At 47.4% G+C, this 121,740-nt stretch overlaps 13 protein-coding genes across 18 annotated transcripts in view; 6 read left to right on the top strand and 7 right to left on the bottom strand.

Annotated features, from left to right (window-relative positions):
- The first annotated feature begins 9,834 nt into the window (after window positions 1–9,834).
- EDF1 (endothelial differentiation related factor 1) lies at window positions 9,835–12,898 on the top strand. Its single transcript, XM_035113716.2, has 5 exons — window positions 9,835–9,966; window positions 10,712–10,763; window positions 11,976–12,136; window positions 12,470–12,563; window positions 12,642–12,898. Exons 1-5 carry the CDS (start codon window positions 9,889–9,891, stop codon window positions 12,701–12,703), a joined length of 447 nt encoding a protein of 148 aa, XP_034969607.1. The 5' UTR covers window positions 9,835–9,888; the 3' UTR covers window positions 12,704–12,898.
- A 1,518-nt stretch (window positions 12,899–14,416) lies between these two features.
- AJM1 (apical junction component 1 homolog) lies at window positions 14,417–21,331 on the top strand. Of its 3 annotated transcripts, none has more exons than XM_060270213.1 (3): window positions 14,417–14,741; window positions 16,479–16,549; window positions 17,168–21,331. In XM_060270213.1, the coding sequence occupies exon 3, from the start codon at window positions 17,213–17,215 to the stop codon at window positions 19,682–19,684; it is 2,472 nt and encodes an 823-aa protein (XP_060126196.1). In that variant the 5' UTR covers window positions 14,417–14,741; window positions 16,479–16,549; window positions 17,168–17,212; the 3' UTR covers window positions 19,685–21,331. The 3 variants fall into 3 exon arrangements, with proteins under 3 accessions (XP_060126196.1, XP_060126195.1, XP_034969556.1); XM_060270212.1 differs by having other exon boundaries at window positions 14,417–14,925; XM_035113665.2 differs by lacking the exon at window positions 14,417–14,741 and having other exon boundaries at window positions 15,841–16,549.
- A 2,346-nt stretch (window positions 21,332–23,677) lies between these two features.
- On the top strand, window positions 23,678–28,027 carry PHPT1 (phosphohistidine phosphatase 1). The gene is made up of 3 exons (XM_035114186.2): window positions 23,678–24,024; window positions 24,673–24,797; window positions 27,827–28,027. The coding sequence occupies exons 1-3, from the start codon at window positions 23,877–23,879 to the stop codon at window positions 27,917–27,919; spliced, it is 366 nt and encodes a 121-aa protein (XP_034970077.1). The 5' UTR covers window positions 23,678–23,876; the 3' UTR covers window positions 27,920–28,027.
- Window positions 28,028–28,092: 65 nt separating this feature from the next.
- On the bottom strand, window positions 28,093–40,457 carry RABL6 (RAB, member RAS oncogene family like 6). Of its 3 annotated transcripts, XM_060270430.1 has the most exons (15): window positions 40,196–40,456; window positions 35,227–35,361; window positions 35,073–35,120; window positions 34,857–34,909; window positions 34,676–34,767; window positions 34,441–34,581; window positions 33,827–33,932; window positions 33,544–33,647; window positions 32,853–33,076; window positions 32,608–32,740; window positions 32,246–32,404; window positions 31,749–31,980; window positions 31,476–31,635; window positions 30,569–30,630; window positions 28,093–30,305 (listed from the first exon to the last, which is right to left on the bottom strand). In XM_060270430.1, exons 1-15 carry the CDS (start codon window positions 40,323–40,325, stop codon window positions 30,126–30,128), a joined length of 1,959 nt encoding a protein of 652 aa, XP_060126413.1. In that variant the 5' UTR covers window positions 40,326–40,456; the 3' UTR covers window positions 28,093–30,125. The 3 variants fall into 3 exon arrangements, with proteins under 3 accessions (XP_060126413.1, XP_060126414.1, XP_034969604.1); XM_060270431.1 differs by lacking the exon at window positions 31,749–31,980 and having other exon boundaries at window positions 40,196–40,457; XM_035113713.2 differs by lacking the exons at window positions 34,857–34,909; window positions 40,196–40,456 and having other exon boundaries at window positions 35,227–35,304.
- Window positions 40,458–41,038: 581 nt separating this feature from the next.
- On the bottom strand, window positions 41,039–55,244 carry CCDC183 (coiled-coil domain containing 183). The gene is made up of 14 exons (XM_060270434.1): window positions 54,916–55,244; window positions 49,707–49,828; window positions 48,939–49,016; window positions 48,656–48,823; window positions 45,936–46,040; window positions 45,504–45,626; window positions 44,625–44,756; window positions 44,481–44,535; window positions 44,260–44,360; window positions 42,950–43,110; window positions 42,689–42,854; window positions 41,823–41,951; window positions 41,377–41,470; window positions 41,039–41,172 (listed from the first exon to the last, which is right to left on the bottom strand). The coding sequence occupies exons 1-14, from the start codon at window positions 54,983–54,985 to the stop codon at window positions 41,039–41,041; spliced, it is 1,638 nt and encodes a 545-aa protein (XP_060126417.1). The 5' UTR covers window positions 54,986–55,244.
- Window positions 55,245–60,757: 5,513 nt separating this feature from the next.
- Window positions 60,758–65,401, top strand: AMBP (alpha-1-microglobulin/bikunin precursor). Its single transcript, XM_035102408.1, has 10 exons — window positions 60,758–60,924; window positions 62,026–62,168; window positions 62,311–62,387; window positions 62,650–62,763; window positions 63,125–63,226; window positions 63,464–63,501; window positions 63,875–63,956; window positions 64,319–64,486; window positions 64,633–64,797; window positions 65,288–65,401. The coding sequence occupies exons 1-10, from the start codon at window positions 60,832–60,834 to the stop codon at window positions 65,320–65,322; spliced, it is 1,017 nt and encodes a 338-aa protein (XP_034958299.1). The 5' UTR covers window positions 60,758–60,831; the 3' UTR covers window positions 65,323–65,401.
- A 1,944-nt stretch (window positions 65,402–67,345) lies between these two features.
- On the bottom strand, window positions 67,346–70,532 carry NRARP (NOTCH regulated ankyrin repeat protein). The gene is made up of 2 exons (XM_060270432.1): window positions 70,108–70,532; window positions 67,346–70,058 (listed from the first exon to the last, which is right to left on the bottom strand). The coding sequence occupies exon 2, from the start codon at window positions 69,629–69,631 to the stop codon at window positions 69,191–69,193; it is 441 nt and encodes a 146-aa protein (XP_060126415.1). The 5' UTR covers window positions 69,632–70,058; window positions 70,108–70,532; the 3' UTR covers window positions 67,346–69,190.
- A 4,018-nt stretch (window positions 70,533–74,550) lies between these two features.
- CIMIP2A (ciliary microtubule inner protein 2A) lies at window positions 74,551–85,385 on the top strand. The gene is made up of 7 exons (XM_035102403.2): window positions 74,551–75,526; window positions 76,814–77,028; window positions 81,810–82,183; window positions 82,332–82,449; window positions 83,366–83,460; window positions 83,638–83,755; window positions 85,250–85,385. Exons 1-7 carry the CDS (start codon window positions 75,330–75,332, stop codon window positions 85,336–85,338), a joined length of 1,206 nt encoding a protein of 401 aa, XP_034958294.1. The 5' UTR covers window positions 74,551–75,329; the 3' UTR covers window positions 85,339–85,385.
- Window positions 85,330–86,868, bottom strand: LOC118078506 (tubulin beta chain-like). Its single transcript, XM_060270429.1, is given in 2 exon segments — window positions 85,330–86,711; window positions 86,713–86,868. Coding segments are annotated over 2 exon segments (339 nt in total). The 3' UTR covers window positions 85,330–86,528.
- Window positions 85,330–93,799, bottom strand: TUBB4B (tubulin beta 4B class IVb). Its single transcript, XM_035102402.2, has 4 exons — window positions 93,671–93,799; window positions 93,451–93,559; window positions 89,731–89,841; window positions 85,330–88,767 (listed from the first exon to the last, which is right to left on the bottom strand). The coding sequence occupies exons 1-4, from the start codon at window positions 93,725–93,727 to the stop codon at window positions 87,707–87,709; spliced, it is 1,338 nt and encodes a 445-aa protein (XP_034958293.1). The 5' UTR covers window positions 93,728–93,799; the 3' UTR covers window positions 85,330–87,706.
- A 9,108-nt stretch (window positions 93,800–102,907) lies between these two features.
- Window positions 102,908–108,749, bottom strand: LOC118078511 (uncharacterized). Its single transcript, XM_060270556.1, has 11 exons — window positions 108,698–108,749; window positions 108,508–108,614; window positions 107,827–107,901; window positions 106,711–106,884; window positions 105,718–105,777; window positions 105,168–105,221; window positions 105,003–105,074; window positions 104,845–104,898; window positions 104,416–104,514; window positions 103,271–103,309; window positions 102,908–103,123 (listed from the first exon to the last, which is right to left on the bottom strand). Exons 1-11 carry the CDS (start codon window positions 108,747–108,749, stop codon window positions 102,956–102,958), a joined length of 954 nt encoding a protein of 317 aa, XP_060126539.1. The 3' UTR covers window positions 102,908–102,955.
- On the bottom strand, window positions 107,032–117,692 carry ANAPC2 (anaphase promoting complex subunit 2). 2 transcript variants are annotated; one of them, XM_060270615.1, is made up of 16 exons: window positions 117,379–117,692; window positions 116,581–117,068; window positions 115,750–115,882; window positions 115,449–115,611; window positions 115,246–115,365; window positions 114,090–114,207; window positions 113,640–113,818; window positions 113,135–113,279; window positions 112,976–113,051; window positions 112,313–112,516; window positions 112,106–112,235; window positions 110,908–111,143; window positions 108,698–109,618; window positions 108,508–108,614; window positions 107,827–107,901; window positions 107,032–107,737 (listed from the first exon to the last, which is right to left on the bottom strand). In XM_060270615.1, exons 1-13 carry the CDS (start codon window positions 117,445–117,447, stop codon window positions 109,406–109,408), a joined length of 2,274 nt encoding a protein of 757 aa, XP_060126598.1. In that variant the 5' UTR covers window positions 117,448–117,692; the 3' UTR covers window positions 107,032–107,737; window positions 107,827–107,901; window positions 108,508–108,614; window positions 108,698–109,405. The 2 variants fall into 2 exon arrangements, with proteins under 2 accessions (XP_060126598.1, XP_060126597.1); XM_060270614.1 differs by having other exon boundaries at window positions 107,032–107,901.
- The window catches only part of SSNA1 (SS nuclear autoantigen 1), a 5,348-nt gene continuing 1,151 nt past the window's right edge, over window positions 117,544–121,740 (top strand). Inside the window, exons 1-2 of the mRNA XM_060270616.1 lie at window positions 117,544–117,613; window positions 118,938–119,137. Coding sequence (XP_060126599.1) covers window positions 117,562–117,613; window positions 118,938–119,137 — 252 coding nt within the window. The 5' untranslated portion in view covers window positions 117,544–117,561. The remainder of the gene's footprint in view (window positions 117,614–118,937; window positions 119,138–121,740) is intronic.

The raw sequence follows: 121,740 nt of genomic DNA, 5'->3' as shown, positions 1-121,740 counted from the left end.
AACTAAGTTTTTATTTTGGTATGAGCTTTCGTGTGCATGCACACTTCTTCAGATACAGTGAAATGGAAGTTTCCAGGCACTTATGTAGAGAAGGGGTGGGGAGGGGTGGGGATGGGGAGGGGGGATCACTCAGAAGGGTGGTGGAAATGGGTGATTGACTGACTGATAGCTGTTGATGACCGCAAACGACTGCAAATGGTTTTGCATGAAAAAGCAAGGGTTGAGATGGCTGAAGATCGCTTATCATGTATAATGAGATAAGAACCCGATATCTCTGTTCAAACCAGGTCCCTCCATGGTTTTGAGCTTGGTGATAAGTTGCAATTCAGCAACTTCTCTTTCCAGTCTATTTCTGAAATTCTTTTGTAGTAAGACAGCTACTTTGAGATCTTGTATAGAATGTCCTGGGAGATTGAAGTGTTCTCCTACTGGTTTTTCTGTCTTCTGGTTCCTGATGTCAGATTTATGTCCATTTATCCTTTGGCGTAGGGTTTGGCCTGTTTGTCCAATATAGAGAGCTGAAGGGCACTGTTGGCATTTGATGGCATACACAATGTTAGAGGATGAGCAATTAAATAGTCCTGAGATGGTATGTTGGATGTTGTTGGGGCCAGTAATGGTGTTGTCTGGGTGTATGTGGCAGCAAAGTTGGCATCTGGGTTTATTGCAGGCTCTGGTACCAGTGTCCATGTTAAGTCTGGTGGTTGTATTATTGTGGGTGAGGAGTTGTTTAAGATTGGGTGGCTGTCTGTAGGCAATGAAAGGTCTTCCTCCCAGAGCTTGAGAAAGGGAGCGGTCATTGTCCAGGAGAGGCTGTAGATCTCTGATGATGCGTTGTACTGTTTTAGCTTGGGAGCTGTATGTGATGACTAGTGGTGTTCTGTTATTTTCTTTTTTGGGTCTGTCTTGCAGCAGGTTCTCTCTAGGTATCTGTCTGGCTCTGTTGATCTGTTGTTTAACTTCATCAGGTGGATATTTTAGTTCTAAAAAGGTTTGCTGTAGATCTCTTAGGTGAGATTCTCTGTCTGTAGAGTTGGAACAGATGCGGTTGTAACGTAAGGCCTGGCTGTATACGATGGATTGTTTGGTATGTTTGGGATGGTAGCTAGAAGCATGTAGATATGTTTGTCGGTCAGTTGGTTTTCTGTATAAGGTGGTGTCTATACGTCCATCCTGTATTTTTATAGTAGTGTCCAAAAAATGTATTTCTTGCATAGATTGGTTCATTGTTAGGTTGATGGTGGGGTGAAAGTCATTGAATGTCTGGTGGAAGGTTTCCAGGGTCTGTTGTCCATGTGTCCAGATAATAAAAATATCGTCAATGTATCGCAGGTACAGGAGAGGTTTGAGTGGGTAGGAGTTAAGGAAACGTTGTTCTAAATCTGCCATGAAGATGTTGGCATACTGTGGGGCCATGCGGGTGCCCATGGCTGTGCCGCTGATCTGGAGGAACAGGTCATCACCAAATTTGAAGTGGTTGTGGGTAAGGACAAAGTGGCAGAGTTTGGTAGCAAAGTCCGCTGTGGTTTTATCTGAAATGGTGTTCCTTATGGCTTGTAAACCATCATTGTGTGGGATGTTGGTATATAGAGATTCCACATCCATAGTGGCTAGTATAGTATTGTTAGGAAGATTGTTCAAATATTGTATTTTCCTCAGAAAATCTGTGGTGTCACGTACGTAGCTGGGAGCACTGATAGCATATGGTTTCAGAACAGAGTCCATATAGCCGGAAACACCCACTGTAATGGTGCCAATACCTGAGATGATGGGGCGTCCTGGGTTTCCTGGTTTGTGTATTTTGGGTAGAAGATAGAAAGTTCCTGGCCGAGGTTCCGCTGGTGTGTTTGTGAGGATCTGTTCTTGGATGTGTAGGGGTAGCTCCTTAATAATCTTGTTCAGTTCTTTTTTGTATGCTTGTGTGGGGTCTGAGTCCAATTTCATGTAAAAGGCAGTATTGGAAAGTTGTCTGTGGGCCTCTTGGATGTAATCAGTTTTGTTCATGATGACGACAGCTCCACCCTTGTCTGCCTCTTTAATTATAATGTCTGGGTTGTTCCTGAGATTTTCTATGGCTCTCCTTTCAGCATGGTTTAGATTTTGTTGTAAGCGATGGTGTTTTCTGGTCACATCCGTTTGGATTCTGTGGCGGAAGCATTCGATGTACAGATCTAGTGTGGTATTGCGTCCATCAGGAGGGGTCCATGTGGAGTCCCTTTTTGTGTAACTTCTTTTCGGTGGTAGTTGGTGGTCAATGTTCTGTTCATTGATGCGTTTGGAGGGTGATGGTTGTTCCCCAGTAAGTTGAGAGGTGTTGTGTTGTGGGGATGTAGTTTGTTCTACTTTGTCTTGTTCTTGTGTGTGATGAAAATACTCCTTCAGGCGTAAACGGCGGAAAAATGCTTCCAGGTCCCCGCAGAACTGAATCATGTGTTGGGATTTGGCAGGGCAGAATGATAGTCCCCGTGAAAGGACGGATTCCTCAGCTGGGCTGAGTGTTTGCTGTGAAAGATTGACAATGTTGTTGATCTTGTTTTGATTGGTGGCCTGTAGGTTGGAAAGGTTGCAGAGTTTTTTATTTTTCTGGTTCTTCAGTAACTCCAGTTGAGAGTGGTAAATTGTTTGTTTTTCCTTGTGGAACTTCTGCCAGGCCGGGTGATTCCTGATGGAGTTCTCCAGTGCAGAGAGTTCCTCCTTTATTAACTTCTGTTTGGAATACAGAACGCCGATAAGATGTTTCAGCAGTTTCTTAGATAAAGTGTGGCATAGTTTTCTGGCATATTCTGTGGGATAAGTTGATTGAAGAGGGTTCTTAATTCTAAGACCCTTAGGTACAATGTCCAGGTTTTTGCATTTAGATAGAAAGAGGATGTCAGTTTGTACCTGGGCAAGTTTCTTGGTGAGGTTGATGGACTTCCATTTCATGCGGCTCAATGTGGTGCCTTCCATAGTTCTGGTTACAGGTAGGTAGCCGTGTTGGTCTGGATCGAAGTAAAATAAAAAAATTCCTTCAGTAGCACCTTAAAGACCAACTAAGTTTTTATTTTGGTATGAGCTTTCGTGTGCATGCACACTTCTTCAGATACAGTGAAATGGAAGTTTCCAGGCACTTATGTAGAGAAGGGGTGGGGAGGGGTGGGGATGGGGAGGGGGGATCACTCAGAAGGGTGGTGGAAATGGGTGATTGACTGACTGATAGCTGTTGATGACCGCAAACGACTGCAAATGGTTTTGCATGAAAAAGCAAGGGTTGAGATGGCTGAAGATCGCTTATCATGTATAATGAGATAAGAACCCGATATCTCTGTTCAAACCAGGTCCCTCCATGGTTTTGAGCTTGGTGATAAGTTGCAATTCAGCAACTTCTCTTTCCAGTCTATTTCTGAAATTCTTTTGTAGTAAGACAGCTACTTTGAGATCTTGTATAGAATGTCCTGGGAGATTGAAGTGTTCTCCTACTGGTTTTTCTGTCTTCTGGTTCCTGATGTCAGATTTATGTCCATTTATCCTTTGGCGTAGGGTTTGGCCTGTTTGTCCAATATAGAGAGCTGAAGGGCACTGTTGGCATTTGATGGCATACACAATGTTAGAGGATGAGCAATTAAATAGTCCTGAGATGGTATGTTGGATGTTGTTGGGGCCAGTAATGGTGTTGTCTGGGTGTATGTGGCAGCAAAGTTGGCATCTGGGTTTATTGCAGGCTCTGGTACCAGTGTCCATGTTAAGTCTGGTGGTTGTATTATTGTGGGTGAGGAGTTGTTTAAGATTGGGTGGCTGTCTGTAGGCAATGAAAGGTCTTCCTCCCAGAGCTTGAGAAAGGGAGCGGTCATTGTCCAGGAGAGGCTGTAGATCTCTGATGATGCGTTGTACTGTTTTAGCTTGGGAGCTGTATGTGATGACTAGTGGTGTTCTGTTATTTTCTTTTTTGGGTCTGTCTTGCAGCAGGTTCTCTCTAGGTATCTGTCTGGCTCTGTTGATCTGTTGTTTAACTTCATCAGGTGGATATTTTAGTTCTAAAAAGGTTTGCTGTAGATCTCTTAGGTGAGATTCTCTGTCTGTAGAGTTGGAACAGATGCGGTTGTAACGTAAGGCCTGGCTGTATACGATGGATTGTTTGGTATGTTTGGGATGGTAGCTAGAAGCATGTAGATATGTTTGTCGGTCAGTTGGTTTTCTGTATAAGGTGGTGTCTATACGTCCATCCTGTATTTTTATAGTAGTGTCCAAAAAATGTATTTCTTGCATAGATTGGTTCATTGTTAGGTTGATGGTGGGGTGAAAGTCATTGAATGTCTGGTGGAAGGTTTCCAGGGTCTGTTGTCCATGTGTCCAGATAATAAAAATATCGTCAATGTATCGCAGGTACAGGAGAGGTTTGAGTGGGTAGGAGTTAAGGAAACGTTGTTCTAAATCTGCCATGAAGATGTTGGCATACTGTGGGGCCATGCGGGTGCCCATGGCTGTGCCGCTGATCTGGAGGAACAGGTCATCACCAAATTTGAAGTGGTTGTGGGTAAGGACAAAGTGGCAGAGTTTGGTAGCAAAGTCCGCTGTGGTTTTATCTGAAATGGTGTTCCTTATGGCTTGTAAACCATCATTGTGTGGGATGTTGGTATATAGAGATTCCACATCCATAGTGGCTAGTATAGTATTGTTAGGAAGATTGTTCAAATATTGTATTTTCCTCAGAAAATCTGTGGTGTCACGTACGTAGCTGGGAGCACTGATAGCATATGGTTTCAGAACCTGTTGCTCTGCCCAGCTTTGCTTCTGGCTCCACACAGCACTCTCATTAATCCCTTTCGGAAGTGGCTTCATGTCGATCCTTCAGAGACCCTTTTGAATACCTTTCTTGAGAGGTCTAATAAATCCATTACAATGCAGGTGGCAAAACCCAAATGTTGTGCATCGCTTAGAGTTGTTAGCTCTTATTTTGTCATGTTTAGTAACTGGTTCTGTTTTGTACACATGGGGTTAATGTAGGGCTAATGTGGCCCTCCTGAGGCTGATGAACTTCAATTCCCATCATCCCTGTTCATTGGCAACTTGGGCTGGTGTGATGGAAGCTGGAGTCCAAGGACATCAGGAAGGCCACAGCTTCCCCAGTCCTGGTTTAATGGACAGTTAATCCATAAAAAATGGATTAATTATGCTGCTCAGTGGCAAAGAAAAGCACTCAACAGATGTGTGTAGTCTCCACCTATGGTACTGTACTTTGCTCCACATTTCCAGGTTGAACACTGGGATTAAACCAGTTCTGAGCTAGCCAGGCTGATGGACCCATGCCTTCCCTCCTTAGGTTCCTTAGGGGAAAAGCACCACACAAAAAGCTGCCCCAGCTTTAAATGTTTATTCAAAAGAGAGAGGCAGTGTTGATCTTGTGAAGGTTTACGAGTCCCCTAACATGGAGGAAATGAGTGTTGGACAAGGGGAGAAAGGATGAGTATGGCGAAAGGGAACTGGGCTGGAGAAGGGTCTATGATCATTTCAGGAAGGCGGCCCATTTGGGGTTGAGAGATGGTTTGAGGTAAAAAGGATAGGGGAAACCTCAGGCTCAGTGTGGGGCACAAATACAGGCATTTCCATCTGGCCCTGAAAACTCCCCCCAGCCTCACTGGCCTTCCCCACCTGGAAGGTGTCCCAGGACTCTCCATGTTTTGGAGTGCGTTGTCAATAATATCAATGATACACAGCTCTACTTCTCCTTTATATCTGTAGGTGAGACACTGGATATGCTGAAACATTATTTTGCCTTGGTATCAGGGGCACCAACTCACTGAGTTGGAAGGAACCCCAAACGGTATCTAGCCGAACCTCCTGCAATGCAAGAATCTCAACTAAAGAATCCCCAACAGATGGCCTGAGGGAGGAATGGTGGAACGCCCCATTCTCAGTTACAGAAATAATTCCAGGGACCCACACACTGCTGACTTCATTTGAATCCAGCACCTACAAAGTTAACTTCTTGAGAACCTGAAAGCCTGCATGCAGTTTGAAGACATTTTGGTTGGCCTTCTAATGGTATGGCCATAATGTGGATTTTGATTCTTTCCTGCACTTATTGGCCAACTAAGTTGACTTATTTGGGGTGTGTGGTTTTTTTGCGTGTAATGGAAATTATGTCTCTGATCTTGCCACACACCCTGAACTTTTGACAAGCAGTTTTTCAGAAAATAGGCACTTTCCCTGGTAAGCCAGGAGAACTACCGGTAGGAGAACAGAGACTTGCCAAGAGGCATATCAGACTCTTTTGTCAGCCTGTTATTCTAGCTGCAGTCATTAGGGGGCAGCAACTGCCAACTGAAAAGTACCACATTAACAAAAGGATAATTGATCCCTTATTCACCCCACCCCCAGCCTCTCTTAAAAAATAAGCAAGCAAGCAAACGAATAAACCAATAGGAACTGTGTATTTATTGTGTTAGAGCTGTAAATCTTGAAACCTCTGGCTTTCAGGACATAGAAAGATTGGGTAACTTTAGGGAAAGGCTATAGCTCGATGTTGTAGCACTTGCTTTGCACCCAGAAGGTCCCAGGTTCAATCCCTGCCACCTCCAGGTAAGGCTAGAAAGACTCTTGTGTGAAACTCATAGAATCATAGAGTTGGAAGAGACCACAAGGGCCATCCAGTCCAACCCCCTGCCAAGCAGGAAACACCATCAAAGTATTCCTGACAGATGGTTGTCAAGCCTCTGCTTAAAGACCTCCAAAGAAGGAGACTCCACCACACTCCTTGGTAGCAATTTCCACTGCTGAACAGCTCTTACTGTCAGGAAGTTCTTCCTAATGTTGAGGTGGAATCTTCTTTCTTGTAGTTTGAATCCATTGCTCCGTGTCCGCTTCTCTGGAGCAGCAGAAAACAACCTTTCTCCCTCCTCCATATGACATCATTTTATATATTTGAACATGGCTATCATAGCACCCCTTAACCTTCTCTTCTCCAGGCTAAACATACCCAGCTCCCTAAGCCGTTCCTCATAAGGCATCGTTTCCAGGCCTTTGACCATTTTGGTTGCCCTCTTCTGGACACGTTCCAGCTTATCAGTATCCTTTTTGAACTGTGGTGCCCCGAACTGGACACAGTACTCCAGGTGAGGTCTGACCAGAGCAGAATACAGTGGTACTATTACTTCCCTTGATCTAGATGCTATACTCCTATTGATGCAGCCCAGAATTGCATTGGCTTTTTTAGCTGCTGCATCACACTGCTGACTCATGTCAAGTTTGTGGTCTACCAAGACTCCTAGATCCTTTTCACATGTACTGCTCTCAAGCCAGGTGTCACCCATCCTGTATTTGTGCCTTTCATTTTTTTTTGCCCAAGTGTAGTACCTTACATTTCTCCTTGTTAAAATTCATCTTGTTTGCTTTGGCCCAGTTCTCTAATCTGTTAAGGTCATTTTGAAGTGTGATCCTGTCAAGGAACCATTTTGTTAGCACCAATGTGGTGAACCTTTAGCCCGCCAGACATTGATGAACTACAACTACCATCAGCCCCAGCAAGCAGAGCCAGCGACCAGGGATGATGGGATGATGGGAGTTGTAGTGCAGTAACATGAGGGGGTTCCCCATACCTGAGTTCAGGGATGTTCTTGGTGGATTTCATCATTTTATTAAGGGGTGCCCTTGTGGGGTTTTCTCTTGCTTGCTGTTCTTTGATCTCTTGACTACCTTGTCAGTCCTTGAGAGTGTTCCTGCCCTTTTAAGAGTTCTATGGAAGGATGTTTTCTTTTTCTGGGATAGGTGAGGCTTTTCCCAGAAGAGTGCTACACTCATGGAAGAAGTTACACCTAATGGCCTGGCTTCTTCCATGTCCATCATCAAAGGACAGCAGCTCTCTCAGGTTCTGGCCCTATGGATGGGATTTATACCTACTCCTCCATCTCTGTTCAGCTTTCCTTCAACTGACACCAACTCCTGACAAATCATTGAAAATCCACATGCAGGTTTAGTCCTTTGGTAACTCAGTTCATACACTAAATATTGGCTGATAATCAAGAGGAAGGAAAAGCAGACTTGCTTGCCTCTGGACAGATTGCATTGCTTTGAACTGGGATTTAATGTGACTTCAGGACTCAGCCAGAAAACCTCGTCGTCTTTCGAGTCCCTCGTGCAAAGCAAAACGCTTTCGTCTTGCGAGTTTTTTTGTTGCGTGAGGCATTCATCTTGCAAGTTGCCACTGTACTTGATCTGTCAATATTTTCATCTTCTGCCGTTCACGTTTTTGCGCCGTGGGGATCCATGCTTGAAAACCACGTTTTTGGGCCATGGTGTCACCAGGAAGCTGTGGATCCTTGATTTTTGTGGTGCAGACTGTGCCCCTGGGCATGATATGTGATTTGACAGCGAGTTCAGGGTGGCCCAATGCAAAAAGCGTGAGGATCCATGAGGATCCATGCTTCAAAACCACTTTTTTTCACCCTGCTGTCTCCAGGAACCCATGGATCCGTGATTTTTGTGGTGCAGGCTGTGCCCCTGGGCATGATATGTGACTTGACAGTAAGTAAGGTGTGGCCCCATGGAAAAAGCATGAGGATCCATGAGGATCTGTCCTTCAAAACTATGTTTTTGTGCCCTACTGTCGCCAGGAAGTCGTGGATCCATGATTCTTGTTGTGCAGGCTGTGGCCCTGGAAATGATATGTGATTTGACAGTGAGCTTGTGGTGGCCCAATGGAGAAATCATGAGGATCCGTGTTTTTCAACCACGTTTTTGCGCCATTGTGGCCGCACGAAGCAGTAGATGCGTGATTTTTTTGGTGGTGCCTACAGACTAAGACATGGTCTACAGTATCATGGTGTTGTTGTTTTTTATTTGAATGAAAAAATCATATGAATTCATGAGGATCCGTTTTAAATCATCTGGATCCGCGTTTTACCCTGTCCCCAAGTTTTCCCTTTTCTCCTGAGGAAGCCTATTCAGCATAAGGGAATGTCCCTTAATAAAAGGGAGAACTTGACAGCTATGACCTGGGTGGCCACCGCCGTGAAAACAGCCGTGTCTTCTGATCTTGCCATGTTCCTCTAAATCTCCCCCGCCGCCCCCTCCGGCAACACAGACGGCTCTCCCCCCAGTACCGGCTCTTTAGGCCGCCAATGCAGGAGCTGACCTCTGTTCGCCCCCGCCTCCTTGCCCCGTCGGTGGGTTTGGCTTCTCCGCCGCGCAGCCGAACTCTCCGGCAGTCTCGGGCCGATAATATAAGCGGGGGCGGGCCGAGTAGGGCATCGCGGGCAAGCTATAAAAGCGGCCTCCCACTTTGAAAATTGAGGTGCGCATTTCCTTCGCGTAAATACGGCAGGCCTAAGGCGACGTCTACCAAAAGAGTCTCCACCGCCGTTTCTGCGCATGCTCTACAAAGCCCGGGCACCACCGCCGTTTCTGCGCATGCTCTAGAGCCCGGGCAGCGCCATCGTCCTTTCTGCGCATGCTCCACAGCCCGCGTCGTTTCTGCGCATGCTCTACAGCCCGGGCAGCCCCACCGCCGTTTCTGCGCATGCTCCCCACCCCGGGCCTCCCCAATCAAGAGCAAGGGGCGCTCCCTCGCGTACATACGGCAAGTCTAAGGTGACGTCGGCCAAGAGAGTCACCACCGTCGTTTCTGCGCATGCTCTACAGCCCGGGCCGTCCGACCACCGTTTCTGCGCATGCTATACAGCACCACCGCCGTTTCTGCGCATACTCCCCATCCCGTGCCTCGCCAATCAAGAGCAAGGGGCGTTACGCACCCCCAACTTGCCAATCTCGCGACGGCGTCGGCTTGTCGCTGTTCCGCCCCCCTTCAGGCTAGGGAAAGCCGATTGGCGGACTATCTAGCGGGAGGCGGGACCTTTGTGACGAGCGCCCAATGGGGAGCGAGAGGCCGCTCGAGCCACCCAGAGCAGCAGCGCCATGGCGGAGAGCGACTGGGACACGGTGACGGTGCTGCGCAAGAAGGGGCCCAGCGCTGCCCAGGCCAAGTCAAAGCAGGTGAGCGGGCAGGCGGGGCGGAAGCCAACCCGCGCCACAACCGCCGTCGGCCCTCTCACGGGGCGTGCTGAAGGGGGCCGGGCCGCGACGCGCCCCTCATAAGCCCCTTTCCCTCCCGAGGCCACGCCTGCCGACGGCCCCCATTGGCTGGGGCAGTTTCCCGCCCAAAACGGCGGCCCGCAAGCCCCACCCTCTGGTGATAATATCAGACAGGACCCTGGTTGCAAAACAAAAACATAATAATAATAATAGTAATAATAATAGGAGTAGTAGTAATAGTAATAAAAGTAATAATAATAATAAATAATTTATTCTTTGTACCCGCCCATCTGGCCGCGTTTCCCTAGCCACTCTGGGCGGCTTCCAACCCAAGATTAAAATGCAATGGTCTGTTCAACATTAAAAGCTATTTTCTTTAGCTTTTAATATATTTATATTAAATTATATATTTTTATTTTTTATAATTATATTTCTTTTTATTTTAAATTATATTTAATATATTTACTATAATATATTAAACTAAACTAAACTGGGCTGCCTTCAGATGTTTTCCAAAAGTCTATTAAATACATTTAATTATTTATAATTATATTTATTTTTATATTAAATTATATTAAATATATTTAATACAATATATTAAACTAAACAGGGCTGCCTTCAGATGTCTTCGAAAAGTCTATTAAATGCCTAATTCATTCATTGAAAAGAAGAATTAATCCTCATTCTTTTTATGGCTCTTTCCCAGGCTGTCGTTGCGGCTCAGAGGAGAGGTGACGATGTGGAGACCTCTAAGAAATGTAAGTTCTTATACACGTAAACATGGGCATAGGCAGAAGGCTGAGGGGCGCAGCGTGGTGGCCCCAGGCTCCCGCTCCCGGCGTGAAGCTCCAGAGGCGCGCGGGGAGCATAAGCGGAGGAGCAGGAGCGCGGGGAGCGTAAGCGGAGGAGGCAGCCACAGGCGCGTGTTCCCCGCACGCTTCTGGAGCTTCGTGCCGGGAGCGGGAACCTGGGGCTGCCTCCTCGGAAGAGCTGGGAGGCGCGGAGGAGGCAGCCACAAGCTTGCGTTCCCTGCGCACCTCTGGAGCTTCGTGCCGGGAGCGGGAACCTGGGGCTGCCTCCTCGGAAGAGCTGGGAGGCGTGGAGGAGGCAGCCACAAGCTCGTGTTCCCTGCGTTCCCTGCGCACCTCTGGAGCTTCGCGGCGGGAGCCTGGGGCCGCCTCCTTGGAAGAGCTGGGAGGCGTGGAGGAGGCAGCCACAAGCTTGTGTTCCCTGCGCACCTCTGGAGCTTCGCGCCGGGAGTGGGAGCCTGGGGCCGCCTCCTCGGAAGAGCTGGGAGGCGCAGGCCACGTAGCCCCGCCCACATTCCCACTGTGGCCCCTCCCCTCCCGCCCTTGCCCCCCCCTAATTTTGATCCTGGGTATGCCTCTGCACGGATAAAGACAGAAATTATTATTATTCCTACCAGGGCCCTGTCTAAATAGAATGGATCAAATTTATTTCTGGAATTGATTGACTGCCCTATACCCTGGACAGGAAGTGATGTCGCTATGGATCTCCCCCCCCCCATGTATAAGATGTCCCCCTGATTTTTGACATGATTTTTTAGGGGGGAAACCTATTATACACAGAAAAATGCAGTGATTATTCATTTTTATTCCAACCAAGGCCTTGTCTAATATAATGTATTTTATTCTTTAATGTTTAACAGACCATTGTATTTTAATATTTTTTTGAAGTCACCCAGAGTGGCTGGGGAAACCCAGCCAGATGGGCGGGGTATAAATAATTTATTATTATTATTATTATTATTATTATTATTATTATTTATTGAATTGATTGACTGCCCTATACCCACAGGCCTCAGAGTGGGAGAAAGACACAGTGGGTTTTCTTTCCCGGGGAAGAGAGGGAGAGAGACTTCCTGCCCGGGCAGGAAGTAATGTCTTCCTACCCAGGCAGGAAGTGACGTCGCCGCGGATGTTGATGCCTCTAGGTGTCCCTCCTCACAGGGGCAGCGGGCCAGAACAAGCAGCACTCCATCACGAAGAACACGGCCAAGCTGGACCGCGAGACAGAGGAGCTCCACCATGACCGGGTGCCCCTCGAGGTGGGCAAAGTGATCCAGCAGGGGCGGCAGGGCAAGGGGCTCACCCAGAAGGACTTGGCAACGGTAAGGATGAGAAAACGAGAACTTCTTCTCCTCCTCCTCGTTGTTGTTGTTGTTGTTTTGAAAAAGGAATGTGCTTTTTTTAAAAAAAAAACCTTCTAAATCTAACAGATCTGTATTTTCTAAAAAACATCCATTCATTTAACCGACAGAGGCAAGATGCTTCATAATATAATTTAAAGTCTGGCAAGGCGAAGCCCTCTCTTTTAATATCTGTTCACAATTTAAATTTAATTCTAGGTTTCTTCCCCTGCCAGATATGTGCTTTGGGCCCTGTTTGGCCCCCGGTCATTCTGGCCCCAAAAACTCACCTGGGATGCCCCTCTTCTCTTTCAGAAAATCAACGAGAAGCCACAGGTCATTGCCGACTACGAATCGGGCAAGGCCATCCCCAACAACCAGGTGCTGGGCAAGATTGAGAGAGCCATCGGTAAGCAGGTTCGGGGTTCGGGGTTCGGGGGGCCGGGCTCCGGGCGTGCAGCTGACCCCCCCTCTTGTCTCCCGCCAGGCCTCAAGCTCCGTGGGAAGGACATCGGGAAACCTCTCGAAAAGGGCCCCAAGGCGCAGTGAGGACAAAGCCTCGAATTCGGGGGGGGTCTTCGAGGGGTCTCGGCCGGGCGCCCTGCAGCGCCCGGGGCCTCCCCCCACCCACCCACCCTGTTCTCTCCCTCCTGCTTCCCAGAGTTCGACTATGAATGGGTGGGGAAAGCCACGTCCCAACTGGCTGCCCATTTCCTCTTTAAAGCAAATAAAATGTTTTGCGCATCTCGAATCCGCAGCCTGTTTGTGCGCTACGACTCCCGGAATCCCTGGGGGGAGGGGCACCACACTGAAAGGGCCCATCGCGGTGCTCCTTGGGAGGGGAATAGGGGGTCTCCTGCTCACCGCACTCTTAGATGACAGCTCCCAGAATCCTTTGCGGGAGTGCTGTGTTAAAAGTGGACTACAGGGTGCCTTTGAAGCTTCAAACTACATCTCCCAGAATTTGGGGGACTAGAGAGTGCCTTAAAAGCTTCAAAGTACATCTCATAGAAACCTCCATGGGAATGCAGTGTTGAAAGGGGGCTAGAGGGCGCCTTAGAAGCTTCAAACTACATCTACCAGAATCCTTTGTGGGGATGCTGTGTTGAAAGGGGATTAGAGAGTACCTTAGAAACCTCAAACTACATCTCCCAGAATTCTTTGGGGGACTAGCGAGCACCTTTGAAGCCTCATCTACAATCCTTGGCGGAGATGCCGTGTTGAAAGGAGACTAGAGCGCCCCTTGGTAGCTTCAAACTACACCTCCCAGAATCCTTTGGGGGATGCCCACTCGATCAGGCGATCAAAGGAGACAAAAAAGGAGGAGACAGGTGCAAGGTGCGTCACCGAGATACGATGCCAAGCGCAGGCCGGGCGCCTGGTGGAACTTCCACCTGCCAGTGCTGACTGGGCGCCAAGCCCAGCCAGCTTTCCAAAGAGGAGCAGATGGAGAGAGAACCGCAATATAGCAGGAAAAACACTATATTTTTGGTGTGTGCGTGTATTTAGAATTTCAATTTTTCACCTCCATGTCTATGATTATACACACAAACCTATTCCTAGTAATAAATTGATGTTGTTGTTGTTTTAAAAAGAGCACCTAAAAAGCTTGGAAGGGGGGAATTAAATAATCATTAAAAACACACAATTCAACGTGGATACAAGCTGTATACAAAAACACAAACACAATTTAATAAACCGATTCAATGAATATGGAGCTCTTAAAACCACAATGGAAGAAGCCCCCAGAACAGCCAATCCTCATCGGGCATCACCGTTTCCCCGGTTGGACTTCTGCCTGCTGCCCTTGGGTGGCTTCACAGATGGATGGGGGTTCATTGCTTGGGCTCCGGCTTGCCTTGGCACCTCTTCTATGGATTTGGGTCTTGGCTGGTTGGACTCCCGCCGCTTTGTACTGCACCAATTGAACACCTGCCTTCCGCCAACCCACATTTTCTTTCCTCCATACCTGCTGAGCTGAGCTGAGTCTCCACCTCCGCTCCCTCCCACAGGGTTTCACCCATTGGACATCCACCTGCTTCTCTCCAACCCTCCCAGTTGGACTTCTGCCTGCTGTCCTTGGGCAACTTCCCAGCCTGGAGGAATTTCAGGTTCATGGCTTGGGCTTGGCCAGCAGCTCCCCAGCTCAAGCGCCTCCTCCGCTGATCTGGGACCGGTTGGATTCCTGACTCTTTGCACTGCACCAGTTGCACATCTACCTTCTGATTATTATTATTATTTAAACCCCGCCCATATGGCTGAGCTCCCCAGCTCAAGCGCCTCCTCCGCTGATCTGGGACCGGTTGGATTCCTGACTTTGCACTGCACCAGTTGCGCATTATTATTATTATTATTAAAACCCCGCCCGCCCATACGTCTGAGTTTCCCCAACCACTATACCGAACACCTGCTCTTTGCCCAGCTTCATCGCTCGCCTCACCTACCTACCTGTTGAACATCCGCCTGCTTCCCTCCCCAGCAATTTCCCAGCTGTGGCCCCTTTAAGGCGCACTTCTACTCAGTGGCCACGCGGTGGCGCTGCGAAGCTGGAAAGCTTCCGCCACTGCGGCGGCGCCTGAGCGAACAGGTGAGGCGACATCGGGCGCTTTGGGGCGCTTCAATTTTACCTGACCGCGCAGGGGGGGGGGAGTTGGAATAGACCATCTCCTTTTCCTCCCTGTCCGGTGGGGGGGCACCGATCGCCGTTTAAACGATTACCGGCGAGGGGGTGTCTCCGCCCTTCTTCTCGAGGTGGTTCCTGCCGCGGTGACGTAAGGCCCGCAGTTCCTACCCCACCCCACCCCCGCTACCCGCGCCTGATAGTTCGGCTCGGCCGCAGGCGGGCGGGAGGCAGATGAGACCATTTGCGGAGGGAGGGGGTGGGATGGTCCAATTGTAGGGGCAAAGGGGGGAGCAGTCTGGCCCATTTGTGTGGGGGGGTAGCCTGGTCCAATTTAGTGAGGGGCCTGCCTGGTCCAATTGTGGGGGACAGAGGGGGAGCAGCCTGATCCAATTGTGAGGGACAGAGGGGGAGCAGGGCGGTCCAATTGTAGGGGAGCAGCCTGGTCCATTTGTGGGGGACAGTGGGGGAGCAGCCTGGTCCAATTGTAGGAACAAAGGGGGAGCAGCCTGGTCCAATTGTAGGGGCAAAGGGGGAGCAGCCTGGTCCAACTGTAGGAAAGTAGCCTGGTCCATTTGTGGGGGACAGAGGGGGAGCAGCATGGTCCAATTGTAGGGGCAAAGGGGGAGCAGGGTGGTCCAATTGTAGGGGAGCAGCCTGGTCCAAATGTAGGAAAGCAGCCTGGTCCATTTCTGGGGGACAGAGGGGGAGCAGCATGGTCCAATTGTAGGGGCAAAGTGGGAGCAGCCTGGTCCAACTAACTGTAGGAAAGCAGCCTGGTCCATTTGTGGGGGACAGAGGGGGAGCAGCCTGGTCCAATTGTAGGGGCAAAGGGGGAGCAGCCTGGTCCAACTGTAGGAAAGTAGCCTGGTCCATTTGTGGGGGACAGAGGGGGAGCAGCCTGGTCCAATTGTAGGGGCAAAGGGGGAGCAGCCTGGTCCAACTGTAGGAAAGTAGCCTGGTCCATTTGTGGGGGACAGAGGGGGAGCAGCCTGGTCCAATTATAGGGGCAAAGGGGGATCACCTGGTCCAATTGTAGGGAAGCAGCCTGGTCCAATTGTGGGGGACAGAGGGGGAGCAGCCTGGTTCAGTTGTGGGGGCAAAGGGGGAACAGCCTGGTCCAATTGAAACTCGGAAAATTAGTATATTGTCAATAAGTGCATTTATAACTTACCATTTATTTATTTTTCATTTTTACAAAAAGATTTTTTTGGGGGGGAATTCCACAGGAATAAAACAAATAGAAATAAATAAACAAAAATAAACATCACTACAGTAATTACATTCCATTTTTAATTGACCTGCCTAATGACCAATAATGACAATGACAACAAATAAAGGCTTGACATATCTTGCTTTGCATGTCATGCATCTATCTCTTATATTGTTTTCACTTTTTAAGTTGCATTACTGGAAAAAATGCACTTTTCAATGATATTCTAATTTTCCGAGTTTGACCTGTAGGAGAGCAGCCTGGTCCAATTGTAGGGGGGTGGCTGCTTGGTCCAATTGTAGAGAACAGAAGGGGAGCAGCCTGCCCCCTCCCCCCCCCAGCCTCACGCTAACGATTGGTCATCTGACTCTTAGGCCCTTCCCGGCTTTAAATCCTAACTAACCTGGGCACATGCAGAGTGTGTTTGCCTCCCCCCCCCCACAGCTGATCCATGTCGCCCCCGTCTTCCATTGTCCTGTTTCGAAATCTAGGATCCTCGCCCGGCACCCCGGGGACCAGCATGGAGCACCGTCCCAATGCCCAGCGACGCCTGCCAGGCCAGGTAGGATGCAGAGAACTTGAATTTCAAGTGCAACCTTTATCTGCTAGCTATCAAGAGGCAGAGAGTTCCCCAGATTGCTAGAGATCACAAAGCAGGGAGTTCGCAGATTCCCAGAGAACCAGGAGCAGGGAATGTCCTATTTGGCACCGAGAGGCTTATCAAGACTGTTAGATTTCTAGATGCAGGGAGATCCCCAGATTTTGTCTGCCGCAGATCAAGAGGCAAGGAGTTCCCAGAGCTGCCTCTGAGATAGGAATAGCAGTCCCCCAAGAGCTTTCTGTTGGTCCTGGCTGCTAGGATCCTGGGAACCGTAGTTTCAGGCACTGAGCATCTTCATATAGGTGAAACTCGGAAAACTAGAATATTGTCAAAAAAGTGCCTTTATTTCAGTAATGCAACTTAAAAGGTGAAACCAATCTATGAGATAGATGCATGACATGCAAAGCAAGATATGTCAAGCCTTTATTTGTTGTCATTGTCATTATTTGTCGTTAGGTGGGTCAATTATAAATGGAATGTAATTAATGAAATGTCATAGTGATGTTTATTTCTTAAGGCACTTTTCAACGATATTCTGATTTTCCAAGTTTCACCTGTCTATTTGTTTCCATCCCGAAGGATTCGCACTGAGGACGGCACGACGAGGGGCCTGCCTCTTTGAAGATGACCCGCACCGACCCGCCGGATCTCCTGTCGTCAACGGTCTACCGCGACGTCCAAACGGCCTTACCCTTTGCCATGTCCGCCGCACCACAGCCCTTCCACAAACGCCACTGCCGCAGCTTCGACTTCCTAGAGTCGCTGGACGATGAGCCGCCGCCACCTGCCGCCTGCAAGCCGCCGCTGCCTCGTCGCGGGAGAGAGGCCCCCAGAGACCCAGACCCGGGGCGGCGGGCGCGCTCAAAAAGCGCCCCCCGCGCCCCACCAGCCTTCGCCCCGGCTGCTTCGCCACCGGCACGGCGCGGACGCAGCCTCGCCAACGAGCTGCACCCAGTCAAGCTTCAGCCGCAGCGCAGCCGCATCTCCCCCTTTTCTGGTGCCCATTATGGCGGCAACGCCCCACCGGCAGAGGCAAGGGCCCCACGCCGGCGCATGGACATCAAGCCTGACGAAGCGGCGCTGCGCCAGGCTGCCCACGCCCCGGGAAGGAGCGACTTGCCTCCCGCCCGAGGCTTGACCGTGCCCAGCGTCTGGCCCATGTCCCGCACACCGACCCCCAGTGACACCTACAGCGGGGAGCAACGGGTGCCGGGAGAACTCTACAACGCGGGTGAGAGTGGGTGCATTCCCTACCCGCAACCGACGCCCCTCAAGATCTTCTACGCCGATGCCTATGACGGAGGGTATGTGCCGCCTTATGGCGGCCCGTTTTATGCCGATGAGCCACCCCCCCAAACTGGCTTCCGCCCGATCCCAGCAAAGACCCTTTACGTTGACGCCCACAGTGGGACGTACCCCGTCCAGGAGGCGCCCGGGCGGACGTACTATGGCACCACCGAGCCACCGTTCTATGGTGAAGACCCCCGCGCCTTCTACGCCCAGGTGTCGGGGACGTACCCTCATCCGCACAGCACCCCTTACAATGGCTGGTACCCACCCGCCCGGACCGCGGCGCCCTACCAGACTTGGCAGGTATGTCGCTATCCGCCGGTGGCCCCCCGACCCGCCCTGTCCTCCTGGCAGGCCGGCACGCCACGCTTGGGAGCCGACACGCGCAGCTACTCCAAGTCGTGGGACAACATCCTGACGCCCCGCGGGCGCCCGGATCAGCCGCTTTGGCGTGGGCGCAGCTACGAGAACCTACTGGGGCACCGCGAGGCACTGCGGGCCCTCTCCCCAGATGCCAGGCGCCCCTCACCTGTGGTGGTGACGCTCTCCAGTTCGCCAAAACGCTACGCTGCTCTCTCGCTGTCAGAGAACTCGCTGCTGGAGAAGTCGCCGGCCGGTGATGGGCGTGCCGGCTGGTTCGTGACACCTGAGATCACCATAACCGACAACGACATCCGGGCCGATGGGCGCCGGGACGCGCCCGATACTTCGTCACGCCAACGCAGCCTAGAGCAGCTGGACGAGCTCATCACCGATCTGGTGATCGACTACAAGCCGCCACCGCCAGGTGGTGAAACAGGCGACTTCTCCGAGCAGCTCCGGCACCTGATCGGCGCCACCAAAGAGCCGGCAGCGGCACATGAGGCCAGTTCTCCGGACGTCAGCACTGATGAGGATGACGTCCTCATGTGCTCCAATGCCCGCTGTGGCCGCACGGAGGCCATGTTCCACGCCTGCCTCTACTTCAAGTCATGCCACAGCTGCCGCACCGTCTACTGCTCGCGCCACTGCCGGCGGCAAGACTGGGCCTCGCACAAGGAGCGCTGCGTCTTCGGACGGGCCGGCAGCGCCTGCCGAAACGTGCTGCGGTTTTGCCGCGAGGATGCTCCGGCGCATCGGGCTTTTTCCCGCGTGGCCCGGGTGGGCTTCCTCTCTCGCGGGCGCGGCGTCCTGTTCCTCGGTTTTCCCAGCCCTGGCTCGGCTGAGAACTTCCTCCGCTTCGGCCTGGAGAGCTTACTCCTGTCGCCGACGTACCTCTCGCTCCGGGAGCTCGGCGGCTACTCTGGCGACTTGGGCTCCTACGCCGGGGATTTGCGCCGTGCCGGGGAGGACTATGACCCCGGCGAATGCTTTGTGCTCAACGTCACCGTGGCGGTGGGCGGGAAAACACTGCCTGGCGAGCGTCCGGCGCCCGTAGTCCGCAAGCACGCCAAGGTAGCGCTGGCTTCGGCGGCGCCTGGCCTGCCGCACGCCAACGGCGACATGGAGACGCTGATCCTGACGCCGCCGCCGGGGACAGCCGACCTGGGGCAGGAGGGCGAGGCAGGACGGCGTGCCCGGGAGGTGTGCTTTGTCCACATCCAGCGGGAGCTCCGGGCCCGGGGCGTGGTGCTGCGACGCGAGTTCCCGCAGGTCTATGAGCGGCTTTGCGCCTTTGTGGAGGGTGGGCGGCGCTTCACCCCCACCACCATCTACCCAGTGGACAAGCGGACAGGCAAGCCATTCCTCTGCATGATCATGGCGGCATCCGAACCCCGGACCCTCGACTGGGTAGCCAGCCCCAACCTGCTGGACGACCTGATGTGAGCCACCTTCAAGTGGTGGGGAGTTGCAAGGGGGAGAAACTCCTCCTCCCAAACAGGCAAAAAACCCAGACCAGCGCTCTGTTCCTTTGGCTGTAGTTCATGCGACATCTCTTTGGTCAAGTGGCGGGCAGTTCCAATGGAAAGAACTCCCAAACGGACGAAAAACGGACATCCAAAATGGAAAACAGTTCGTTCCTTTTTCTGCTGGCTCCTTGCTCAAGTGGCAGGGAGTTCTGACGTGGAAAGAGATCCTCGGATCGACAATCGCCCCCAAAACGGATTCTGGCCTTTGAAATCTCTACCTGTTTTCAATTCCCCGGAAATCCCAGATTGATTGGTGAAGTTTTCTATTATTCTTTTGGTTTTTTGATATCACTGCAACCGAAGGGATTATTCAAACCCCCCCGGGTATAGGGTGGCATATCAATTAAAAAAAAAAGAATAATCATATTTTAAAAACAGTGGCGCATGGACAGAGCAAAAAACCGCCAAAAGGGACCTTTATGGATATTGTATTTTAATATTCTGTTGGAAGCCGCCCAGAGCGGCTGGGGAAACCCAACCAGATGGGTGGGGTATTATTATTATTATTATTATTATTATTATTATTATTATTATTATTTTGGAAGCTGCCCAGATTGGCTGGGAAAACCTAGCCAGATGAGCGGGGTAGTAGTAGTAGTAGTAATAATAATAATAATGATAATAATTCTGTCGGAAGCCGCCCAGAGTAGCTGGGGAAACCCAGCCAGATGGCTGGGGTATAAATAATAAATTATTATTATTATTTCCTCCAGGAATGCCAAATCTGATCCACATGTTTTATCAGATGATGACTATGATCAATACGATTGGTGAAGTTTTGTATTATTATTATTATTATTGCACTTTTTAAGGCTTTCAAAACTGAGGAAGATAGAGAACTGTACAATGGGCCCATTGAATGTTGTATTTTAAAAAAGAGATTTTGTTATTTGACAATTTTGGAAAACGATGGATCTTATTTTTGATTTGATCATTGATATTATTGTTTGATTGATTGATTGATATTGATATTATTATTTCATTTATCAACTGTAAAATGGGTGCATCAGACGAATGAAATGTATGCCAAACCCCATCAAAAGGTTATTTTTTCCTTTGAGGGTGGAACGGTTTGTAAATGGTGCGGAACAAACGAATGCATGTTCTATTTATTTCCTTAAAGAGAGAGAAATATATATACTTGCCAAATTATGTAAAGGTATTTTATGCCGGAGAGAAAAAGAAGCATGTATATGTACGTTTATATGGAAAGGTATAAAAATGGGGAGGGGGGAGAAAATATTTCCCTGGAATAAATATGAAATGGAACTCAAACCCACAACATTGTCAGCCTCCGTTTGATGTTCCCTTTGCTTGGGGACTCTGCACATACTCAGAGGACCCCATTTCCCTTTCCAGCCCTTTCGATGATTTCTGTTTCTTTTGTCCAACTGAGACAAATTGCCCCCCAAAAGGACAATAAATTATTATTATTATTATTATTATTATTATTATTATTATTATTATTATTATCCAGCCCATCTGGCAGCAGTTTTTGATCATCCCAAAGGAAAACGAGCAGCGATCACTTGCTCCTGGAATTCCTTCGCTGGGCCTTCATCTGTGCGCCTGCCATAGGATTCACACAGAATTGATTTCTATTCAAGTTTTTAATGTGGGGGTATATAAATTCAATTAATATATTGGATTTAATAATTCAATATAATTTAATATATATAATTATATTTATTTAATTATTTAATTATAATTCTATTTAATCATTTTAATTATATAAAATGTTATAGTACTATTAGTGTCATTCAGCCCGTTTAGTAAACGGGTGCTAGCTGGGTGGGAACGGAGGGGAAGCCTTGGGACACGAAGATCGGCGGGCGCTGGTTGCCGGGGCTTGTCAACCCCGGCAAACAGCGCCCGCCAATCTTCAGCTCTGTCCCCCGTTGCGTTACAGCTCGGGGAAGCAGGCAGGGAGACAGCAACAGCCCGCAGCTTCCCGGGCTGTTGCCGTCTCCCTGCCTGCTTCCCCAAGCCAAAGTGTGCGGGGGACGGAGCCGAATTGCGGCGCGGCGGGGGCTTTTCGCCGTTTGCCTTCCCCAAGCCTTCACGCGCCACAATTTGGCTTGGGGATTGCTTGGCGGCGGCGGGAAGAGGGGAAGGAATTCCTCCCTTCTTCCCGCCGCCGCCAAGCCAATGCCGGCTTCCCTCGGCGCCCGTTGTCGCTTCGGCTTCCTCAGCGAAGGCAAGCATGCAGGCTGTCTGCCTGCTTGCCATCGCCGAGGAAGCGCTGCTGCCGCCAAGCCCTTTTAAACAGCCCCATGTTTCTGCAAAGGTGTATAATTTCATATTCCCATAAAATATGTTGTGATTCATGGGGAATCGCTTTTTTTATTATTTCATTGCTGATCATCTCTGGTTTCTTTAAAGATCTGTTACTTTTATTATATTAATAATACAATGAATATTAATAAGTATTAATATTATTAATAATTAATATTATTATCAATTATTTTTAGTAATAATGGTTATAATTGTTATAATTTTGATTCTATAAAAGAGACAGAGACAGAAAGAGAGCGGGGTATAAATAATAAATTATTACCATCATCCTATATAATAAAGTGCAAGTGTCTCTGCGTCCAGTATTCCGTGTCCCTGGGTTTGCGCTACTGCGCATGTGCCCCACGGACACAGGGATTGCGCATGTGCCCCACGGACACAGGGATTGCGCATGTGCCCCACGGACACAGGCGGGCTGTCTGCCTGCTTGCCTTCACCGAGGAAGCACTGCTGCCGCCGAGCCGAAGCTACAGCGGGCACTTCCTCGACAAAGGCAAGCAGGCAGGCAGCCCGCCTGTTTGCCTTCGCCGAGGAAGCGCCTTCCCATGCTGGAGGTGCGCAGCAAGGCAGCGGGGCGGGGAGCGCTTCTCCCCCCCCCCGCCGCCTTGCCGCGCACCTCCAGCATGAGACGGGGCTTCGGAGACCGAAAAGTCAAAGCGGAGCGGCCGGGGTGGGGGGGAGAGTGCGCACGCGTGTGCGCGACGCCCGCTGGCTGCTGGTCGCTGGGGGTAGAAGCCGGGAGTGGCAGTTCGCAGCCACAGGTAAACTGTAGGCAGAGGGGTGGGGAGAGCATGTGTGTGTGTGTGTGTGTGCGTGCAGTCTCTGCGTCCAATCCCTGTGTCTGTCTCTTTTATAGAATCAAAATTATAACAATTATAACAATTATTACTAAAAATAATTGATAATAATATTAATAATTATTAACATTTATTGTATTACAGTATTAATATAATAAAAGTAACAGATCTTTAAAGAAACCAGAGATGATCAGCAATGAAATAATAATAAAAAGCAATTCTCCATGAATCACAACATATTTTATGGGAATATGAAATTATACACCTTTGCAGAAACATGGGGCTGTTTAAAAGGGCAGTGATTTTCTTAAAAATAATATTATAAAAAATAAATAATTTTTTAAAGGGCAGTGATTTTCGTGCTGGGAACTGTAGTTTGGTGCCAGCCCTACAAAGCCGAGAGTGGATCCCCATTTTCAAGGGTGGGGGGTGTGATTGAAATTTTAGCTCTCAATGGGGAGAAGGCGCCTCCTTGGAGGTCTCAGTGCCTGGAAACTTCAGTTCCCAAGCTGCACCTAGAGCTTTGATTGACGATTCCAAGGGCTCTTCTAAGTCTTTTGAATGGCCAGGCCCCAAAGCATCATGGGAAATGTAGTTAGCTTAGGACGCTGACCTCCCAACACACGCACTAAAGGCACTCCGACCTGCGATTAAGTAAAGGAAGCCGAAAGCGGCGCGCCCATTGGCTGACAGGCCTATCAAAAAACGTACGCCCGCCCCGGGGGCGGTACTCCGCAGCAGCTGACCCACGATTTGGCGGTGCACCCATTGGCTGAGCCTTTCTGAGCCGGACAATCAAAGGAACTAACCCCGCCTCCTGGGCGGTGTTGCGCGGCAGCCTACCCTCGATTGGTCACGCAAGCTAGAAGTGGCGTACCCATCGGCTGAGCCTTTCTGCGCCGGCCCGCCAAAGGACTTAATCCCGCCTCAGGGCCGGGGCTTCACAGCAGCCGAATCACCATTGGTCCCGTGCCTGCTTTGGTGGGCGCTCCTTTCGCCTCAGCGGGCGCAGCAATAATGGCGGACGGAGACCTGGAGCGCGTTCCCGACGTCGACATCGACGAGGACGACGGCGTCTTCAAGTACGTCCTCATCCGGGTCACGCCACGAGGCTCCGGACCGGGCAAGGATGTCGTGCGCGGCTACGCCTGGGCCGAGTATCACGGTGAGGGGACGGAGGCGGGCGCAGAAAGCCGGGAGCGGGTTCCGATTGGGCGAGGCGTAGGCACGTGGACGTGGGAGACGGGGAGGGAACGCCGGAAGTGGGCACCGATTGGGCGAGGCTTAAGCACGAGGGACGCGAAGGCGGGGAGAGCGCGCCGGACACGAGCTCTGATTGGGCGAGAGCTGAAAAGGGGGCGGAATGGCACGTATGCCTCGCGCCCTCATCCTGAACGGAACATGTCACTTTTGTTTTTCTCTGTACGTTTTCATAAGCTTATTTAGTAATATATATGATTCGATATTTATAATTGTGTGTGTGTATATATATATATATACCTATTATTTCTATCTATTTATTATTTATTATTTATACATCATTTTATTTTGATGCTATGAATAGATTACTAAATAATATTATGATTTAATAGATACATAGGTATATTTCTATAAATTATATATATACATATTTATATGCACAAGTATACACACAAATATACACACAAGCACACACTTATAGAGACATGTATTTATATGCACAAGTATACGCACAAATCTATAAGCAACCGCACACTTATAGGGACACACAAACCCTAGATTTATACACTCATCTAAACCCCAATGTGCATTTTTTACACACTTTAACCCGCAGCCGACATCTATGACCGCGTATCTGAAGATCTCTCCCAGCTGGGCTTTGAGTGCGAATGCCAGGGCGGCGGGCGGATTTCCCGCCAGAGTAGCCCCCGCCGGATCCACGTCTACGGCTACTCCGTGGTGAGCGAGCGAGGGACTCCTCTTGGCGGGCGGGACTAGGTCCTAGAGCGGCCCTCACGGTCTTTATTATATAGGATATATATATATATATATATATATATATATATATATATATATATATATATCCTATATAATAATGTCCAAGTTGTCCCTGCGTCCAGTTGTCCCGTGTGTCCCTGGGGTACTGTTCATGGGCCCCAGGGACACAGGGATTGGACAGCAGAGACGACGTACACACACGCATGCGCGCTCTCCCCCCCCCCCCACCTACCGTTTCCCTGCGGCCGCCAACTGCTGCTCCCAACAATCTTTTAACGGGTTCCATAATTTAATGGGCAGCCTCTTGGTGGTGGTGGCGGCGGGGCAGGCCCAAGGTGGAGGTGCTACTCTTGCCACCTCCTCTGCCGCCCGAAGAGCAGCCAGCGCAGCAGGCCGAGGGAAGCAGCCCCGGCAGCAGCTACACTCTGCAGGCCACGCTGCTGGCACTATTGTAGCGAGAGAGAGAGGCTGAGCGGGGGAGGAGCGGAAACAGGCAGAGACCACTCCCGGTGCCCATCTCCGAGCCCAACGGCCCCACTCGCAAACACAGGGGCTACTGGAGACAAAGGCGACCTAACCGAAGCCCCCCCCCCATCCAAATAAACCCCCGACCGCCGCGCTTCCCATACGCAGCGCACTTTCAACCGACACACACACAAAGCGGGGTGGGGGTGGGGGAAGGAATTATTTGTTATAGAAGCCGGAACTGGCAGTTTTCAATGCGGTGTGAGGAAGGCCAAGTGACGGGCAAAGAGCAGAGCCGGGTGGGGGGCGAATGTGTGGGGTTGGAGGCGGTGGACTGGCAAGCGAGGAAGTTCCTTCCAAGGGGCGCCTTGAAGGAGCGGGCGGGAGAGAAGAAGCACGTCTTTTGCCAGCAGCACAATTCTCTGTCCGCTTACACAGCAGTAAACCCCGCTGTCCCTATAGGATTGCTTCTCCCTCCCCCCACCCGACAGAGCCGGCAACCCCGGGATGTTCTAGCGCCGGCATCCTCAGTCTGCCGATGTGAACAAGAGGGGAAGAGTGAGAGCTGTGGAATGCCATCCTGCAATGTTGAAATTGCCATTGTAATTTTCACTCCCTTCTCCGTTGCCTCGCTCGCTTTCTCACCTCCTTGAACCTCCCCCGCCCTGTCCTTCTTTCTTCCTCCCCCCCCCTTTCAGCGATCCTATTTTCCTCTCCCCCCCCCCTGCACTCTGGGGTCTGATTAAACGAGAAGGAAGTTTGGGAGTGGAGGCTGCGAAGCTCTCCCTTTAAAAGGCAGCCTGCAACCACGAATTGTTGAAATTGTCATTGCAGGCTGCCTCTTAAAGGGAGAGCTTCACTCCCACACTTCCTTCTCATTTAATCAGACACCGGAGCACGGGTGAGCGAGGCAACGGAGCAGGGAAGGGACGTTTGAGGAAACCCTTCTTGGAGTGGTTTAAAGCCACAGCGTCCCCTGGTAAAAGGCTGAGATTTCTTCACCAGCCCTGTTTACTTGCTACAGCCTTTCGCCTTCTTCCCCCAGTGTCCTGCCAGGTTGGCCCCTGATCCTGTTATGGCACTTAGGTCTTTTATTGGGCAGATGATGAGACAACTTTATAGGGACAGGAAAAGGCTGGATCTTCCTGAAACTTTTTCTTTCTTTCTTGGCTTTCACGGGGTGGGTGGGGAGGATGAAAGGGTGTCGTTTCCTCCGTCACACAGCCTTTCACGCGATCGTGGAGAGTGACGCTGCCCCGTCAAGAAGGGGGACGCAGCTGGCCCCCCTCTTTCCCTCATCCCCCCCGGCCAATATTTCATATTGTGTCTTCCGGGGGAGGGTCCCACACGATATATCTGCGCTTTTGGGCTTAGTCACAGGTGCATCGGTGATAGCAGCACTCCCGGGCGAGGGCAGGGCGCCGACTCTCTTCTCCTAGAATGTGAGAATTGGTGTTTTCTAGGCAGTGCCATCTGAAGTATTCGTATTCTTCCCCTGTGCACCATCAGTTCACTAAAGCATGAGACTCATTAATCTCAGGGAGTCAAGGATTCGAGCCCCACGTTGGCCAAAAAGAATCCTGCATTGCAGGGGGTTGGACTAGATGACCTTGGGAGTCCCTCCCAGCTCTATGATTCTATCCATGTATTCTGAATTAAGTGATCAGGCATTGCTAATGTAATCGTCTAACTGCGGTCACTGAACCCTCCTGTCCAAACTGTTCTTTCTTTCTAGAGAGAGAGGGAAAGCCGCAGCCCCGCTGCTCCTCTCGCATATCTTCTAGCGCCCGTTATTGAACGGGCTGAAATACACTAATATATATATATATATATATATATATATATATATATATATATATATATATATATAGTGGCTTTATTGTTGTTGTTATTAAACTGCTCTATACCTATTAATTATTATTATTATTATTATTAAACCGTTCCCATACTCTGGTCAATGGGGTCACAAAGAGTTGGACACGACTAAACGACTAAACAACAAAACATACCTAATATATTGTTGTTGTTGTTATTATTATTATTATTATTAAACTGCTCTTTATTATTATATCTCAGGGCGGTTCAAAGAATACTATCGCATTAAGGATAAAAATGATACTAAGAATATATATCATTCTATAATACATTATATATCTAAAAAGATCTATATGATAAAACTTCGTCGTGTTACTATTTGGATATTTTTGTATAATTTTATATCCCTATTTCTTCTTTATTATAGCATTTGTATTTTATAATTATATAGTTATTTTTCATTTATTATGTATTAATGGCACAATTAAATTACATTATAATACATCATAACAATACATAATAATAATAATAATAATAATAATAATAATAATAATAATAATAATTTATTTGTATCCCACCCATCTAGCTGGGTTTCCCCAGCCACTCTGGGCAGCTTCCAACAAAGATTAAAAATACATTAAAATGTATTAGAAATTTATTATTATTATATATTAGTTTCGTATTGCTCTAATTTTCCTCTTCTCTTTTAGGGCTTTGGGCGCGCAAAGCATTCAGTGGCCACCGAAAAACTGAGTGCCGCTTTTCCAGACTATGAGGTCACCTGGGCAGACGATGGCTACTGACCCCCAATGTTTCATTTTCCCACACCTAATAATATTATAATAATATCCGGTCTGGGGTCACATTCGCACCTGGGACCTGGAGTGAAATAAAACTGTTCTAGGCACAAATGCTACATTTCCCGTTATTCCACACGCCGTTTTGATCACCTGGAGAGGATTTGAACCTGGATCCCCGTCTCCACTTAGCTCCCCCGCGACAACCCTTCCAGGTAGTTTCTCAGCATCTGCCAGAAACTACAGTTCCCAGGATTCTCAGGGGGACAGCGGCAAAAGCCAGGCGCATTCACCCCATTCTAAACAGCCACACCTTGACCAAAACTGCACTGGGAACTGTAGTACCCTCAAGGTACCAGACTTTTCATGAGGCGCCTCAGAGAACTACAATTCTCTACTTTGGAAATCTTGGCTCTGGGAATTCTTTGTGGTTTCTGGGAACTGTAGTTTTCGACCGCCAAAATGCCCCCTTCTCCTAGAGCTACAGTTCCTAGAAAACTGTAACGGTCCATCCTTCTCGCCCACGGAACTCTGGGAGTTTTAGCTGCCAGGAATGAGTGGCGCCCAGAGCAAACTAAAGTTCCCAGAGCACTGCCTAAAACGGCAAGATGGGTCGTGGGAACTGTGGTTGCTAGGTATAGCCAGGAGGCGACCTCTTCCCCTTAACAGCCAATCTCTCTTTCCTACGGGTCTATGGTGGCACCTAGTTATCGGTGCCCCTGGGCATACTCCAGTTCCCAAGGCAACCCTGAGCATACTACAGTTGCCATAGGACTTGCGTTGTCGGAAATTATGAAGGCGCCTGGTGTGGCCGTTGTCCAAGGTAGGTCCTTTCCTTGCCACAAAGCAAGGGGCCAAGTCTTCGCAGTCCTGAAACCAGGCACCACGCACAGCACGCTACAGTTCCCTTTCCCAAAACAGGCACCAAAGATGACACGGAGGCAGGTGGCCTTGTGCAAACAGGATGTTTATAAGTTGATGGGTGCAGAGGAGCGGGGCGTAAAAGAAAGTGGGGAACAGGAAGAGGAATGGGGAGGGACAGGAAGGAGGGGAGGAGAAAGAGGAAATTAAGGAAATTTGGAGAGGAAAGAAGGGGGGAAAGGAAGAGGAAATAGCAGGTGAGATGAAGAGGAAAAGGGAGAGGAAATGAGGGAAATTGGGAGAGGAAAGGGGGAAAGGAAGAAGAAATAGCACATGAGATGAAGAAGGGGAGGAGAAAGAGGAAATGGGAGAGAAAAGAGGGAAAAGGAAGAAGAAATAGCAGATGAGATGAAGAGGAAGAAGGGGAGGAGAAAGAGGAAATGAGGGAAATTGAGGGAGGAAAAAGAGGAAGAGGAAATAGCAGAAGAGATGAAGAGGAAAGAGGGAGAAGGGGAGAAGAAAGGGGAAGAAAAGAGGAAGAATGGAAAGGAAGAGAAAGAAGCAGATGAGATAAAGGGGGAGAAGGATGTTTAAAATGGGGAGGGAGAAGCAAGAGGAAAGGGAGCGGAAGTGCAAGAAGGGGGAAGGGAAGGGGAAGGAAGGAAGGAAGGAAGGAAGGAAGGAAGGAAGGAAGGAAGGAAGGAAGGAAGGGACCAGAGGAGAGGAAGAAAAAAAGGACAGAAGGGAAAGAGAAATGGGGATCAGAGAGGGGGAAGAGGAAGAGAATGCTGGGCAAAAAGGAGGAAAGGGGGAAGGAAAAGAAGAGGAGGAAGAAGGGAAGAGGAAGAAGTCAAGAGGGGAACCGCCAGCCCCTTCCCCCATGGCCCCCTTTTTCGCAGGATCAAGCAGGCCGGAAGTGGGGGAGAGATACCTGAGTCGACGGTCAGTTTCACATGCCCGGAATTGGAGCGGCCTCAAGGCAGGCGGGGAGGGGGCAGGACTTCCTTTTCCCCAGCTCCGCCCCCCAAAGCAGCACAAGGCAACGGAATGCGCCAGAAGATTCATTGGGGGGGGGGCGGTCACAGCAATGCCAAAAAAAGCGGGGCAAACCAGGGGAGGGGGCCAAACATGCGTCTCCAGACCCCGGATCAGTGACCGGGGGGGGGGGGGCTGCAGGAAGTCTGGTTTTTCCGGAGGGTCCCCTTGTACAAAATAGCGTCCGTCAAAGGGGGGGTGGACCCTCCCGTCGAGGGGGTGGAGCTACAGCTCCTTGAGTCGTCCGTCAAAGGTTGGGGGCAGGCCTTCTAGGTGGAAGGAGTTCCCAGGGGCCCCCTGTTGGGAGGGGGCGGAGCTAAAGTTCCTCATAGTCCCCACCCCCCCGTGCCGTGCCTGCCCCCCCGCCGCCCCCCAGGAAGGCCTCCAATTCGTCGATGGCATTGTCGCCCTTGCCCTTGGCCTTCGTCCGCCGTGCGCCGTCCTCTTCCTCCTTGCCCTTTTTGGGGCGGCTCTTCTTCCTCGCCGACTTCTCGTCCTTGGGGGTGGGGCGGGAGAGAGACAAAGAGAGAATGTTTTTTGGGGAGGCGCCCGGCTGAGAAATGTAGTTCCTCACACTCGCACTACAGTTCCCCACTCTGAGGCTAGCTCCTCAAGCTACAGTGGTACCTCTACTTACGAATAACTCATTAAATTTGTAAGTAGAGGTACCACTGTATTTCATATTGCTTTGCAGGAGGCAGGAGCCTAGCTCCTCAAGCTATTTTTTAATTGCATTGCATTGCAGGGGGGGGGCGCTACCTCCTTGCCGCTCCGCTTCTTCTTCTTTTTCTTCTTCTCCTTGGAAGGTGGCTTGTCCTGATCTATAGAAAGAAGAAGATTCGTTTTGTTTCATTTTTTTCCTAACTTTTATTTGATACTCTTTTTATTTTATTTTATTTACTCAGTTTATATACCGGCCCTTCTCACGTCAGCACCATTCACAGTAAGAATTTTTATTTTTTTAATAATTTAATTTCTTTCTTTCTTTTAATTAAAACAACCACATTTTTCTGATGCCCCCATGTATAAGACTCCCCCTATTTGGGGGGACTCCAGCTTGTGGCACCGTAGCATAGTCAAATCAACTGATGAAGAGCCCTGTGGAACTGTAATGTTTGTGTACCATAGCATTGAATAAAAATACAAAATATTTTTATATAATACTATTTTTATTTTATTATACTATTTTTATTTTTATTGTTTTAATAATATAATTTTTATTATATTTTTATATATTATTTGTGTATATATGTTAAAGGTAAAGGGGCCCCTGACCATCAGGTCCAGTTGTGTCCGACTCTGGGGTTGCGGCGCTCATCTCTAGGCCGAGGGAGCCAACATTTGTCCACAGACAGCTTCCGGGTCATGTGGCCAGCATGACTAAGCTGCTTCTGGCGAACTAGAGCAGCGCACGGAAATGCCGTTTACCTTCCCACCGGAGCGGTCCCTATTTATCTACTTGCACTTTGATGTGCTTTTGAACTGCCATGGTGGGCAGGAACTTGAACCGAGCAACGGGAGCTCACCCCACTGGGATTCGAACCGCCGACCTTCTGATCGGCAAGCCCTAGACTCTGAGGTTTAACCCACAGCGCCACCCAGAATATTACTACTACTATTACTATTATTATTAGTATTATCATCATCATCATTATGTGCCGCTCACCTTCTTCGCTGCTTTCTTTCCGCCTCGGCTTGTCCAGGCCCAACCCAAAGAGATCCGCCTCGTCCTTCTTCGGCCGGAAGGAGGAGAGGGTGGGGGGCGGCGGGGGGTGCCCTCCGGGGTCCGAGGCATCTGAGAGGTCCGAGAGGTCAGGGAACTTGTCCTGGAGGAAGGAGGAGACAGGAAGCGGTGGCCCCAGGGGTTGGGCAGGAGCTCCCCGCCCTGAGAAACCTAGCTCCTCAAGCTATTTTTTAAATTCCCCTGCCCCTGACTTACACCCCTCGCCTTGACGACGCCGGCCGACGCGTCACTCTCAAAGTCAGGGTCGTCCAGGACAAAGGAGAGCATCTGTGCAGCCACTGGGCCCTCGGGGTCGCTCTCTGACTCCTCGCCCTTCGCCCCGGGGGGCGGCGCTTGGGCCGGGGGCCGGGGGGCCGTGGGGAGGCCGGAAAGGGCGTCTGGGGTCGGTTCCAGTTGGGGTGGTGACCTTAAAGATGGGGAGGGAGGGCTGGGGAGGTAAGGGGGGCCAGTATTACAGTAGCATGATAGATCATCCTCATAATATAATATACAATATCCTGATTATACAATAATAAAATATATATTTTTATATGATATATTATCCTAATAATAGTATAGTATAGTAATTATAGTAATAAAGTAATAAACAATATAATATATTATCCTTCTAATAGTAGCAGGGGAAACGCAGCCAGATCAGCAGGGTACAAAAAATAAATTATTTTTATTTTTATTAATTCATTCATTCATACCACTTTTCCCCCTCTAGCTCTGGGGCGATGTCTTCATCCCCCAGGATGGCGAAGGCCGTCGGCCGGCCCTCCTCGTCCTCCTCACTCGAGAGTGCCCCGTCCTTGCCGGGGGGTGCGGTACCGGATACCAGTCCCGGGCTCCTGGGAGCGTCGTGGCGGCTGCAGGAAGGAGCAGAAGGGGTCAAGGGTGTGGGGAAAAGATGCAAAGAAAAATAGCTTGAGGAGCTAGGCTTCTGAGAGCAGGGAGCACCTGCCTCATACAGTGCCATAAGAAATAGTTTGAGGAGCTAGGTTTCTCAGAGCGGGGAGCCTGAGGTTTGGATGCCCCCCCTCCACCCCTTTGGAAGGGGCGGTACCCTCACCTGTTGCTTTCCGGGGGTCCGGCCGAGGGTGCCCCCTTGTGTCGTGACGGCCCAGGGTCTTCCAGAAAGCTGCCCTCCAGGCTGTCGTCCGGGGCAAAGTCCTCCACTGTCGGGGCCGGCGGGACGGAGGGGTCTGCGCCGGGGGGGGGGGGAGAGGATGCGGGGGTCAGAACCAGGGAGTAATATGTAAATAGCTTGAGGAGCTAGGTTTCTCAGAGCAGGGAGCTCCCTGAAAAGAGGCTCACCAGGCGTGAGAGGAGGGGGGCCTTCTGTCGTGGCCCCAAAGATGCGCGAGATGAAGCTGCGGCGGGTGGGGGGCGGGGCCTCGGGCGGGAGGGGGGGCTCGGCAGGCTGTGGGGTTCCTGGAGTGGAGCCCCCCGAAGCGTTGTCACCAGGCGGCGGGGGACTCTGCCCGTCAGGGGCCGGAGGAGAAGTTCCCCGGACGCGCGCTGCCATGGCTTCCAGGAAGCTGTGCAGAGAAAGAAGGAAAGAAAATGTTGGAAGAGAACTTGCAATGCAATGAAAAAAATAGCTCGAGGAGCTAGACTTCTCAGAGTGGGCAGCTCCTGCCTCATGCAATGAAATAAAAATAGTTTGAGGAGCTCCCGTAGGTTTCTCAGAGCAGGGAGCTACTGCCTGATGCTATGCAATAAAAAAATAGCTAGAGTATATTTGTAGAAGGAAAGGAAGATCATAGACTTGATGGCAGGATTGAAATAAACATACACATCTTTATTGAGAAAGAAAAAGGAATATAAATTTAATTAAAATTAAGTAAAAACAGAGAAAGGGGCGGAGTTCGGGGCCTTTCTTTATTGCATTGCACAAGACAGGAGCTCCCCGCTCTGAGAAGGGTAGCTCCTCAAGCTACTTTATATTGCATTGCATGAGGCTCTGAGGGGGGGTGACCCAAGGGAGGGGGCAGGCCGGACGTACATCTCGTAGTTCTGGTCCTCCGTCTCCTGCTGCACGGACAGCTCCTCCAGGGTGGCATCGATATCCAACTGGTTGGTCTCCAGCTGCCGGAGAAGTGTCTCTCTCTTTTTGGGGGGGAGAGAGGGAGGGGGTGGAAAAAAAGAGAAAAAGAGAGACGGAGGCAATGGGTTGGGGCGTTCCCCACCCCCCGGCACTAGCATCTCCCAAGAAGTGGGGCAATCGTCCAAAGATTGGTGGTGAAAAGATGATAATGGGTCATCCAAACTGACCCCACACTGTTTACCTGCAGCTGTAAGAAGGGGATGTTGAAGAACTTGTGCAGGTACTTGAGGCCGAAGCTGTTCTTCATGGAGGCCTCAGCGTAGCGGACGTAGGAGGCGCCGGGCGGCCTGCGTGGGGTGCCAGGAGAGGAGGGGATAGTGAAATAATAATAATAATAATAATAATAATAATAATAATAATAATAATAATATATTATCTATACCCCACCCATCTGGCTTGGTTACAACAGCCTCTCTGGACGGCTTCTAACACAATATTAAAATACAATGGTCCATCAAACACGAAAAGCTTCCCTAAACAGGGCTGCCTTCAGAGGAAATCCCATTACAAATGGCTTGAGGAGCTGGGTTTCTCAGAGTGGGGAGCTCCTGCCTGATGCAATGCAATAAAAATAGCTTGTGGAGCTAGGCTTCTCAGAGCGGGGAGCTCCCGCCTCCTGCAATGCAATAAAAAATAGCTTGAGGAGCTAGGTTTCTCAAAGTGTGGAGGTCCTGCCTGATGCAATGCAATGCAATAAAAAAAATAGCTTGAGTAGCTAGGCTTCTCAGAGCGGGGAGCTCCTGCAATGCAAGACAAAACAGCTTGAGGAGCTAGCTTTCTCGGCGCCCCCCATACCTGTCGACCTTGCGGATCAGGTCCCGGACATCGTCGGGCAGGATGACCCGGTGCTCACCCATGTCTCGGTGGTTGCCCAGCACACAGACGGGGACGTGGTTGGGCACCTTGGGCAGCTCACGGAGAACGTAGTCGAAGGTCCTGCGGGGGGGGGGGCAAGGGTGAGGAGGTGGGGTCAGCACCTTCGGGTAGGGCATACACCGCCCGCCCCCTAGGGTGGGGTGGGTCACCTCACCACTGCTTGGTTATGTCAAACATCAGGACCACTCCGTTGCAGTTTTTGTAGACGTCCAGGAACTCGGCATCGAGGGCCATCGCCGCTTCAGCCTTGGGTTCGAGAGAGAGAAAGAGAGGCAGACTAGCTTTCTCAGAGCGGGGAGAGGCTCTCGGTATGGGGAAAAGTAGACCCAGCTTACCTCCTGGGACTCGTTCTCCAACTTGAGCCCGTCGCCTCGCCTCTTGCACTTGCCTGCGACGCCAAAAAAAAGCTTGAGGAGCTAGGCTTCTCGGAGCGGGGAGGTCCCGCCTCATGCAGTGCAATATGAAATGGCAGGAGGAGCTCGGCTTCTCAGAGCAGAGAGCCCTGGCGGGTTGGGATGGATGACCCCAGACCCAGGACAAAGGGGGCTCACCTTTGTCAACGACGTCCCAGACCTCGACTTTCACGACATCATCGGTGGCTAGGGAAAGGGGGGGAACCAGAGGGGGTCAGGGATCAGGATTCGAACCCGAGACACGGGGGAAAAATAGCTTGAGGAGCTAGGCTTCTGAGAGAGGGGAACTCACTCTTGTAGTTCCAGTGGATGCTGGTAACCTGGATTTCCGGGGTGGGGACGTAGGCATCGAGGAAGGCCTTGCCCTGCAAGCGGTGCCACAGGGCGGTCTTCCCTGTGTTGCGGTCGCCCCGAATGACGATCTTCACTGGGTAAAAATTTGGAATGAGAAAGAAATATTAAAAAGAGAGGAAGAAGAAATAGAAATAGAAAAGAAAAAATCAAAGAAAGAGAAAAGAAATTGAAGACGAAGAAATAGAAAGAGAAAATGAAGAAACAGAAATAGAATAAGAAGAGAAATAGAATATAAGAAAGAATAAGAAGAAATGGAAATAGAAAATAGAAAATAAGAGAAGAAAATAAGAGAGAGAGTAAGAAGAGAAACAGAAAATAAGAAAGAGAAGAAGAGAAAAGAAAAAAATAAAGAGAAAATAAAGAGAGTAATAAAAAATAGAAAATAAGAAACAGAATAAGAAGAGAAATAGTCCTTCCTGCTTGCAAGAGCAGGCAGAGGAGCCGCCGTTGGCAGAGGAGCAGGGAGCCAGGAGGAGGGACCGACGGGAGCCCCTTCTGCCCTTCCCGCCAGCTTCCATCCTTCCTTCCATCCTTCTCTCTCTCTTCCTTTCTCTCCCTCTCCCTCTCTCACCCCTTCCATTCGTCCTCCCCCCCTCTCTCTCACCCACCCCTTCCTTCCTTCCTTACATTCCTCCTTAATTCTCTTTCTTTCCTTCCTTCCTTCTCTCTCTCTCTCTTCAATCCCTGTCCCTCCATCCTTCCCTCTCTTCCCCCCTCTCTCTCACCCCTCCCTCCCTTCTTTTCTTCCATTCCTCAATTCTTCCTTCCTTCCTTACATTCCTCCTTAATCCTTCCTTCCTTCCTTCTGAGGCACTGAAGGCTCAATAGAATACTTTTTCTTGTTTTCCTCCTCTAAAAACTAGGTGTGTCTTAAAGAGCAAAAAATACGGTATATAGCACACACGTTATATGTTGGTGATATGACATTAAGTAAAAGCGAAACAAAAGAAGTGCCATGGTCAGATCACTTTCTGGTGCAACTGCAACTGGACTTCTCCGCAACCCTTCCCCTCTGCAGGGAGGTGGGACCGATTCGGATGGTCCGCCCACGCTACTTAATGGATCCAATTGGCTTCCAGAGAGTGGTAGGATATGTTTTATCCCATGTTGATGGCCTTTCAGCTGATTCCCTGGTGGCCCACTGGAATGCGGAGTTAACCAGGGCTATTGACTGCCTGGCTCCGAAGCGCCCTCTCCAATTGCATGGAGCCCGGACTGCCCCGTGGTTTTCCCCAGAGCTGAGGGCGATGAAACAGTCGTTGAGATGGCTAGAGCGCCGGTGGCGAAAAACTCATTCTGAATCAGACCGGACACAGGTTAGAGCTCAATGTCGAGCCTACCAAGTGGCAATGGCGACGGCGAAGAGGACCTTCTTTTAAGATATCTTTATTGTCATTGTCCCCTTGTGGGAACAACAAAATTACTTGGTTGCTACATCCACTCATGGACTGCAAGAAGATCAAACCTCTCCATTCTGAAGGAAATCAACCCTGGGTGCTCACTGGAAGGACAGATTGTGAAGCTGAGGCTCCAATACTTTGGCCACCTCATGAGAAGAGCAGACTCCCTGGAAAAGACCCTGATGTTGGGAAAGATGGAGGGCATTAGGAGAAGAGGACGACAGAGGACGAGATGGTTGGACAGTGTTCTCGAAGCTACGAACATGAGTTTGACCAAACTGCGGGAGGCAGTGCAAGACAGGAGTGCCTGGCGTGCTATGGTCCATGGGGTCACGAAGAGTCGGACATGACTAAACGACTAAACAACAAACAACATCCACTCAGATAAAGCATTCCGCATAATCCAAATTTACAAAACCTAATTAAAAACAGTAAATATAATACAAATAACAAATAAAATGACTTCAAAGTCCAGGCTTTCCATTTAAGGCCAAAATCGCTCTAGAGAAGAAACTGTTCCTGAGACGGCTCGTTCTTGCCTGCATAGTTCTATATCTCTGTCCCGATGGCAGGAGCTGAAAGAAATGGTGACCAGGGTGCGTTGGATCTCTTGATATGTCTAGTGCTTTTCTATGGCACCTGGTGGTGTAGATTTGTTCTAAGGTGAAGAGTGAGCAGCCAATAATGCTCTCTGCTGTTTTAATAATTCTACACAGCCCTGCTCTATCCTGAGAAGTACAGCTTCTGTACCACACACATAAACCATACGTGAGCACGCTCTGTATGGCACAGTGATAGAAGGCAAGCAGCAGCTTTTGTGGAAGATGGTTTTTCCTTAAAATTCTCAAAAAATACAGTCTCTGCTGCGCCTTCTTCACAAGCCCCCTTGTATTAACACTCCAGGACAGATCCTCCTGTAACTCAATGCCTAGAAATATAAACGTTGTTACCCTCTCCACACAAATTCCGTCAATCAAAAGTGGCTGGACCTCGTTCTTCTGTCTCCTAAAGTCCACCATAAGCTCCTTTGTTTTCTTTGTATTTATGAGCAAGTTATTAACTCTGCACCACTCTGTCAGCCGCTCCACCTCATCTCTATAGTCCGTTTCACCCTCCTTATCAGAGATGACAAGTTTCTATCGCATCTGCAGAAAACAGCAGCAGGAGACTCTTTCAGGTGGTTCACAATTTAGCGGAACCACCTGCTCCATCCGGGCCCAGTACGGGCCACATGATCTCCTGCAATGATTTTGCAAAGTTTTTTACAGATAAACCGCTCAGATTCAGGAAGAGGTAGACTCCACCGTGGGAACAGGGCCGGGGCGGGGGAGTGCTAGAGTCCTGTCCAGTCAAGTTGTGTGGGATCAATTCCAATCTGTTACCTCCGAGGATGTGCACAGGCTGCTTGGACGAGTGAAACCAACCACCTGTCTCCTTGACCCTTGCCCATCCTGACTTATTGGCTTATAAAAGCTAGCTGGGAAGGGCTGGGCGATGGGCTTCGCAGGTTGGTGAATGCTTCTCTCTGCGAAGGAGCCTTCCCAGAGCCGCTGAAAGAGGCGGTTATTAAAGCACTTCTTAAAAAACCGCCTTTAGATGCAGCTGGTCGAAGATCTCTGGTGGGCTAGGGACAAAGGTGAGAGCTGTTTCCTAGTTCTGCTGGATCTCTCAGCGGCTTTTGGCACCATCGACCATAACATCCTTCTGGACCGTGTAGAGGGCTTGGGAGCTAGGGGCACTGTTATACAGTGGTTCCGCTCCTTCCTCCTGGGCCGTGTTCAGAAAGTGGTGGTGCGGGATGAGTGTTCAGACCCCTGGGTTCTCACTTGTGGGGTGCCTCAGGGTTCTGTCCTCTCCCCCATGCTTTTTAACATCTATATGCAGCCGCTGGGAGAGATCATCAGGGGGTTTGGGCTGGGTTTTCATCAGTATGCGGATGATACCTAGCTCTACCTTTCTTTCAAATCAGAACCAGTGAAGGCGGTGAAGGTCCTGTGTGAGTGTCTGGAGGTGGTTGGAGGATGGATGGCGGCTAACAGATTGAGATTGAATCCTGACAAGACAGAGGTACTGTTTGTGGGGGACAAGAGGCGGGCGGATGTGGAGGACTCCCTGGTCCTGAATGGGGTAACTGTGCCCCTGAAGGACCAGGTGTGCAGCCTGGGAGTCATTTTGGACTCACAGCTGTCCATGGAGGCGCAGGTCAATTCTGTGTCCAGAGCAGCTGTTTATCAGCTCTATCTGATACGCAGGCTGAGCCCCTACCTGCCCGCGGAGTGTCTCGCCAGAGTGGTGCATGCTCTAGTTATCTCTCGCTTGGACTACTGCAATGCGCTCTTCGTGGGGCTACCTTTGAAGGTGACCCGGAAACTACAACTAACCCAGAATGCAGCAGCTAGACTGGTGACTGGGAGCGGCCGCCGAGACCACATAACACCGGTCCTGAAAGACCTACATTGGCTCCCTGTACGTTTCCGAGCACAATTCAAAGTGTTGGTGCTGACCTTTAAAGCCCTAAACCAGTGTTTCTCAACCAGTGTGCCTCCAGATGTTTTGGGACTACAACTCCCATCATTCCTGACCACTGGTCTTGCTAGCTAGGGATGATGGGAGTTGTAGTCCCAAAACATCTGGAGGCACACTGGTTGAGAAACACTGCCGTAAACGGCCTCGGTCCAGCATACCTGAAGGAGCGTCTCCACCCCCATCGTTCTGCCCGGACACTGAGGTCAAGCGCCGAGGGCCTTCTGGCGGTTCCCTCGCTACAAGAAACCAAGTTACAGGGAACCAGGCAGAGGGCCTTCTCGGTAGTGGCACCCACCCTGTGCAATGCCCTCCCACTAGAGGTCAAAGAGAACAACAATTACCAGACCTTTAGAAGTCATCTCAAGGCAGCCCTGCTTAGGGAAGCTTTTGATGTTTGATTTCTGTATTTTTGTTGGAAGCCGCCCAGGGTGGCTGGGGGAACCCGGCCAGATGGGCGGGGTATAAATAATAAATTATTATTATTACACGTGTGTGTGTGTGTGTGTGTGTGTGTGTACATGGAGGTGCAATAATAATACTCTTGATATTTTGCCATTTCAGAGCCCGGAGGACGAAAGCCATAAATACAATTTGAACCAACGAATGCTAACAAACAGTTTGGTCATCATTAACAATATTAAACATTATATCAAAAATGGAAGAGGAAGAAAGAATTGTGATCGCTGCCATAATTTGTCCTGGTGATTAATAGTATTGCTTATGAGCTAGGTTTCCCAGAGCGGGGAGCTCCTGCCTCATGCCATGCAAAATAGCTTGAGGAGCTAGGTTTCTCAGAACGGGAAAATAAGAGCTTAAGGAGCTCTTAATGGGAATCGTCCGTCTCATGAATATTAATATAAATATAAATATAAACCGTTCATCTCATGAATATTAATAGAAGTCATGAATATTAATATGAAGCGGAGCGGAGTTAATAGCCAGCAGTTCATCTCATGAATATTAATCGCCATCCCGACTCACTGTTATACTGGACGCCCTTGGCGAAGCGCCTCTGCAGCGCCTGGTTCATGGACTGCAAGCCCGCCGGGATGGGCTTCTCCCGAACGGGGCCTTGCTCCGAGCCCACCAGCTTCTTGAGCGCCGAGAACATCCCGCCTGGGAGGAGCCGGCGCCCAGGCCGGCCCAGCAGAGGAGCGGACGAGCGGCAAGGCAGCCCCTCACAACGACGACGACGCCATCTTTGCCCTCCTCCTCCTCCTCCTTCTTCGCTAAGCGGGACGACTTCCGGCGGCGGACGGCGGCCGTTGAGGGACATAGTTCCCCCCCCCCCCCCGCGGCAGATTTCAGCTAATGAGGGCGCTCGCTCGCGACGGGAAACGCGGAGGGACAATTGCAGGGCGTTGGTAGCGACGGTGGCTGGAGAGGGACAATATTGTCCAGCGGAGGCCTGGTCGCTAGGCAACGGTGGAAGGAAGCGCGGCTCGCGTGGGCTTAATATGCTGTGAGATAAATAATATATGCATATAAATATAATATAAATTTATACCGATAAATTTATGCATATAATACAAATTTATACCGATAAATTTATACCGATAAATTTATATATATAGAAAGAATAAATAATAAAGAGGCAGGAGCTGGAGGAGGGCGGAGGGAGGGTGTCTACGACAAGCGGCTGGGGAGGCAAAAGTGTCTTCAGGGACGTGGCGGCCATGTTGTGTGTGGCGGCCTTTGATTGTGGTCTATGGCGCCCCAGGAGGGACAATCTTCACACCCAACCTTTTCCAAACACCTAATTCTTTATTTTGGCTTTACACAGCAAAGGAATTATTCTAATTATTAATAATATTTTGCATTCTTTCACTTTTTGGAGGCCCCCCTCTGCTTCTTCTTGACCACCTTGGTCTTGTCGTCGATCAGCTTCAGGCCCTGCTTCTTTATCTCCTCGCGCCCAGGGAGGTAGCTGTGGTCGATGTCGGCAAAATTGAAGGCCTCTGTTGGGTGAGAGCAACGGGGTTGAGATGGATGGCCGCCCGGTGTCCCACTCTACAATCCCACCATTTCCCCCATTTCTCCCCTTCCAGAGATGGATGACAGCTTGGCAACCCTCCCTGCTAAGACTCTGGGGAAGCCCGTCTCCCCCATCCGATCCGGACCCAGCTGGTTGGGAGTCGTAGCGCCGCAGTGCCCGGTAGTACCTCGGACGTCTTCGTCGTCCTCGAAAGTGATTCTCAGGTTCTGCGGCTCCTCCCGGGTGCTCTCTTCCAAGACGTTCCTCACCTGGACAAAGGTCTGTGGAGGGCAACTTAATTATTAGTTAATTATTAGTTGTTATTGTAATTAATTAATTAATCTATCTGGGATGGTTCTGCCCTGTGTCAAACGCTCATCAAGCCTCTCAGCGCCAGATTCCCAATTCCAATTCCCAATGTCGATATTCCCGGATGAATCTCAACCGACTTGACACCTGGCGCTACGGTTCCCGGCGTTGCTTGGGGGAACGGGAAAAATCTTATTATGGAGACGCTACATTTCCATGCCTGGTGTGCTCCTCCCCCTCCCCCCCGGTCACATCAGAACGCCGTTGTGGTGAGAAACCTCCGCCAGGCGCCTTGCTGAAGCTGGCGCTACAGTTCCCGCGCACCTCGTTGGACTCCTCCTGGCTGAAGTCAAAGTGCAGCGGCTGGGCCGCCACCTTGAGGAGGTGAAGCAGCCGCCCCTCGCAGAATTGGAGCTTCTGGAAGATGTCCCAGGCCTCGCCACGGAATTCATCCTGGAGGGGAGAGAAAGGGGGGTTAATTGATAAACTCCTCGCAGCATGAAATATAGCTGCATTTTTTGAGATCCGGGGTGGATTGATTGATTTAACTCCCCGCGGCATGAAATATAGCTGCATTTCTGAAAATTTGGGGTTGATTGATTTAATTCCCCATGGAATGAAATATAGCTGCATTTTTGGAAAATCATGGTGGATTGATTGATTGATTGATTGATTGAACTTCCCGCGGCATGAAATATAGCTGGATTTTTTGAGATTCAGGGTAGATTGATTGATTGATTGAACTCCTCGCAGCATGAAATATAGCTGCATTTTTGGAACGGAGAACAATTTCAAAGCAGATCTTTGGGGTTCAGCTTGGGAACTCCCTGTTGCATCAGAGGGAGGGGAACGTTTGGAGAGCCAAGATGGGGAAATGGAGGGCTTTGGGGTGAATCAATAAACTCCCTGCAGCATGAAATGTAACTGCCTTTTTGGAAATTCGGGAACTAAAGTTTGCCAGGGTGCAAAGAGCGCTACAGTTTCCAGAATTTCCTGCCACAAGGGATCAGCTTTGTACCCTGTGCAAACCACACAGGATGGCATTTCAAAGGCCTTGCCCATGGGAACTATAGTATGGTGTGGAACCCGGTGAACTACGGTTCCCGGTCAAACAGAATTGAGTGGGAGAGGCTGCCCGTAAACCACAATTCCCAAGACCCAAGCTGACTTTGGGAACTGTAGTTCCCTACCTGCCCGGCCACGTGGACACCACACAGGCGAATGGCGAGGTTGTTGACCCCGTTCTCGAAAAGTAGCAGCAACTCCTGGTTCTGGGAAACGTGGTGCTGGGCCTCCGCCAGGCGGCGACTCTCTTCCTCTAGCGCTGCGCCCAGCTCCTCGGTCAGCTTCTGGGAGCTGCATGGGAAAGCAGGGCGCCCGGGGTTTTTTTTGGATGTTTGGAACTGCCTGCCCCAGGATCCCGTCAAAGCGTTTCAAATTCGAACTGTTACCTGAGGGCGCCAGGTGCCGGGTGGAACTTTAGCTCCGCCCGCTCCAGCTCCAGCGCCTTCAGGTGGGATTTAAGTTCCCGCCGGCGTCTTTCACACTCGGCAATCTGCTGCTGGAGGTCCTCCTCAGACTTCTTCTGCGCCAGGAAGCGCCCGGCGATATCCTGCGGGGAAAGAAATTGGTGCTATAATTATTGATTATTGATCTACAGCACCAAAGTTTTTACTCGTTTTGCAACCAATTAGTAGAGGTTTTTTTCTATTTATTAGACAGGCAACCCATCATTAGGACTTGTTGGGATTTCTTGATTAGATGGCAAATCTAATATGTATTGATTTATTAATCAATTATTTGATTATTTGATTAAATTGATTAATTGATTAAAAAGTATTTGTTAAATTCACAACCAATTCTTGGTATAGATGAGATTTCTTTTCCCCCACCCTTAGATTTACAACCAATCAATGCTTATTTGATTTGAAAGCATTATTAGTATTGATTAGACTATTGAATTTACAAGCACTTATTGGTATTGATGAGTATTGAATTTACAAGGACTTACCGGTATTGGTGTTTTGATTTTTCTCAGATATACAACCAATTATTGGTATTGATGAAATGTCTGTCTTTCTTAGATTTACAACCAAACATTGTTTCTCAGATTTGCAAGCAATTATTGGTATTGATGAGACTATTTAATTTACAAGCACTTATTGGTATTGATGAGTATTGAATTTACAAGGACTTATTGGTATTTGGTTTTTCTTAGATATACAGCCAATAATTTGTATTGATGAGATTTTTCTTTGTATTGATGAGATTTCTAAGCGATATACTACCAATTATAAATATTGCTGAGATTTACAACCAATGATTGGTATTGATGAGATTTCTTTCTGTCTTGGATTTACAACCAAAGTTTTGAATGTGTGACATTTAAATGTATTTTTAAACCTTTGTTGGAAGCCAGATGGGCAGGGCACAAATATATTATTATTATTATTATTATTAACCAATTATTGGTATTGAGGAGATTTCTTTCTTCAATTTACAGCCAATTGTTGATATTGATCCGATTTCTTTCTTTCTGAAATTCACAACCAGTCATTAGACATAATAATAATGATAATGATAATGATTGGGGAAGCTCCCCAAATGGGGATTATTATATATATATAATAATAATATCCCCATTTGGGGAGCTTCCAACCCAATATGAAACTACAACGGTCTGTTCAACATTCAAAGCTGCCTTTTGGCGATGGATTCCGCCCCCCAAGCTTTCCCGCCCGGGCGTCAGGAACTACAATACCCAGAGGTGGGAGCACTGGACGGCGGCCTTGATCTTGTCCACTTCGGCTGTCACCAGGCCCTGGTACTCGATCATGGCCTTGGAGGCCTCCAGCCTGGCCCCTGGGAGGAGAGAGAGAGGTGACCGGGGGCCATACGCTATGACTCCCGGGTACCGCGCACTACAACTCCCTGGTGCCGCACGCTACGACTCCCAGGCACGGGAAGGGGGCCCTGGCTTACCTCTCATCCCCTCGCGGCCCATCAGGCTGGGGAAGTCCATGTCGCGGCGTCCTTGCTGGCGGAGAGAGGGGGCGACATGCAGTGGTTAGAACAGTGGGGCAGGGGGAAGGGGTAGGCGCTGCACCAGGGTTCCCAGCTGCTCACCAGCGTCCGGCGGTGCCTCTCAGAGGCGTCCTTGCTGCGGATCCTCTCGATCTGCTTCTTCTGGATGTTGAGGGAGTTGTCGCGGAACTTCTTCTCGGCCACCAGCTCCGTCTCGGTGTTGAGCATGTCGGCCTGGAAATAATGATGATGATGATGATAATGATGACACTCATTTGCTGACATGAGTGACTCATGATTATTCTTTAATCCGTTGCTTAACTCTCATAATACAAATAATAAATATTAAATAGTAAAGGAATATCTAATATTAAGCCTTCGATAATATTTAATAATAATAATAATAATAATAATAATAATAATAATAATATGTTAATTGGCTGTTTTTATTGGAAAACCAATAAAAATTATTATTATTATTATTATTATTATTATTAGTAATCATATGTGAATTGGCTGTATTGGAAAATGAATAAAAATGATTTTAATAATAATAATGATGATGATACTCATTTGCTGACATGATTGACTCATGATCATTCTTTAATCCGTTGCTTAACTCTCATAATACAAATAATAAATAGTAAAGAGTAAAGAAATATCTAATATTGTATTCAATAATATTTAATAATAATAATATGTTAATTGGCTGTATGTATTGGAAAAATAATAATGATTTAATAATAATAATAATAAGTTAATTGGCTGTTTTTATTGGAAAACTAATAAAAATGATTAATAATAATAATATGTTAATTGGCTGTATTGGAAAACAAATAAAAATGATAATAATAATAATAATAATGGGAAAATTTTAAGCCACCCAGAGTGGCTGGGGGACACCCAGCTTGATGGGCAGGGTAGAAATAATAATAATAATAATAATAATAATAATAATAATAATAATTTGCAGCCTCTCACCTGAGCCGCCTCCATGGCTTCTGTTGTGTCAAGGGTCATGAGGCGGACGCCTTGCAGCTCCACCTGATAGACTTCCACCCGCTTCTGCAGGTCGTCCAGGATGAGAGGGAGGTGAGACAATTCCTGGGAAGAAATAATAATAATATGGAAATTAATAGTAATAACAATAATGATGATGATGAAGCAATATACAGTCCCATCAAGAAACTACCCAGTTTCTCAATGGGACTGTATAGTGCTTCATTAATAATTATAACGTGGAAAATAATAATAATAATAATAATAATAATAATAATAATAATAATGAAGCAATATAGTCCCATCGAGAAACTACCCTTTTTATTATTTATTTATTTCCCAAATTATTTTTATTATTAAGCAATACACAGTCCGATTTCGGTGGGGGGGCGGGGGGCAGGCAGAAGCCCTCACGTCTTTCAGCACGTCCAACATCTTCCGGTACAGCATGTGGGCATTCTCGGCCGTCGCAATTAGCACCCGGGTCTTCTCCACGCTGTTCTCCAGCCGGCGGATCTCCTGCAACCGGGGGGGGGGGGCAGAGCCGTTAACCTGGGAAAACTCCCCGCTGCAGCAAGGCAGGGCTGGCGGCATTTTGGGGGGATTTAAAATCCAGGTGGAGGGTTTGGCCAATCACTCAAAATTAATAATAATAATAATAATAATAGTAGTAGTAGTAGTAGTAGTACAGTAGTAGTATTTAATAATATTATTATTACTAAATACTATTAATATTATTAAATTATTATTTAATATCATCTATATATATAAAAATGTAAAAATCTTGAAAGTGTCAGCCGCACTTTTCTCCATAACCACTTGACCGATCGTCCTGAAATTTTGACACAGCGATCCAGGCCATTCCCTGAGCGTTGTTGGGGACAAAAAACCCTCAAATTTCGCATCTGGGCAGGTAGAAACCTGGTTTCCCACCAAGTAAAACAGCGCCCTCAAGTGGCGTTATACCCTCCTCCACCCCTCCCTTCCTGTGAAATCTAAGCCACACCCACAAACCAAATGACATCATCAACCAAGCAACTGAAACCACCAAGACGGAAATTATCAGACCCCTAGGCCCCTGCCAGACTGCTAGGCCCCCACTAGGCCCAGGGGGGAAGAGGGCGAGCGCCCGGATCGCAGGTCGCAACATGGCCTTTGTTTTATGTAGCCCCTGCCAGGCCTCCACTAGGCCCGGGGGGGGGAATAACCCACAGCAACGCACTTGGGGGCACGGCAAGGGGTTTTTACTTTACAATTTAGCACCACTACCACCCCCAAATCCCCCACTAAATAACCACAAGACAAAAATAAGTACCATCCTTCAAAACGTCATGAGATACGCCGGTCATGGAGAGGGGGGGGGACGACAAACAGAATAGATCATGGATCGGGACACGTGGGGGCAGTCACATGGATTAGCCACAACAACGCGCCACACCCACAAACCCCGCCTCCGCCACGAGATCCTATAAAACAGGGGGACTCTGAGGCTCAGGGGGATCTGAAGGGGGCCTATTACCCTACATTTGACAGACTAACGCACAGCAACCCACAAACCCCGCCTCCACCACGAGATCCACCACTCACATCCATCCATCCATCCAGCAGAGGTGTTGAAGACCAAACCAACTGAAAACAGGCAGGTAGCCGTGTTGGTCTGAGGTAGTCGAAACGAAATAAAAAAATTCCTTCCAGTAGCACCTTAGTTGGTCTTTAAGGTGCTGCTGGAAGGAATATTTTTATTTTGTTTCAACTGAAAACAGGCCTTTTCCAGCAACAAGGTCCAATGAATAGAAGGCAGGGATACGTAATGGGTCAGAACAGGGTGGGGGGAGACACAGGGATGAAACCTGCCCTCTCCACAGTATCTCGCCTCGACTCAGGGAAACTCTGAGGCCCAGGGGGATCTGAAGGGGGGCTATTACCCTCCATTTCACATATACTACGACTGAATGCAACCCTCTGCGTCTTTTTAAAAAAAACAACAACCATGCACTTTCTCTCCCCAGTTTAAGTCCTCATATATTTGCAGTGCCCAATTCCAACCCCCTCGATTTACAATCCCCTACCTTCCCCTTGCCACTTCCTGGAACTGAACAACTTGGGTGTTTCAGAATGCGCCTTCTGTTGCCAGGTCCTTTGCAGGGCCAGACAGAGGCCCGGGCCAGGTAGATAATGTGGCCCTGTTTTTAACCCTTTTGTTACTTTTTTCCATTTTACTGATTGTGAATACAGTATGCTGACTGAGGCCCTCTTTGGATTCGGAGGCCCACGCCAAGTGGCCCATAAGACCCCCCCTCCTTCTGTCTGGGCCTGTCCGTTGCTACGGGGCTGTGGGGCTTCGCTATTTGACCCCCCCCCCCCGGTCGGGATTTTTAAAGTAGTTCTCTGGGTCCCAGGGCGCATCACCACCCCCAATCCTTAATCTAAATATATAGAAATGTTCACGATATGTGCCCAGGGTCCAATGTATGGAGATACAGGGGGGAGGGGACAACAGAGGGCTCAGACAAAAGTAAATCCTGGGAAATGGAACCCAGAAACTGACATTTCCTTCTCCAAGGGTGGGGGCCAATGTAGGAAGATACCGGGGGTAGGGGCCAACACTCCCCAGGGACAACAGAGGGCTCAGACAAAAGTGCATGCTGGGAAATAGAACCCAGAACCTAACAGTTCCTTCTCCAAGGGTGGGGGCCAAGGTATGGAGATACATGGGGGAGGGGCCAACACTCCCCACGGACAACAGAGGGAAGGGTATCCTACCGAAACACAGGGATGAGCCAGCGTGGAGGGAGGAGGGGCAGGATACGTCGTGGATCAGGACGGGGGGGGGTCACAGGAAAGAACCACAGCAACGCGTGGCCGGGTCAGCTAGTTATATTATAAAATTAAATGAATTATTAAATATTAATAATACTATTGTTATTTAATCAATAAGAATAGTATTTTTTATTGAATCTGGGATTGCTAAATTATTACAGTATTTAAGATTGTGATATAATATTATTTAATAACCTAATTATAACATGAAATAAATGATTAAATATTAATAACTTATTATTATTCTTTAATCAATACAAACAGTCTTATTTCTTGAATCTGGGATCTCTACAGAGCGCCACGCTCCCTCTCACCCTCAGCTGGGCCTGAGCCTCGGGCCCAGGCGTCTCGAGGGCGATGAGTCCCCGCAAGATGACCTGTAGCTCCTCAAGGTGCGTGCCCCGCCGCTTGACCTCGTAGAGCAGGGCGTTGTGGGTGTTCATGCGGCTGAAGACGTAGCTGCTCAGCGTAGCTCGAGCTTGCTGTCCGGGGGGGGGGGACATGTTGTCAATCAGCAGGCCAATCAATCAATCAGCGAGCTGATCGATCGGTCGTCAATCCCCCCCCTACGATTACCGATCGCGACAGCCTCCTCACCTCCACCGTGTATTCGGCCAGAGCCACCTTCTCCCTCTTGCGGTCACGGCAGGCACGGGTGATGGTGGCGTGGTCATACTGCGGGGAGAAGGACAAGGCCGGCGGGTCAGGATAGATGACTCGGGGTCCCTTTTCCCACAATCCCGGTTGGCTCATCTACCTTTTCGTGGAGCTGTCTCTGGAAGGTCTTCGGAGATGTTCCAGAGATGGGTCAACATCCCTTCCTCCCTTCCTGAATTCCTTCCTTTCCTCTTTCTTTCCTTCCTTCCTTCCTTCCTTCCTTCCTTCCTTCCTTCCTTCCTTCTTCCTTCCTTAATCCCTCCCTTAATTCTTTATTTCCTTTTTCTCTTTCCTGAATCCTTCTTTCTTTCTGTCCTTCCTTAATTCCTCAATTCTTTATTTCTTTCCTTCCTTCCTTCTTTCCTTCCTTTCCTTCTTCCTAAATCTATCCTTCCTTCCTTCCTTCTCTCTCTCTCTCTATCTCTCACCCACCCCTTCCTTCCCTCCTTCCTTAATTCCTTCCTTCCCTCCTCCCATCAATCCTCTACTTCAAAGCCTTCCGATCTGGGAATCCAAGCTCCCAAATCCAGGAATGATGGACAGCGAAGGAATTCCCATGTTATGAGGATTCCCTTTTGGGGTAGGATACCCCATGATCATCTGGGCTGACCCCGAACCAAGCAAGCAGAGATGAAATCCTAGAAGAGAAGGGGGAGAGGGAAGGGGGTCCCCAGGGGCCATCCAGTCCACCCCCTTGTCCCCCCATACCTTGATGGACAGGTCCAGCTCGTGGGCCCCTTGACGGACATCTCCCCGGAGGTAGCCCAGGAGGTATTTGTTCTTGCCGACATTCTCCTCCGCCCCTTGAGCGAAGAGCTTCCTTCCCTGCTCTGGGAGGGGGGGTCAGGGGTGTGTGATCAAGACATTCATAGTAGTCATAGTTATTATTAGTATTATTATTATGGCCAGAGGATTGGAGAAGATCAGTCTACATCCCAATTCCAAAGAAGGGCAGTGCCAAAGAATGCTCCAAATACCGCACAATTGCGCTCATTTCACACGCTAGCAAGGTTATGCTTAAAATTCTACAAGGCAGGCTTAGGCAGTATGTGGACCAAGAACTCCCAGAAGTGCAAGCTGGATTTCGAAGGGGCAGAGGAACCAGAGACCAAATAGCAAACATGCGCTGGATTATGGAGAAAGCTAGAGAGTTCCAGAAAAATGTCTACTTCTGCTTCATTGACTATGCAAAAGCCTTTGACTGTGTCGACCACAGCAAACTATGGCAAGTTCTTAAAGAAATGGGAGTGCCTGATCACCTCATCTGTCTCCTGAGAAATCTCTATGTGGGACAAGAAGCTACAGTTAGAACTGGATATGGAACAACTGATTGGTTCAAAATTGGGAAAGGAGTACGACAAGGTTGTATATTGTCTCCCTGCTTATTTAACTTATATGCAGAATTCATCATGCGAAAGGCTGGACTAGATGAATCCCAAGCCGGAATTAAGATTGCCGGAAGAAATATCAACAACCTCAGATATGCAGATGACACAACCTTGATGGCAGAAAGTGAGGAGGAATTAAAGAACCTTTTAATGAGGGTGAAAGAGGAGAGCGCAAAATATGGTCTGAAGCTCAACATCAAAAAAACCAAGATTATGGCCACTGGTCCCATCACCTCCTGGCAAATAGAAGGGGAAGAAATGGAGGCAGTGAGAGATTTTACTTTCTTGGGCTCCTTGATCACTGCAGATGGTGACAGCAGTCACGAAATTAAAAGACACCTGCTTCTTGGGAGAAAAGCAATGACAAACCTAGACAGCATCTTAAAAAGCAGAGACATCACCTTGCCTACAAAGGTCCGTATAGTTAAAGCTATGGTTTTCCCTGTAGTGATGTATGGAAGTGAGAGCTGGACCATAAAGAAGGCTGATCGCCGAAGAATTGATGCTTTTGAATTATGGTGCTGGAGGAGACTCTTGAGAGTCCCATGGACTACGGTACAAGAAGATCAAACCTATCCATTCTGAAGGAAATCAGCCCTGAGTGCTCACTGGAAGGACAGATCCTGAAGCTGAGGCTCCAAGACTTTGGCCACCTCATGAGAAGAGAAGACTCCCTGGAAAAGAGCCTGATGTTGGGAAAGATTGAGGGCACTAGGAGAAGGGGACGACAGAGGACGAGATGGTTGGACAGTGTTATCGAAGCTACAAACATGAGTTTGACCAAATTGCGGGAGGCAGTGCAAGACAGGAGTGCCTGGCGTGCTATGGTCCATGGGGTCCCGAAGAGTCGGACACGACTAAACGACTAAACAACAACAAATTATCATCCTCAAAGTCCCATCTTTCGCTAATAATTACGATTAAATTATATTATAATATTATATTATAAAATTATTAAATGATGATGTCATTGTCCCCTCTTTCTCCAATTATTATGATTAAATTATTACATTAAAGGTAAAGGGACCCCTGACCATTAGGTCCAGTCGTGACCGACTCTGGGGTTGCGCGCTCATCTCGCATTATTGGCCGAAGGAGCCGGCGTATAGCTTCCAGGTCATGTGGCCAGCATGACAAAGCCGCTTCTGGCAAACCAGAGCAGCACATGGAAACGCCGTTTACCTTCCCGCTGTAGCGGTTCCTATTTATCTACTTGCATTTTGACGTGCTTTCGAACTGCTAGGTTGGCAGGAACCTATTACATTATTATTACATTATTACATTACAATATCATTGTCCCCTCTTTCTCCATTTCTCCCTGTGATCCAGCCTCCTGGCCTGCTACATTTCTCCCTCCCTTCTTTCATTCTCTCATCCTTCTTTCCTTAATTCCCTCCTTCCTTCCTTAATTGCTTACTTTCCTCCTTAATTCTTTCCTCCTTCCTTCTTCCTTCCTTAATTCCTTAATTCTTTCCTTCCTTCTTTCCTTCCTTAATTCTTCCCTTCCCTCCTTCCTAAAACCTCCCTTCTTTCCTTCCTTCATCATGCCTTCCTTCCTTCCTTAATTCCTTACTTTCCTCCTTAATCCTTCCTTCCTTCATTCCTTCTTAATCCTTCCTTCCTTCCTTAAGAAGCAACAAGAGGATCAGCCATTTTAGATCTGGTCCTAACCAATAGTGATGACCTGGTTAGTGGGGTAGAAGTAGCAGGATCATTAGGTGGGAGTGATCATGCTCTTCTGGAGTTTATTGTTCAGCGGAAAGGAGCAACCAAGCATACTAAGACTCAAATCCTAGACTTTAAGAAAGCCGACTTCAGAAAACTTAGGGAAACGCTGGGTGAGATCCCATGGACAGAAATACTAAAAGGGAATGATGGTTGGGAGTTTGTTAAAAGTGAGATTTTAAAAGCACAACTTCAGGCAATACCAATGAGACGGAAACATGGAAGGTGCCTAAAGAAGCCAGGGTGGCTATCTAAAGAACTTTTAACTGAGTTAAGATTTAAAAGGGATATGTACAAAAAATGGAAAAGGGGGGAAATCACCAGAGAGGAATTCAAACATATAGCCAGCACGTGTAGAGACAAAGTCAGAAAAGCTAAAGCACAGAATGAACTCAGGCTCGCCAGAGAGGTTAAAAGCAACATAAAGGGCTTTTATGGGTATGTCCGTAGCAAAAGGAAGAACAAGGAAACAGTGGGGTCACTTAGAGGAGAAGATGGTGAAATGCAAACGGGACAGAGAAAGGGCAGAACTCCTCAATGCCTTCTTTGCCTCAGTCTTCTCCAAAAAAAGAAAACAATGCTTGACCTGAAGAATATGGAGCAGATGATTCAGCAGGGGAAACACAGACCAGAATAAGTAAGGAGGTAGTACAAGAATACTTGGCTAGTTTAGATGTATTCAAGTCTCCAGGGCCAGATGAACTACATCCAAGAGTATTAAAAGAACTGGCAGAGGTGATTTCAGAACCACTGGCAATAATCTTTGAAAATTCCTGGAGAACAGGCAAAGTTCCAGCAGACTGGAGGAGGGTAAATGTTGTCCCTATTTTCAAAAGGGGGAAAAGAGAGGACCCAAACAATTACTGCCCAGTCAGCCTGACATCAATACCAGGAAAGATTCTAGAGCAAATCATTAAGCAAACAGTCTGTGAGCACATAGAAAGAAACTCTGTGATCACTAAAAGTCAGCATAGGTTTCTGAAAAATAAGTCATGTCAGACTAATCTGATCTCATTTTTTGACAGAATTACAAGCCTGGTAGATGAAGGGAACGCTGTGGATGTAGCCTATCTCGATTTCAGCAAGGCCTTTGACAAGGTGCCCCATGATATTCTTGTAAAGAAGCTGGTAAAATGTGGGCTAGACAATGCTACCATTCAGTGGATTTGTAACTGGCTTACTGACCGAACCCAAAGGGTGCTCATCAATGGCTCCTCCTCATCCTGGAGAGTAGTGACTAGTGGGGTGCCACAGGGTTCTGTCTTGGGCCCAGTCTTATTCAACATCTTTATCAATGACTTGGATGATGGGCTTGAGGGCATCCTGATCAAGTTTGCAGACGACACCAAATTGGGAGCGGTGGCTAATACCCCAGAGGACAGGATCACACTTCAAAATGACCTCAACAGATTAGACAACTGGGCCAAAGCAAACAAGATGAATTTTAACAAGGAGAAATGTAAGGTACTACACTTGGGCAAAAAAACCGAAAGGCACAAATAGAGGATGGGTGCCACCTGGCTTGAGAGCAGTACATGTGAAAAGGATCTAGGAGTCTTGGTAGACCACAAACTTGACATGAGTCAGCAGTGTGATGCAGCAGCTAAAAAAGCCAATGCAATTCTGGGCTGCATCAATAGGAGTATAGTGTCTAGATCCAGGGAAGTAATAGTACCACTGTATTCTGCTCTGGTCAGACCTCACCTGGAGTACTGTGTCCAGTTCTGGGCACCACAGTTCAAGAAGGATACTGACAAGCTGGAACGTGTCCAGAAGAGGGCAACCAAAATGGTCAAAGGCCTGGAAACGATGCCTTATGAGGAACGGCTTAGGGAGCTGGGTATGTTTAGCCTGGAGAAGAGAAGGTTAAGGGGTGATATGATAGCCATGTTCAAATATATGAAAGGATGTCATATAGAGGGGGAGGAAAGATTGTTTTCTGCTGCTCCAGAGAAGCGGACACGGAGCAATGGATTCAAACTTCAAGAAAGAAGATTCCACCTAAACGTTAGGAAGAACTTCCTGACAGTAAGAGCTGTTCGGCAGTGGAAATTGCTACCAAGGAGTGTGGTGGAGTCTCCTTCTTTGGAGGTCTTTAAGCAGAGGGTTGACAGCCATATGTCAAGAATGCTTTGATGGTGTTTCCTGCTTGGCAGGGGGTTGGACTGGATGGCCCTGTGGTCTCTTCCAACTCTATGAGTCTATGATTCTATGAATTCCTTCATTCTTTCTTTCCTTCTTTCTTTCCTTAATTCCTTCCTTCCCTCCTTCCTAAATCTTTCCTCCCTCCTCCCTCCCTCCCTCCCTCCCTTTTCTCCTTGATTCTTTCCTCCTTCCTTCATTTAACTCCTTAATTCTTTCTTCTTTCCTTCCTTAATTCCTTCCTTCCCTCCTTCCTAAAACCTCCCTTCTCTCCTTCCTTCTTTCCTTCCTAAATTCCTTCCTCAACTCATTAATTCTTTCTTATTTCCTTCCTTATTTTCTTCCTTTCCTCCTTAATTCTTCCTTCCTTCCTTCCTTCCTTCCTTTCCTCCTTCCTTCCTTCCTTCCTTCCTTCCTTCCTTCTTTACTTCTTTCCTACCTTAATTCCTTGCTTCCCTCCTTCCTAAATCCACCCATCCATCCATCCTTCCTTCCTTAATTCTTTCTTTCTTTCCTTCCTTAATTCCTTCCTTCCCTCCTTCCTAAAACCTCCCTTTTTCCCTTCCTTCCTTCATCCTTCCTTCCTTTCTTATTTCCTTAATTCTTTCTTTCCTTCCTTCCTTAATTCTTTCTGCTAGATTTCTCCCTACGATCCGGCCCACCTTGCAGGTGGATGATGGTCTGGAGGCCCTCAATCTGCTCCTTGACGTCCCTCTTCCTGGCAAAGCGCATGGTGATCAAGTGGGGGAATCCCCGGGAGGGTGGGCGGGGCAGCAGAGCAACGCCCACGAGCTCCTGTGTGATGTCACAGAGGTGGTTGTGACCTCACAGGCCCCCCCCCCCGGTTCATTCTAGCAGAAGCCTACTGAATCCCAGAATGATTGACAGGGCGCCAGAGTCATCTAGCCGAATGACCCACAGAATGACTAAAACGTGGCTCTTGGGGCAACTAATAATAATAATAATAATAATAATAATAATAATAATAATAATATCAATTAAAGTCCTCAGCAATCTTTTTTTTTAATGACTAAAAGGTGGCTCTTGGGGCAACTACTACTACTACTACTAATAATAATAATAATAATAATATCAATTAAAATCCTAGGCAATCCTCCATTACTTATTATTATTATTGTTATTATTATTAGTAATAGTTGCCCCGAGAGCCACGTTTTAGTCGTAAACAACAACAACTAAAACGTGGCTCACGGGGCAATTATTATTATTATTAATAATAATAATAATTAGTAATGCTGCCCAGGACTCTTCCTGCTGTGAGTGCCCACAGGCCCTGTCCCTGCCTCTCTCCACCTGGCTCAGGGCAGGGCCTGGAGGGCCTCATAAGGACTGCTGCCGCTGTTCTGCTGCTGGTGCTGCCCAGGGGGATTTAAAACAGCACAGAGTTATTTTTAAAATGCTTTTTAAAGAATTTTTATGTTTTTTATTTTCTTTGGGGTGGTAGGTGGGAGGGATTTTTAGTTGGGTATGGGAATTTGTTAAACTTTGGGTATATTTGTAATTTTTATTGTTTTTGGTTTTATTGTTTTTTGTGTTTTTTGTGTTTTTTGTGTTTTTCTTTTGTTCCATTTTTTGCTGTTTTTTTACAAAGGTTTTATTTTGTTTTTAAGGGGAGGGGTGGAGGGGTCAGGGCTGCCCAGGAGGGGGTCCCAGCCAGAAAAATGGCTGGGGCAGATTCCACGGGGGGGGGGGGATGAACTGGGACAACCGATCTCAGTGGTCACGGGTAGGAGGAGGAGTTACGCTAAGACCAGACCATGTCATTACCGAGGAGGCAGACTTAGTCGTTGTCTGAGGACTATCCCTGCCTCCGGGTCTGTTCCTGACCGGATACTGGAATCGGCAAGGGATACCCACATGACCTGAAGGTGCTCCTGTGCAATGCCAGGTCAATGATGAATAAGACCACTGCCATTCACGACCTGATTGTGGGTGGAGGATTTGACCTGGCATGTGTGACAGAGACCTGGTTGGATGAAGCAGATGGGCCTGTCCTTGCCGCTGCTTGTCCACCAGGTTTCTCTTATGCACAGCAACCCAGGCCATCTGGGCGGGGAGGGAGGGTTGCAGTGATTTTTAGGAAGTCATTAGTTTGCACCAGGTGTCCTATTGGTAAGACCGAGTATTCTGAGTGCATGTTCTGGAAGTTGGGCAATAGGGGCAGTACAGGATTCCTTCTGGTGTACCGACCTCCCTGCTGCACCAAGGATTCCCTGCCCGAGCTGTGCTCCTGGAGGCACCTAGCTTGGTTGTCCTAGGGGATTTTAACATCCATGTCGACACGACCTTACAAGGAGCCGCTCGGGACTTCGTGGAAAGCATGGCCTCCATGGGGCTGTCCCTGAATAAGTCTGGCCCAACTCATAGCCGCAGACATGCCTTGGACCTGGTGTTTACCTCTATGGATGTTGGTGATCTGACATTAAGTAAAAGCGAAACAAAAGAAGTGCCATGGTCAGATCACTTTCTGGTGCAACTGGACTTCTCTGCAACCCTTCCCCTCTGCAGGGAAGTGGGACCGATTCGGATGGTCCGCCCCCGCTACTTAATGGATCCAATTGGCTTCCAGAGAGTGGTAGGGTATGTTTTATCCCATGTTGATGGCCTTTCAGCTGATTCCCTGGTGGCCCACTGGAATGCGGAGTTAACCAGGGCTATTGACTGCCTGGCTCCGAAGTGCCCTCTTCGATTGCATGGAACCCGGACAGCCCCGTGGTTTTCCCCAGAGCTGAGGGCGATGAAACAGTCGTTGAGACGGCTAGAGCGCCGGTGGCGAAAAACTCATTCTGAATCAGACCGAACACGGGCTAAAGCTCAACTTCGAGCCTACCAAGTGGCAATGGTGACGGCGAAGAGGACCTTCTTCACCGTTTCCATCGCATCTGCAGAAAACAGCAGCAGGAGACTCTTTCAGGTGGTTCACAATTTAGCGGAACCACCTGCTCCATCCGGGCCCAGTACGGGCCACATGATCTCCTGCAATGATTTTGCAAAGTTTTTTGCAGATAAAGTCGCTCAGATTCGGGAAGAGGTAGACTCCACCGTGGGAGCAGGGCCGGGGCGGGGGAGTGCTAGAGTCCTGTCTAGTCAAGTTGTGTGGGATCAATTCCAATCTGTTACCTCCGAGGATGTGGACAGGCTGCTTGGACGAGTGAAACCAACCACCTGTCTCCTTGATCCTTGCCCATCCTGGCTTATAAAAGCTAGCTGGGAAGGGCTGGGCAATGGGCTTTGCGGGTTGGTGAATGCTTCTCTCTATGAGGGAGCCTTCCCAGACCCGCTGAAAGAGGTGGTTATTAAAGCACTTCTTAAAAAACCGTCTTTAGATGCAGCCATTATGGCCAACTATCGCCCAGTCTCAAATCTTCCATTCCTGGGCAAGGTGATTGAGCGAGTGGTTGCTGAACAACTCCAGGCACACCTGGAAGAAGCGGACCATTTGGATCCCTTCCAGTCGGGATTCAGGCCTCACCATGGGACTGAAACTGCCTTGGTCGCACTGGTTGATGATCTCCGGCAGGCTAGAGACAAAGGTGAGAGCTGTTTCCTAGTTCTGCTGGATCTCTCAGCGGCTTTTGACACCATCGACCATAACATCCTTCTGGACCGTCTAGAGGGGCTGGGAGCTGGGGGCACTGTCATACAGTGGTTCCGCTCCTTCCTCCTGGGCCGTGTTCAGAAAGTGGTATTGGGGGATGAGTGTTCAGACCCCTGGGCACTCACTTGTGGGGTGCCTCAGGGTTCTGTTCTCTCCCCCATGCTTTTTAATATGTATATGAAGCTGCTGGGAGAGATCATCAGGGGGTTTGGGCTGGGTGTTCATCAGTATGCAGATGATACCTAGCTCTACCTTTCTTTCAAATCAGAACCAGTGAAGGCGGTGAAGGTCCTGTGTGAGTGTCTGGAGGTGGTTGGAGGATGGATGGCGGCTAACAGATTGAGATTGAATCCTGACAAGACAGAGGTACTGTTTGTGGGGGACAGGAGGCGGGCGGGTGTGAAGGACTCCCTGGTCCTGAATGGGGCAACTGTGCCCCTGAAGGACCAGGTGCGCAGCCTGGGAGTCATTTTGGACATAACACTGGTCCTGAAAGATCTACATTGGCTCCCAGTACGTTTCCGAGCACAATTCAAAGTGTTGGTGTTGACCTTTAAAGCCCTAAACGGCCTCGGTCCAGTATACCTGAAGGAGCGTCTCCACCTCCATCATTCTGCCCGGACACTGAGGTCCAGCGCCGAGGGTCTTCTGGCGGTTCCCTCGCTACAAGAAGCCAAGTTACAGGGAACCAGGCAGAGGGCCTTCTCGGTAGTGGCACCCACCCTGTGGAATGTCCTTCCACCAGAGGTCAAAGAGAACAACAATTACCAGACCTTTAGAAGGCATCTCAAGGCAGCCCTGCTTAGGGAAGCTTTTAATGTTTCATTTCTGTATTTTAATGTTTTGTTGGAAGCCGCCCAGAATTATTATTATTATTATTATCATTATTATTATTATTATTTAATGGAGGATCTCTAAACTGGGGATTGCAAAACCTTTATTATTATTTTTTGCAACCTTCGGCTGTCTTTGGGACATTTTGCAAAGTTTGCCCAAACTTTGCTCCAGCTTTGGGGTGTTTTGCAAGCTTTTTGGCCTTTTTTTGTTTGCTTCTGTGAATGATTGGCGGTGGTTGGCAAATGATTGACAGTGTGCAAACAAAAATTTAAGCTGCGTTGAATACAAAATTGAGCTGCAATTGGCCTTAAAAATGGTTTTTCCAGAGGAAAATAAGGTGAATTTAACAGGAAATCACCTGCATTTAACTTTAAAATCCAGCAAGTTGCTAGTCCTCAAGGAAGTTTTGAATAGGATTATTTTTTTAAAAAAAAGGAAAGTAAGGAAAATAATGTTTTCTAACCTGGGTCCAAAATGAACTGCATTTAATAGGAAATAATTTCCGCTTCACCTACAAATGGAGCAAGTTTCTAGTCCTCAGTGGCTGCTATCGTAGAGAAAATCTAATCAATGATCAGTATAGATAGTTAAAATGATGATAACTACTAATTTTTTGAAATATTTTTTTTTATTTTGACCAAGTAATCATAATAAATATATAAGAATTAAGAATAAGAAGCCGAGAAAAAGAGCTATTTCTTTCTATGAAGGTGCACACTTCCTATCTGTTATTATTGATTAGCATCTTATTCCTTTGTTGTTGTTTAGTCGTGTCCGACTCTTCGTGACCCCATGGACCATAGCACGCCAGGCACTCCTGTCTTGCACTACCTCCCGCAGTTTGGTCAAACTCATGTTCGTAGCTTCGAGAACACTGTCCAACCATCTTGTCCTCTGTCGTCCCCTTCTCCTAGTGCCCTCCATCTTTCCCAACATCAGGGTCTTTTCCAAGGATTCTTCTCTTCTCATGAGGTGGCCAAAGTATTGGAGCCTCAGCTTCACGATCTGTCCTTCCAGGGAGCACTCAGGCCTGATTTCCTTAAGAATGGATAGGTTTGATCTTCTTGCAGTCCATGGGACTCTCAAGAGTCTCCTCCAGCACCATAATTCAAAAGCATCAATTCTTCGGCGAATCTTATTCCTTAGGGATCTGCTTATTAATAACATGACAGATAACAAAGGCTGCTAATAATGTAAGTAGCAGCTGAGAAAAAGAGCTGTTTCTTTCTATGAAGATGCACACTTCCTATCTGTTATTGATTATTGATTAGCATCTTATTCCTTAGGGACCTGCTTATTAATAACATGACAGATAACAAAGGCTGCTAATAATGTAAGTAGCAGCTGAGAAAAAGAGCTGTTTCTTTCTATGAAGATGCACACTTCCTATCTGTTATTGATTATTGATTAGCATCTTATTCCTTAGGGACCTGCTTATTAATAACATGACAGATAACAAAGGCTGCTAATAATGTAAGCAGCAGCTGAGAAAAAGAGCTGTTTCTTTCTATGAAGATGCACACTTCCTATCTGTTATTGATTTGCATTTTATTCCTCAGGGACCTTCTTATTAATAACATGACAGATAATGAACGCTGCTGATAATGTGAGCCAACGCTGAGAAAAAGAGCTCTTTCTTTCTATTTCTTTATATGAAGATGCAGACTTCCTATCTGATATTGATTATTGATTAGGGATCTGTTTATTAATCACATGACAGATAACAAACACTGCTGGTAATGTAAGCAGAAGCCGAGAAAAAGAGTTATTTCTATTTCTTTCTATGAAGATGCACACTTCCTCTCTGATATTGATTATTGAATTGCATCTTATTCCTTAGGGATCTGCTTATTAATAACAGATAACAAACGCTGCTAATAATGTAAGCAACAGCCGAGAATAAGAGCTATTTATTTCAATTCATTTCTATTGTGACGCCAGCTTCCCACCTGATATTGACGATTGATTGGCGTCATCCATCCTCTCAGCAAATAACGAAGGTTGCTGATAACGTAAGCGATAAGCCGAAGGTCAATGGCCGGGGCCAAAGTTCTCTCCTGACGGACCCCAGAAGCCAACTCTCCACCGCCGCAGCCAGACGTCTCCTCTCTCTGGGAAAAATATGGAGCCCCTCGCGATCCTCGCACTCACCACCCTGGTCTTGGGTGCGAATGTGGGCGAGGGACAAGCCCAGGAAGCTATGGAAGTGCAGAAGGTAAGGGGGGCCGTGGGGCTGCGGAACTGCCTCCCACTTGAAGGAAAGAAGGAAAGAGGAAACGAAAGGAGGGGGGGGAATTAAGGAGAAAAGGGAGCCTTCTTTATGGTCCAGCTCTCACTTCCATACATCACTACTGGGAAAACCATAGCTTTAACTATGCTTTAACTATACGGACCTTTGTCGGCAAGGTGATGTCTCTGCTTTTTAAGATGCTGTCTAGGTTTGTCATTGCTTTTCTCCCAAGAAGCAGGCGTCTTTTAATTTCGTGACTGCTGTCACCATCTGCAGTGATCAAGGAGCCCAAGAAAGTAAAATCTCTCACTGCCTCCATTTCTTCCCCTTCTATTTGCCAGGAGGTGATGGGACCAGTGGCCATGATCTTGGTTTTTTTGATGTTGAGCTTCAGACCATATTTTGCGCTCTCCTCTTTCACCCTCATTAAAAGGTTCTTTAATTCCTCCTCACTTTCTGCCATCAAGGTTGTGTCATCTGCATATCTTAGGTTGTTGATATTTCTTCCGGCAATCTTAATTCCGGCTTGGGATTCATCTAGTCCAGCCTTTCGCATGATGAATTCTGCATATAAGTTAAATAAGCAGGGAGACAATATACAACCTTGTCGTACTCCTTTCCCAATTTTGAACCAATCTGTTGTTCCATATCCAGTTCTAACTGTAGCTTCTTGTCCCACATAGAGGGCAACTGGAAACTTAATTATGCCAAATACATCAATAATAATAATAATAATAATAATGGCACCTTTGGGGCCAAAGGACACTGTGGAAAACAAGGGGACCCCCTGAGATTTGGCGGCACATTTGATTCACGTAAAATGAAATTTAACCTGGGGAACACCCTGCCACTTTCCCGGTCATTCAGGGTAGGGAAGGTATATATTAACCAAGGGAACTCCCTGCCACTTTGCATGGAAGCCAGTGGCAGCCTGTGAAGGGCCTAGGGAAAGAGGGCCCTGTTAACCTGCGGAACTGCCCGACTCATGCCCTTAAATGGAACGGCAGCTGGTTCTGGGGGAGACAATAGCAGCTTGTCCACCCGGGGAATAATAATAATAAAGTAATGCTCTTCCCCCCCCCCCAGCTCTACGGAAAATGGTACGAGGTGGCCATTGGATCGACCTGCCGCTGGATCCAGGCCCGCCGCAGTCACCTCAGTGCCGGGACTCTGGTCCTGGGCCCGGGGAAGGCGCCTGGGGAACTCAGTGCCACCAGCACCCGGCTCAGGTGCGTGGCAACCGTACAAGGGGGAAAATCCGTTCAGGAAACCCCCAAGGGTCATCCAGCCCAAACAGAGGTGGAGATTGGCACCGAAGGGCCCGTGGGGTCATATAGTCTGACGCCCCTGATCCTGTCTCTTTTGTCACAGGCAAGGGGCTTGCCGGGCCTACACGGAGAACTACCAGCAGAGCGCCGAGTTGGGAAGATTCACGTTCCAAAACGCAAGTAGGTTTATTTTCTATTTTTTTTGTTCCCTCCTCTCTACTCGTCCCGCACATTGTTCCTCCATGAATAAAGCCTTTGCTCACCTATAAAGTTGACTCATCGGAACCCCTCAAATAAATCTCCGGTGCCTTTGTATATATTTATTTTTTTGTGTGCCTTCCTCTCTACTCATCCCACACATTGTTCCTCCATGAATGAAGCCTTTGCTCCCATATCAAGTTGAAGGCAGAACCCTCAAGCCTCTCACCGCCTCTCGTTCCAGGATGGAAGGCGCACGGCGAGACCTTTGTGGTGCACGCCGACCCCAACGAGTTTGCCGTCTGGGTGATGAAAAAGAACAGCACCCACGGGCTCAGCACCACCGCCAAGCTCTACGGTGCGTAGAAATCCCCGCAGCGAGAAATGTAGTTCAGCTGTGGGAGATAGACAACCGCCCAAGGAAACTCCCTGCAGCATGAAATCTAGCTAATTAAAAATATATTGAAAGGTCGCTTCCGTGACCCTGTAGCTCTATTTGGTAAGGCCTCTTTGTTCACCCAGCTGACTTCCCGCTGCATGAAATACCTGGGCAGGAAAAGTAATGGTGATTAAGCTGTGCAACTCCCTGCAGCTGGAATATAGCTCCTATTTATTCCGACTGGGGAACTCCCCGCCACTGGAAAGTGTTTGGGAAGTCTCCTTTCCTGCCTTTCTCACCTTCTAGTTCAGTGAGTTTCGAATCCCTCGCCCTGTTGCAGGGAGGACCCCGGTGCTGAGCGAGAACCTGGTGGAGGACTTCCGGAGACGGGCCCTGGGCCTGGGGATCCCTGAGGACGCCATCTTTGTCCTGAGCAACCAAGGCAAGTTGGGGGGGGGAGGGGAGGAGGTGGCAGGTTTAAATCCGTTCGGATTTCCTGCCTATTTCGGTTGCACACTTTGTAGAGCCCAGTTTCCTTGGCCTATAGATTTGGGGTTTGGGGGTTTCCGGGGTCATCTAGTCTGACCCGCTGCACCCCACTTTCCCACACCCAAATGGGATCCCTTCTCAGAGAAGCCCCCTCAAAAAATGGGTCCAAACCCCCTCTGTTTTTCCTTAGGGGAGTGCATTCCGCCCCAGGCTGAAGAAGCGCCCCAGGTAGGTGACCCTAAGGGGATGGGTGGGTGGGTGCTCAGGCTTCCGGGAGCACCCAGGGACCTCTCTACTTCGCCCACAAAAAGCTCCTCCTCCAATCAAGCCTTTGACCTCGATCTGACGCCACTGACAAATGCAGCCTGAGATATCGGGCCTGTGTGACTCCTATGGGTGCTGAGCTTGCACCTATAGGGTGTGGCGTGATTTTGGGGTTGAGCACCACTGTTGCACACGATTCCCATTTCTAACACCCATCGTGCACCCGCTCCGAAAGCTCCGTGGGCGGCCTGCCCTCCACCCCCGGGGCAGGGCTGACCATTTGGGGGGGGGCACCTCAGGGTACCCCATTGACAATGCCTCATGCGACATTTTCCAGGAGAGGGTGCGGAGGACTGTCTTGTTTGAGGAGGAAGGCTCCGCCGATGGATTTGCACCCGCGCTCCCAAACGTTGGGGAAGGTGCGCACTTGCAATGTGGAGGGGGTGCCATTCCTTGTGGGGCAGGGAAGTTTGGGTGAGGGTCTCTTGGGATATCTATCAAGAGGCAGGGAGTTCCCCAGATTTTGCATGCTACTTCTCAAGAGGCAGGGAGTTCCCCAGATTTTGCATGCTACTTCTTACAAAGCGGGGAATTCCCCCGATTTTGCATGCTACTTAGATGGGGAGTTCCCCAGATTTTGCATGCTACTTCTCAAGAGGCAGGGATTTCCCCAGATTTTGCCTGCTACTTTTCAAGAGACAGGGAGTTCCCCAGATATTGCATGCTACTTTGCATGTTCCCCCCATCCTCGATTGAGATTTTCTTTTCCCTTCCCCGCAAGCCGACTGCCAGCTCCTCAAGGATGAAGGCCCCTGCCTTGGCCGAGAAGTCCGTTATTTCTACAATGCCAGTGCCCAGGCATGCCAGAGTTTCCTCTACGGCGGTTGCCTGGGCAACACCAACCGCTTCCCCACGGAGAGGGCCTGCCTTCAGACATGCCGGACGGAAGGTGAGGGTACCCAGGGTCATCCAAACTGACCCGCGGCCAATAAGGGATCTCAGCTGTCAATCCTCGAACGGTGGGCTGGGATAGATTTCCTCTGGGCCTGGAGGCTCTCCGGGAACATCTCAAGACCCTCCTCTTCTCTTCCCCAGCTGCCTGCCGCCTTCCCATAATCCCTGGCGGTCCCTGCCCCTCGGAATTCTGGGCCTTTGATGCCCCGCGGGGCGCCTGCATCACCTTCCAGGGCTGCGGGGCCAACGCCAACAAGTTCTACCTGGAGAAGGAGTGCAAGGAGTACTGCGGGGTGCTCCCCGAAGGTGCGGCGGCCCTATTATTAGTATTATTAGTGATTATTATTAGTATTATTCTTCGAAAAAAGGTTCTAGTCCTCAGGGCTCTGTTCTTTGCGAAAAGTCCTAGCGCAAGCTTGAGGACCAGAAACATCACTATTATTAGTAGTATTAGTATTAATATTATTAATATATGATGAAGTGTGCATGCATAGGCAAGCTTATACCAAGAACGAACTTAGTTGGTCTCAAACATATATTTTGAACACATCTTCCTACCTGAATCTTCTGTTATTAGTATTATTATTATTATCATCATCATCATCATCATTATTGGAAAAAGATTCTAGTACTAATCGCTGAGAGATTTCCAAAATAAAGTTTCCAGTCCTCAGGGCTGGTTTATTTGGTACAAGTCATAGTGCAACCTTGAGGACCAGACACTACTAGTTGTTGATGATGTTGTTGTTGTTGTTGTTGTTTCTTGACCTCATCGTTTCTGCCCTCTCCTCTTTAGGGGACGATGACTTCCTCCGTCCGACGGTGTCCTGAAGCCGGCCCGCGCCTCTCGAACCCATGGCCCCAAACTTGCCAATAATCACGGCAATAAATGCAGGTTTCGAGTCTTTCCCGTTTCTTGAATTCATTTCACTTGACAAAATAAAATAAAATAAAATATTGAGATAGGCTGGGCCGGGCACTGGGGGTTCCATTAGGATCTAATAAAAGCCTAATCCAAAACATATAAACCTAATTAGGATATAATACCCCCCAGGAAACAGTAACAAAAGCCCACAAATCAATAGGAGCCAATGATTCCTATTATAACCAATTAATACTAATAGGAGCCAATCAATCCTATTAATAGGAGCTGATGAATCTGCTTAATAGCCAATTAATTATAATAGGAGTCTATGAATCCTATTAATAGAAGCTGATGAATCTTATTAATAGCCAATTAATCCTGCTAATAGGAGCCTATGAATCCTATGAATAGTAGCCTATGAATCTTTTTAATAGCCATTTCTAATAGGAGCCTAAGAATTCTAATAATAGATGACTGTGAATCTTATTAATAGCCAATTAATTCTTCTGATAAAGGTAAAGGTAAAGGGACCCCTGACCATTAGGTCCAGTCGTGACCGACTCTGGGGTTGCACGCTCATCTCGCATTATTGGCCGAGGGAGCCGGCGTACAGCTTCCAGGTCATGTGGCCAGCGTGACAAAGCCGCTTCTGGCAAACTAGAGCAGCCTATTAATCCTGTTAATAGGAGGCTATGAATCTTATTAATAGCCAAGTAATGCTGCTAATAGGAGCTTATGAATCTGATTAATAGCCAATTAATTCTGATAGGAGCCTGTGAATCTGATTCACAGGCTCCTATTAGAATTAGCCAATTAATTCTAATAGGAGCCTATGAATCCTATTAATAGGAGCCTATGAATCTTATTAAGGGACCCAGGTGGCGCTGTGGGTTAAACTTACACAGAGTCTAGGGCTTGCTGATCAGAAGGTCGGTGGTTCGAATCCCTGCAACGGGGTGAGCTCCCGTTGCTCGGTCCCAGCTCCTGCCCACCTAGCAGTTCGAAAGCATGTCAAAGTGCAAGTAGATAAATAGGGAACGCTCTGGCGGGAAGGTAAATGGCGTTTCCGTGCGCTGCTCTTGCTCGCCAGAAGCAGCTTTGTCATGCTGGCCACATGACAAACGCTGGCTCCCTCGGCCAATGACGCGAGATGAGCACCGCAACCCCAGAGTCGGACATGACTGGACCTGATGGCCAGGGGCCCCTTTATGAATCTTATTAATAGCCAATTAATCCTACTAATAGGAGCCTATGAATCTTATTACTAGGCTTTTAATCCTTCTTATAGGAGCCTATGAATCCTATTAATAGGAGCCTACATATCTTATTAATAGCTAATTAATCCTTCTAATAGGAGCCTATGGATCCTATTAATAGGAGGCTATGAACCTTTTAATAGCCAATTAATCCTAATAGGAGCAGATGAGTCTTATTAATAGGAGCCTATGAATTTTATTAATAGCCAATTAATCCTTCTAATAGGAGCCTTTGGATACTACTAATAGGAGCCTACGAATCTTATTAATGGTTCCTATGAATCCTATCAATTGCCTTCGATTCTACTAATAGGAGCCTATCAATCCGATGATTAGACTTAGCCTACTAACAGAGGAATTCAGATAGACTGCCTGTTCCGCTGGAGGATCCATCCAGACATAATTGTCCCACGTACAGTATTTCAAAACATATCAGACCTATTAATACAATAGAATATAATAAAATAAAATAAAAGCCGACCAAGCCTGAGACTACGCCCAATTCAAGCCAATTCAAGGAGGGCTGCTTCCTTTATTAGCCTTTATTAACCCAATTACTAGCCTTTATTAACCTTTATTCGCCGATTGACACAGGAATTTCCACATCCTCGAAGGCCTTACTGACACCCCATAAAGTGCTATAATAATAATAATAATAATAATAATAATAATAATAATAATAATAATAATAATAATTGGAGGAGGAGGAGGATTGCAGGGTTCAGGACATACCTATTCATTTAAAGGCATTCCAATATATTTGAAAAGGGAGTTATGATCTAAATGGAGCTTTCCATTCTGTTTTAAGGGGAGAGGGGTTTATCAATTATTATAAAGGAGCGTTTCATTCTGTTTGAAGGGGGGGTTATCACTTACAAAAAGGAGCTTTCCATTCTGTTTTAAGGGAGGATTATCAATTATACAAAAGGAGCATTCCCAATTATTAAGGTAAAGGTAAAGGGACCCCTGACCATTAGGTCCAGTTGTTGTTGTTGTTGTTGTTGTTGTTGTTGTTATACATCTAAATGGAGTGCTTCTTTAAAAGGGGGGTGCTTAAGAAGGGGGAAAAGGAGCGTCCCCATTCCTAAATGGAAAGTTTCAGTTATTTAAAGGGGGCTAATTAAAGAGGGAGGCTCTTAATTATCTAAATGGAAGATTCCAATTCTTCAAAGGGGAAGCTCTTAATTTTCTAAAGGAAGCCTTGCAATTCTTCAGGGGGGCTCTTAATTATCTAAACGGAAGATTCCAATTCTTCAAAGGAGGGGCTCTTGATTATCTATATGAAGCATTCCAATTCTTCCAAAAGCGGGGGGGGGGGGGAGATAGCGTGAGATAGCGGGAGAGATAGCAGGGTCCTTAAATCATCTCACGAGTAACCCGTACTGCTGGAGAGGCTGACCCGCCCACCCTCATCAAAAGCCCAACCCCACTGAAAAAACACACACTGCACAAATGATCTATTAAAATAGCTATATTTTCAAGGGATAATTGGGGGAGGGGTGGTTGGGATGTCCCACCCTGTATAAAATGGGGGTGAAATCGGGGTGGGGTGGGGGTCTCCCCTGGCAAGGGAGACAAGCAGCATTTCAATGGGCAGTCGACAATATAATATATCTCTCTATAACACCCCCCCATTTCCAGACATTAAATGGTATTTCCCCCACCCAAAGAAAGTTTCTTCTGCCTCCCTTGCTTGGCCAGCAGAGGGCGCCATTGAGTTGAGTTTCCCCCAAAAAGCGAGGCAACACTGCGCAGCAACAGAGGTAGATCAAGTCCAGCAAATGGAAAGTCCTGGTTTGGAAAGTGGGACCTCCGGCGGTCATCTAGTCCAATCCGCTTTCCCCAACGGGCTGCCAAGTGGGGGAGAATCGTGGGTTCAAGTTGAGGGCGGTGTTTTTCGGGGGGCTCTCCCCCCCAAAAGCGAGGCAACGTCGCGCAGCCGCAGAGGTAGACGGAGAGAGGTCTGAAAAGCCTTTGGGGGGGGGGTGTTCCAAGGTCCGAAGCTTGGTTTGGAAAGGGGGGATCTCCGGTGGCCATCTAGACCAACCCGCATTCCCCAGGGAATGTTCCAAAGTCCTGGGGGGGGGTGCGCCATGGGTTCGAGTCGTGCGCTGTTTTCCCCCACGGCGCCCTTCAATGGGTGTTCCCAAGTCCTTCGGTGGTGGCCGTGGGTTCAAGTCGTGCCGATTTCTTTTTGTTTTTTTGCGTGGGGGTGGGGTGACGTCCGCCGCTCACCTACCCCTCCATAAGCTTTGTTGGGGGGGCGGCCCTCCAACCCGCTTTTCCCACGGCATGTTCCCACTGGGTGGTGTGTGGTGTGTTCGAGTCGTGCGTTCTTTCCCCGCACGTTTGTTTCCAAGGGTGTTCCCAAGTCCTGGCTGGTGCGTCGTGGGTGCAAGTCGTGCGCTGTTTTCCCCCATGGTGCATTCCAATGGGTGTTCCCCAGACTCTTGGCTGGTGTGCCATGGGCGTGAGGCGTGTGCTGTTGCCCTGTTTTCCCCCACGGTGCGTTCCAATGGCGTTCCCAAGTCCTCGGTGGCGGGTCGTGAGTTCGAATCGTACGCCGTTCCCCCCCCTTTCACCTGCCCCCCCCTCCGGCGGCGCCTCCCCCTCCTCCTCTGGCCTTGGCCACCAGGTAGAGGACGATGTCTTGGTGTCCCCCGAAGGCGGCCATGTGCAGGGCGCTCCAGCCGTCGCGATTGGCCAGCCGGACGTCCGCCCCGAAGCGGACTAGCAACTTGACAAGCTCCAGGTTCCCGTCGCTTACAGACTGGTGCAGGGCCGTCTGGCCCTCGGGCCCGAAAGAGTTAACGTTGAACTCGCAGCTGCTCATCCCGCGCAGGAGCGCGTGCACGGCGGCCGTGTTCCCCGCGCGCACCGCCTCGCGGAAGCGCCGCTCGCCCGGCAGCGGCGGCGGGGGCGACGGGGGCGCCGTCGTTGGAGAACGAGGAGGAGGCAGCTCCGCCTGGCTCATGGCCGGAGCGGCGGCGCTGGCGGCTGTAGCGGACGAGGCGCGCATGCGTGGAACGGTGCGGGGGGGAGGAGGGGGGGAGCTTAGAGACCCCTTCGGATTCGAGGCTTTTTTTGAGGCGGGGGGGAGGGGAAGTCACCCCTCCCCCGCGTACGGGAGGAAGGGGGGGTTAAGAAGCGAAGGAGTGGAGGAGGTTCTGAAATGGGGTTGAAGGCTTAAAGACCCCCCAAATAGGTTAAGGAAGTTTCTAAAAAGGAGTTGAAGGGTTAAAGACCCCCCCAAAGGGTTAAGGAAGTTTCTAAAAGGGAGTTGAAGGGTTAAAGACGCTCCGATGAGGAGGGAAGGAAACAGCCCCCCTCGCAATGGGTTAAGGAGGTTCTGAAAGGGAGCTGAAGGGTTAAAGACGCTCCGAGGGGGAGTTAAGGACCCCCCAATGGGTTAAAGAAGTTCTAAAAGGGAGTTCAGGGTTAAAGATCTCCCCAATGGGTTAAGGACCCTCTAAAAGAGAGCTAAGGGTTAAAGACCCCCGCCACCTGGTTAAGGACGCTCCAAGGGGGAGTGAAGGCTGGTGTTAAGTGGGTTAAGGAAGGTCTAAGTTAAGGAGCCGGGTGAAAGACCCCTCCCCCGCTGGTTTGGATGGGTTAAACCAGGGTCTCTAAGGGGGGGGTATTAAGGACGCCCCTTGGGGATCCTCGTTAGAGACCCCCCGCCCAGCCCAACAAAGCGACGATCCGGTTGGGGGTCGCTAACCAGCCCTGCCCCCCTTTCTTCGAGGCTCTTCAAGCCCCCCCCCTTTCGAGTCCGCTTAGAAGCACCTTCGGATCGCGAATGACGTCACGTCTCGGCTTCTCGCTGGCGGGGGGTCCGGATCCAAACGCGCCCCCCTTTATTGGGGCGATCTTCTGCGCATGCGCCGCCGCCGCGCCGATCTCCGTACTCGGCCGCCTCGTCCGACTGAGCGCAGCTCTCGCTCGGCCGCCCGCCTTTTGAAGCACTCATTTGCATACCGGCGCTGCCCATTGGCCGCCACCGACGTTCCCAGGGCGCTCATTGGCCGCCACCAGCGTTCCCAGCGCCGCCATTGGCTGAGGCGCACCGGGCAGGGAAGGGAACGCGCCCATTGGCTGAGGCGCGGAGAAAGTAGAACGTTGAGGGAAAAGGGAGGCGCCTTTCGATTTCCCAGCAGAGAAAAAACAGCGAGGGGGAATAAAAAGCGCGCTGTGTTTGCGCTGGTATTATTATTATTATTTGTTTGTTTGCTTGTTTGTTTATTTACAATTTTAATCACTATTAGTATTTTATTTTGTTACTATTCTTATTACATTTTACATTTATTATTTATTATTATTACAATTTTTTCACAGTATATTATTTTATTACTTACTATTATTATTACATTTTTATTATTTTATTATTCTATTATTAATTGCAATTTATGTTATCTAATTACTTATTATTCTTATTACATTTTTACATTTATTATTTATTTCTTTTTTCTTAAATTTGTATTTGATTTTATTCATTTATATTTTTCTTTCTTAAATTTGCACTGATTTTGTGTCGTCTTTGATTTCCCTTTCTTTGCATTAAATTGGTATATACCTTTATTTATTTGTATTTGATTTTCCTTTCTTTATTAAATCTGCATTGGACTTGTTTGTATTGGAATTCTTTTTCGTCCTTTATTGAATCTGTACTAGTTGCATTCATTTTCTTTTTCTTACATTTGTATTGATATTAATTTGTATTTGATTTCTCTTTATTAAATCTGTTTTGATTGCATTTATTCTATTTCTTTTTCTTACATTTGTATTGATACCATTCATTTGTATTTGATTTCTCTTTAATAAATTTTCTTTATTAAAATTTGTTTATTTGTATTTGCAGATACCGCACAGGGATTTCATTCGGAGGATTTATTATGATGATTTAAAGCAGGGCTTCCAATACATTTACGTGCAGGGATTATAATTTCTTATTTTTCAGGGTCTCCCGCAATAAAGTGGTACATTCATACATTCATTCATACATTCATTCATTCAATCATTCATATTTTTCAAATAGTAACTGCACAAGAATACTATTTCCTAATTTTGCAGGGCTTCCAATTGTTGAGGGTTTGGCCTCCTTGTTAATATTTTTCATTTTTCATTTGGTAAAACCTGCAAAATAATGGCGCCAGATTGGTGGGGTATAAACAATATTTTTATTGTTGTTGTTGTTGTTGTTGTTATATCTGAAGAAGTGTGCATGCACACAAAAGCTCACACTAAGGTGCTACTGGAAGGAATTATTATTATTATTATTATTATTATTATTATTATTATTATTATTATTTTACCAAAGCTCCAAATGTGATGGGGATTTTGCATTGCCTGCAAAAAAATTAATTCCGAAAGGACTTTGAGGTTTTTGTTGTGTGGGGAGAAGGGCCTTTACTTGTCCGACAAGCAAGAAAATCTTGAATAAAAATGAATTTTAAAATAAAATCGCATGGGGATTCTTTGATCCTCCCAAGAATGAAGCATTTTCTTCTCTTGCAAGGCCTTCCAAGAAACCATAACAAATTTCCCATAGCCGCCAAAGAATTTTATATTATTATTATTATCATTATATTTATACCCCACCCATCCGGCTGTGCTGCCCCAGCCACTCTGGGCAGCACATATAAAAGCATTATAAAACATCAAACATTATTATTATTATTATTATTATTATTATTATTATTATTATCATCATCATCATCATCAATGTGAGGTTTTCATTCTACATCCTAAAAACAAGAACCCCCAAAATGTAAATGCTACACCACCCAGTAAATTCATGTAAATATAATATCTATTGAACTGGTCTTTGACTGCAATAATAAATTTCATTCATTTTCAAATGCCCATTTCGTCTTCGATTTTTTTTTGTATTTTAATTTTTTTAAGAAATCTGACTTTCCCAGAGTTTCTCATTTTCATTTCTCTCCCTTTTTCCCGGGACTTTATTAATTTTCCAATGTTCTCCTCCTGGCTTCCACTGGTGGCCCTTTTTATTATTTTTCAATATTTCCAACTTTATTCTGGCTTCTTTCTATTCCCCCTTTTTTCCAGAGCCTTTTAAAACATTTTATTAATTTTTTAATCTTTTCCTGTCCCCCTTTTTAAGGGACTTTCAATTTTTTATTTAATAAAATTCTGACTTTCTTTTCTCCTTTTCAACTCCTGGCCTCGGTTCCCCCTTTTGTTTCGGGGACTTTTAAAACATTTTTTTTTTTAAAAAAAAGATCTCCCTCCTGCATCGCTCTCTTTCCTCTTCCAAGGATGTTTTAATTATAAAAATTTCCCCACTTTATTTCTCCTTTTCAACTATTGATTTCTTTCTAGCCCCGCCCCTCCATTTTCAGGGACTTTTTATTTTATTCTTATTTAACATTTTATTCAAATTTTTAATGTCGCCCTCCTGCCTTGCTATTTCCTCTTGCATTGATGTTTTAACTACAAAATATTCCCCACTTTATTTCTCCTTTTCAACTGATTTCTTCCTATCCCCCCTCCTTTTTCAGAGACTTTTAATTTTATTATTATTATAATTATTTTATTAATATTCAAGTGGTTCCCTCCTGCCTCCCTTTCTTTCCCCTTCCATGTTTTAATTGTAAAATATTCCCCACTTTATTTCTCCTTTTCAACTCCCATTCCTTTCTATCCCCCACCCACCTTTTGCAGGGACTTTTTTATTATTATTTGACTTTTTATTAATTTTCAAAGGTTTTCCTCCTGCCTCACTTTCTTTCCTAATCCCCATTTCTTCCTATCCCCCCTCCCTTTTTCAGGGAGTTTTTATTTTATAATTATTATAATTATTTTATTCCTTTTTCCTTTTTAAATTTAACTATTTATTAGAAATTTAGACAATACATACATACATATATACAAACTTACATAAAACAATAAACACTAATTTCTCCAAGCACAAGTAAAATTTTATTTTATTTTTGACTTTTTTATTCATTTCTTAATTTTCCTCTTCCACCGATGGCTTGTTTGATGCTCAGTTTTTCAAATATATCCCCTTTTCTCTTCAACTGCTACCTATCTTATCTATTCCCCACCCCCACCCCCATTTTAAAAAGGGACTTTTGTGGGGTGTCTAGGCCTGGGAAAATGGACTGGATCTTTGAGGGGGGGCTTTAAAAAGGCCATTCAGCCGCCTCCCCCCCCCCACCTTTCCCCTAGAATTGATTCATTCATTCATTAATCCGCTCCAGCGCGCTCCCATTCATTCCCTGGCAAAGCGCTCCTGGCAGGCGCTTCCTTATATGGGCACGGCCGGGCGGGGGGCGGGTCCCGGGGGCGGGTCCGCCGGCGGGGCTCATTAGCATGAGTCGGAGAGCGTGGGAAAGTCTCGGTCGTTTTTTCCCACGCCGGAGCCGGAGAGGCGCGGCTCGGCGCGGAGGGGAGGGAGGGGCGGGGAGCAGGGAGGGTGGGAAAATGGAAGGGGGGGAGGGTGAGATTGACGGGGGGGAATTGGACGGAGATTGACAGGGGAAATGGAGGGAGGGGGCAAAATGGGGAGAGATTGACAGGGGCGATGGGGGAAATTTGGGGGGGAGGGGAGATTGACAGGGGAAATTGAGGAAATTTGGGGGGAGATTGACAGGGGAAATTGGGTGAGATCGATGGAAATTTGGGGGGAGATTGACAGGGGAAATGGAGGGAAATTGGGGGGAATTTGGGGGGAGATTGACAGGAGAAATGGAGGAATATTGGGTGAGATTGATGGAAAATTGGGGGGAACTGGGGGAGATTGACAGGGGATATGGAGAGAAGGGGGATGATTGACAGGGGAACTGCGAGGGAGGGGGGATTGATGGGGAAATTGGAGGGAAGGGAGGAGCTATTGACAGAACTGGGGGAAGGGGGAGGCAAGAAAGTGAAAGGGTGGGGAAAGTGAGTGGGGGTAACAGGAGGGAGGGAGGGAGGGCTAAATGAGAGGGGGGGTCCCCAACCCCGGATCGATGCCTATTAAGAACCGGGTGCGGATTCAAATCCCAGGCCTCCCTCCTTCCTTGGGAGCTTTGGAGGGACCATTGGGACAGCTGGGGTCAGCCTAGATGGCCACAGGTGTACCTTTCCAGCTCAACCGTTCTATGATTTGAGGACCCTTTCTGTCGTTCTACAATCCTGTGAATTCCTCCCCCCTTCCCCCCAGAGCCGAATTATTATTGGGTTTCGGCCTCCCCTCCGGCGGGTATTTATATCCTGGGAAATGTCCGGCGCCCCGAGGGAACGGCTCAGCCCCGAGTGTGAGGTCAGTGGGGTCTCTGCCTTCCCAAAGCCTAAAAACGTCAAGGCCCATCCCTCGTTTCGTAGCTCCACAGTTCCTGCTTTCTCGTGGGCGAGGCTAGATGACCCTGGGACCCTTTTTCCATCCCTCCTGTTGATCCTGCGCAACAACCTGGAGCTCCTGCTTTTCTGCAGGCAGGGATTGCGTAGAAAACGGCCTTTCCACCAGCAAACCAAAGCCCATCCCCGCAGGCGGAAGTGCCGTTGCTCAGGCCTCTTTTTCTCCTTTAGAAATGAGTTTCTTAGAGCTGCACTGGTGAGATTCCCGCCTGGGAAAGCACAGCTTTCGCCTGCCCATCTAGCTGCACCCTTGCGATTTCGGCCCGTCTGCATTTAAATCTAAATTTCCCATTAATTTATGGGAGAAATCTGGCCAGGAAAAAGCCATTTCTCCCACTAGCTTGGCCTGTTGAATGCCTGCCCGCCGATGTCACACACGCCGGCTTCACAATGGTCGCCGCCGGCGAGCCCAGCTGCCCCCAGGAGGCAGCCTGCACCCCAGAGAAGTCAGGGCCCACCCAGCCACCCCCAACACCCAAAGGTGCCAGGTTAAGATGGCGGCTGCTCAGAAAGGGAAGTTTTTCCCGCAGGAACCATATTACATTCCAGGGTGAGTTTGAGCCCCAAATTTGGGGGTGGGGAGGGTCTCTAATCAGAGAGAGGTAGGGAGGGAGTGATATATGCACTATTTATGCGCAATAAATAAATAAAAATCGCCGTTTCCAAAAGCGGGTTGGTCTAGATGATTATGAGAGGTCCCATTCAATTCTCTTTTGCCTTGTTTCTCTCTAGAGTGGCCCTCCAGGACTACATTTCCCATAATCCACTGGTCCCGTTTGCTAGGGATGATGGGAGTTGTAGTCCCAAAACAGTTTGAGCTTGGCCAGGCCTATTTCTTTGCCGATCTACCTATTTCTTTGCGGATCACAATCTACCATTTCTTATTTTTGCCAAATCATTTTGATTCATTTTACCATTATCATTATTTTCCATTACATTTCCCTTTATTTTACACATTAGGGCTAAAAGCCTGACTTCAACCCTTCCTTTTGATTTTCTTACGATTATAACTAACTCCTATATTTTCACTACTTAAGAAATTATAACATTCTTATTCATCTCTAAAAAGCCTTCTTTACACTGAGTTTTATCATCTAATTTGCAAAGCTTCTTGCAATCTTTATATAAAGGTGAAACTCAGAAAATTGGAATATCGTCCAAAAGTGCATTGATTTCAGTAACGCAACTTAAAAGGTGAAACCAATCTATGAGATAGATTCAAGACATGCAAAGGAAGATATGTCAAGCTTTTATTTGTTGTCATTGTCATTATTTGTCGTTAGGTGGGTCAATTATAAATGGAATGTCATTCATGAAATGTCATAGCGATTTTTGTATGATTGTAACGATTTGTTTTATTCCTGTGGAATTTCCAAAAGAAAGCATTTCTCGAAATAAAAATAAAAAATAGTAAGTTGCATTATTGAATCAATGCACTTTTCAATGATATTCTAATTTTCACCTGTACTTAAGCACTCTTATTCCTCTCCAAAATTCCTTCTTTACGCTGATTTTCATCACTTAACTTAAAAAGCTTCTTGCAATCCTTATATAAATAACATTTCTCTCATTTGACACCCACCCCGATGGCTTCCTTCCCACGGGGTTGGTCTAGATGATGCCCAGGGGTCCTGCCGTGCTTCACCCGCTCTGGATTTTCCCATCTTTAGGGATGTGTTTCATGTTGAATAGATTATTGTATTTTAATATTGTGTTGGACGCTGCCCAGAGTGGCTGGGGAAACCCAGTCAAATGGGTGGGGTATAAATAATATATTATTATCATTATTATTGTATCTTTTTCTCCCCCCCCCCCACTTTCCGCCTCTTTTCTCCAGGTACTCGGGCTTCTACCCCCAGGTCCGCTTCGAGGTGGGCAAGCCCTACGGCCGCATCACCTGTGACGTCCTGACTGACCCCAACGTCCAGAAAAGCCCTGTTTCCGTCCTGGCACCGCTGACCAGGCCTAAATTTGTCGGCGACTTCACCGGCCGTGACCGGCCATTCAGCCAATGCATGGACCAGCACCAAAACTACATCCCGGGGTATTCCGGTGGGTCTCTATATCTATATCTCTTATCTGTATGTCTATCTATCTATCTATCTATCTCTATCTATATATCTGTATGTATGTATGTATGTATGTATGTATGTATGTATGTATCTATCTATCTATCTATCTATCTATATCTACCTATCTAATCTATATAAATCTGTATGTATATCTATCTACAGTATATCTCTATCTAACCTCTATATCTCTATATATATCTCTCTATATATCGAACCTATCTATATATATCTCTCTATCTAACCTATCTCTATATCTATTCATGTATCTATCTATCTATCTCCCCTTCATGGATCAATGCCTTGTGGTGGCGAAGGGGCTTGAATAACTCAGAGAAGCTATGAGCTATGCCATGCAGGGCCACCCAAGATGGACAGGGCATAGTGGAGTGTTTTGACTAAACGTGATCCACCTGGAGAAGGAAATGGCAAGCCACTTCAGTATCCCTGCCAAGAAAACTCTATGGGCAAAGACAACAGGCATATAAAAGTTATGACGCTGGAAGATGAGCCGCTCAGGTCGGAAGGCGTCCAACATGCTACTGAGGAAGAGCGGAGGACAAGTACAAGTAGATTCAGAGCTGATGAAGCGGCTGGGCCAAAGCCGAAAGGTCGCTCGGTTGCGGATATGCCTGGAAGCGAAAGGAAAGTCCGATGCTGTAAAGAAAAATATTGCATAGGAACCTGGAATGTAAGAACCATGGATAATGGTAAGCTGGATGTGGTCAAAAATGAGATGGCAAGAATAAATATCGACATCCTGGGCATCAGTGAACTAAAATGGAAGGGAATGGGCGAATTCAGTTCGGATGACTATCATATCTACCGGTAATACTGTGGGCAAGAATCCCGTAGAAGAAATGGAGTGGCCCTCATAGTCAACAAAAGAGTGGTGAAAGCTGAAATGGGATGCAATCTCAAAAATGACAGACTGATCTCGATACGAATCCAAGACAGACCTTTTAACATCACAGTAATCCAAGTTTATGCACCAACTACCGGTACTGAAGAAACTGAAATTGACCAATTCTATGAAGACTTACAACACCTTCTAGAAATGACACCAAAGAAGGATGTTCTTCTCATTATAGAGGATTGGAATGCTAAAGTAGGGAATAAGGAGGTAAAAGGAACAACTGGCAAGTTTGGCCTTGGAGTTCAAAATGAAGCAGAGCAAAGGCTAATAGAGTTCTGTCAAGAGAACAAGCTGGTCATCACAAACACTCTTTTCCAACTACACAAGAGACGACTCTACACATGGATATCACCAAATGGGAAGAATCGAAATCAGATTGATTATATTCTCTGCAGCCAAAGATGGAGAAGCTCTACACAGTCAGCAAAAACAAGACCTGGAGCTGACTGTAACTCAGATCATCAGCTTCTTATAGCAAAATTCCAGCTTAAACTGAAGAAAGTAGGAAAAACCACTGGGCCAGTAAGATACAATCTAAATCAAATCCCTTATGAATACACAGTGGAAGTGAGGAACAGGTTTAAGGATTTAGATTTGGTGGACAGAGTGCCTGAAGAACTATGGATGGAGGCTCGTAACATTATACAGAAGGCAGCAACGAAAACCATCCCAAGGAAAAGGAAATGCAAGAAAGCAAAATGGCTGTCCAATGAGGCCTTACAAATAGCGGGGAAGAGGAGGCAAGCAAAATGCAAGGGAGATAGGGAAAGATACAGGAAACTGAATGCAGATTTCCAAAAAATAGCAAGGAGAGACAAGAGGGCCTTCTTAAATGAGCAATGCAAAGAAATAGAGGAAAACAATAGAATGGGGAAAACCAGAGATCTGTTCAAGAAAATTGGAGATATGAAAGGAACATTTCGTACAAAGATTACCATAATAAAGGCCAAAAGTGGTAAGGACCTAACAGAAGCAGAAGACATCAAGAAGAGGTGGCAAGAATACACAAAAATATAGAGGTCTCGTGCACCCCAGGTAGTGTGGTTGCTGACCTTGAGCCAGACATCTTGGAGAGTGAAGTCAAATGGGCCTTAGAAAGCACTGCTAATAACAAGGCCAGTGGAAGTGATGATATTCCAGCTGAACTATTTAAAATTTTAAAAGATGATGCTGTTAAGATGCTACACCCAATATGCCAGCAAGTTTGGAAAACTCAGCAATGGCCAGAGGATTGGAGAAGATCGGTCTACATCCCAATTCCAAAGAAGGGCAGTGCCAAAGAATGCTCCAACTACCGCACAATTGCGCTCATTTCACACGCTAGCAAGGTTATGCTTAAAATTCTACAAGGCAGGCTTAGGCAGTATGTGGACGGAGAACTCCCAGAAGTGCAAGCTGGATTTCGAAGGGGCAGAGGAACCAGAGACCAAATAGCAAACATGTGCTGGATTATGGAGAAAGCTAGAGAGTTCCAGAAAAACGTCTACTTCTGCTTCATTGACTATGCAAAAGCCTTTAACTGTGTCGACCACAGCAAACTATGGCAAGTTCTTAAAGAAATGGGAGTGCCTGATCACCTCATCTGCCTCCTGAGAAATCTCTATGTGGGACAAGAAGCTACAGTTAGAACTGCATATGGAACAACTGATTGGTTCAAAATTGGGAAAGGAGTACGACAAGGTTGTATTTTGTCTCCCTGCTTGTTGTTGTTGTTTAGTCGTTTAGTCGTGTCCGACTCTTCGTGACCCCATGGACCATAGCACGCCAGGCACTCCTGTCTTGCACTGCCTCCCGTAGTTTGGTCAAACTCATGTTCGTAGCTTCGAGAACACTGTCCAACCATCTTGTCCTCTGTCGTCCCCGTCTCCTAGTGCCCTCAATCTTTTCCAACATCAGGGTCTTTTCCAAGGATTCTTCTCTTCTCATGAGGTGGCCAAAGTATTGGAGCCTCAGCTTCACGATCTGTCCTTCCAGGGAGCACTCAGGGCTGATTTCCTTAAGAATTGATAGGTTTGATCTTCTAGAAGTCCATGGGACTCTCAAGAGTCTCCTCCAGCACCATAATTCAAAAGCATCAATTCTTCGGCGATCACCCTTCTTTATGGTCCAGCTCTCACTTCCATACATCACTACTGGGAAAACCATAGCTTTAACTATACGGACCTTTGTCGGCAAGGTGATGTCTCTGCTTTTTAAGATGCTGTCTAGGTTTGTCATTGCTTTTCTCCCAAGAAGCAGGCGTCTTTTAATTTCGTGACTGCTGTCACCATCTGCAGTGATCAAGGAGCCCAAGAAAGTAAAATCTCTCACTGCCTCCATTTCTTCCCCTTCTATTTGCCAGGAGGTGATAGGACCAGTGGCCATGATCTTGGTTTTTTTGATGTTGAGCTTCAGACCATATTTTGCGCTCTCCTCTTTCACCCTCATTAAAAGGTTCTTTAATTCCTCCTCACTTTCTGCCATCAAGGTTGTGTCATCTGCATATCTGAGGTTGTTGATATTTCTTCCGGCAATCTTAATTCCTGCTTGGGATTCATCTAGTCCAGCCTTTCGCATGATGAATTCTGCATATAAGTTAAATAAGCAGGGAGACAATATACAACCTTGTCGTACTCCTTTCTCCCTGCTTATTTAACTTATATGCAGAATTCATCATGCGAAAGGCTGGACTAGATGAATCCCAAGCAGGAATTAAGATTGCGCAAAATATGGTCTGAAGCTCAACATCAAAAAAACCAAGATCATGGCCACTGGTCCTATCACCTCCTGGCAAATAGAAGGGGAAGAAATGGAGGCAGTGAGAGATTTTACTTTCTTGGGCTCCTTGATCACTGCAGATGGTGACAGCAGTCACGAAATTAAAAGACGCCTGCTTCTTGGGAGAAAAGCAATGACAAACCTAGACAGCATCTTAAAAAGCAGAGACATCACCTTGCCTGCTTCTTGGGAAGAAAAGCAATGACAAACCTAGACAGCATCTTAAAGAGCAGAGACATCACCTTGCCTACAAAGGTCCGTATAGTTAAAGCTATGGTTTTCCCAGTAGTGATGTATGGAAGTGAGAGCTGGACCATAAAGAAGGCTGATCGCCGAAGAATTGATGCTTTTGAATTATGGTGCTGGAGGAGACTCTTGAGAGTCCCATGGACTGCTAGAAGATCAAACCTATCCATTCTGAAGGAAATCAGCCCTGAGTGCTCACTGGAAGGACAGATCGTGAACTTGAGGCTCCAATACTTTGGCCACCTCATGAGAAGACTCCCTGGAAAAGACCCTGATGTTGGGAAAGATTGAGGGCACTAGGAGAAGGGGACGACAGAGGACAAGATGGTTGGACAGTGTTCTCGAAGCTACGAACATGAGTTTGACACAACTGCGGGAGGCAGTGCAAAACAGGAGTGCCTGGCGTGCTATGGTCCATGGGGTCACGAAGAGTTGGACATGACTAAACGACTAAACAACAACTATCTATCTATCTATCTCTCTCTCTCTCTCTCTCTATATATATATCTCTCTATATATATCTAACCTATATCTATATATCTATCTGTATGTATATCTATCTATCTATCTATCTATATCTCTAATCTATATTTCTCTCTCCATCCCCCCTCTATATATCGTATTTTTTCGTCTATAGGACGCCCCCATGTATAAATGCCCCCCTATTACTGAATATTATAATTTCACAATTATTATTACTGAATATTATTATTTTTAATTTATTTTAGCGGAATATTTTTTATTCCTGAATATTATTATTACACAATTATTATGACTAAATATTAAAAATTATTATTATTATTATTATTATTATTATTATTATATCTCTGACACTTCTCTTTCAGGCTTTGTCCCTTACCAGGGCTGCATTCCCATTCCAGGCCGGGTGCCGCCACGCACTACGTTTCCCCCACAAGGCAACCGACCATGTGTGCGGGTGCCGCCGCCAGGCAAAGACACCCCCTCCTGCCACCCGGGCATCCGCCTCGCCTGCGGGCCCGGCTGGCGCCAGTTTGCCTCGTCGGCCGGCGCAGACTTGCACCCGGCGCTCACCGGTGCAGACTTGAACCCAGATTCGAAGATGTACTTGTGCCACCCGGACGTGGCGCTGGTGTGTGGCCGGGACCGGGGGCAGCCCTGCGACCCGGGGATGTCCCTGATTTGTGGGCAGGGCTGGAGGGCCGTCCCGTGCAGCGGAGGCGGCGCAGGGAGCGAGGAGGTAAGCCCGGGTCCCTGGTTCAAATGTGAACCTAAACACCCCCCTCTGGAATCTCGTTTCCGCAAAACATGCGACAACAGTGTCAGAAGCGGCGGGGTTTGGGGAGGGCGGAGCTCCCTGCTGACCCCACCCTCTCTCCGCCCCCCAGCCAACCCGGATCGAGGGCACACCCCTCCCGCTGGCCACCGAGACGTCGGACGTTTGTCGATTCGATCGCACACCCAAGATGGACACGCCCAACCTGATCCAGCGGAAGGCTATCTCGGGTAAGGTACCGGATCCACCCCTTCCTGGGGAAGCCCCACCTTCCGCCCACAGAGCTATACCTTCTTTCTGAAACCAGCCGCCTCCAGGGCTTCAGGCCAAGCCTTGCGGGAGTTTCTAGATTTCTCCTTGCGGGGATTCCTATATTTCTCCTTGTGGGGGGTTTCGCTTGCTCAAAGGCAAGCGCAGCTAAAGGAACCCGGCAGCTTCTGGGCTCCATTGTGAACTCGTAGTGGTAGTTTCGAGGGAGCCCTCCCCGGCCCTCACCCCCCCAAACTATTCTTCCCTGATTGCAGGCTACACCCCTCACTTCCCCTGGATCCTGTCTCCTTGCAGGGATTTCTAGATTTCTCTTCGCGGGGACTAATCGTTCAAAGCCAAGTGCAGCCAAAGGAACCCGGCAGCTTCTGGGCTCCACTGTGAACTCGTAGTGGTAGTTTCAGGGCCGAAAATGCTAGTTTTGAGGGAGCCCTCCCCAGCCCTCACCCCCCCGAACTATCCTTCCCTCATTGCGGGCTACATCCCTCGCTTCCCCTGCATCATTTCTCCTTGTGGGGTTTCTAGATTTCCCCTTGCGGGGAGTAGTCGCTTCAAGTCCAGCGCAGATAAAGGAACCCAGCAGCTTCTGGGCTGCGCCGTGAACTCATAGTGGTAGTTACAAGGGAGCCCTGCACGGGGCCCAAATGCTGGTTTCGAGGGAACCCTCCCCGACCCTCACACCCCCAGAATTATACTTCCCTCATAACAGGCTTCCCCCGGATCATTTCTCCTTGTGGGGATTTTCAGATTTCTCCTTACGGGGACTAATTGCTCAAAGGCCCTTACCCCGCCCAGAACTATCCTTAACTCATTGCAGGCTACACCCCTCGCTTCCCCTGGATCATTTCTCCTTGTGGGGATTTCCTCCCCTCGTTGCAGGCTACACAGGCTACATCCCTCGCTTCCCCTGGATCATGGGCGAAAACTATCTGACGGGGGTGAAGGACGCCATGAACGAGTTTGACCGCAACCAGGTGCGTGCTGCAACTCCCACGGCTGGCGATGGCGTGCATCAATTTATCCGTTTCCGAGCGGATAATGTCCCTTTGCTGCCTCGGGTTCCAGGATTTCAAAGCCCGGACCCAGGGCGGGTCAGCCTAAATGACCCGCTGAGGTCCCAAACCCTGAGCCTCGCCCTTTCATCCCCGCAGGAAATGCTTCGGAGCCCCATGTACAGCTTTGGGAAGCGCCATCCCCGCACCTACTGGCCCAACACCAAGATTTACACCAGCGGAGGCCTGATGCCCTTCTACACCGGCTTCGTGCCCAGTAAGTCCGGGGATGGGATGGATGACCCTGGACCCCCTTACTGGTCAAATCTCATTTGGTCAAGGACTAATATATTTCTGCTTGCGGTGATTTCTAGATATGGCTATTATTTCCCACCTTTCCTTTTCAGGTATTTCCCTTTGCCACTCAGATTTTTTCTAGTTTTTGGCCGATTCCCCCTTCCCGTTCAAACTTCCCCACTAATAATAATAATAATTTATGGATTCCCATTTGGATTGTTCCACCATTCACACTGTCCCCGTCCCCAACCCCAGTCCAGAATTTTTCCTTTCCTTCGGTCCATTTCCCCCATTCAGCCATTACCGATTTCCACACCTTTTTTCCTCCCTTTCCACATTATTTATTATTACTTATTTGCATTTATTATTTATTCATTATTATTTATGTTTATTATTAATTATTTAAATTTATTATTATCATTTATTATATTACTTATCATTTAGATTTTTATCATTTTTAGATTTAGATTCATGATTTAGATTATTTATGTTATCATTTATATTTTTCTTTATCATTATTTAGATTGCCGTATTTTTTCGTGTATGACTGTTTTTTCCCTAAAAAATACTGTAATGTCCAAAATTTGGGGGCAATATAATTATTAATTATACTGTTATTTAGATTAAATTTTTGTTATCATTTACATTTATTATGTTATAATTTGATTTTTCTTTATCATTGTTTATATTATTATCATTCTTATTTTATTTAGTTATTTCTTTCTAATTCCCACCTTCCACACTCACAAATCCACCCCCCTATATAATTATAAAATTTGGTCCCCCCAGTGATCTGCAACAACTATGCCTAAACCTTATTATTTAGATTCATCATTTATTATTATTTGGATTTATTATTTTTATTTAGATTAGTCATTATTATTTAGATTTATTATCTGTACTCATCATCACTTATTATTTAGATTTATTCATTTATTTAGACCTACCATTCCCCTCTGAGATATGTATTTATTTTTTGTATTATTTAGTTGAATCATTTCTATTTATCATTCATTCTTATTTGGATTTATTATTATTATTATTATTATTATTATTATTTTATTAGTCATTATTACCCTATTTAGATTGATTCATTTATTAAACCCACCGTTCCCCTATTTGGTATTATTTAGTTTTATTCTTTTGATTTATCATTTATTCTTTTTATTTATTATTTTTATTTATTTATTTTTTAAAAAATATTTTATTGGATTCATTATTTTTATTTTTATTTATTAGTCATTATTATTTTGATTTATTCCTATATTTAGACCCAACCTTCCCCTCTGACATAGATATTCATTTTTGGTATTATTTAATTGTATTATTTGGATTCATCATTTATTATTATTTGGATTTATTCTTTTTATTTCAATTTATTAGTCATTATTATTTAGATTTATTAATTTCTTTTGACCCACCCTTCCCTCTGACACATATATTTATATTTATTTATTTTTGTCGTCCCCCCCAGCAATCCGCGACAACTATGCCCAAACCTTTGGCAACAGCACCCGCCAAGCCTATTTTGGTGAACTTCAGCGGAGGCAGCGCGAGGGTTGAAAAGAGGATTTTTAATGGCCGCCCAGACAACGCCGGCGGCAACGGCAGATGACATCACAACCACAGAGAAGCGAGGGAGAGAGGAACCATGGAGGAACAAGGGTAGAGGTGACCTTCTAAGAAATGAGGAAGAATGTAGAGGTGCCTTCTGGGAAAGAGGAAGAGGAATCCAGAGGTGACGTCTGAGGGGGTCCATCGTTGGACATCCATTCTTCGTAGCCCATCACTGGTTTCCATCATCCGTGGTCCATCTTTTATCTTCCATCCTTCGTGGTCCATCGTTGGACGTCCATTCTTCGTGGATTCCAACATTCGTGGTGCATCTTTGGGCTTCCATCATTCGTGTCCACCATTGGACTTGCAGGAGGAACCTGAGATGGAGAGACATCCAGGAGATCTGCCAGAGGTGGCATGGTAGAACCATGGAGAGATGCCCTCAAGCCTAGAGAAAACCGTGGATTGGGGAGGTCAGATCTTCGAGAAGACCGAGGAGGCCAAATATCAAGGAGAGCCTGGAGACCACGTTGGAGAAGCTGGAGACTCGTGACGTGGAAAGAGTTGAATTTCCAGAGGCTCAGATTTGACCTGGTGAAAACTTGGGAGGCAAGGTGAAGAAGGAGGAACGTGGAAGCTTGGAGTCAACGGGGAAGGAAGGTGGAGGCCAGGTGGAGAGGAAGAAGCTGGAAGCTTGGAAGCAACCTGGATGTGATGGAAGAATGTGGAGCCACGGTGGAGAAGATGAGCTGGAATCCCAGGACCAACAGGGAAGCAAGCTGGATGCCAGATGGAGAGGAAGAAGCTGGAAGGAGCTTGAAGGTGATGAGGTGAGAACTTGGGAGGCCAGAAGAACTGGGAAGCTTGGAAGGAAGCTGGATGTGATGGTGAGAGCTTGGGAAGCCAGAAGAACCTGGAAGCTTGGTGAGAACTTGGAATCCACATGGAGCAAAAGAAGAAGCTTCAAAGGAAGCTGGACGTGATGGTGAAAGCTTGGATTCAAGGTGGAGAAGCAGCTTGGGATGGTGAAAGCTTGGATTCCAGGTGGAGAGGACGACAAAGCTTGGAAGGAAGCTGGACGTGATGATGGTGAGAACTTGGAAGGCACTTGCTGAGAACTTGGAATCAAGGTGGAGAAAGAAGAAGCTTGGACGTGATGGTGAGAACTTAGGAGCCAGAAGAACCTGGTGAGAACGTCAGAAGGAGAACCAACAAGGGAAGAAACCAAGGGGTGGGGTGGTCCAATAAAGCTGTCTAAAGTCTCTCGAGCCTGGTGTGTCTTCCTCTCCTTCATAGGCCCCCTCCTCCTCCGCAAACTCCCCCTCCTCCTCAGCGGTGGCGTCCTAGTACTGCTGGTACTCCAGGACCAGGTCGTTCAATGTTGGACTCGGCCTCCGTGAGCTCCATCTCGTCCATCCCTTCCCCGGTGTACCAGTGGAGGAATGCCGTGCGGCGGAACATGGCCGTGAACTGCTCCGAGATGCGCTTGAAGAGCTCCTGGATGGCGCTGGAGTTTCCAATGAAGGTGGCGGACATCTTGAGACCACGCGGTGGGATATCGTAGACGGCTTGGATTCAAGGTGAATAAGACACTTGGAAGGAAGCTAGACGTGATGGTGACAGCTTGGGAGGCCAGAAGAAGCTGGAAGTTTGGTGAGAACTTGGAATCCAGGTGGAGCTGAAGAAGAAACTTGGAAGGAAGATGGTAAGAACTTGGGTTCAAGGTGGAGAAGCTTGGAAGGCACCTTGGAGCACAAGAAGCTTGCAGGTGATGGTGAGAACTTAGAGGCCAGAAGAATCTGGTGAGAACTTGGGTTCAATGTGGAGAAGAAGCTTGGACATGATGTTGAGAAGAACCTGGAATCTTGGAAGGTACCTGCTGAGAACTTGGAGGTGGAGAAGAAGCTTGGACGTGATGGTGAAAGAACCTGGAAGCTTGGAACGCACCTGCTGAGAACTTGGAGGTGGAGAAGGAGAAACTTGGACGTGATGGTGAGAAGAACTTGGATTCCAAGTGGAGAAGAAGCAGCAGCTTGGAAGGAAGCTGGATGTGATGGTGAGAGCTTGGAAGGCCAGAAGAACCTGGAAGCATGGTGAGAACAGAGTGGAGCAGAAGAAAAAACTTGGAAGATGGCGAGAGCTTGGGTTCAAGGTGGAGAAGCTTGGAAGGCACCTGGAGAACTTGGAGCCAAGGTAGGGAAGAAGAAGCTTGAATGTGATGGTGACAACTTAGGAGGCCAGAAGCACCTAGAAGCTTGGTGAGAACTTGGAATTAAGGTGGAGAAGAACCTGGAAGGTGAGAAGGGGGGTCAATATGCCAAGGGGATGGGGTCCAATAAAGCTGTCTAAAGTCTCTCGAGCATATTTTGTCTTCTTAGGCGGCTTCCTCCTCCGCCTCCTCCTCAAACTCGCCCTCCTCTTCGGCGGTGGCGTCCTGGTATTGCTGGTACTCCGAGACCAGGTCGTTCATGTTGGACTCAGCCTCCGTGAACTCCATCTCATCCATCCCTTCCCCAGTGTACCAGTGCAGGAAGGCCTTCCGCCGGAACATGGCTGTGAACTGCTCTGAGATTCTCTTGAACAGCTCCTGGATGGCTGTGCTGTTTCCTATGAAAGTGGCGGACATTTTTAAACCACGAGGCGGGATGTCGCACACGGCCGTTTTCACGTTATTGGGAATCCACTCCACGAAGTACGAGGAATTTTTATTTTGGACGTTAAGCATCTGCTCGTCGACCTCTTTCATCGACATCCTCCCCCGGAAAACGGCGGCGACCGTTAAATATCGCCCGTGGCGAGGGTCGCAGGCGGCCATCATGTTTTTGGCGTCAAACATCTGCTGCGTCAGCTCCGGGACGGTCAATGCTCTGTATTGCTGGCTCCCACGACTCGTCAACGGGGCGAATCCGGGCATAAAGAAGTGAAGACGAGGGAATGGAACCATGTTGACGGCGAGTTTGCGGAGATCCGCGTTGAGTTGACCGGGGAAACGGAGGCATGTGGTGACACCGCTCATGGTGGCGGAGACGAGGTGGTTGAGGTCGCCATAGGTGGGCGTGGTCAGCTTGAGGGTGCGGAAGCAGATGTCGTAGAGAGCCTCGTTGTCGATGCAGTAGGTCTCGTCGGTGTTTTCCACCAGTTGGTGGACGGAGAGGGTGGCGTTGTAGGGCTCTACCACAGTGTCGGAGACCTTGGGCGAGGGCACGACGGAGAAGGTGTTCATGATCCGGTCGGGGTACTCCTCTCGGATTTTGGAGATTAAAAGGGTGCCCATCCCAGAGCCGGTGCCGCCACCTAAAGAATGGGTGAGCTGGAAGCCCTGCAGGCAGTCGCAGGACTCTGCCTCCTTGCGGACCACGTCCAGGACCGAGTCGACAAGTTCGGCCCCTTCGGTGTAGTGACCCTTGGCCCAGTTGTTGCCGGCGCCGCTCTGGCCTGGGAAGGGAGAAAAGGAGGGGAGGCCGTATTCATCATCATCATTATTAGTAATATAATAGTATTCTATTATCAAATATTAATAAAAATAATTCTTAATAATATGATAGCATATTAGGATAAAATTATAATCAATCATAATATATTCTATTATATTAATAAAATAAGTATTAATAATATAATAGTATTCTATGATGGTAAAATAATTATATAATATTAATAACAATTAATATTATATTATGATATATTAATATAATATTGATAAAATAATAATTAGTATAATAGTATTCTATGATGGTATATTAGTATTATATATTTATGTTATATATATAGGATATATTATGATATATAACATATTAATAAATAAACATAATACTATAATATTTTATATTATATATTATATATTAACATAATAGAATCATAGAGTTGGAAGAGGCCACAAGGACCATCCAGTCCAACCCCCTGCCAAGCAGGAAACACCATCAAAGCATTCTTAACATATGCCTGTCAAGCCTCTGCTTAAAGACCTCCAAAGGAGACTCCGCCACACTCCTTGGTAGCAAATTCCACTGCCAAACAGCTCTTACTGTCAGGAAGTTCTTCCTAATGTTTAGGTGGAATCCTCTTTCTTGTAGTTTGAATCCATTGCTCTGTGTCCGCTTCTCTGGAAGCGGACACGGAGCAATAATATACATATATATGTTCTGTGTAATAATAATAATAATTTATTTGTACCTCGCCCATCAGCCTCCAACAAAGGTTAAAAATACATTAAAATGTCACACATTCAAAACTTCCCTAAACTTAATAATAATAATAATAATAATAATAATGTATTATTTGTACCCCGCCCATCTGACTGGGTTTCCCCAACCACTCTGGGCGGTTTCCAACGAAGATAAAAACAATACCAATTAAATATCAATTCTTTCAGGTTGCCAATGCCGATCAATAGAGACGCACCGAAAACGAAATTATCCGGGCGGAAGATTTGTCCGAAGGGTCCAGAGCGGACCGAATCCATGGTTCCAGGTTCCAGGTCAACCAGGACAGCGCGAGGGACATATTTGCCACCTGGGGGGAGGGAAAAAAATTAAAATCCAAACACGAAAACCTGGATTTTGGAAATATTTTCTTTAAAAAAATGGTGGGGGGGGGGCCTTTTCAAGTATAAATACATATTTTAGACTATTTTCCCGTCTACATGACCCTATTCTAGGGGACTCAGGTTTAAAAAAATGTATCCGTGTAGACGATGCCCCCTAATTTTTGACATTTTTAGGGGGGAAACCTAGGAAAAATACGGTATGCACACACATAAATAAACCGAAATACATAGATCTTTAACTTGCAGCGTTCTTTTTAATATGTATGAGTCCTATGACTCTTTTAAAATAAATTTAAAAAACAATACATCCCTCAACCCTAGGGCTTTTTTTAAATTAATTTTTGGGATGTTTTAAGTACATACACAGATATATATATATATATCATACATACATACATATGTGTATACTGTATACGTATACACATCAACCCAAAGGCTTTTTAAACGTCCAGTGGTCTTTATAATACACATTTCTTATATTATTATTTATTATATTACATAGGAATATTGTATGTATCCTAAGGCAGTTTGGAAAAGAAAAAGACGGAAATCCAAGGGCTCTTCTTTTAAGAAGAAACTCGGGAAATAAGAATATCATCGAAAAGTGCACTTATTTCAATAATGTAACTTAAAAGGTGAAACCAATATATGAGATAGATGTGGGACATGCAAAGCAAGATATGTCAAGCCTTGATTTGTTGCAATTGTCATGATTTGTCATTAGGCGGGTCAATTTTAAATGGAATGTCATTAATGAAATGTCATAGCGATGTTTATTTTTGTATTACAGTATTGTAACAATTTGGTTTATTACTATGGAAATTCCAAAAGAAAGCATTTGTAAAAATAAAAATAAAAATTAATAAGTTGCATTACTGAAATAAATGCACTTTTTGACGATATTCTAAATTTCCAAGTTTCACCTGTATTATTACATTATATAAGAATATTATATGTATTTTTTGTTCCACTTTCAAGGTACAACTGTATAGACCAGGCCTGGCCCAACTGCTGTTTTGGGACTACAACTCCCATCATGCCTAGCTCACAGGACCAGTGGTGAAGGAAGATGGGAATTGTAGTCCCAAAACAGCTGGAGGACCAGGCCTGCTCTAGACCAATACAATATATAGACCAAGACAATATTTTCCTGTTTAGGGAAGCTTTAAATGTGTAACAGACCATTGTATTAATATTTGGTTGCAAGCTGCCCAGAGTGGCTAGGGAAACCCAGCTAGATGGGTGGGGTATAAATAATAATATTGCAAAAATTATAATGTTTAACAGACTATAGTATTTAATATTTGGTTGGAAGCCGCCCAGAGTGGCTGGGGAAACCCAGCAAGATGGGCGGGGTATAATAAATATATATATTCAACCCCAGGTCCCTTTTGGAATATAGACCAACACATGGAATACATCTAGAATTTCCTTGTTTTTTAAAAAAGGACGTGTATGAATTCAGGGAGCCTTTTCCACACCCAGTTATTAATTGGGGTGTGTGTGTGGAGATTTTTGAATACCCAATTAGGGCTCCTTTTGGAATATAGACCCCGGGGCTGTAAGGGAAGCTTTTAATGTTTAACAGACCATTGTATTTTCATATATTTTGTTGCAAGCCATCCAGAGTGGCTGGGGAAACCGAACCAGATGGGTGGGTAGAAATAAAAATATTTTTAATATTATTAACTTTTTAAGTACCCATTCTACAGGGTACTTAAGTACAGGGAGCTTTTTTTTAAAAAAACCATTTGCACTCCAGGGCTCCTTTTTTTACACACAGGGGGTTTTTAAATACCCATTCAAAGTCCAGGGCTCCTTTTGGAATATAGAGCAACGCTGTTGGAACTGATTTCTAACTTATTAAGTGTAAGTTACAGGTAGGTAGCAGTGTTGGTCTGCCATAGTTGAAACAAAATAAAAAAAATCTTTCCAGTAGCACCTTAGAGGCCAACTCAGTTTACCAATAACAAACTGAGTTGGTCTCTAAGGCACTATTGGAAGGAATCTTTATTATTATTTAAAGTACCCATTCTAACACACATTTGCACTCTAGGGTTCCTTTTTTTTAACATACAGGGGGCTTTTTAAATACCCATTCGATCTCCAGGCCTCCTTTTTTTTCTACTTCACCTTTTTATCTCTTTCCCATTTTTATCCATTTCACCTTCTATCTATTTTTATCTATTTCCCATTCTTATCTATTTCACCTATCTATTTTTACCTCTTTCACCTTTTTATCCATTTCACCTTCTGCCTATATTTTATCTATTTTTTTATCTATTTCCCATTCTTACCTATTTCAACTTTTTATCTATTTCCCATTCTTATCTATTTCAGTCTATCTATTTCCCATTTTTATCCATTTCACCTATCTATTTTTATCTATTTCACCTTTTTATCTATTTTTATCCATTTTACCTTTGTATCCATTTCACCTATTTTTCTCTTTCCCATTATTTATTTCCCATTCCTATTTCACTTTTTATCTATTTCCCATTCTTATCCATTTCAACTTTTCTATTTTTATCTTTCTCCTTTTTATCCATTTCACCTTCTATCTATTATTATCTTTTTCACCTTTTTACCCATTTCCCCTTTCTATTTCTATCTCCCATTTTTATCTCTTTCCCATTCTTTCAACATTTTACAGGAGAAACTTGGAAAATTAGAATATCGTCAAAAAGTGCATTGATTTCAGTATTTCAACTTCCTTGTTTTTTTTCTTTTCATTTTGACAAATGCTTTCTTTTGGAAATGCCACAGGAATACAACAAATAGTTACAATCATACAAAAATAAACATCGCTATGACATTTCATTAATGACATTCCATTTATAATTGACCCGCCTAATGACAAATAATTACAATTGCAACAAATCAAGGCTTGACATATCTTGCTTTGCATGTCATGCATCTATCTCATAGATTGATTTCACCTTTAAAGTTGCGTTGCTGAAATAAATTCATTTTTTGACAATATTCTAATTTTCCGAATTTCACCTGTACAGTATCTCACCTTTTTATCCATTTCACCTTCTATCTATTTTTCTCTATTTCCCATTCTTTAAAGATAAATTCTTTATTGTTTTAATGGCTCTATTTCCATTCCTTATCTATTTCACCTTCATATCCATATCCCCATCTATCTATTTTATCTATTTCCCATTCTTACCTATTTTACCTTTTTATCTATTTCCCATTCTTCTCTATTTCCCAGTCTTCCCTATTTCATCTCTTATATATTTCCCATTCTTACCTATTTCACCTTTTTATCTATTTCCCATTCTTACCTATTTCACCTTTTTATCTATTTCCCATTCTTACCTATTTCACCTTTTTATCTATTTCCCATTCTTATCCATTTTCCCTTCTATCTTTTCCCAACCCTTTCCCTTTTTTCTCTCTTTCCCATTTCCCCATTGGACCTCTCTCTCCCCCCCCCCCCCATAGCTGTCAAGTTTTGCCTTTTCTCACAAGGAAGCCTATTCAGCATAAAGGAATGCTGCTTAAAGGGAGAACTTGACAGCTATGCCCCCCCCGGGCAGCTGCCCAGAGGCCTCCCTGCCACCCACCGGTGGCCTCGTTGTAGTATACGTTGATCCTCTCCAGCTGCAGGTCGCTGTCGCCGTGGTATGTGCCCGTGGGGTCGATGCCGTGCTCGTCCGAGATCACCTCCCAGAACTGGGGAAGACACACACAAAAAAGGGGGGCTAAGCGGCCTTGTTTTTTTCCCCGCCCTTCCTCTACCCCCCCTAATTATAATAATTATTATTATGATTATTATTATTAAACCTTGGCGCCGATTTGGTTGCCGCACTGGCCGGCCTGCAAATGCACAATTTCCCTCATGACGGCGGTTGCTTTTGGGCGGCTAAAGGAGATGCTGATCGTTGGACGCGCGCGGGACGCTGGCTGCGTCCTGGCAACGGTCTCCGCCTTATATAGGCGCGACGGCGCGGGCGCTGATTGGGCAACCGAAGCGGCGCGCGCGGGAGCCACGGATTCGGCGAGCAGGGCGGAGGAAGCCCACGGCCCCGCCTCCGCGAGGCGGGCATTGGATGGAAGGCGCGCGCGCGGCGGCGCCCATTGGCCGAGGTGCGTTTCCTGCAAGAAACGAACCACATTGGTTCCAGCCCCTCGTCGGAGGAGGTTCGTTTTCTCAGCCTATTGGGCCTCCTCTTTTTATCCACCCCGCCCATCAAGGCCACCGCCGCGTCTGATTGGCCATCCGTCGGAGGTGGTTCGTTTCCTCAAGTCGCCCTCCTCTTCTTTCCACCTCGAGGCCTTGCGCATCAGACGGGTGCCATTGGCCTTTTCCGAGCCCGCCCACCCGCGCGCAAAACGTCCATTGGCCGAGACTCACGCCACTCCTTTGCGATTGCATTTTATCGGTTCCCATTGGTCTTTTCCGAGCCCGCCCACGCGGACACAGACGCCCATTGGACGAAACCCATGCCGCTCCTTTGCGCTTGCATTTTATCGATTCCCATTGGTCTTTTTTGAGCTCGGCCACCCGCGCGCCAAACGCCCATTAGACGTTTGCCGCTTGCATTTTAGCGTGCCTCTCTCTCATTTGTCCGACACCTCACTCCTTCTCGCCCCCTATTGATTTTTTAATCCCGCCCCTTAGTCAGCACAGCCAATGCCTGGTCGGAAAGGATGGAGAGGAGGCTCAGGATTGGTTGCTTCGTGCCCAGCACGCGACGTCAACGGCCGGGGCGCAGGAACGCGCTCGGACATTTCTCCGTTGTGTAACGCATCACGGGCTGCCCTAGCAACCGCGTCCTTGGCAACGCGTCGGGCGCCTAGTAACCAGGCGCGGCCTTTACATTTCACCTCAGAGAACGAAGCCTGAGATAAATTAGTGGCCCATTGAAAGCATAAATGAATTAATGAAATTAAATGAAATAAATAAAATAGGAATGCCTGAGATAAATGAGTATCCCGTTTAAAAAATAAATAAATAAATGAAATAAACCAATAAATAAAGAAAATAGGCTCTTGACAACGCCTCAGCCTCCCTAGCAACCAGGTGAGGCCTACACATTTTCCCTCACGGAATGAAGCCTGAGCTAAAGTAACGGTCCATTTTAAAACAAACAAATAAATAAATGAAATAAACCATTGAATAAATAGGCCAGCTTGAATTAAACTAGTGGCCTGTTTAAAGCATAAATCATTAAATCAAAGAAGCCATTAAATAAATTAGGCCTGCCTCAGCCTCCCTAGCAATCAGGTGAGGCCTACTCTTTTTCCCCTCACGGAACGAAGCTTGAGATAAACTAATGGTCCATTTTTAAACAAAAATAAATGAAATTTGTTAGGGAATTTTATAGGGGGGGCACCCGAACGAGGCTTCACTTGGGAATAAAGATTGGCACAAATGCCCTCAAGGGGACCCTGTCTGATCCTACAACACCACTCTAGTATCGCACCAACACGAACCCCTCAAGATCAAGCCCTGTGTAATAAAGGCTCTCTTTCCTACCCTTTCTCTGTTGCCTGAGATTCTATGTAACCATATTTCTTCATGGTGTATCTGAGGAAGTGTGCATGCACACGAAAGCTCATACCAAAATAAAAACTTAGTTGGTCTTTAAGGTGCTACTGAAGGAATTTTTTCATATTTCTTTATGAATGAATACCATGTATCTGTATTTCTAAATGAAACCCCCCTTTTGCTACTCGGGCCAAGGGCTCTCAGGGATGCAGGGAACAGCCATAATCCTTTTAAGCAAGAGTTCACGTGGCCAGGGTGGTGCTCCTCTGCATATCCATAATCCATACAGGTACCATCTCCTGCCATTCCTGACCCTCCGAAGCCAGAGGCAATACTCACACCTGGACCCATTCCCCCCCCCCCCCCCCGGCCAGGTACTCAAGGATCCCCTCCCATATACTTACTGGTACTTGCATATCAATGTCCTGGGACATCGTGCATTGTTACCTTATGTTAATCCTGTTTACCTCCTGTTTACCTGTATGCTAATGTTGTAAGCCAATAATGGCTTATCTTCCAAGTTAGCCCAATAAAACTCAGAGACAATAGGAGTTAGGAGTCCATTATGTTTATTGCAAAGCAATAAGGTTACAGTCGAATATTTTCGGAATACTGCAACCCCGCCCAAAGGTCAGGCGGGGTATTTATAACATTTAAGACAAAGGATTTCAATTTAACCAATCACATAAATAATCACATTTTGTTGTTGTTGTTGTTTAGTCGTTTAGTCGTGTCCGACTCTTCGTGACCCCATGGACCATAGCACGCCAGGCACTCCTGTCTTGCACTTCCTCCCGCAGTTTGGTCAAACTCATGTTCGTAGCTTCGAGAACACTGTCCAACCATCTTGTCCTCTGTCGTCCCCTTCTCCTAGTGCCCTCCATCTTTCCCAACATCAAGGTCTTTTCCAAGGATTCTTATCTTCTCATGAGGTGGCCAAAGTATTGGAGCCTCAGCTTCACGATCTGTCCTTCCAGGGAGCACTCAGGGCTGATTTCCTTCAGAATGGATAGGTTTGATCTTCTTGCAGTCCATGGGACTCTCAAGAGTCTCCTCCAGCACCATAATTCAAAAGCATCAATTCTTCGGCGATCAGCCTTCTTTATGGTCCAGCTCTCACTTTTCATTGCTTTTCTCCCAAGAAGCAGGCGTCTTTTAATTTCGTGACTGCTGTCACCATCTGCAGTGATCAAGGAGCCCAAGAAGGTAAAATCTCTCACTGCCTCCATTTCTTCCCCTTCTATTTGCCAGGAGGTGATGGGACCAGTGGCCATGAGAAGGTGGGGCCTGGGAAGGTGGGGGCAAGTGACGTGTGTGTGCTTTCTAATATCACCTTGCTTGCTTTTGGCACCAGGCTGACCTGTAGTTTTCCCCAGCACATCTGCACCCTGTTTTAACCCGAGTTCAAGTATTTTTTTCAGGTTTTCAGCAGTTCTGACCTTGCCTTTGACACCTGGCTGAACTGTAGTTTCCTGCACCCTGTTTATCTTGCACCCTGTTATCACCTCGCTTGCTTTTGGCACCAGGCTGACCTCTAGTTTTCCCCAGCACATCTGCACCCTGTTTTAACCCGAGTTCAAGTATTTTTTTTTCAGGTTTTCAGCAGTTCTGACCTTGCCTTTGACACCTGGCTGAACTGTAGTTTCCTACACCCTTGTATTTCATTTTGTTTAACACAATTTCACGTTCTGTTAAGGTTTTCAGCAGTTCTGACCTTGCCTTTGACACCTAGCTGAACTGTAGTTTCCTGCACCCTGTATTTCCTTTTTGACACATTTTCACATTTTTTAGGTTTCCTGCAAGTTTTGCCCCTTGCATTTGGCACCTGGCTGAATTGTAGTTTTCCTGCACCCTGTATTTCATTTTTTAACACAATTTCACGTTCTGTTAAGGTTTTCAGCAGTTCTGACCTTGCCTTTGACACCTGGCTGAACTGTAGTTTTCCTGCACCCTGTATTTCATTTTTTAAACACAATTTCACATTTTGTTGAGTTTTTTGTAGTTCTGGCCTTGTTTTTTTTTTTGGTACCTGTTGTTTATCTGTGCATCCCCACACCTGTACCCTGAACTGGTATTGGCTTTTAATAGCGGGCCTACCCTGAACTGGTCCTGGCTTTCGGGCCTACCCTGAACTATCTTGTGTGAATTGTGAATTTGTTTGCGCGCTTATGTGAATCTGGGAGAGCCTGTTCAATGAGTCAGCTCTGTGTGATTTCTGAGTGAGCCTATTCCTAAAAGCTCTCTATATCCCTGGCTGAACCTTTCTCCAGGCGTATTGCAGTGGTAGGCCTCTGTACTGTATGTGTATGGCTTTTATGTGTGTGTCGTTACATTGCTTTCTCCTATCACCAGGCTCAGGCCTCCTGCTCTTATTGGCCTACTTACTAGTTTATACTGAATTGTTGTTTACCTGTTCACCTTTTTCACATTTTTTTAAAGCTTTCAGAATGACATGTAGTTTTTTGCACCCGGTGTTCACTGTTTTAACACAAGTAGTCATTTTAAAAAAAGTTTTACTGCAGTTCTGCCCTGGCTTTTGACAACTGGCTGAACTGTAGTTTTCCTGCACCCTGTATATATATATTTTGACACATTTTCATGTTTTGTGGGGGGAGAGTGGTGTGCAGGCAGTAAGCAAGAGGGTGGAAGGGGGGCCTCAGGGGGAGCCTCACAATCCCTGGCTTAGGAGCCTGGCTCCCAATGATCAGGGAATATGTGAACAGAGTACGGTTGAGGAATGTAAATGAAATGTAATGAGGAATAAGGGTGGCAAGTGAAGAATGGAATGTTGGGGTTGGAAAAGGTGGGGCTCTTGGAAGCAGCAGCTACAGTAGTAGACCTGACATTGTGAGGAAGTGGGTACCTTTACACTCAGGAGAAAAAGAGGGAGAGTGGGGTGCAACTGGTACACAGGCCGGGGGCATAAATTTGGAATAATTGGAAGAAGAAAAAAAGGATGGAAAAGGAATGTGTACACATTTTGAGGGCAATGTCTATCTTCTACACAGATTTGGAGTGTGCTTTCACAACCCTCCGTGCCCATGTTGCAGAGCACATCCAAGGGGTGACTCCATCGTCCAAACGGAACGCTGTGGAGCAGGGTTGACGGCCCGCCAAGGAGTTGGTGGCCCGCCAGGCTGCCTGTCATGGCAGAAGCATGGGACGATGAGAGGAGAGCCCAAAGGTGGCTCTGGTTCCGGGGTATTGGAGGAGTGGACAAAGCAAACACTTCAGAGGCTGTGATAAAATAGACAGAGGTACTCCCTATTACCCTGCCCAGAATTTGTTGTTACCCAAAAAGAACCCTGAAACTGTCACCTTTTGAAAGAGCACATCGAAGGGTTAATCCATTGTCGAAGCAAACACCATAGAGCGGAGTTGGCAAACCCGCCAAGCTGGCCGCCACAGGAGTGTAGAACAATGAGAGTTGCCAACCGATGGCTCTAAACCTAATTCAGTGGCTTGGCTCTGTCAAGCAACCTAGCTCTGTCAGAGCTTCTCCCTATTGCCCTGTTCGCAGACCCCATTGCCCTGTTTGCAGATATTCCCTAGACCCTCCAAATTTCTCCTGTGGGTCAACAGTGGGCTGGTGGTTGTTGGGGGACATGCATTACATCACCATGTACAGTCTCTCTCTGCCGTGTTTTGTTTCTTTTTCTCCCCAGGTGCGTTCTTGGGCATACCCCTTTGATGGCCTCTGCACCAGTACACATCTGGCTGAATCTGTGGATGGATGAGCCATTGACACCGCGCTGGCGAGGACTGTTTGCTGCTTTTGCTGACCACAGACTGCGATTGCTGGGGGGTTTGTTCCTTGGATTCACCTTTGGTCTGTGAGCACCAGGACGTGTGCTTAGGACCAAGACTTTGACTTAGAATAGACATTGTACCATCAGGATCCCTACGTCACACTCCGGAAGCTGGTTTGCTCTCTAAAAGACTCCCTTATTTTTAGCGCCCTCATCCAAATAGAGCAATAGCAATTCTATACATTTTTGGATGTTAGTAGGGGGATTTGCACTGGTCTTATTGGCTAAAAGGAATGGTGCCAACCCAGTACCAAATTTTGATGACAATTTGTATTTAAATCCTTCCCAACATAGTCCAAAAACATGGCCCAAAAGCAGTTACTTTTGCAATATCAACAATTGCCTCAGGAGGGTCAAGATGAGTTACCTGAGGGTCAAGCTGAATGAGTTACATAAGTGTCAAGCTGATCGGTGCGAGTAATCTCGCACCTTTAGCTTGAAGTCAAAGGAAGGAATGTAGCAGGGCCTCAATTAAGGTAATAATGTAATTCCCTATAAATCCTGGAATATGCTTTTATTAGTGAATTATGGTAACCTGTTGCTTTAAAGAAACTGATGATTCAGCAAGAAGCTGTCCCTACTGGGATAGGTCAGCTAATACGTAAATCACAAAGAAGCAATTCATAAACTAGAACATAAATTGTTACATCCACACGTAACACAGGTTCCCATACATGCAAACTAACAATATGTAACAGATCACAGTAAGAATCAAAGTTTAGTTAGCAATGCTTATTGCACATGCGTATTAGATTAGGTCCTTGATCACTGCAGATGGTGACAGCAGTGACGAAATTAAAAGACGCCTGCTTCTTGGGAGAAAAGCAATGACAAGCCTAGACAGCATCTTAAAAAGCAGAGACATCACCTTGCCGACAAAGGTCCGTATAGTTAAAGCTATGGTTTTCCCAGTAGTGATGTATGGAAGTGAGAGCTGGACCATAAAGAAGGCTGATCGCCGAAGAATTGATGCTTTTGAATTATGGTGCTGGAGGAGACTCTTGAGAGTCCCATGGACTGCAAGAAGATCAAACCTATCCATTCTTAAGGAAATCAGCCCTGAGTGCTCCCTGGAAGGACAGATCGTGAAGCTGAGGCTCCAATACTTTGGCCACCTCATGAGAAGAGAAGAATCCTTGGAAAAGACCCTGATGTTGGGAAAGATTGAGGGCACTAGGAGAAGGGGACGACAGAGGACGAGATGGTTGGACAGTGTTCTCGAAGCTACGAACATGAGTTTGACCAAACTGCGGGAGGCAGTGCAAGACAGGAGTGCCTGGCGTGCTATGGTCCATGGGGTCACGAAGAGTCGGACACAACTAAACAACCAATTAGATTAGGTAATGAAATATGAAATGAGATGATGAATATTAAATATGAAATAATGTGATTATTTATGTGATTGGTTAAATTGAAATCCTTTGTCTTAAATGTTATAAATACCGCCTGACCTTTGGGCGGGGTTGCAGTATTCCGAAAAAATTCGACTGTAACCTTATTGCTTTGCAATAAACATAATGGACTCCTAACTCCTCTTGTCTCAGAGTTTTATTGGCTAACTCAGAAGATAAGTCATTTTTGGCTTACAACAAAATCATTACATAAATAAAATAGGCCTGCTTGTGATACAGTAGTTGCCCATTTAAAGCCACATATTCAGTGATTTTCGGTCAGTTTATAATCATAGTATATAAATTCAATAAGTTATTAATTGAATTTATATACTATTTGAATTTATATACTATTTATATATTATAGTCATTTATTGAATTCATATACTATTTGAATTTATATATTATTTTTATTTATTGAATTTATATACTGTAGGAATCTATATACTATTTGAATTTTTATATTATTATTGCTGTTTTTATTTTTTGAATGTATATACTATTTGAATATATTATTATTATTATTATTATTATTATTATTATTATTATTATTGCGGTTCGCAAAAGAAAAATCAAAATATAAAACCACAAAACATACCATCAGAGTTAAAAACCCAATAACCCCCCCTACTGGCATCATCATCATCATTATTAAGACTCATTTTAATTGCCCAAATTATTGCCCAAATTAATATGTATATTTATTTCAAAATCTACCAGTTTTAGGATTTTAAAGATTGGCGGAAAGAAATAACATAATTTATTTAAATGGGAAAAGAGCAAGAATGATTGATTCAAAAGAAAGAGGGGGATTCGGCCTACCAAATTTAGAAATTTACCATGATGCGGTAGGGCTGGTTTGGATAAAGGATTGGATGGACTTTAAAAATAATTTGCTATTGGATTCGGAAGGAGCTGGATTGGGCTTTGGTTGGCATCTCTACATGTTAAAGGATAAAATGGAAAATCATAACGTATTTATGAATAATATAATAAGGAAATCGTTATATTAAATTTGGAAAAAGTATCATAAAACACTGGAACCTAAAACGCCGTGGTGGGTGTCGCCATTTGAAATAATATCGGTAAAAAAAGTCAATATGGGTATAAGATGGCCAATATATAAAGAATTATTAGAAGATATAGGGGGGGGATTGGAAATTAAAAGAATATGAGATCAAAAATTTATGTAATGTATGGCTACAATATTTTCAAATCAGGCAACGATTTCAATTAAATAAAAAGGTGGGATTTGAGAAGGAAATGTCCAAATTTGGGAATAGTCTGTTAGAAGGGAAGGGAAAATATATCAAAAATTTATACGAATTGATATTAGAGTGGGAAACCAAAGATGAAATGATGAAAGATACAATGATTAAGTGGGCTAAAGACTTTGGGAGGGATATTACAATTGATAGATGGGAAAATTTGTAGAGGCGGGATTTGAAATATGTATCAAATTTTGATTTAAAAGAAATTTTTTAAAAAATTCAATATAGATGGTATATGACACCCACAAAAGTAGCTAAAATGTATAAAGGAGTAAGTCATACATGCTGGAGATGCCAAGAAGAACTGGGAACACAAATGTAGATCTGGTGGCAATGTAAAAAAATTAAAAAGTTCTGGGATGATATATATAATGAACTGAAAAAAATCTTTAAATACCCTTTCAAAAAGGACGCGGAAATGTTTTTATTGGGACTATTAAGCAATGAAATAAAGGCAAAGGATAGATGTTTAGTCATGCATGCGACAGCGGCCGGCAGATTACTTGTCGCAACAAATTGGAGAAGTTAAAGAATACCAAAAAAGGAGGAATGGGTGGAAAAGATAGTAACATACCAAAATCTATCAATTAGAGCGGGCAGGGTAAAAGGCATAAAGGAGGCAAGTTTAGAAAAAAGTTGGAGCCTGCTTAAACAATATCAAAAAAGACAGATATATAAAAGATATATAAAAGACACGAAAATAAAAGACATTAAAGGAAGATAGGGAAAAGGTGTGTGTATATAAAGAACAATTGCAGACCAGAGTATAAGGTGACTGGAAGTCAATTTCCTTTTTTTTAGAGGGGTGGGGGGGAATAGAGGGCCTAAGACCCTAAATTTTCTCTTATGTTTGTTTTAACTTGTTATAAATTCAAGGATTGGGATTTTCTTTCTTTTTTTGTTGTTTAGTGTTGTCAAGTATGTAATTTTGTATGAATGATTTATAATTTTCTTTCATATATGATTTAAATATGATTTGAGTATGATTTCACCCTGATTTATTATGATTTGATTTAGTTTGATATTATATTATGAATGTATGTTTTGTTTTTGTGTTTTGTTTTGTTTTTGTATGTGCTTTTAAATGAAATAAAGTTTATTTTAAATTAAAAAAAAATTATTAAGACACGGGACAAACATAAGAGATAAAAGTGGAGCTTTATTCGGAGCCCCAGGCCGTTCCCCAAGCGGTGCCCTCCAGGCCCTGTCGAAAAATACGTCCATCTCCATAGGCGCCCTCTCATTCCACTTCCTCGTAAATGTGATTTTCCCGCCTGTGAAATGGGTGCAAGTGGAACGACAGTTGTCAATCATTCCGGGATTCAGTGGGGTGGGGCTAAATGACCCTGAGTCCCCTTCCCTGTTAATCATTCCGGGATTTATTTCCAAAACTGTGGATTCGAGGAGGGCGACTGACTCACCCGGAAACTGGTGTCTCGGCAATCGGGGAAGCTTGGCCTCTGGGAAAGAAACAAAAGAAGGAGGGAGGGATGGAGGGAACGAAGGAAGGTGGGAGGGAGGGAAGGAAGGAAGAAGAAAGTAGGGAAGGGGAGGGAAAGAGGGAGTGAGGGGAAGAAGGAAGGAAGTAGAGAGAGGGAGGGGAGGAAGGGAGGGAGGGAAGGAAGGGAGGAGAGGGTAAGAAAGGAGGGAGGGAGGTATGGAGAAGGAAGGAAAGAGGGAGGGAGGGAGGGAGGAGAGGGTAAGAAAGGAGGGAGGGAAAGAAGGGGGAGGGAGGGAGGGAGGAAGAGAGGGAGAAGGGAGGGAGGGAAGGGGGAAGGAGGGAAAGAAGGAAGGGAAAAATCAGGAAAAAAGGAAAGAAGGGAAGGGGGGAAGAAGAAGAGAAGAATAGAAGCAAGGAAGAAAGAAAAGGAAGGAAACAAGGAGGAAGGAAAGGAGAAAGGGAGGGAGGGAGGGAAGGAGAAGGAAGGAAAGAGGGAGGGAGGGAAGGAAGGAAGGAAGGAAGGGAGGAGAGGGTAAGAAAGGAGGGAGGGAGGTATGGAGAAGGAAGGAAAGAGGGAGGGAGGGAGGGAGGAGAGGGTAAGAAAGGAGGGAGGGAAAGAAGGGGGAGGGAAGGAAGTGGAGGGAGGGAGGGAGGAAGAGAGGGAGGGAAGGTGGAAGAAAGAAGGGGGAAGGAGGGAAAGAAGGAAGGAAAGGGAAAAAACAGGAAAAAGTAAAGGGAAGGGGGGAAGAAGAAGGGAAGAATAGAAGCAGGAAGAAAGAAAAGGAAGGAAACAAGGAGGAAGGAAAGGAGAAAGGGAGGGAGGGAGGGAGGCAAGGAAGGAGGGAGGGAGGGAGGGAGGGAGGGAGGGAGGGAGGGAGGGAGGGAGGGAGGGAGGGAGGGAAAGAAGAAAAAAAACATCACAGGCCCATCAGTCGAGATTCACAGGACGGCCGAGCCATCGCACCCGAAAGGGACCCCGGGGTCATCTGGCCCAACCCCCAGCTGGGCCCAAAAGCCATGCTGCCCAACCCCCTTCTTATCCACCTTCGGGGGGGAGAGTTCCCCTGACCCCGGAAAACCTTCCCCTTCTACACCCCCCCCCAGCGATTTTCTCCGCCCACGTACGATCGCTCCGGCTTTGTCCCCTCTGGGGTGCCGTAGATTTCGCCCTCGGCGCCGGGGCGGATCTTTCCGGCCCCAGAATACGTCTTCTCCGGAGCAGGGCTGGAAGGAGGAAGTGTGAAATATATGACTATATATTTCTATATCTATATACCAGTCTCATTAATCGGCTGATATTGATAATTGATACCCAGAGATAGGGACAGGGGAACGACAGATCTAAAATTCAGATATCTATATAAATATATTCAGATATCTATCTATCTATCTATCTATCTATCTATCTATCTATCTATCTATCTATCTATCTATCTATCTATCTACATAGAGATACACTGTATGTGTGTGTGTGTGTGTGTATATATATATATGCCCTTTGCAGAGCCAATATAGAATGGAAGAGAACCGGGGGGGGGGGGGGGGAGACCGCACCTGGAAAAACCCGGCGCCGGATTGACGGTGATGTATTCGCTCTCCGGAACAGCCCTGGAAACAGGGAAGGGTTCCCTGGGTCATCTATCCTGACCCGCCAAACCCTGGCTTGATTGACAGGGAAGGCGGGTCCTCCACCCCCCACCCCCACTACTAACTTGCTCCTCGGTGACTGAGACCCGGCGGCTTGGTAGACGCCCATCTTCTGGTAAGTCGGCACCTGGTGGACTCTGGGAAATGGAGGAGGAGCTGGGTGAGGGGGGCGTCCGGGGGGGAGCCCAGGCGTTGGGGGATGGGGTGGGGGTGAGGGGACGCAGACTTACCTGGGACCCGGGTTCAACTCGTCCGGGCTCAGGTAGGCCCCGTCCGGGGTACGCCTGGAAGGAGGGGGGACAGGGTGCTACATTTCCCAGGACAGGGCAACCATGTTCCTCTGGTCCCACCTCCTGAATCCCAGAATGATTGACAGGTACGGGGCAACCATGGCCCCCTGGCCCCGCCCCCTGAATCCCAGAATGATTGACAGGGGCAGGACAACCATGGTCCTCTGGTCCTGACCCCTGGATCCCAGAATGATTGACAGGTACGGTACAACCATGGTCCTCAAGCTGAATCCCAGAATGATTAATAGGTATGGGACGATGGTCATCTGGTCCCACCCCCTGAAACCCAGAATGATGGACAGGGACGGGGGAGGGGCAGCTACTCACGGGGTGGCCGCCACCAGCCGCTCATACCCCGGCGTGGCCCTCGACGCTAAGTAGACGCGCTCCGGGCGGGGCGGGCTGCAATCACACCGGGAGAGGAGCTCAGTTGGGCACCCGCCCCGACCTTTGACCCTCACCCGCCCCGCCCCCGGAGGGCCGGACTCACGGCAGTGGAGGGAGGGGTCTTTTGGCTATGCTGGCGCCGTTGGCGTCCTTCCCCGATTTCCTGGAAGGCAGACGGAGGGTTAAAATCATAGAGATGTCACAGGCAGGAAGTGGGCTCTCCACTTCCTCTCTCTCTCCCCCCCCCCAATTATTATTTGCAATCTACCTTTCTGGGTATTTTTTTTAAAATTTTTAGAATGACTTGTCATCTACCTTTCTAGATTATTATTATTATTATTATTATTATTACTATTATTACACCTTGTAATCTACCTGTCTGGATATCTATATTATCATTATGATTATGATTGTAATGTACCTATCCAGATATCAGTATTAGTATTATTAGAATTTGTAATCTACCTATCTGGATATCTATATTATTATTATTATTGCTACTACTACTACTACTACTACTACAACTTGTGATCTACCTATCTGTATATCTATATTATTATTATTCCAACTTGTAATCCACCTATCTGCTATCTATAATTATTATTATTATTATTATTATTATTATTATTATTATTATCATCATCATTATCATTATCATCATCATCACCACTATCACTACTACTACAACAACTTGCAACCCACCTACAGTTATACCTCAGTTTAAGTACACAATTGGTTCCGGAAGTCTGTACTTAACCTGAAGCGAACTTTCCCATTGAAAGTAATGGAAAGTGGATTAATCTGTTCAAGACACGTCCACAGAGTATCTGCATATGTATATCTATATATTATTATTATTACGACAACTTGCAACCCCCTATCTGCATATCTATAGTATTTTTATTATTATTGGTATTTTTACTACTACGACAACTTGCAACCCACCTACCTGCATATCTATATATCTATGTCATTATTATTATTATTATTATTATTATTATTATTATTATTATTATACAACTTGCCATCCCCCTATCTGCCTATCCAGATTATTGTTCCTTTTATTTCAATTTCCCCATCGTCCTGTGGAACTCACCGCTGGCGGTCCACCATGCGCAGCAGGCAGATGGCCACCACTAGCAAGACGGAGGTCGAGAAGAAGCCCAGGAAGGCCAAGACGGACACAATGGCCACCATTGTCCCCTTGGCCAGTGTCTCGGGGCAATCGCACTCCTCCGGCGGCGCCACTGCGGGGAAACCGGGCGCCACGCTAAGGTTCCCGCACCGCTTCCCCTCCCCGCCGGCCCCAATTTGAACCCAAGAGAGCCGGTTCAAGCTGGGGACTCGAACCCGCGCCCTTTCCCAAGGATCCCCATCAAATTTCTGCGATGGCCTGCATTTCGCACCTGGTCCCCGGCCCAAATTTGAACCCAAGATCAAGCTGGAGACTCGAACATGGGCCCATCCCAAGGACTGCCCTCGAATTTCGGCGGAGGGCTGCTTTTCACACCCGGTTCCCAGCTCAAATTTGAACTCAAGATCAAGCTGGAGACTCGAACCCATGCCCACCCCAAGGATTACTATCCAATGGATACGGCAGGGCTGTGTTTCGAACCCGATCCCCAGCCCAAATTTGAACCCAAGATCAAGCTGGAGACTCGAACCCGCGTTCCTCTCAAGGATCGCCATCCAATTGATATGGCAGGCTCGCCTTTCGCACCCGGTCCCTGGCCCCAAATTGAACCCAAGAGGGCCAGCAAAAGCTCAAACCCACACCCTGCTTCTCACACCCGGTCCCAAGGATATCCCTCAAATTTTTACGACGGCCTGCTTTTCGTACCCAGTCTCCGGCCCCAATTTGAACCCAAGGCGGCCCAGATCTGAACCCAAAAGGGTCAGCTCAAGCTGGAGACTCGAACCGGCGCCCTTCTTAAGGATCCCCATCGAATTTCTGCAGAGGGCTGTGTTTCGCATCCGGTCCCCTGGTCCAAATTTGAACCCAAGGTGGCCCCTATCTGACACTCGAACCCGCGCCCTTCCCAACGGATACGGCGGCCTGCCTTTCACACCCACTCCCTGGCAGCCTTACTTGCGACGGCAACCCGGCGGTGCTGGATGGGGACCTGCGGGGTGAGAAAAGAAGGGAACCGTAGAGCAGCCACCCGGCACCCAGCGCCTCTTTCCGGGGGGTGGGGTGGGGTGTGATACTCACCCGGTGGGGCGCATGTTCGAGGAACGCCAGCTCCCGCTTCCTCCTGCGTCCCCTCGGCGGGAAATCAATCAGTGCCTGGCGGGGGGAGAAAAAAAAGCTGCATTTGGGAGGTGGTCCCTGCAAGCCAGCAGCTCAGGGGAGAAATTTTTCCTTTTTATTTTTCCTTTTTTATTCTTTTCCTGCCTCCCTTTCTTTGCATTTTTTCCTTTTCTATCCTTTTCCTGTTGTCTTATTACTACTACTACTACTACTACACCTTGTAATTATTATTATTAGAACTTGAAGTCTTGTAATCTACCTATCTGGATATTTGTATTTATATTATTATTATTATTACTACTACTTCTACAACTTGTAATCCACATACCTGGATATCTATATTATTAGTAGTAGCAGTAGTAGTCGTAGTATTACAACTTATATTCAACCTATCTGCATTTCTAATTATTACTATTCCAACTTGTAATCCACCTAGCTGCATATCTATATTATTATTATTATTATTATTATTATTATTATTATTATTATTACAACTTGTAATCCACCTATCTGCATATCTAGATTATTACTATTATTATTATTTGGGGAAGGCTACCGAACACGCCTGGTGGGGAGAGAGAACTGCGTTCGGGGGGTGGTCCCTGCAAGCGGAAAACCAGCAGCTCAGGCTCTCGCACCCACCTCGGTTCCGCGCCAAGGTCCTCCTCCTCCTTCAGCGGGCTCTGGGTCCATCTCGTCGGGCTCCTCTGAGGCCGAGTAGGGGTCCAGCTCGGGTGGCGGGGACTGGGCTGCGGGCGTAAAAAAAGCAAGGGGGTGGTGAACGGGCGTCGCGGGTTTGAGTCCCCCCTCCCCCCCAAAATTTTGGTCTTACCCGGCGACACCAATAGGAAGAGCAGAGGCAGCAGAAGCAGCGGCAGCAACATGGCCGGGCGTCCCTCTCCTGGGGATCCGGAACACCGTGATGTCATAAGGCCTGGGCATGTCACAAGGTTCCCGGAAGCAGAGTTGTGTGTGTGTGTGTGTGCAGATAGATCTATCTATCTATCCTTTTCTCCCTTCCTTCCTGCATTCCTTCCTTAATTAATCTATCTATCTTTTTCTACCTTCCTTCCTTAATTCATCTATCTATCCATCTATCATATTTATATATAAATATCTATCTAATTTATTTATAAATACCGTAGTATTATACCTTTATTTCTTCTTTACCTGTCTCCCTTTCTTTGCATTTTTCCTTTTTTCTTCTTTCCCTGCATCTTTGCATTTCCTTCTTGACTTTTCCTTTCTTTTTATTATTCTTTATGCATTATTTTATTCTTTTATTTTATTACAAAGCCAAAAAGAAAAAATAGGAAGAAACAAATGTGTGGTTTTATATTTGTTTTTACTTTTTACTTTGCAATCAATAAATTCTCAAAGGAAAAGAGCAGGCGCTTGACTGCGAACAAATGCCATTATTGTGTGGCGCACCTTTGAGCGCCCGGCTCCCTCGGACGCCGGGGTCCCCGAACAGACAGCACCCGTGTCATCCCTCGCACCCATGTCCCTCACCCCCGTGGGGGAATTTGCACCCGGCACTTCAGTTCCCGGCCTTGGGGAGGCGGTAGACTCCGCCGCAAAAGACCAGCTGCTCGTCCTGGACCTTTTTCTGGAGGAAGATCTGGAGCTCGCGGAGGTCGATCTCGCTGACCATGGGGCCGGTCATGACAAAGATCTTGAGCATGCTGTGGATCCGCTCGAGGGGGAGGCTCTCCAAGTTGGTCAGCATGGCTTGGATGTAGGTCCAGAAGACCTAGGGGGGGAAGGGATCAATCGAATGATCAATCGGGAAAATCAGAGAAAATCCATCCTTCGATCAACAGGTCCATTCTAGCTGCGAAAGAGCTGGGGATTTGGTCGAGGGATGGCTTAAAAAATAATATATATATATATATTTTAAATCTCATCTTGGAGGGAGGTCCCAAGGACATGGGATCGATCGATCAGGAAAATAAGAGAAAATCCATCCCTGGATCGAAAAGGTTCGTCTACAGGTGAAACTCGGAAAATTAGAATATCGACAAAAACTGCATTGAATTTACAAATGCTTTCTTTTGGAAATTCCACAGGAATAAAACAAATAGTTACAATCATACAAAAATAAACAAAAATAAACATCACTATGACATTTCATTAATGACATTCCATTTATAATTGACCCGCCTAACGACAAATAATTACAATTACACCAAATAAACGCTTGACGTATCCTGCTTTGCATGTCATGCATCTATCTCATATATTGGTATCACCTTTTAAGTTGCATTACTGAAATAAATGCACTTTTAGACAATTCTAATTCCCCGAGTTTCACCTGTAGGTCTGTTCTAGCTACAAAAGAGCTGGGGATCTGATAGAGTGATGGCTTGAAAAAATAATCAAAGATCCCATCTTGGATGTAGGTCCATAAGACCTGGGGGGGAGGGATCGATCAATCAATCAATCAGGAAAAATCCATTCTTCGATCAAAAGGTCCGTTTTAGCTGCGAAAGAACTAAGGATCCGGTCGAGGGAGGGCTTGAAAAAAAATCAAAGATCCCATCCTGGTTGTAGGTCCAGAAGACCTGGGGAGGGATCCATTGATCGGGAAAATCAGAGAAAATCCATCCTTCGATTAGAAGGTCCGTTCTAGCTGCAAAAGAGCTAAGGATCCAGTCGAGGGACGGCTTTTTTTTGGGGGGGGGAATCAAATTTGAGGCAATTATAAATAAAAAAGATTATGAAAAAATAGATTGATCGAGAATCAATTGACGGATGGATGAACCCATCCGAACACAGAGGGAGGGAAGGCTGCCCATCAATCAACCAATTCACAAATCAAACTGTGTCCTAATTTGGCACTGTTACCCTGAGGCTATTATTATGAAAAAATAGATTTATCAAGAATCAATCAATAATCAATTGACGGATGGATAAAGCCATCAAAACACAGAGGAAGGGGAGGCTGCCAGTCAAATCAAATCCCCTTTTGGTGGAAGGAGCCCAGACAGCGAATCCAATCCAATCCCTCAATCAATCAATCAATCAATCAATCGTCAATACCTGCAGCTCTCCCTCTTTCTGGTCGGCCTGGGAGGCCATGGCCGAGTCGCCCTCCTCATCACTCTCGACCAGCACCACCTTGTCGGGCGCTTCCTTGGGCGCCTCCTCGACGACAGAGAAGGTACCCGGGGGGTCTTCGCGCAGCACCCCCTGCTGGAGCCACAGGGCCAGCTTGCGGCGCAGGGAGGCAGGCGGGACCTTGAGGGCGGAGCTTAGCTCCTCCAGGGTCCAGGTGCCTGGCAGGAAGGGGTGGGACAGGGGCAGAAAGAGGGGGGGGGAAGGATATGTCAATTGGGGGCAGGAAGAGGCGAGGCAGAGGAGCAGGAAGAGGCGAGGGGAAAGGATATGTTAATTGAACAGGGCAGGAAGAGGTGGGGGAAAAGAACTGTCAATTAAGCAGGGAGGGGGAGGAAGAGGTGGGGGAAAGGATGTGGCCATCGAGGAGGACAGGAAGAGGTGGAGGAAAGGATATGTCAATCAAGCAGAAAAGGGCGACCTTCGAGGAATAGGAAAAGGGGGGGAATAGGAAATGTCAATCAAGGCCAGGATCAGCCAGTCTGAGTCTGAAGCATGGGAAATCGATAAATATGTATAATCTGACTAAATGCTGAATTGATATTTGCAAAATTTGATATTTATTTTGGAAAAAAAGAATGGAAGGAAGAGGTGGTGGAAAGGATATGTCCATTGAGGAGGGCAGGAAGAGGCAGGGGACAGGGTGTGGCAAATCGAGGAGGGCAGGAAGAAGCGGGGGAAAGGATATGTCTATTGAAAAGGGCAGAAAGAGGCAGGGAAAATGATACGGCCATCAAGGAGGGCAGGAAGAGGCAGGGAAAGGATATATCAAACAAGCAGGAAAGAGGATTGCTCAAGGGGGAGGAAGAGGCGGGGAACAGGAAATGTCAATCAAGCCCAGGATCAAGAATGGAAGGAAGGGAAAAGGATGTGTCAACCAAGCAGGGCAGGAAGAAGCAAGGCACAGGGTATGAAAATCGAGCAGAGCTGGAAGAGACGGGGCGGTAGCAATCAAAGAGGGCAGGAAGCGGCGGGGAAAAGGAGATGTCAATCAAGCAGGGCAGGAAGAGGCGGGATGCGGAATATGTAAATCAAGCAGGGAAGGGAATCGATTGAGGGACAGGAAGAGGCGGGGCGCAGGATACGTCAATCAAGCAGGGACAGGCCCCACCCCCTCACTCACCCTTGCTCTGGAAGTGGAGGATGATGGCTGCTTGGGCCGGCGTGACGGACAGCGAGAGGGTCCTATCGGCCAGCTCCACCTCCAGGCAGACCGTGCCCAAGTGGTGCTTCCAGCTCAGCGTTCGCATGGCCTAAGGAGGGCAAATGTTACTCTCCAGGAATCAAGATGCCCGCCTGCCTCGAGACTCGAACCCGGAACCCGCCTGACCTTGAGCTTCTCGTACTTCCGGGCATAGGCATCCATGGCGGCGCAGATCTCGGCTGGCAGCTCCAGCTTCTCCTCCTTGAGGGGCGGCCAGAACTCGCTGGAGATGATGGTCGCCGCCAAGGGGAAGGGGGGACTCTGCCCTTCCGGAAGTTTCTGTTCCTCGTCCCGGATGTGGGCATTGATCCGGCGAGAGTCCGCCATGTCCTGGCGCGGAAAAAGAAGATTCGAAATTGAAAAATCAGCATGACTCTCCACTGCATGAAAGCTAGCAATGTCAGGAAATGTAGGAGGGTGGCTGGTAGAAATAAAGTAAGAGTTTGGTGAACTCCCCGCTGCATGAAAGGTAGCAAGGACGGGAAATTTAGGGGTGGGGTGGGAGAAATAAAATAAGAGTTTGGTGAACTCCCCGCTGTGTTAAAGGTAGCAATGTCGGGAAATTTAGGGGAGTGTGTGAGGGAAATAAAATAAGGGCTTGCGGCTTGATCTGTGGAACTCCCTGCTGCGTGAAAGGTAGTAAGGAAGGAAATTCAGAGAGGGAAAGTTTGGGGATTAATCGGTGGAACTCCCCGCTGCATGAGCGATGGGAAATTCAGAGCGGGGAAAAGGATGCAGTGCTTTGGGGCTGGATCTGTGGAACTCCCCGCTGCGTGAAAGTTAGTTCACCTTCAACATAACCTCACAGTACAGCATCTGGGTTTCGCCAAAGCGCAGCTTCAGCAGCTCGACGTTCCGAATCTCCCTGCGGAGAAGAGAGGCGAGTTCTCAGGCTCCGGCGGGACCCCAGGGGTCAGTCTGGACGACCGTAAGGAGAACCACGCTCACCTCTCAGCGCTGTAGTTCGACTGGTGCAGCAGCCGGTCGGCAAGCAGGGTCCGGTATTCGTTGATGAAGAGGTCTTTGCTGCCGTAGATGCTGACCAGGAGGGTGATGATGTCGGCCGAGCGGCGCTTGGCGTGGGGCTTTCCGGCTGCGGGGAGGCCGGCCCAGGAGAGGGTGAGTGACGGGTGCCACCCCCCACCCATGAGTCCTGGGAGAGATGGGTGCCCCCACCTATAGAATATGGGTGCCCGGCTGTGGGAGAGGGGTGCCCCCACCTGCGAGAAATACAGGTGAGGATTCTGGGAGATGTAGTTTGAAGCTTATACATTATGAGAGACAGGTGTCCACCTGTGGGAGACGGGTGCCCGCACCTGTGAGAGACAGGCCCGCTCCCACCTGTGGAAGATGGGTGCCTCCGCCTATGAGAGATGGGTGCCCCCACCCGTGATGGACGGCCAGGAAAGAGGGACTATGGTGAGACCCCAATTCCCCCCCGCCCAAAACCGACCTGGGTGGGCGTCGACCGGGTCGGGCACCCAATCTTCAGGCTCACCGCCGGCCTCCTCATCGCTCTCCTGCCCGTTGTCCAGGGTCACGGGGTCGGCCCTTGAGAGCTCGTGGGCCAGGTCACCGGAGCCCTCGCCCGTCAAGCCTGCCACGATCTGCCGCACGGTGTCCTCGCGGGTTCTGCGCCGGGGGAGCACCCAGTTTTAGTCGGGTGCTGCCATGCCTTCACCCACAGGGTGACCCCCGCCCCCCCACGAGGTGACACTCGCCACTCTCTTCTTCCTGAAATTCAGCCCCACCCCGGCAACCTTGGGTGCTCTGCAGGCCAGCATCCCTGGGTGCCCTACCTCCACGAGGTGACACGCGCAGCTTCCTTCTCCCAAGAATTCAGCCCCACCCGGCACCCTTGGGTACCCTCGGCACCCCAGCCAACACCCTGAGGTGCCCCCACCTTAAATACTTCCGGATCGGCTCCCCAGCCACTTGCAGGATAACCATTGAGGGATCCAGCTGCCGCAACGCCTTAATGGCACAGATGTAGAGGGTGATGATGTCCGAGGTGTTTACCCCTGGCGGGGAAATAAATCAAATAATATCTAATCAGCTTAATTAAACTAAGATTAATAAAATTTACTTAGTTTATTAAATATATAATATACTAGCTGGCCCTGCACGCGTTGCTGTGCGTTAGTCTGTGAAATGGAGGGTAATAGTCCCCCTTCAGAACCCCCTGAGCCTCAGAGTCCCCCTGAGTCAAGGCAAGATACTGTGGAGAGGGCAGGTTTCATCCCTGTCTCTCCCCCCACCCTGTTCTGACCCATTACGTATCCCTGCCCTCTATTCGGACACCCCACCCCCCCAGGCAGGCCCCTACCTCCACTTGGCAATGTTGGTTATTTGGTGGGGGATTTTTTTGGGGGGGGGGTAGTGGTGCTAAATTGTAAAGTAAAAACCCCTTGCCGCGCCCCCAAGTGCGTTGCTGTGGGTTCCCCCCCCCGGGCCTAGGGGTCTGATAATGGCCGACTTGGTGGTTTCAGTTGCTTGGTTGATGATGTCATTTGGTTTGTGGGTGTGGCTTAGATTTCACAGAAAGGGAGGGGGTGGAGGAGGGCATTACGCCACTTGAGGGCGCTGTTTGACTTGGTGGAAAACCAGGTCTATACCTGCCCAGGTGTGTGATTTGAGGGATTCCCGCTCGGGGAGTGGCCCGGACTGTTGTGTCAAAATTTCAGGACGATCGGTCAAGCAGTTACGGAGAAAAGTGGAAAATGCAGTTTCACGATTTTTACATTTTTATATATATAGATATTATAAATTATATATTGGTATAATATATACTAGGTGTACTGTATATTACTATGTATTATATGTATTATTTATTGATATATAATATTAATATAAGTTATACGTTCATATAATAAAATATACTATAAATTAACAAATATATAATGTATTTATAATATGTTTATATTAAAAATATTAACATATTTATTCGCTATTTCTCACATTTCTTCAGCATAAAAACCAATTAATAAAATATTAATTAATAAAAATTAATAAAATATCAATAAATTATTGAATTTTTTCTTTAAAAAAAGAAGACAGACCGGGATGGAGGAGCCGCATCTCCAGGGCGCTTTTCAGGGAGCTGAGGAGGTTCTGCCGCTGGTTGGTCCTCTCAAGGCAGAACTTGAGGTCCTTAATGGCCGGCTTCGAGTCGGGGAAATCTGAATGAAAAGAACTGATGAATGAATGAAGCAGATCTCGGCAGAAGCTTCCGGAGAGGGAGGGACTCGAACTCATAACCCACCTCGGATGATGCCAAATAGCTCCTCGATCCGCAGGGCGGTGTAGAGGCGGTAGAATAACATTTGGACGTGGCAACGCCAGCGGTGGAGGGTGGGGTCTGCCCCGGAATCCCCACTCCCCTGCAGGAAGACCCAGCTGAGCCAGCCAATCACGCTCTCGATCCACTGGAGGGAGGGAGAAGTGTGAGAGGGGGAACTAGTCGAGCCGGCCAATTACACGCTCGATCCACTGGAGGGAAGGAGGAAGAGGTGTGAAAGGAGCCCCGCCCACTGTCCCTGGAAGCCCCACCCCTTCCACCTCACCACGTGGAAGTCGGCCAGGAAGGAGCGCTCGAACAATCCCCGGCAGGTGGACTCCAGGCGCTCAGCGATCATACTGTGGAGGAGGGCGGTGACTACGGGCGTGGCCAGGCGCTCCAGGAGCTGGAGGCGGTGCCTGAGGGAGGGGGAGGGAGGGAAGGAAAGGGTAAGAAGAGAGGGTGGAGGAGAAAGGAGAGGGTAAGAAATAAGAGAGGGGGGAGGGGGGAGGGGAAGCAGAGGGGAAGAGGGGAAGCAGAGGGAGAGAGGAGAAGGGTAAGAAGAGAGGGAGGGGGAGAAAGGAGAGGGTAAGAAATAAGAGAGGGAGGGAGGAGGGGCAGGGAAGGAAGGAAGGAAGGAGGGAAGGGTAAGAAGAGAGGGAGGGAGGGAGGGAGGGAGGGAGAAAGAAAGAAAAAAGGGAGGCAGGAAAAGGAAGGAAGCAGAAAGGAGGGAAGGAGAGAAGGAAGGAAGGAAAAAAACAATGGCAGGAAAGAAGAAAGGAAGGAAAGGAAGCAAGGAAGAGAAATGAAGGGAGGGAGGGAAGGAAGGAAGCAGACAGGAAAAAGGAAGGAAGCAGAGAAACAGAGAAGGAAGGAAGGAAGGAAGGAAGGAAGGAAGGAAGGAAGGAAGGGAATTAGGGCGGGAAGAAGTAGGGTGTTTTATTTCACATCCATTGATTACGTTATTTATACTAATATTTTTAGTTTGATATTCCTTATTTGTAGCATTCTCATTCATTAATATTTTATACTGTTTACGTTTTACAGTATATGTATTTTCTATCTGTCTTTTTCATTTATTTTCCTATTAAAATCTACTCATCGCAAAACCACTCACAGGATGCCGTTCAGCTCCTCCAGGCGCGCTACGCTTCCCGCGTACTGGCACACTGCCTCTGCTTCCTCCCGCGTTAAGTTTCCCACCATGAAGATCCGGAAGCTGCGCCCATAGAGCTCGCCCAGTGCTTCCTGGAGCTTGGCGCCAGGCACCCGGAAAACTACGGCACGCAGGAGGGTGTCGAGCTTCCTGCGCAGGCGCCCGGTGGTGGCACCCTCGGATTCCCACTCCTCCAGCAGGGCGGCACTGTGGAGGTACGGTGCCAAGTGCTCCTCCAGCTTGCGGAAGGCGTCTGGGAGGGGAGAGGCGTGCTGCGGTTCACCGGGTGCTGCTGCTGCTGCGCAGCGCCAAAACTCGGGACCCACTCGGGATTGAAGGTCCTTCTGGAGGACCTCAAGGAACCACTCTTCCAGGGCGTCTTGCAGGCCGTGGCGCCGGAGGGCGTCCCAGGCCAGGCGCAGGTCGGAGTCGTCGCGCGGCGGCAGTGCCTGGAAAGGAAGGGGGAATTATAGTTCAGGGAAGGTTTGCCCCCTTTCCTTTTCAGCCTCCGAACCCCTTTCCCTTTCAGCCCCCGAAACCCCTTGGCCTCTGAGCCCCCGAACCTCTTTCCCCCTTCCACTTCCAGCCCCCTCCCTTCTATCCCCTCCCCCTTTCCCTTTCAGCCCCCAACCCCTTGGCCTCTGAGCCCCCGAACCTCTTTTCCCCTCCCCCTTCCAGCCCCCTCCCTTCTATCCCCTCCCCCTTTCCCTTTCAGCCCCCCAACCCCTTGGCCTCTAAGCCCCCGAACCTCTTTCCCACCTCCATCCCCAAGGCTTCCGGGGGTACCAGGCCGCGGCTCAGCGCGCTCCACGCCGCCGACAGCTCCATGCCTCGTCCGAACGGCGGCGGTGACCCGGAGGAAGACTAGTCCCCGCCTCCGCGCATGCGCGGAACGGCGGCGGCAACGGCGGTCGACAAGGCGACGCAGCGGCGGCGGCGGCGATGACGCAGCAAGGCGCGGCCCTGCAGAGCTACAACAACGAGCTGGTCAAATGTGAGGGATGCGCTACGGAAGAACGGGACTTTCGCCTCGCTACTCGAAGCCAAGGCGCCCACGGCAGGAATAGGCCGCGTCGCTAGGGCGGCGACGTCGCTGGCGACGCGCGGCGGCGCTGATTGGTTGGAGGCGTCATGACGTGATTCATGGGAGGCGGGCTAGGCTGCGGGCGGGAAGTCCGCGCGTTACTATTGGCCGCGAAGTTTGAGGGGTCGGAGGCGGAGTGACGCGTGGAAGGGGCGGGGCCTTCGCTTCGCTACTCGAGCCGAGGCACCTAAGAGAGGAGTAGGTCGCGTTGCTAGGGCGACGACGTCGGTGGCGGCGCGCTGTGGCGCTGATTGGCTGGAGGCGGAGTGCTGTGGCCAACTGGACTGGAGGGTGCTAGCTGAGTCCACGCGTTGCTAATTTGAGGGGTCGAAGGTGGTGAGATGCAGGGAAGGGGCGGGGCTAAGGCTGCGGGGGGGACGTCCACGCGTTGCTATTGCCGTGCGGCTTTAGGGGCTGCCGCCGCGTTGCTACTGGCCACCGGGTTCAGGGGGGATAGTAAATAATATGTATATGAGATCATGTTGTTGTTGTTTAGTCGTTTAGTCGTGTCCGACTCTTCGTGACCCCATGGACCAGAGCACGCCAGGCACTCCTGTCTTCCACTGCCTCCCGCAGTTTGGTCAAACTCATGTTGATAGCTGTCCAACCATCTCGTCCTCTGTCCAACCATCTCGTCCTCTGTCGTCCCCTTCTCCTAGTGCCCTCAATCTTTCCCAACATCAGGGTCTTTTCCAGGGAGATCATATAGAATAGTAATTGACGGATGAGATTAATAAAAATTAATATTATTGATTATTAACTATTATAATTATTAATATTAATTAATAATATTAAACAAATAAGAACTCCACTAATCAATAAGGGCCGGAAAGAGCTTGGCCGTGCGGATCGGAGAGGTTAGGTTTCAAAAAGATTAATAACTAATATTATATTATATTATATTAATAATCATATTAATTAATAATATCAAACAAATAATACTCAGCTAATTACTAAGGGCCGGAAAGAGCCCTTAGAAACCTGAATAAAATGCAGCCATTGAGAACTAGAATCTTGAATTAAATGTGAGCATTGAGGACTAGAATCTTGAATTACATCCCAATATTGAGGACTAGAATCTTGAGTTGAATCCCAGCATTGAGGACTAGAATCTTGAATTAAATCCCAGCATTGAGGACTGGCATCTTGATTTAAATGAGTATTGAGGACTAGAATCTTGAATTAAATCCAAGCACTGAGGACTAGAATCTTGAATTAAATCTCCTCCCTCCAGGTATTGAGGACCTGTCAATCAAGCGGGACGAGCTGAGCAAGCAGATCCGCCAAGAGGAGGAGGAGAAGGCGAAACTCCAGAACGACATCCGCGTCTTGACGGACAAGCTGTCGCGCGTCAATGAGAGCCTGGCCCGCAAGATGGCGTCGCGTAACGAGTTCGACCGGACCATCACTGAGACCGAGGCGGCTTATATGAAGGTGTGGTGATAAATCAGTGTTAAATGTGATTATTTGACACGGGGTGCCAGGGTCATCTAGACTGACTCCGAACATCCAGGGAGAAATCAATGTAAAAATCTGATGATTTGAAACTAGTCTGACCCCAGAAATCTAGCGAAAAATCCATGTTAAAAGAGGATTATTTGACATGGGGATCCTGGGTCATCTAGGCTGACCCTGGAAATCTAGTGAAAAATCTATGTTAAAAGGGGGATTATTTGACACGGGGTGCCAGGGTCATCTAGGCTGACCCCGGAAATCTAGAGAAAAATCCATGTTGAAAGAGGATTATTTGACACGGCGTTCCAGGGTCATCTAGGCTGAATGCGGAAATCTAGTGAAAAATCCATGTTAAAAGGGGATTATTTGAAATGGGTCTCCATGGTCATCTAGGCTGACCCCGAAAATCTAGCGAAAAATCCAAATAATAATAATAATAATAATAATAATAATAATTTATCATTTATACCCCGCCCATCTGGCTGGGTTTCCCCAGCCACTCTAGGCGGCTTCCAACAGAATAATAAAACACAGTGATCTATTAAACATTAAAAGCCTCCCTAAACAGGGATGCCTTCAGATGTCTTCTAAAAGTCTGGTAGTTGTTTTTCTCATTGACATCTGATGGGAGGGCATTCCACAGGACGGGCGCCACTACCGAGAAGGCCCTCTGTCTAGTTCCCTGCAACTTGGCTTCTCGCAATGAGGGAACCGCCAGAAGGCCCTCGGCGCTGGACCTCAGTGTCCGGGCAGAAAGATGGGGGTGGAGACGCTCCTTCAGGTATGCTGGACCGAGGCCGTTTAGGGCTTTCAAGGTCAACACCAACACTTTGAATTGTGCTCGGAAACGTACTGGGAGCCAATGTAGGTCTTTCAGGACCGGTGTTATGTGGTCTCGGCGGCCGCTCCCAGTCACCAGTCTAGCTGCCGCATTCTGGGTTAGTTGTAGTTTCCTTGTCACCTTCAAAGGTAGCCCCACGTAGAGTGCATTGCAGTAGTCCAAGCGAGTGTATAACAGTGCCCCCAGCTCCCAACCCCTCTAGACGGTCCAGAAGGATGTTATGGTCGATGGTGTCAAAAGCCGCTGAGAGATCCAGCAGGACTAGGAAACAGCTCTCACCTTTGTCCCTAGCCCGCTGGAGATCATCAACCAGTGCGACCAAGGCAGTTTCAGTCCCATGATGAGGCCTGAATCACGACTGGAAGGGATCCAAATGGTCCGCTTCTGCCAGGCGTGCCTGGAGTTGTTCAGCAACCACTCGCTCAATCACCTTGCCCAAGAATGGAAGATTTGAGACTGGGCAATAGTTGGCCATATTGGCCACATCTAAAGATGGTTTTTTTAAGAAGCGGTTTAATAACCGCCTCTTTCAGCGGATCTGGTAAGGCTCCCTCATGGAGAGAAGCATTCACCACCCCGCGAAGCCCATCGCCCAGCCCTTCCCAGCTAGCTTTTATAAGCCAGGATGGGCAAGGATAAAGGAGACAGGTGGTTAGTTTCACTCGTCCAAGCAGCCTGTCCACACCCACGGAGGTAACAGATTGGAATTGATCCCATAGAACATGACTAGACAGGACTCTAGCACTCCCTCGCCCCGGCCCTGTTCCCACGGTGGAGTCTACCTCTTCCTGAATCTGAGCAAATTTATCTGCAAAAAAACTTTGCAAAATCATTGCAGGAGATCATGTGGCCCGTACTGGGCCCCGATGGAGCAGGTGGTTCAGCTAAATTGCAAACCACTTGAAAGAGTCTCCTGCTGCTGTTTTCTGCAGATGCAATAGAGGCGGTGAAGAAAGTCTTCTTCGCCGTCGCTACCCGCCACTTGGTAGGCTCGACCATGAGCTCTAACCCGTGTCCGGTCAGCTTCAGAATGAGTTATCCGCCACCGGCGTTCTAGCCGTCTCAGCGATTGTTTCATTGCCCTCAGATCCGTGGAAAAACATGGGGCTGTCCGGGCTCAATGCATTAGGAGAGGGCGCTTTGGAGCCAAACAGTCAATAGCCCTGGTTAACTCCACATTCCAGCGGTCCACCAGGGAAGGCCATCAACGTGGGATAAAGCATCCCCTACCACTCTCTGGAAACCATTTGGATCCATTAAGTAGCAGGGGCGGAAAAGGTCCCACCTCCCTGCAGAGGGGAAGGGTCGCAGAGAAGTCCAGTTGTACCAGGTAGTGATCTGGCCATGGCACTTCGTTAGTTTCGCTTTTACTTAGTGTCAGATCACCAACATCCATAGAGGTAAACACCAGGTCCAAGGCAAGTCCTATGAGACCTATGAGTTGGGCCAGACTTATTCAGGGACAGCCCCATGGAGGCCACAAAGTCCCGAGCGGCCCCTTGTAAGGTCGTGTCGGCATGGATATTAAAATCCCCTAGGACAACCAAACTAGGTGTCTCCAGGAGAACATCCGCCATGACCTGATGCAGCTCAGACAGGGAATCCTTGGTGCAGCGAGGAGGTCGGTACACCAGAAGGAATCCTGTACTGCCCCTATTGCCCAACTTCCAGAACATGCACTCAGAGAACTGGGCCTTCCCAATAGGACGCCTGGTGCAAACTAATGACTTCCTAAAAACCA

This window comes from Zootoca vivipara, chromosome Z, assembly GCF_963506605.1.
Source record: "Zootoca vivipara chromosome Z, rZooViv1.1, whole genome shotgun sequence".
NCBI classification, from domain to species: Eukaryota; Metazoa; Chordata; class Lepidosauria; order Squamata; family Lacertidae; genus Zootoca; species Zootoca vivipara.
Note: the sequence above shows the minus strand (reverse complement) of the source record. Positions and strands in the feature narration are given on the sequence as shown.

What these genes read in the sequence shown, in the direction of transcription:
- EDF1 (XM_035113716.2), top strand. Translation starts at nt 9,889, where the DNA reads ATGGCGGAGAGCGACTGGGACACGGTGACGGTGCTGCGCAAGAAGGGG. An exon ending in TGTGGAGACCTCTAAGAAAT is followed by an intron (nt 10,764 to 11,975) that starts GTAAGTTCTTAT and finishes CCCTCCTCACAG; the next exon opens with GGGCAGCGGGCCAGAACAAG. An exon ending in CAAGATTGAGAGAGCCATCG is followed by an intron (nt 12,564 to 12,641) that starts GTAAGCAGGTTC and finishes GTCTCCCGCCAG; the next exon opens with GCCTCAAGCTCCGTGGGAAG.
- AJM1 (XM_060270213.1), top strand. Translation starts at nt 17,213, where the DNA reads ATGACCCGCACCGACCCGCCGGATCTCCTGTCGTCAACGGTCTACCGC.
- PHPT1 (XM_035114186.2), top strand. Translation starts at nt 23,877, where the DNA reads ATGGCGGACGGAGACCTGGAGCGCGTTCCCGACGTCGACATCGACGAG. An exon ending in CGCCTGGGCCGAGTATCACG is followed by an intron (nt 24,025 to 24,672) that starts GTGAGGGGACGG and finishes TTTAACCCGCAG; the next exon opens with CCGACATCTATGACCGCGTA. An exon ending in ACGTCTACGGCTACTCCGTG is followed by an intron (nt 24,798 to 27,826) that starts GTGAGCGAGCGA and finishes CTTCTCTTTTAG; the next exon opens with GGCTTTGGGCGCGCAAAGCA.
- RABL6 (XM_060270430.1), bottom strand. Translation starts at nt 40,325, where the DNA reads ATGTTCTCGGCGCTCAAGAAGCTGGTGGGCTCGGAGCAAGGCCCCGTT. An exon ending in TGGAGAACGAGTCCCAGGAG is followed by an intron (nt 34,768 to 34,856) that starts GTAAGCTGGGTC and finishes CTCGAACCCAAG; the next exon opens with GCTGAAGCGGCGATGGCCCT. An exon ending in CTGATCCGCAAGGTCGACAG is followed by an intron (nt 33,933 to 34,440) that starts GTATGGGGGGCG and finishes CACCCCACGCAG; the next exon opens with GCCGCCCGGCGCCTCCTACG.
- CCDC183 (XM_060270434.1), bottom strand. Translation starts at nt 54,985, where the DNA reads ATGCGCTTTGCCAGGAAGAGGGACGTCAAGGAGCAGATTGAGGGCCTC. An exon ending in GGGCCGCGAGGGGATGAGAG is followed by an intron (nt 44,361 to 44,480) that starts GTAAGCCAGGGC and finishes CTCTCCTCCCAG; the next exon opens with GGGCCAGGCTGGAGGCCTCC. An exon ending in TCCAGTGCTCCCACCTCTGG is followed by an intron (nt 43,111 to 44,259) that starts GTATTGTAGTTC and finishes CTTTCCCCGCAG; the next exon opens with GATATCGCCGGGCGCTTCCT.
- AMBP (XM_035102408.1), top strand. Translation starts at nt 60,832, where the DNA reads ATGGAGCCCCTCGCGATCCTCGCACTCACCACCCTGGTCTTGGGTGCG. An exon ending in AAGCTATGGAAGTGCAGAAG is followed by an intron (nt 60,925 to 62,025) that starts GTAAGGGGGGCC and finishes CCCCCCCCCCAG; the next exon opens with CTCTACGGAAAATGGTACGA. An exon ending in CACCACCGCCAAGCTCTACG is followed by an intron (nt 62,764 to 63,124) that starts GTGCGTAGAAAT and finishes GCCCTGTTGCAG; the next exon opens with GGAGGACCCCGGTGCTGAGC.
- NRARP (XM_060270432.1), bottom strand. Translation starts at nt 69,631, where the DNA reads ATGCGCGCCTCGTCCGCTACAGCCGCCAGCGCCGCCGCTCCGGCCATG.
- CIMIP2A (XM_035102403.2), top strand. Translation starts at nt 75,330, where the DNA reads ATGCCTGCCCGCCGATGTCACACACGCCGGCTTCACAATGGTCGCCGC. An exon ending in CCAGCGGAAGGCTATCTCGG is followed by an intron (nt 82,450 to 83,365) that starts GTAAGGTACCGG and finishes CCCTCGTTGCAG; the next exon opens with GCTACACAGGCTACATCCCT. An exon ending in CTACACCGGCTTCGTGCCCA is followed by an intron (nt 83,756 to 85,249) that starts GTAAGTCCGGGG and finishes CGTCCCCCCCAG; the next exon opens with CAATCCGCGACAACTATGCC.
- TUBB4B (XM_035102402.2), bottom strand. Translation starts at nt 93,727, where the DNA reads ATGAGGGAAATTGTGCATTTGCAGGCCGGCCAGTGCGGCAACCAAATC. An exon ending in GCAACCAAATCGGCGCCAAG is followed by an intron (nt 93,560 to 93,670) that starts GTTTAATAATAA and finishes TGTCTTCCCCAG; the next exon opens with TTCTGGGAGGTGATCTCGGA. An exon ending in CCCGGATAATTTCGTTTTCG is followed by an intron (nt 88,768 to 89,730) that starts GTGCGTCTCTAT and finishes CTCCCTTCCCAG; the next exon opens with GCCAGAGCGGCGCCGGCAAC.
- LOC118078511 (XM_060270556.1), bottom strand. Translation starts at nt 108,749, where the DNA reads ATGTTGCTGCCGCTGCTTCTGCTGCCTCTGCTCTTCCTATTGGTGTCG. An exon ending in AGACCCCTCCCTCCACTGCC is followed by an intron (nt 105,222 to 105,717) that starts GTGAGTCCGGCC and finishes CCCTCCTTCCAG; the next exon opens with GCGTACCCCGGACGGGGCCT. An exon ending in CCGGCGCCGGGTTTTTCCAG is followed by an intron (nt 104,515 to 104,844) that starts GTGCGGTCTCCC and finishes TCCTCCTTCCAG; the next exon opens with CCCTGCTCCGGAGAAGACGT.
- ANAPC2 (XM_060270614.1), bottom strand. Translation starts at nt 117,447, where the DNA reads ATGGAGCTGTCGGCGGCGTGGAGCGCGCTGAGCCGCGGCCTGGTACCC. An exon ending in CGGAAGCCTTGGGGATGGAG is followed by an intron (nt 117,069 to 117,378) that starts GTGGGAAAGAGG and finishes CTTCCTTTCCAG; the next exon opens with GCACTGCCGCCGCGCGACGA. An exon ending in CCCGGTCGACGCCCACCCAG is followed by an intron (nt 113,280 to 113,639) that starts GTCGGTTTTGGG and finishes GCCTCCCCGCAG; the next exon opens with CCGGAAAGCCCCACGCCAAG.